This window comes from Heterocephalus glaber, unplaced genomic scaffold, assembly GCF_053883595.1.
Source record: "Heterocephalus glaber isolate CG9 unplaced genomic scaffold, H.glaber_assembly_v1.0 deba00001606, whole genome shotgun sequence".
Classification (NCBI taxonomy): Eukaryota; Metazoa; Chordata; class Mammalia; order Rodentia; family Bathyergidae; genus Heterocephalus; species Heterocephalus glaber.
The window spans coordinates 37,455,721-37,597,219 of NW_028258377.1; the positions used below are offsets into that span (position 1 = coordinate 37,455,721).

At 48.2% G+C, this 141,499-nt stretch overlaps 2 protein-coding genes and 1 long non-coding RNA gene across 8 annotated transcripts; all 3 read left to right on the forward strand.

Annotated features, from left to right (window-relative positions):
• Nucleotides 1–18,067: 18,067 nt before the first annotated feature.
• Vdac1 (voltage dependent anion channel 1) lies at nucleotides 18,068–44,957 on the forward strand. 5 transcript variants are annotated; one of them, XM_021241245.2, is made up of 9 exons: nucleotides 18,068–18,173; nucleotides 28,185–28,257; nucleotides 28,774–28,823; nucleotides 29,705–29,857; nucleotides 29,953–30,005; nucleotides 38,094–38,321; nucleotides 41,805–41,955; nucleotides 43,101–43,158; nucleotides 44,021–44,957. In XM_021241245.2, the coding sequence occupies exons 2-9, from the start codon at nucleotides 28,191–28,193 to the stop codon at nucleotides 44,110–44,112; spliced, it is 852 nt and encodes a 283-aa protein (XP_021096904.1). In that variant the 5' UTR covers nucleotides 18,068–18,173; nucleotides 28,185–28,190; the 3' UTR covers nucleotides 44,113–44,957. The 5 variants fall into 5 exon arrangements, with proteins under 5 accessions (XP_021096904.1, XP_004836637.1, XP_087051093.1 ...); XM_004836580.3 differs by lacking the exon at nucleotides 18,068–18,173 and adding an exon at nucleotides 18,632–18,778; XM_087194967.1 differs by lacking the exon at nucleotides 18,068–18,173 and adding an exon at nucleotides 18,904–19,015.
• Nucleotides 44,958–49,764: 4,807 nt separating this feature from the next.
• Nucleotides 49,765–64,394, forward strand: CUNH5orf15 (chromosome unknown C5orf15 homolog). The gene is made up of 3 exons (XM_004836582.4): nucleotides 49,765–49,960; nucleotides 60,794–61,323; nucleotides 62,779–64,394. Exons 1-3 carry the CDS (start codon nucleotides 49,825–49,827, stop codon nucleotides 62,908–62,910), a joined length of 798 nt encoding a protein of 265 aa, XP_004836639.2. The 5' UTR covers nucleotides 49,765–49,824; the 3' UTR covers nucleotides 62,911–64,394.
• Nucleotides 64,395–74,761: 10,367 nt separating this feature from the next.
• On the forward strand, nucleotides 74,762–105,172 carry LOC147823008 (uncharacterized). 2 transcript variants are annotated; one of them, XR_015444859.1, is made up of 2 exons: nucleotides 74,762–80,158; nucleotides 82,694–105,172. It is a non-coding gene; the product is annotated as an uncharacterized LOC147823008 (long non-coding RNA). The 2 variants fall into 2 exon arrangements; XR_015444860.1 differs by having other exon boundaries at nucleotides 93,978–105,172.
• The last annotated feature ends 36,327 nt before the right edge of the window (nucleotides 105,173–141,499 follow it).

Sequence of the window (141,499 nt, forward strand, 5' to 3'; positions counted from 1 at the left end):
ACCTGTCCCCACATGCCCTTTGGAGCAACCAGTGTCGTTCAGTTGAGTCCTAGTTTCTCTTTCCTGGATTTTTTTTTCTTTTTTGGTTTTTTGACGCAGAGTCTTCCTTTGTAGTTCAGGCTGACTCTGAACTCGCTGGCGTCAAACTCGCAGCGATCCTCCTGCCTCCATCTCCCGAGTGCTAGGATTACAGGCACGTGCCACCATGCCCGGCCCTCCTGGGTTGTTTTTGTGCAGGTGAGCAGACACGTGTATCTCCTCATATCCCCTTCTCTTCTGCCTAGGCTTCTAGGGGATTTCCAGTGTTTTTCAGTTATAACAGTGCGAATGGCCCTCCTGGTGTATTCTGTGTTGTTGGAGGCAAATCTTCAGAGGACATTCCTCAAGTTGAGCTGCTGGGTGAAGGGTGAGTGCCCGCGTGTTTTTGTGAGGTAATGAATTCATTTCCTAATGCTGCCATAAGAAGTTACCATCCATTTTGTGGCTGAAAGCAGGACCCATTTATGGACTTAGTTCTCCTGGACAGAAGTCTGAGCTGGCTTCACTGGCCAAACTCAGGTGTCGCGGGTCATGCTACCGTCCACGCTCCAGGAGAGAGTCTGACCCTTGCCTTTGGTGGTCTCAGGAGCTGCACTCCTTGTGTTTTTGGCTGGTGGCCTCTTCCGTTCTCTTTGTGGCTAGGAGTAGCTTCCTTCATTGCCACTTGTCTTCTGTTTAGAATCTCTTGTTTCTTCTTTAAGGGTATGGCTATGTGCTGCGCAGCAGTGTTTCATCAACAGTGGACCACATATGGTGGACCCTCAAGTTACAACCAGAATTTTAGTTTTAACTTATGACCACAGTCTTGAGTTACAGCCTGAATGCCAACTGCTTGTGCTCCCAGATGGTCTCAGATACAGATTTAACCCGTAGAGAGTTCTAGAAGGAGCATAATACCATCCTTTCCTGTGTGGGGTTCACTGAGAAATCCTGAGCCAGTGTCTCTCTGAGGACACTGAGATCTGCCTGTACACAGGAGAGAGTCTTTGAGGGCTGTGTAGAGGAGCCTGAGCCTTCACTGACCAACGTGAGTTACAGCGGGAACGAATTGAGTTTGTAAGTCAATGGTATGGTACTGGATCCATAAGATCATAATGCAGTTGAAAGGTTCCTGTCGCCTAGCAGGTATAATGTCATGTGCAACGTATCACTCATGCTAGTGTAGACAACCACTGACTACACACACAGGGAGCAGCGCAACTATGTGCAGTACGTAATACTTGATGCTACTGACCGTGTTGCTGGTGTATGGATTTACTCAACCTTTATCAGTCCTGTATTTTTATTTACTTTTATTATTACTATTTGAGGTGCTAGTGATGGAACTGAGGCCTCACAGATGTTAGGTGTGGCTCTGCCCCTGTGTGCTATCAGCCCAGCACCCACCTTTGCTTTAGAATATGCTCTTCTGACTTACATAGAAAAGTTCACTGTAATGCAGTGCACTGGATTGTGCCGGCTGCAGCTCTATCCCTCTCAAACCTCGTAGTTACCAACTCTGAATTTCGTTCAGAGGCCACACCAAGAGACAGACCTAGTCCGTGTAGGTTTGTGTGTGTACACTCTGCTCGCGCAACTGAGAACCCGCTTCATGATGACACGTTTCTCACAGTGTATCCCGATTGCATTTAGAGCCCACTGAGATACTCCAGAATAAACTCTCAATCCCAAAATCCCTAATTTAATAGCATCGCCAAGGCTCTTCCTGCCCTATAAGGTAACACTCACAGGTTCCAGAAATTAGGCCCGGGACATCCTTGAGAGATGTTGTCCTTCTGCCTCAGGTAATGTGGTTTGCGTCATATCTTTACTTTACCATGCATAAAAGAGCAGAGTCTTTGGGTTCGTCACTGACTAAAACTCGCGCCTGGGTTTAGTCTCCCTGGATCAGCCGGAGCGCTCTGTGAGCGGCCAGCCCAGCGGTCACCTCAGGGCAGGAGCATGGGGCCCTTGGAGCCCACTTCTGAGTGCACCTGGAGGGATGGAGGTGGTGTGGGAATGTTGTTCCTGTTGGTCCTTGGGATTCCTTAGAAAGGGGCCTAAGGCCGGGCATTTAGCTCAGTGGTTTCGCTGCCTGCTGCACAAGCGCAAGAATCCAAGTTCGATCCCCGGTACCAAAAAAAAAAGAAAGGGGCCTTGTTCCAGTGAATCTGGGCATGATTCACGCACAAATGGAAAGCAGAGGAGGAGTCTTCCACATCCTGCACAAAAAGCCTGCTGGTTTGAGCTTTCTTATTATTAGAGTTGTCCAGCAACCCTGTGAGAAGGCCAGCTTCCTGTCAGCAAGGGTTCAGACCACCAGGAGGTACTGTAGGGAGATCTGTGCATGGTTGGGGCCTCCCTGTCTAACATGGTAGCCACCAGCCGCTTGTGCTATTTAATGTCTTATGTTCATTTGACATTTAAGTTTTCTTTTTTGACTTTCTCTTTTGAAATAATTATAGATTTCCTTTACTTCTTACTTTTCTCATTGCTGACACAAAATACCCACCACCCACAAATTGAAGGAGGACAGGTTTATTTCAGCCACCAGTTTGTAGAGGTTTCAGTCTGCAGTTGGCTGGATCCAAGACAGGGTGGCACAGCAAAGGGGCCCCGCAGAGGAGAAACAGTCCATGGTGTGGGAGGCAGAGGGCAGGAAGCAGCAAGCAGCAGCCTGCCTTTCTCTTTGTCCCGTCCAGGCTATCAGCCTTTTGTGTGGTGCCCCCCACACCCAGGGTGGGACTTCTGTCTTCAGTAAATCCATTCAGCTATACCCAGAACTATGCTGATTCCAATCAGTGGACTAATTAGCACCACACCTTTAATCCCAGTATCACCCGCTCTGGATCCAGCCAGGCCCGAAAAGCCCCATCTATGAGCACATGAGGCTTTGGGGGGACATCTAGCTACAAGCCTTAGCAGTTGGATGAGTAGTACACAGAAGTCTCAGGTAGTCTTTGTCTAGTTTCCCCTGATGGTTATTTTATATTACTCTAGTACTGTATCAAACAAGCAAATTGGCGATGCATACCTGCAATCCCAGCAGTAGGGAGGCTGAGGCAGGAAGATCATGAGTATCTGGCCAGCCTGGTCTAAGTAGCAAAACTCTGTCTCAAAAAACAAAGAAAAGGGCCAGGGATTTAGCTCAGTGGTTCTGTCACCTGCCTCAAAAGCACAAGGTCCTGAGTTCCATCCCTGGTACAAAAAAAAAGAAAAAAAGAAAAGAAAGAAAAGGTAGAAAATCAATGCTGATATAATGTGTGGGCTGGTATTTTTAACATACATATATTTGTGTAACCACTACCTAATCAAGGCAAGAATCACCAATCACCATTAAGCTCTCTTGTGTGCTGCTTCCCTTTTATAGTCATACTTGCCTCTGTCCACCACTATCCTAATATATTTATGTATATTTTGGACCCAGGACCTCATACATGCTAGGCAAGCATTCTACCACCAAGCTGTATCTTCAGACCTTATCCCTATAATATTGTCATTTTGGAAATGATATATCAATGGAGTCATACACATGTACTACTTAAATTTAAAGTTTAATTCATTAAAATTAAAGCAGATTAAAAATTCAGTTCCTCAGTCACACCATCCATGTTTGTTTGTTTATTTATTTATTTATATATTAACTGGTATATTTTAGGTATACAATGCATTTACATTTATCATTGGGTGCTTGCACCTGAACATGATGTATCTTAGTTCTTATTTTTTCCCCCATTACCTATGAGCCCTTCACCCCACCACCCTTCCTTGTTTACATAGACTTTGTTTCCATTTTTTTTTCTTTCTCATAATTTTTTCTTTCCCTTCTTTCCTGAGTGCAGCCGGCTCAGACGAGCTGGAGGGGCCAGAGTCACAGCCGGAAAGGCCACCTTCCCTTCCTACGACCCTGCCGCTCGCCCGCCCTCCGTCCTTCTGGGAGCTGGGTGGGGCCTGGGAGCCTGAGCATGGCTTCACTCACACCTCTGCTGGCTCAGCTGCCGGGTAGGGTGGGCGCAGGGAGGCAGCTGGGCCTTTTCGGGCAGCAGGACTTGAGCTTCCTAGGTGGAGGCCTCAGGGCTCCAAGAGCATCGGAGCCCCTTTCATGTTCTTCTGTTGGTCAGAGGAGGCCCCAAGGACCGCCGAGATTCAACAGGAAGGCCTCTCTCTCTCTCTCTCTCTCTCTCTCTCTCTCTCTCTCTCTCTCTCTCTCTCCCTCTCTTTTTTTTTTTGGTACCGGGGCTCAAACTCAGGACCTTCTCTCTCTCTCTCTCTCTTTCTGTGGTGCTGGGGTACAATTTAGAAGTTCACCACTGAGGTATACCTCGGGCCCTTTTCGTTTTTCGTTGATTAGTGAAGTGGGATATTTCATTTGTTTCTTACTGTGCTGCAACACTGTTCCTTTACAATATAAAAACGGCACCAGCAAAGGGAGCACACTGTAAAATTCAGACAGTATTGTTCTTCCTCAGACACTGCACAAGGAACACCTCCCGCAGCCCCCAGTATTTCCAAGAGGAAGATCGTTAACTGTTCAGACCCAAATCCAGGGAGAGTCGTGAGCAAGTTACAGCATTAAGTAAGCTCATGAGAACAGTGCTGTCCTTGAATTACATAATTTTAGAGCTAGTTTTCAACATGGATTATTTCATTAATTCGGGTTTTTTTTTTGGTACTGGGGATGGAACTCAGGACCTGGCAGTGAGGCAGGCGTGGCACCACTGAGCTAAATCCCCAGTCTATCAGTACATGTTTGTAGTACAGAATGTTTACATTCCTTGTGGGGAATCGTAGGTATACACAACACATCTTTTTTAAAAACTTTATAAAGTTTTTATTAGTACCTGTAGTTTACAGTCATCTTGGAGAGTGGGTACATGTACGTACTAAAGCTTGTTTCTTTTTTTTTTTTTTTTTGGTACCAGGGCTAGAACTCGGGTCCTTGCGCTTGCGCAGCAGGCGGCAAAACCACTGAGCTAAATCCCCGGCCCTATCTTGTTTCTTTTTAAAAAATTCCGCCCCCCCAACCCGCCCCGCCTCCTCCTCAATTCCCCTGTCCTGATTTTCCTTTTCATTGATATTGTTAATCTTAGCTCATGTTATGGCATGTAATGTTTCCATTCATTGAGGTATTAGGTTTCTGTATATGGCATATCTTTATTCTACTTATTTCCCCTTATAACGTATCTTAATTGTTTTTGTTCATCCCTTTTCCCTTCCCTCCTGCCTTCCTCCATCCATATCTTGATTCCTGTCTTTCTTTTTTGGCACATGTTTAGAACTCTGCCATAAAGGATGATAAACATGAATCATTTGTAGGAAGACAGATGCACCTTGAAACCACGATGTTAAGTGAAATAAGTCAGACACACAAGGTTAAATATCCTGTAATTTCTTGTATGAGAAACACAAAGTATAAAGAACAAAATTTCATGAATTCTTAATATTAGAACCTATGGGAATGGGGAAAAAATAAGAACCAAGATGTATCATGTAGAGGTACTAATTCCCAATCATGAATGTCATCATAGTATATACCTAAAATCTGCCAATAAACTTAATAATAATAAAAAACACCCTACAGTCTGAACATTATAAGTTGTTTTTAAAAATGCATTTGTTTTTATCTGCAATCATTAGGAAGTTAGGGGTATTTTCTTTTTGTAGCAGTACTGCTTAGGGTTGTTGTTTTCATCTTCTGTGTACCACTAACTTAAGACAACTCTGCTGGAGTAAGTTATTTCCTATTAGTTTATTTAGGGCTTCTGGTTTCACTCTTCAGTGGCTTTATGTATTTCCTGGCCACTTCTTCACTCATGAGTTCATCCCCCCCCCCCTTTGTCTTTTGAGACACAATCCCGCTATGGCCCATGCTGGCCTTGAACTTGGGCTGATCCTCCTGCCTCAGCCTCTCTAGTGCTGGGATCACAGGCGTGCGGCACCACACCCAGCTAAGAGTTCTTCTTCAAAATGAGATGTGTTACAAGCCCTGAATGTTTTGCAAGTGCTTCATTAATTTGGTCACTTCTCCTGACAGAGGAGAACAGAGTTTACTGGCAGTGTTCATGCTTTCCAAAGCTTTTGCAGCTGCATCCTGAGTTCAGGCAGCCCTCAGTAGACTTCTGTTGGAGCTTCCTGTGTTGACTCGCACTGTCCGGGCACTGCTTTCTGTGTTTGCCCATTCACGTTTCTCTGTCCCTTTATGCCAGGGCTGCCCCAAGCAGGGCAGAGCATGGAGCCTGAGGCTCCCTGTGCTGCACCCCCAACCCAGCTCTGACTCCATCTTTCCATGAGGGGTGGCTGGGGGGAAGTGGCCATTGACTTTGCAGATGGCCCCGGGGTCCAGCTCCCTGGGGTCTGGCCAGTGCCCTTGGGATGACCGACAAGTGGAGCCAGGAGGGGGAGCTGGGTCCCTCCTCAACACCGGGGTGCCAGAGCTTGGAGAGATGTGCTCAGAGGCTTTGAATATTATTTTTTCTTTTGCAGTGCTGGGGATACAGCCCAGCCCTTTTTATTTTTTATTTTGAGATGGGATCTCGATAAATGGCCCAGGCTGAGCTCAAAGTTGCAATCTGCCTGCCTCAGCCACCTGATTAGCTGGGATTATGGCTGTGCACCTCTGCATCTGGCTACAGTTGATATTTTTCTTCTCCAAAATTCATGTTGAAATTTAGTTACCATGGTAACAATATTAAAAGGTGATCAGCGGGCTGGGCCGGGGATTTAGCTCAGTGGTTTTGCCACCTGTTGTGTAAGCGAGTTTGATCCTGGGTACCAAAAAAACAAAGAGGTGATTAGGTCATGTGTGGGTTCATGCTATTGTAGTGGGAGCTGCTTAGAGTGGCCAAGGCCGGAGTTTCTTTCCGTGAGGCCCTTAAGCTCCCAGCCTTTCTCAGGGCCGCTGCTTCAGGTGTCAATCCCGACCCTCGGGTCTGCCGAATCTTCATCTCTCCAGTCTGTTCCAAGCCTGGATCTTCTTGAGCTCGTTTTTCCTTTAGGACACTTGTGTGTCTTAAGTCCCTGATGGCTTTATCTATCCCCCAGAAACCTTCAAGAACAAGTGACCTTTTCCATAAACCTGGAAAATGAGACTTATCAACTTAACCTTTATTTTACTTCATTTGTGCAGTACTGAGGATTAATTGTGCATGCTAGGCAAGTGCTCTACCTCTCAGCTATGCCCTCAGCCTTGTTATTGTTTGATTTTAGGTAGGATCCTTGCTAAACTGCAGTCCTCCTAACTCAGCCTCTCCAGTAGCTGGGGTTACAGGTGTGTGTCACTGTGCCTGGCTGTCCACTCACCTTTTGGGGCTCCTGGAGAGGGCGTAAGGTCCAGTCTCTGGGGCTGGTCAAGGTCACACTGGAGCCACACCAGGCAGAGGGAAGCAGACTCAGGTCACTCCTTCTGAAGATTTTTTCGGGGCACAGAACTGTGGATTGTGTGTGTGTGTGTGTGTGTGTGTGTGTCAGGGGGTTGTGTGTGGGGAGAAGGGGTGCAGTCTTTGACAAAGCGGGGAGGGCAAGCCTCTCCCCAGGGGAGGAGGAGCTGGGGCCGGGGAGGAATGGACTCTGTCTACTGTGAGCCCCGTGGAAGAACTTGTATCGTAAACTCAGTGATCAGGGCTGAGTTTAGGGTTGAACCTGAAACCTCTGCTGTCTGAGAGGTGTGTGAGGCCCAGGCCCTGGCGGGAGGGCCGTGTCCAGGGCTCCACTCCCTCTGCTGCAAGCACTCTGCAGACTGGCGCAGGGGAGGGCCGGGGCCTGGCAGTTCCTGGGGAATCTGGGTGTCCGAACCTGGGGGAGCAGAGGATGGGGTGAGACAAAGGCAGGGCTGGGGCTAGGTGGCCAGCGTGGCTGCTGCTTTGTCACGACCTGTCGCAGTCTAGGTCAGAGAGAAAGTCCTTGGCCGGGTGCAGTGGGGCCCAGCTGTAGCCCCAGCCACTTGGAAGGCTGAGGCAAGAGGGTTGCTTGAGCTCAGAGTTCTAGACCAGCCTGGACAGCATAGCACTAAGTCTTCTCCTCTAACAAGGACAGAGGAGGACACTCGGGGCGAGGCCGACGTCGCAGCCAGTGTTCCCCAGATCCTGTGGGGAGTCAGGACTCATAGGCAGTGTGGTCTCGGGGTGGGCGCCTGGCCCGACACCTGACCTTAGCCAGAAACCAGAAGCCGGGCACCAGGTAAGAGTGTGCAAGGGACAGCAGGGGACAGTGCAGCGTGGGAAGGTGTGCAGTCCACAGGCCACCCTCCCTGGGATGCTTCCTGCACATCCCCAGGGGCACCTTCGCATTTGATGACGCCGGAGAGGGTGAGGACACCTCACGGGTCCGTTGTCCTCACACTTTATTCCGGGGAAGGATCGGAGCAGATCAGCTGAGGGAGGAGGCGCAGGCTAGAGTCTGGGCGGGCTCCCAGCGTTGCTGCGCTTGTCCACTTGGGGTGGAGTCACGGCCACAACAGGTGACAGGTGACACGACACACGGAAGCCCTTGGCACAGCTCTGCCGGAAGCGCAGGCTCTCAGGTTGGGGGGAGCAGGCTCAACTCACAGCTGCACCCTACGTCACCCTGCAGGCCTCCCTAGTGTGGCCAGCCCCGCCCTGAATATGGCCACTCCTCTGTGGCCCAAAGCTGCAAGGAGGGGGATGGCCATCCAGAGGCCAAGGACAGCGGTCGGGCCTCCCGGGAAGGTTTTGTTCTCTGCCTCACACAGGGGCACTCCCGGCCCCAGCCTGGCAGGGGGCTGCCCGCCCGCTGACCCCAGGGTGTGCCGCCTGCACAGGGGTGAGGAGTCACAGCCTCTCCAGCTGTGGCAGATGTCCATGCCTGGCGGGGGCACAGGAGTCTCTCGGTGGCTCGTTGGTGCCCTCTAGAGATGGTGAAAGAAGAAACGTTGCTCCTGCTTATCAGGACCCTAGGCTTTATTTATGGTCCTAGACCTAAGCCCTACACATTCCTTGGCCTGTGCTTGTGCAGTGTGAACTATGCAACCCTACATGGCAGGCTTGGACAGACAGAGCTCGAAAGCCAGCACGCCTGACTAGTAATACCAGGTTGGCACCAAGATGTTGAGACCATTTTACATACATTTTGGGGAAAAAATCATTTCATAATTAAAGTATGACCATAGCTGTCTAAGGCTCAGTGTTGCCTTGCCCAAGAGCCAGCTAAGGCGTGTGGAAACGTAACTCTGTTCTGCCTCAGGTCACAAGTTAAGGCCTCAGTGGCCAGACGCTGTGAAGCCCAAGGGCAAGTGTACATGGAGAACCAGGAATAATAAAAAAGAGAAAGGCTTCATCCGAGGGAAGGGCAAGTTTTTTTTTTTTAACCGGGGATCGAACTTGGGACCTTGCGCTTGTGAGGCAGGTGGCAGAACCACTGAGCTAAATCCCTGGCAAGGGAGCAAGTTTTTATTAGCCCTCTATCTTGGCCCACCTACTGTTGTAAGAATGCTCTCCTTACTTCCCTCACCAACATAAGATCCTCATGACCTAAGATCCCCATCAACATAGGATCACCCCACCCCCTAAGTCCCCCGATGCTCCCTCCAGTGATTGTGTGCACCCAACGAACTGTGGCGAGCTCCGAGTCTTTGCCTTTGCCCACTCTGAGGCACTGACCTCCCGGCCCCCATGTACTTCGAAACTCTGCAGGTCTCTGTCATCTTTCTTTAGCCCTCATGGCCCCCTTCCTAGGCAGTGGGAGGATTGATTGCTTTCCCATACCAAGGTACCAGGCTTTTTTTTTTTTTGGTACCAGGGATTGAACTTGGGTCCTTGCGTTTGAGCAGCAGAACCGGGCTATTTTAACTCCATCTAACCTTGTCCACATTTTAAATAATAAACAGTTGTGTCTGTAGCGGAAGCCATGGTGCCAGAACCTGGGGAGTTTTTCAAGTCTTTCCAGCTCTGGTGGCCCACAGGAGTCTTGCCACGCTTGCAGCCAGCTCCGAGAACATCTGGGTACTGGGCAGGCCTGGCTGAGGCGGGGCTTTGCGCGTGTCTCAGAAGGCCTGCACTCACTCCACATTGGTCGGTGTTAAGCAGCGAGGGCTTCTGCCTCTTGTCTTGATGTTGGCATTTAACACATTTACCACATAAAGTTGGGAAACAGAGGCAGTCAAAAACAGCCACTTAAAACTTGACTCTTTGTCTTCGTCCATTCAGGCTGTTCTAACAAATGTCAGAGATTGGGTGACTCCTAATCAACAGAAATCTATTGTTCACAGTTCTGGGGGCCCCAGATTGGGCATCTGGGGAGGCCTTGCTTTGGCTCATGGGCAGGGCTTTCTGACTTTCTCATGGTGGTGGAAGGGGCGGGCTGGCTCTCGGGCTCTCTTCACAGGCCTCTTCCCATCCATGAGGGTACTGGCCTCACCCCTGCCGGAGGGTCCGAGAAGCCCAGACTGCAGCGTGTGAGTTTGGGGGACACAGATACTGAGACCATCCAGCGCAGCATTCTAATAACTTTTTTATGGGAGTTTCAAAGGCTTGCATATTCATTTCCTGGTGCTGTTACCACAACCCCCACAGGGTTAGTGCCTTAAAACAGCCCTCACATTTATGTTTCCAATTCCGGAGGTCAGAAGTCCAATCTCACTGGAGTCACCAGGGCAGGTCCTTCTAGGGGCTCTTGGGGAGAACCCATTACCTTGTCTTTTTCAGTTTCTGGATGGTTCCCGGCCGTCTGGCTCATCTTCAGAGCCAGCCATGCAGCATCTTCTGATCCTTCTCTCTCTTTTCCTCTGACTGCGCTGCCTCTGTCATCACATCATCGTTCCTCAACTCTGACCCTCTTACAAGGAGCCTTTCATTTCGATCTCATTACATTGCCTAGGCCAGTGGTGGCGAACCTATGGCATGCGTGCTGCAGTGGGCACGCAGAGCCCTCTCTGATGGCATTTGAGCCACTTCACTCGAGAGTCACCCCAGCACCCGAGCATCCATCGACATTCAGGTTAAATTGCAGTGTTGGCACTTTGCCATAAATAAGTGGGTTTTGGGTTGCATTTTGGGCACTCGGTTGCTAAAAGGTTCGATGTCACTGGTCTAGGCTAACCCCAGTCTCAGTCTGTCATGGCTTGTGTGTAGATATCCTGCCAAAGCCTCACGTGGATGAGGCAGGGGTTTCTTTTTCAGAGGTGGTTGAATCTGGAATGTGTGATGCTGGGATGAAGGACGCGTGGTTACTAAACCAGTGCCTGTGAGTGAATGGTTTGGCACCGCACTAATCTCGGTAGTCTGGATGGGTTAAGGGGGGAGACTGTTCAGGTTGCACGTTGCTTCTGCTGCCTTCCTTGGCCATGAACTGTTGCCCCTCTCCCACCTTGCCTTGGAGCCAACCTATTATGGACTGAAACCTCTATGAACTGAAAGCCAAAAAAAAACCACAAACCTTTCCCCTTTTTAACTTTGGGTGTCGGGTATTTTGTCTCAGCAACGAGAAAAGTAACCATGACAGCCTTCCAAATAGCTGGGATTGCCGGGGATTTAGCTCAGTGGTTCCGGAGCCTGCCTTGCAAACGCAATGTCCCGAGTTCAATCCCCGGTACCAAAAAAAAAAAAAAGAAAATCAAATAGCTGGGACTATAGGTGGGCCACCTCACCTGGCTTTTAAAAGCACCCTTGTGATTACTTGGGTCACCTGAATAATCCAAGGTAATTGCTATTGGAGACTGATCAATCCTTTGACTGCTTAGAAAGGGGGACAGTAAGGGCTAAAGAAAAAAGACACTGGAGACATTTGTAATTTCAAAGTATATGGGAGTCCGGGAGGTCAGTGCCTCAGAGTGGGCAAAGGCAGACAAAGGCACCCGTTTCATAGGGAGTATCCGATGTCTCAGAGGGGGCGATGATCCTGAGCTCACAAGGATCTTATGCCGATGTAATCTTGCCCCAGAGCATTACAACATCATGGGGCCAGAGTGGCTCCCAACACATCACCTCATGTCAAGATCCTCGACATCTGCATGATCACACTGATTCGTGGCATCCAAAATCTCCATACTTTCCAGTTTGAGGCCAGCCTGGACAACTTGGTAAGACCCACCCAATCTCAAAATTAAAACAGCTAGGGATGGTAGCTCAGTGTAGAGGCCCCAGGTTCTTTTTTTTTTTTTTTTGGTACCAGGGATTGAACTCCGGTCCTTGAGCTTGCGCAGCAGGCGGCGAAACCACTGAGCTAAATCCCCGGCTGGAGGCCCCCAGTTCAATCCCCAGCATCACAGAAATTAATTAATTAAAAATAGCCATACTCATAGAAGCAGAGAATAGAATGGTTCCCAGAGGGTGGGGGGAGAGGGAAAATAGGGCAGTGATGGTTAAAAGATACAATGTTTCAGTTATGCAAGATAGATAAGTTCTGGGAGGTCTACTATGTGGCATCATGCCTATAGCTAATAATACTTAAAATAGCGGAGAGGGTAGATCTTCAGTGTTCTTCCAAAAAAAAAAAGTGAAAGAAAGGAAGGAAAGAAGGGAGGAAGAAAAGAGAAAGGTAAGTCTGGAGGAAAATTTTGGGAAGTGACGGGTGTCACTTGGTGGTGATGGTTTTGAAGCAGGATTTAAAGAAAAACAAATCCAGGGCTGGGGATTTAGCTCAGTGGTTCTCCCGCCTGCTGTTAAACTCAAGGAGCCGAGTTCAATCCCTGGTACCAAAAAAACCAAAACAAAAAAGAAAAATCCTTCCCAGCCTTGGGCAGTGCCCCAGCACGCCCTCTCCCTGGTGGCTGAAGCTTCTTGTTCTGGTACAGATAAAATTGACAACTATGACCTGTAAACAAAGTGTATGACCCTGTTCTCATGTGACTCATAAGACTCTGTCTTCTCTCAAGGCTAAGTTACAAAACTGTCGGTCCTTGTCCTGTTTCTATAAGCTCCTCTGACGTCACTAGAAAGACCAGCCCCTTCGACCAAATGTATAAAAACTAGGGCTTCTCCTTTGTTCTTTGCTCTTCCTTTGGGCATAGTCTGTTGAGTCAGCGTTCGACTAAAACCTAAATAAATCCTTCTGTTTCCCATGGCCTCTTTTGTCTCTTGAATTCTGCAATATTTCCATGGGTGTTTATTTATCTGCAAACTTACTGAGACGTATATATTAAATATGTACGGCTTTTTCTTTCTTTTTTTTTTTGGTACTGGACATTGAACTCAGGACCTTGTGCTTGCGAGGCAGGCACCGGAACCACTGAGCTAAATCCCCGGCCCCCATACATATGGCTTTTACTGTGCCAATCATACCTTGCTAAGTTTTTTTTTTAAATAAAAAGATCCTTAACATAATCATAAATGTCAAGTTCCTTTTGACAGGTAAAGCAATATGCTCACATGGTGGACATGGTGGGGAGGGCCTTATTCTGCCTGCCAATCTGTCTCTAGTTTTTATTTTTATTTTTTTTATTTTTTGGTACCAGGGATCGAGCTCGGGACCTTGTGCTTGCGAGGCAAGCGCCGGAACCACTGAGCTAAATTCCCGGGCCTCTAGTTTTTAATATTGTGGTAGCCCTGGCGCTGGACACACAAACACTATGACCGGAAGTGCACCTACAGGAAGTGGCTGAGAACGCTCCTCCCTGGGGATGGGCTTCAGTTTCACAGGCTGTCAGCCTCCGCCTCAGTGCTCTCCGCTTCCTGCCACTGGCCTCTCCCAGGCCCAGGATTATTGCCTTAGCCTGGCTTCCCAGCAGCGGGTCTGAGGCAGGAAGAGGTTTATGATTTTTTTTTTTGGTACCAGGGATCCAACTCTGGGCCTAGCGCTTGTGAGGCAGGCGGGGAACCGCTGAGCTAAATCCCCAGCCCGGTTTATGATTCTTATTACGAGTTGCTTAGGTGCCTTATACAGCCGTTCCTTAAGAACTTCATTGGCTTCCTTTAAGAAATTACAGCAATTCTCTTTTTATAATAAAGGTATTATATCCTCATTAAAGCATATTTTGAAAATATAAAAAGTACCCAAGGGGGGGATCGCTTGTAATATCGTAAAACAAAACATAGTAGTCTCATAAATACTTAATGTATCTTTCCAATATTTCTGTGTGTATGTATATAAATTCTTTAAAAAACAGAACTTGGAACATTCTGAAACTGTTTCAGATCTGAAACATCTCTTTTTAGGTATACAGGAGAATTTTTTCTTTTTTGAGACAAGGCTTATGTAGCCCAGGCTGGACTCAAACTCGTAGTGATCCTCCTGGCTCAGCCTCCCGAGTGCTGGGATCACAGGTGTGCAGCACCACCCCTGATAGAAAATATTTTATTGTGCTTATTGTGGGGTGGTTTCCACCCTGCTGTCCAAATTGTTTGACTTTGTCTATGTCATTTGGAGCCTGGATGGCAGACAAGTCATTTCCTTGAACTAGTCATTTCTTTGGTCCCTTTTTGGGGACCACAAGCCCTGATTCCCCCTCCACAGACTGCAGTCAGACAGGTTCACTGGAAGATGGTGAGAGAAGAGGGTGGAGGGAAGGGGCAAAAAAGAACTGAATGTGTTACATACACGAGCTGATACCCCACAGTGATTGTAATCATTATGTACTGCAAATGTGATAAAAACTATGCAAAAATAAATTTAAAAAAGAAAATGGTTAGAGATTAGGTTTTGTGACAGTTGAACATTTATTTATTTACTTATTTATTGGTGGTACTATTGCAGATAGCTAAGTTAGTTAGAAATTATTATAGGGCAGTTAGACAGGGCCAGCCCTCGAGTCAGCATGGAGGACAATCAAGACACTTTCACTGAAGGCCAGCATTGTAAAAGAAGAGAAACTACTATACCTGCTTGCTTCCCCTAGGGGTGAAAAGCAGTGATTGATATTCTACTAGTCTTTTTAAAAAATTCTTTTTTGGTACCTGGGATCGAACTCGGGTCCTTGCGTTTGCACAGCAGGCAGCGAAACCACTGAGCTAAATCCCCTGCCCAATTGATATTCTAAATAGCTATCAATCCCCTGGGTGGGGGACTGAGATCTCAACCCATCCCTTCCTGGAAAGATGTTAACCAATCCCATACTGAAAATCCTTGTTCCTTCCTTGTATGCTTGCTACAGGACTTGCTTCCCCATTGGATCCCCATTTAATCAAAATTACCTAGGTCAGCTGGGGATTTAGCTCAGTGGTTCTGCCGCCTGCCTCGGAAGCGCAAGGTCCCAAGTTCCATCCCCGGTACCAAAAAAACCCCCCCAAAAACCAAAAAACCAAAAAACCAAAAATTACCTAGGTGACTATACTTGTTGTAATCTTATTGGTTGGTCACAATTTGTCCCACCTCATGTCCACCTTGTGACTTCCCATTTTACCAATACTACCTAAGCGACTGTACCTGCAGTCTTACTAGTTGACTATAGTTTTGTCCCACTTTGTACCCGCCTCACCTCAGGGCTTTGCTCCATAAAGACCTCCTGGGAAACAGGGTCCTTGGGCAACTGGTCCCCTTTCTGTCTCTCTATAAATCTTTCCTACTCTTAGCCTCTGTTGTTCTTAGAATTCATTCTTTGATTTTAGAGAACATGAGTTCACGTTTCGGATATCTAGCAGGTTTGGGAGTTACAGCTATTCCCCCATATCAGTACTGGGGACTGAGCCCAGGGCCTTGTGTGTGCTAGGCAAATGTAGCACCGAGATACACCCCTAGCCTGATGATTCAGTTTTATAAGCCATGTCAAGCAAATGTTTATGTATTTAAAACGTAATTTATGGGGGGTAGAGGGGTAGCTTAGTGGTCGACTGCTTGCCTAGCATTCGAAAGGCCCTGGGTTCAATTCCCAGCACCCCCTAATTTTCATAATGCTGTATCTTCCATTTAGTAAATGATAGGTCTCCCACCACCTCAGCAGCTATTATGTATAGTAGCTGCCTTCTTCCTATCATGCCTTGCCCCCTCCCCTGTGTGACATCATGCCAAGATGGTTGCTCCCACCAAAGAATAAACCCTTCTTCCCAGTATGCCCCTGTTCCCGCCTAGATAGTAACCTACTACTCGCTCACCTCCTACCACCTAGTGACATCACCAGCTCCTCCATTCCCTAGTCACTACCTCACTCAACCCCGCCTCAGCCCCTACAAACCCCACCCCAGTCTCTAGAAAAGACTCTCCCTGCCCCGGCCATATTGCTTTTGTCTCTCTTTTGGTCAGAGACAGCCCGGCAGATCTATTCCCCTAATAAAGGCTTGTTGTGGCCTGGTCTGGTCTTGGTCTTCGGCCCTTTGACCCGACAGTAAGTATCTACAATGGAAGCCTGATGGCTGTCAGTGAAAGAAAAAAACTTACCCTAAAATGAAACATTCTTACACTAGTGAGCCATTCCGGTATTTAAATAAAAATCTCATGTCCCCTGGATGTGTACATTGTTCTGTTTGAAGGGAGGAGGGGAAAACTGATTAGGACCACTCTACACGGGATTTGGTAAAGAAAGAATTTATTGGCTGGGAGGCCTGGAAATCCTGGGGGTCAGGCTTGCTGGACCCGGAAGTGTACTATCCACAGGACCCGAGCTCTGCCAGTATTAAGGCCGGGTCTTCTTTGGGGGAAAGTCTTTATTTCAACAGTACCGGAACCTCACCTATCTCTCTGGCTCCTCCCTGTTGCTAGGGCAGTGCAGCGCTCTGGCCACTGGTGCCAAAGCTGCGGGTTGAGAGATCATTTCCCCCAAAGAAAAACCGCGTTTGGGACTGACAGTTCCCACAAACTCCCTTCTCCCACTCCGGGGACTCAAGGGTCCTCCTCAGGGACTCACTGGCCCTGCGTTAAGCTCAAGCTGGCTTCTTCGAACGGTGCAGGGGAAGCCAAGCTCGGGAATCGGGGCCCAAAGCCACCCTCTCTGGGGGTGGGGCTGTTCCCCTCTCGGCTCTGCTTCCCCTCCCGGCTCTGCTTCCCCTCCAGCTTCCTTCCCACCTACCCTGAGGCGCTTAGTTCAAATTTGCGAGAGGATGTCATTGGCCCTCCTGGGTCAGGTGCTCGCTCCCCTGCCCAATCAGCTTCGGCAGACTGCAGGTGGTGCTGAGGGGCGTGGTGGTGAACCTGTTATGAAAGGCTGCCTCGCCGCCTTTCTCCCTCAGGGCTGTGACTGGGAGGGCCTGATGGGTTGTTCTGTAGATTCCAGTCTTGGGCTAGCAGTCCCTTCCTGATCCCAGCTGATTTCCTTCACTGTCTATAGAGTGTTCGCTCTTTACCCGTCCCATTTTAAACTTTCACAAACATTCTGGAGTGGAATCTCTGAGAGGCCAGACTTCTTGCCCAGGGTGATATAGTCAGCAAGGGGCTCGGAGGGCAATGAATGCGGAAGCAGCATCCCGGGCAGCTGGATTGGGCATCCAGAGTGGAGGCCGGCACCACTCTCCGGGCTGAGGGTCCTGGAGGGGGCTTGGGAGGTGTTGAAAGCATGGGAGGACCTTGGACATTTATTCCCAGCCTCACCACTGGCCCATGCTGGCCTAGGGACAAATGTAAGCTTCCCCGTGTTCTGACTTCTTGTCCGGCCCTGGCTCCGAGGCCGTCCTCCCAAATACCGCCTCACTGTCCTGCTGCAGACTCCGCGTCTCTCCCTTCTGGCCAGTCTCTGGGTGGCCTGGCCCCTCAGGTTGGGAGATCGCGGCCAGAGGTGGAGCAACACCTGAGCCTGGGAGGCACCCCATCTCCCCTCTGCTCCCCAGGCCCCGTGCGGTGTGCGCTGAGGACTGAACCCAGGGCCTCGCACTTGCGATGCAAGAACTCCACCACTAGTCACACGCCCATGCCCTCCTGGCCCCCAGCATCTCCCCCTCTCCCGTAGTGGACGCTGAACTCAGGGGCTGCACTGGTTCTATCCCCACCCCTTTGTATCTCTTGAGACACGGTCTCACTCAGACGACCAGGTTGGACTTGAACTTGGGACCCTCCTGCTTGGGTCCCCCCAGATCGCTGGGGGTAATAGGTGCGCCGCTCCCCCCTGGACGTCAAAGGGCATTTCTCCGTGTTTCAGGTCTGGGCACGATCCCCTGCCCACAGGGCCTAACATCCCCCTTAGCAACGCCCCGCCCCGCCCCGCCCCTGTGCTCAGCACCCGGCCCCACCGCGCATAACCCAGCGACCGCTTTCCACGATAATCGGCCTCTCCAAACTGCAACCTGCTCCTACTGCCTGCGGCCACAGCCTGGACCCCCACAGCTCCAGCCCTGGCGGACCCTGTGAGCTGGCGCCTCCCCTCAGGGCCCGGAACAACTCCAGCCTTGAGCCCGTTCCTCGGCTTCTCCCGCACCCACGAGTCCATTCATTCTGGAAGCTTCGGGAGGAGGTCACGGGTCGGGAGACGGGCCTGAAGCACCTCCGGGAACCCGGCAGGGCCCTCCCTCGGGGCTCGGGTACCGTGCGTGCAGTGCGCGATCTCCGCTCGCCGCTGAGGGTCCCATGCCCTGCGCCAGGCCCGCGCACCCTCCGGGGAGGCCCAGGAAGCCCGCGCTTCCGCTTTCCGTGAGCGCTCGCTCCCGAGGATTCCGCAGCGACCCACGTGCCCCTGCGCACGCCCGCACCGCCCCCCGGCCGCCGTGCCCCGCCGCACGCAGGCCCCACGGGCGCCCGCACACGCGCCGGCTCGCGCTCCCGGAGGGCACGGCGGGGACCGCGGCGGGCAGGGCCCCGGGCGGGGCCTGGGCGGAGCTGCGGCCCGCGCGCAGGGCGAGGGCGGGGCCGCGCCGCCGCTGTCCGTGCGCCCCGCCCGGCCGCCGCTCGCCGTGCTCCGCTTCCGCGCCGCACCGCGCTGTAGCCGCCGGCTTCCGCCAACACCGCCGCCGAGGTAGGCGCCGCGGGGAAGGCTGGGCTCGGGCTGCGCGCCGGGCCCCCGGCCGGGCCTGGGGTCCGGAGGGAGGCCGTGGGGAGGGGCCTCGGCGGGGAGGGAGCGGGGGCGGAAGCGCGCGCCGCCGCGTGCAGGCCCGGCCGTCCGGTCTAGGTGACCTTCCCCGGCGGCGCCCTCTGTCCTGGAGCCGGTCTCGTGGGGACCCTCTCGCCGCCTACGCGCCGGGCCGGTGCAGGGGTGAGCTCCCGGGACTCCCTGGGCCAGTCCACTCCCGGGGACGCAGGCGCCCGGCGCCTCCCGTGGTGCCAGCGCCCTTCCGAGAGGAACGGGCGGCCCAGAGTACACTTAGGCCTCAGGGCCCGGGACTTGGGCTCCGGCTGGAGGTTTGCCTCGGAAAAGGAGACCCCAGGAGAGCGATGTGGCCTACTTTGTCTTAGGAGGGTTCTCGGTTTGGTGGCCCATTCATTCGCCAAATGTGACAGCGTCCAGGAAACTGGCTCGGGGCTTGACATCAGATTCAAGGCCCACAGCCCTGGTGATTTGTCCAAGGTCACATAGGAAGATAGCAAACCTCAGTTTTCTCATCAGCGGGACGGGAGCAGTCACACCACTCCTTCGTTGCGGTTCGGGGAAGAATAAAGCTGATTAACGTGAAAATTTCCGAGCAGTGCGGGGCACGCACGAGGGCACGAGGCCTCCGTAGAAACCGTGACACTCACCCTTGAGGCTTTTGGGAAGGCTCGGCCCATCCCCCACAGCGCTTTGCTCCACGTGGTGCTCGGGAAGGGATTCAGTGAATGTAGCCTCTGCTAGTTTAAACATTATTGCCACATTAAGGAAAAGCATTTGTATACTTTCAGGATAATTGTAACCTTGAGGATAACTCATGAAAAGTCCTGTCAGCTTACAAATTGACGAAGAACGCACTTGCAGACTCTGACTGCGGTAGCATGCGCGGCTTATACCAGGCCTGCTCCACCTGAGCCCCGCACCTCCTGACCAGCTCCCTTCTCCAGAGCAGGAAGGCGAAAGGGCAGCCCCTCTGCCCAGTGTTCTCTGTGCCAGACTACCTGGGACTGCCTTCTTTCTCTGCACCCCAACTTTGGACAGCTTGAGCTTCTAGAGGGTCAGGCTTAGGCCTCAGGCAGCTTTGCCTTCATCGGCTGGGATGGGGCCACCTGGCCCACGCAGGCTCTTGAGAAGGGTCCTGTACTGATAGTGGGTGCATTTTATATTCTAGTCCTTGACACATAGCGGGTGCATTGTAAGTATTCGTGGAATTGCTGATCTGGGTGGGGTGGCGCACACACCCAGTACTAATCCTAGTACTTGGAAGGCAGAGACAGGAGGATCTCAAGTTCAAATCCTGCCTGGGATTTACAGATCCTATGTAAAGAAGGGCTGGGGATACAGCTCAGTGTGAAGGCCCTGGTTCAATCCTCAGTACCGAAGGGAAAGAATTATTTTTGGGATTATGAAATGGGTATATAATATATAGGGGCAGCAGGCCCAGAGCAGTGTCTAGGTCCCAGATATCCTTTTGAGACACATAGACACCTCACTTCTAGAAATATCCTAAAGAACCACGGTGATACGTACAGCTTTAGAGCAGAGACAGGCAAAGACTGTTTGCTGACCTGAGATAACTGCCTTGCACACAGGTCTTCGGTCCATGACTGTCAGGCTTACGGGAAACCTGTTGAACTGGTGTTTCTGGGCTTGAAGGTGGGACATGGGTGCATGGGACTCTGCCCAAAGCCTCTCCTCTTTGATGGAGTGTGCTCGTGGCTCTTTGGGCTTGTCCTGGACAAGGAGTCCTGGCGGGGAGGCACTGCTCGGGCACTGATGGCTGCTCGGCATTGCTAAATTCTCCGGTGCTCTCTCTTTGGTGGGAGTAAGGGCCCCAAGCTGGGGGGTGGCCCCTCGGGTGTGTAGAGTCAGGGGTCTGGGGTCCACCAGACCATGGGGTCCTCAGCTGGCCTCATATGTTCCTCCGTCTTGGGAATCAGGGTGAGGGGGCCCCAAGCTCTTTCCTCACACAGGTTGGAAAGAGACCTCAAAGGCAGCTGAGCCCACAGTGCTGATCCGATCTGAGCCATGGCCTCCAGTACAGGTTCAGTCACCTTCTGTCTCAGTCTCTGCTATAAAGGCAACCCTTGGCAGTCCCTCCACTTGCCCCTGCCCCGGCCGTCCAGGGCTGTGCTGTCACACTGCACTAGGTTTCTGTGCCTTTGCCATGTAGACATTGCTGTTTGGATGGGAGATGTTATTCCTGCCCCTGATCAAGGCAAGCCTGAGTGTGGCTGGATGTGGGCCAGCAGCCCTGGATAGTGGCCAGCAGAGCCACCCCAGTTAGTGGCAGGGCAGGGGTGCCCCGTGTGTTGTACTGGTGAGTGTTTCCTCAGATGAGATGGGAGGCACTTGTGCAGGACAGTACCTCCTGAGGACAGGGTTAGGGTTAGGGTTATGGACAGGGCAGATTCTGGACTGGCGGTTCACGGTGACCTTTTGGCAACACACTAGACAGCCACTGTTGTAATCTAAGACATCCAGGGTACAAAAGGAAAACCTGTCATAGAACGCTGGCTGCGTTTGTTGTGCTTACTGTTTACCAGCCATGGTATTGAGTGCTTTGTGTTAATGAGCTAATAACAGAGCTCAGGGGGTGCCGAGCCTGGTGCTCTTTCCCCATGTTAGAGTGGAAGGAAAATAGGGTACAGAGAAGTCGTGACTTGCCCAAGGTGACACACCTTGAAAGGGGTAGAGTAGATTTGGGGCTCAGGTCTCTGACTGCTGAGGCTACCAGCAGGTGCTGTCCGTGTTAGCCCAGTGGGCCAAGCCAGTCGGCGAGGCTCCAGCAAACCCAAATTGCTGGAGGTCAGGCAGGCACCCAGGGTGTGCCTGGGGCTCAACCCTGCCTCCTGGCTGCCAGCCCAGGCCCTCTCCCCTGACGGAGGGACGGACAGGGACGGACGGACGGGCGGGTAGGTTGGTTGCTGGGCAAGCAGGCTGGTCCTGAGGCAGCTGCATGCTCCTGAGGCCTGTGGAAGGCTGTGCTGGAGTGGTGGCCCAGCTTCCAGGGTGTTTTAAAATAGAAGCAACTCCTGGAAAGGGGGGCTGCCCCGAGAGCCTGTTGTGGAAGGGGGAGGGGAGGGCAGCTGCACTGGAATCACAAACCTGTTACCCAAGCACAAAATCGTTGTCTTTGCCAGGCTCTGCTTCCTGGCTGCCTCTCCTCTTCCTGGGGGAAAGTGCTGGTGTGTGTTGTGTGTGTGAGTGCGTGTGTGCGTGTGTGAAGGCCTCGAGAGTGTGCTTGCCCTCCCGTGGTAGCTTTCAGAACAGGGCTTGCCTCCTGCCCTCCTGCCTTTCTGCCGGGAAGTTGCTTTTCCTGGTCCCCAGGGGGTTTTGTGTTAATTTAACCCCAGCTGATCTGATGCCCCTTCTGTTGCCTGGCTCACTTTTGCCCTGGCAAACCACCCAGGATGGCACTGGAGAAACAGCAGACCCCGGGGCTTTCCCACAATGCCCTCTTCCTGAGGGGAATCCTGGGGTCGGGAGGGTGGTGGTGGGGGTTCTGGCTGCTGTACTGGCCAGGGTCCTTGCAGGCAGCAGGTGCACACTTTCACGTGGTAATCCAGCAGATTAGTGAGGGCTCTCAGAAAAATGTGGGCAGAGTGTAGGGTGCTTGACAAGGGATGGACCTTGGGTCAGTCAGTTAACACCTGAGGCTTGCAGAGGGAAGGGATGCTTAGCGAAACAGAGGAGCCAGAGCTCGGGAGGACGGCCCCTGAGAGGGGATGTGGCCTTGGGTAGAGGGAAGCAGTCGCTGCCACCTGAGGCCCCGCAGGGAGTTGACCTGGAGCTCCCATCTTCTGCAGGTGCCGCACATTGGCTGGACCCCACCTGAAGCCCACTGATAGATGACAGTGCATAATGACCAGTTCACGGGGTGCAGCAGGAGGGTAGAGCACCCAGGGTAATAGATTGCGGTCTCCACAGCCCTCAGTGCACTTCCTCGACAGGCTTTTCTAAGCATGCCACCTGTTTTACTTATTCCTTGTGACAGTTTCCTTAGGAAGGGCATTTTCGTTAGGCCCATTTTATAGGTGAGCAAAGTGGGATCCTATGAATGTGAGTCACACAGCCAGTGAGAGTTTAGTGGAGGGGTCATTCACGAGGATGTGGGCAGAGTGCAGGGTTCCTGTTAATGCTAGGGCGTCCTCTACAGGCTCTCGGGCTCACAGTCCTGTAGCGCCGGCAGGATGGTTCCTGATCTTTGGGTCCTGGCCCTGCTACGGCGTTGCCTTAGGAGGCAGTGTCCCCACCCCCTGGGGTGTTGCCTGTGTTCAAGAAACTTTTCCTTCCAGCTGCTCCTGGCTGAGTCTTGCAGACCCACAGGCACGCAGCAGCTACCCTGTCGCTGACTCCCCGAGGGTCCCCTGCCTGGGTCCTTCTGCTGTAGCCTGTGCAGAGAGGAAGAGGTGTGCAGGTGCTTGGTGTAGGAGTGAGCTTGCTTTCTCAGCACCCGAGGGGGTGGGGGTGCTGCCTGCTCACCTTGGTGATCCTAGCTCTGCCTGCCCTTGGCGGGCACCTGGGGTGAAATGTGTGGCCTGGGCCTGTCTCATAGCATTACCGTCTCCCTACAGTTGGAATCGGGTCTTGGAACCCACGTGGACACCGTCTGGAAAGATTTTCCTTCAGACATCTGAACTTGCAACAACCTATGGAAACATGGTTGGCTTGTACAATTTTCTGTTTTTAGAAAAATCATCAGTGTACACAAACAATTTAAATAATGAAGAATAAAAAAGTGCAAATTGTATTTGAACTTCGCCCTTTGCCCAAACCTTCCTTCCCCGGAAGCAGCTTCAAGGCAGCCACAGTTTACAGATGGCCCGTCCTTTCTGCACACTGTGCCGTCTGCTCCCAGGTTCACGGGCATATGCAGGTGTATGTGAAAAGATTTTCCTCTCTGGATGGAATGCACATTTTTTTGTGACCTGCCATTTTTATTCAGTGGCATCATACAGAGCTTTCAGTTCCCCCACAGATAAATCAGCCTCATTATTTTTTTCTTTTCTTTTCTTCTCTTTTCTTTTTTTTGGTACCAGGGATCGAACTTCAAACCTTGCACTTTTGAGGCGGGTGGCGGAACCACTGAGCCAAATCCCCAGCCCCTCATTATTTTCGATCCTATGTAGTCCTCCTTGGTTTGCAAACACCTTAACTTTTGTGTATGCACCCCCCCCCCCCTTGGGCGTTTAGATTGCTCCTGGGTTTTGTGTTACAAATAATGCTGCGGGGAACATCCTCAAGTCCACATCTCTGAGTGCCTAGGGTGCTCCTGTGGGTTAGGGTTGCCCAGCAGTTGGACTCCAAAAACTGTTCACACTTGGTGAGAATAGGAGTGACCTGACACTGGGCGTCATCATTTATAGTTTTGCTTGTCTGCTGGCTAAGTGAACTTCTTGCCCAAGGGACAGTCTTACTGGGCTCGGCTCCCCTTAGGCCATGGTGAGGGGCATGAGGGGACACTTGCAGGCCCCACTTTGGGGTTTCTCCCTCTCCCCACAGCTACCGGGGATGGAGAGTTCCTATTTTGTGGTTACGCTGTAATTACTTAGTTTCCACTGTCAGATATAAAGTTTTTACTCCTCCTCTACCTTACAGTAATGCTTTTTTTGTTGTTGTTTGAGATAGGAGTCTTCTGTCCAGGTTGGCCTTGATCTCCTGGGCTTAAGTGATCCTCCTGCCTCAGTTTTCCTAGTAGTTGGAACTACAAGCATGCAGTACTGAGCCAGCTTTGATGCTCATTGTTCTTTCACTCTTTGAATGTACATCGAACATCTACCGTGTCCCAGGACATGCCATCTTTATACACACTGCCTTTTCCATATTTTGAATGGGTTTGTGCACAGCAGAATCTGAAGTGCTTTCACGAGGGTGTGGTTCAGGGGTGGAGGGTAGGGGCACAGGGGCAGTGCAGCTGTCACTGCGTGAAGCTGATGAGGGGGGCGTGGTCTCCCCTTCCGCGCCCCTCCCCAAGATGGAGGTTATGGAAGCGCGTGGTGCAAACCACACAGGGTGATACGCTATCCTTCGTCTCTGGGCTTCCAGGAGGGCTGGATTTACATTCCTGTTCGGGAGTGGAGCTTGCATAATTTGTTCAAGGTCAGCCAGGGAAAGCTGGGGTGAGCAGGCTGGCAGGCTGTGGAGGGGAACCAGGAACTCTTGTGTGTGACTTGCTGGTCCTTCTCGGTCCCAGCGACTGCAGGCAGGTCTGCTCAGCTTGACCCTGCCCGTCACCTTCGAGGAGCCCCAGGCTCTTCCTAGAAGTCACCCCCAGGCTGACGGCTGTGGTCCTGTCTTCCTCGGTAGCCTTCTGATTCACTCCCTCCAGTGCTGGCTGCCTGGGCCTTGTCAGACTGCCCGGCTTCCTGCTCGGCCTCTAGAGGCTGGGCTTCTGAGGGCCTGTGGGGTGTGAGCTGCAGAGCCTGCTGGCTGTGCAGAGTGTGAAGTGAAGGTCCAGACAGCCTCCGGGAGCCGGCCTGGGGGGAAGGGCAGGGAGGGGCCAGGCCCAGGTTTCCACCTCCAAGCCAGCTCCCTGCAGGGATAGGTGAGAAAGCAGAGTGCTGCCTTCACTTCCCTTCAATCCTGGCCTGACAAAACATAGCGTGCATCACTGTTGAGAGCCATGTAAAAAGGCAGCGTTTTCTATGTGTTGTTGGAGTGTAAGAAGGCTGAGCTTCTCAGGGAGGCAGAGCGGGTGTCTCAGGCCTGCCTTAATCCTGTCACAACGTTAATGCAGCCACAGTGGGGCGTGGGTGCGCGCAGAGCAGGCTGGGAAGTGACAGCTACATAGCAACTGGGCCTTGGTGAGAGGCGAGGGAGGCGAGCCGTCGCCCTCTCGCTCGCCTCAGTGCTGGGGCCCAGGTCCAGGAATGCTTTGCCTCCCTCCGCCCGGTGGCTCATTGCTGCAAGGTGCTGTGTCAGAGCAGCCTGCCGGGGGCGGTGGTTGTGCTGTTTTCTGTGTCTGAGGGGCTGCTGGAAGGGAAGTGACACACGTGAGAGAGCTGGCCCCAGAATGGCTGACTCAAGAGGAGTCGGCACTAAGACTTCCATTGCCTAGCGAGACCACATCCATTCAGCTGGCACCAAGTGTGCGAGGTGTGGGAGAGCTTTGGGAAAGGGAGCCCGCCGTGGACCCCCGAGGCCCCCATTCTGAGCTCTGCATCCTGCCTCCCTCCCTGGTCCTTGGCTAGTAATCTTCTTAGTGTCCTGTCCTCTTGCTTTAGGCGGATGTTTGCTCTGCATGGGTTTTTTTTCTCTTTTGACAGGTGGCTGGCCTGTTGGGTTTAGGGGATTAGGGGTGAGAGAGGGCATTGTGGGGAACCCTAAGTGATGAGTGTTCAGCTTTCCCCAAGGGGGGACTAGTCCAGATGTGAAGGCTGCTGTTTGGGAGGGTGCTGGAGGGTCTGTGGGCCTGGGACAGGGGCTGGGGAGAGGGTCCAGCAAGGCAGTGGTTCTGTGGTGGGGGTGGGGAAGGGCTCAGCAGACCCCAAGACGCTGCCTCGGGACCTCCCAGGCCTGGATAGGGAGGGGCAGCACCAGAGAAGGAAGGGGAAGGCTCATTAGCCCTGGCAGGGTGGAGAATGTTCTGGGTCCTTTGCCAAGATGCCCTGCAAATCTGCTTGGGACTGTGTTCCTCACCTTTCAGTCCAGGGTGCTTTCGTGTTGGCTTCTCTTACACAGGGGCTGGGTTCGTCGGTGCCTGAGGCCTGCACGCTTTCTGCAGGGCCCGGTCTGTCTGTGATGGACGTGCCTACAGGGTTAGTTTGGGAGGCACAGGGAGTCCCCAGAGCGGGCAGGGGCAGCCCAGGCTGGATCGTCTGTCTTCTCTGTATCCAGACCCTAATGTGGGCCGACCTTCCCCGTGGTTCCAGCCTGCTCATGTGCGAGGAATAACAGCAGCAGCAGCAAAAATAGGACGGAGTAAACCGCTCACTTCTCTTCTCTGCTGTGACACGTCATGAGCTGGAGCAAGCAAAATTAGCAAGCATGTGAAAAAAGGAAAATAGGGTCTGGACCTCCATTTCCTGACTATTGCAGAGGGTCACAGGTGTTTCCTTTGCAGCGCGCCAGTGATTGTCGGGCGCTGTGCATTGTCTTTGCGGTGAAGGGTTTGGTTAGGAAGGGGAGCTCCCTTGTGGCATTGTTCCCTGGAGATCACTCAGACCCCATCTCTGGGCTTCCACTCACCAGGAACTGGCAGTGGCGGGGTGTACGCAGGTCCTGTAGTGAGGGTGCAGGACCCCCGCTCTCCTGGACAGAGTGCATGCCAAGTGCCGTCCTGGGTCAGGATTCCAATTCTGAGTTCACAGCTTGTCAAAGCAGAGTCTTCCAGGAGGCTGTGGTCATCAGGGCAAGAGTGAGTTAGTTACTCACCCTTGAATCCTGGGGTAGATGTTGGCTTAGTGATCTGTAATAATACCAAGCAGTACTTTGCCTTTTGTTTTGTTTTGGTGGTGCTGGGGATTGAAGCCAGGGCCTCACAAATGCTAAGCACGTGCTCTACCATTGAGCTCTATCCCCCCTCCAAGTACTTTGATAGTTTTTTTCTTTTTTTTGGTACCGGATATCAAACTCGGGACTCTACACTTGCAAGGCAGGTGGCAGCACCACTAAGCTAAATCCCCGGCCCACTTAGTTTTTAAAATAAAGTCACGCTGGAGTGGAATAAATGCTTAATTTTTTGTAGCATGTTGTTGGTTTTCTTGCCATGTGAGAAATTGCCTAACTTGTTAGATTTTATTGTATTTTCTGTGAGGAATATTCTGAAAGTGGGTGCCCCTAAAATGCAAAAGTTTTGTCAAGAGTTGGGCTCCTTCTGGCACATAGTAGGTACTCAATAAATATTTGTTGAATGAATGAAATCAGAACCATATGGAAATTGTTGCCTTCAAAAGCCCCAATTTCTACTCAGTGGATTTATTATCCTAGCAGCCGGGATTTTGTAGGAAGATACATGAAACTGTCAAGAGTCCTCCACTTGAGTGAAGTAGCTGCCTCTTGGGAATGTGTCTTTGACACCTAATTCATTCAGCAAATATTTACTGACTCCCAGTCTGTCCTGGGCCTCTGCTGGGGTCTGGGGTGCTCTGGAGAAGAGGTCTCAGAGTCAGGCTGCTCCCTTGTTAATGAAGACTTGCCGAGTGGCTCAAACTCTGGCCCCTGAAAGGACAAGACAGAATCTGTGTCTCTGCCCACACCCAGGAGGATATGGTGCCCACAACTCCTAGTGCCGGATAATTTTTATTGGTTGTTAATTGTGCCTATAATTTTTACTGATGGTAAACTCATTTCCATAATTACCAATACATTTATTCTGGCGGTTCTTTTATTGTAGCAGAAGATGGCTGTGCCTCCTACGTACATTGATCTTGGCAAATCTGCCAGGGATGTCTTCACCAAGGGCTACGGTGAGTGTCCAGGGAGGGCGGGGGTTACAAACCCGCTGACACCCATGGGATTTTACCTGTAACAGCTGGAGAGGCCTGGGTTGGTCAGCTGTGAGAACTTCGATGCCAGCGAGCAAAAGTGGCTGGGTTGGGCACCCAGGAGGGGCAGCTTGGGAATTGCTGCCCACAGGATGAAGTTCTCCTTCTCTCTTGCGAGCAAGGAGCCCTGCTGTTTGTTGCAACAGTGGAGCCTGGCTTCTAAATTTAGCCGATGGGGCCTGCAGGGCCTGGTGGCTGCTCCCTGCAGCTCTCAGACCCTGCTGCAGCGCAGGTGGGCAGGGTGAGGCCCGTGCCTTTCTGTCTGCGGCTGCTCAGCGACATCAGCTCCAGCCAGGCAGCGGCAGCAGCAGTGGCACGGGGGAGCTGGTGCCCCTAACCCTTCAGCATGATTCTTGAAAGCTTTTCCAGACTGCCGAGAGGGAGGCAGGGATGGTGTGCTCAGCTTGGTTGTTTACCCTGCTTGTCTTCTTTCTTTAGGGTTTGGATTAATAAAACTTGATTTGAAAACCAAATCTGAGAATGGATTGGTAAGTTGTGCGGCACATGTGGACTATGGGTATTTGTCACTGATCAGTAGATGCCTGCCGTATCTTGGCAGGGAGGGTCAGAAGCAGAGCCTTCTTTAGCCTGTAGTGGTCTGTGGATGTCACAACTTTGTATCTCCGTGTGACACGTGGTCTGGGGAGCCGGGCCAGCAGGCCCTCAGTTCATGCAAGAGACTGGGGATGTCCTCAGTCGTCGTTTCTCTTGCATCTTTGTTCTCTTTTTTTTATTGTTGTTACTGTTGTTGTGTGTGTGTTGGGTGGAACCCTGGCCCCTGAGCATGCTAAGCAAGCGCTCTGACACTGAGCTACACCCCCAGCTGCTTCCTTGTGTTTCTTATTTAAAAAATTGATCTGTGTTCATTGGCACATAATTATTTTTAAAAAATCTTAGTAGCTCCTTTTAGATTGCGCCTGCAGGAATTGTTGCCAGGGAGAAGTTCTGAGTGTGAATTGCTGCTCTGTCAGCTTCCGCTCAGCTCTGTACTAGGTTGGAGGCAGGAGGAAGGCAGGGTGCTTTTCTGTCCAGACTTAAGGATACAAGGGTGGAAGGAAGCTGTCTCTTGGCAGAGAATTCCCAGTAAGACTCCTTTAGGGGCTGGGGATGTAGCTCAGTCATGCGGTGCCTGCCCGGGAAGCGCAAGGTCCAGAGTTTGATCCTCGGTACCAAAAAAAAAAGACTCCTTTAGGTAGCAGGCTCTTTTACCCCTGTCTGCACTTCAAATACGTAACTGAGCTGTAGAACTAGCTTTTGCCTGCACACGCTCGGGCTCGCCTGTTGCAGAGAGGTGAGCACAGTGTGTTTAGGCATGGAGTGACCCTAGGGTGCTGGGCTGCAGGCTGTGACTCCGATCCTTTCCTTTAAGGAATTCACAAGCTCGGGCTCAGCCAACACAGAGACCACCAAAGTGACAGGCAGTCTGGAAACCAAGTACAGGTGGACCGAGTACGGCCTGACGTTCACGGAGAAGTGGAACACGGACAACACCCTGGGCACCGAGATCACCGTGGAAGATCAGGTAGTGGCTGCCTCGGAAGACGTGGCTTCCTTTCCTCGTTCGCATCTTCTGGCCTGCCTCGGGGCTGACCTGTGTCACTTTGCTTTCCTGTCTAGCTTGCGCATGGACTGAAGCTGACCTTCGATTCATCCTTCTCACCTAACACCGGGTAAGATTCCCTGTTCCTTTCCCCACGAGGATGTCCTGTGATGTGGCAGGAAGCTGTGACACCAGGTTTTGGGGATGGGGCTGACGTCAGCAAAGGGCAGTGGCCTCCTCGACTTGGAGATTCAGGTTCTCTGGTTGGATCTGGGGCCAGGACATATCCTTGGCTATCATTAATGAATGGTGCTGGCATGAACACGCCTTGGTCAGGAATGATATTTAACCAGCATTTTTTTTGTTGTTTTGTGGTGCTAGGGAGTGAGCCCAGGTCCTTGCACGTGCTAGGCAGGTGCTCTACCACCTAGGTACGTTCCCAGCCCAAGGCACGGTTTTGAGAGCCTCCTGTGCTTGGCCTCGTGCTCCTCCGCAGGATCCGAGGATGCCCAGGACAGGCTGCCACCTCCACCCCCAGCTTTTTCTTTCTCCTTCCTGATCGAACTCAGGACTTTGCGCTTGCGGGCAGGCAGCAAAACCACTGAGCTCTAAATCCTCGGCCCATAGGCTTTTTTAATGGACAGTGTTGAGCAGCCTGTCCTGTCCCATCCCGTGCCGTCCCGTCCCGTCCCGTCCCGTCCCGTCCTCCCCCTCCCCTCCCCTCCCCCCTTCCCCTCCCCTCCCCTCTCCTCCCCTCTCCTCCTCTCCCTTCTGCTCCCCCCCTTCTCTCTTTCTCTCTTTTCCCCTCCCTCCTCCCCCTTCCGTTTTGGGCCTCCAACCTAGGGCCTTGTGAATGTTAGGTAAATACTCTACCACTGAGCTGTGTCCCAGCCTATTCTATTTTATTTTATTTTAGTTTTTGTATTATATTTCTTACTAGTCTTGCCAAGTTCCTCAGGCTAATCTTGAACTTTCGATCCTCCTGCTTCCACCTCCCAAGTACTTGGGGTTATAGACGTGGACCCTTGTGCCCGGCCTGGTGGTGTTTTCTAGTCAGGTCTGCGTTGTCCCTGTGCTCTGGCCTGAGGATTTCTGGCCTTGTCACACCCCATTCATGTGAGCTAGGCACCTGGTCATGTGGTGGTCCGGGCTGGTGGCAGCAGGTGATATTTGCATGCAGAAGCTAACAGGTCACCGCCAGCAGCCCGTTCTTCAGGTGTTCAGGGCCCTTCTCCCAACTTCCTGCTTAGGAAAACAGACCTTGTGGGCAAGGTGGCCCCTGGGGCTGTACTTCCCTTGCCAGGCCCTCTGGGCACAAACATGAGGCTGGCTGGGTATGGACACAGTAGGAGGGAGGCAGGACGGAGCAGTGCATGCCTGCTTCAGCTCCAGGCTGCTTTTCTTTCCTTTTGCCTTTCTGTTTGCTTGTTTATGTATTTATTTGAGGTACTGGAGATTGAACCCAGGGCTGTAGTATTCAGCTACAGCCACAGCCCTTTCTTAAAAAATCAGGGCCTCACTAAGTTGCCAAGTTGCCCAGGCTGGGCTCAAACTTGTGATCCTCCTGCCTCAGCCTCCCAGAGTGCTCTGGGCGCTTTTCCAGGTAGCTGGGAGAAAGCGCCTCCTTCTGGAATACACCCTTGGTTTTTTCTGCTTGGACTGGTGGGTCTTCTAAGCCCAGGAAAGGTAATTTTCTACACTGATAATGGGGTGCAGGGCAGTTTTGAATTTTTTAGTTTATCTCTTCATGGTAAAATTTACCATCCACGTCATCGTCAAGTGTATATTCAGCGGCGTTATGAATCTCACTTGCCACTGCATGTTATCTTCCTCTCTCCTTCCTCCTCTCATCTCTTCCGCTTGCTGTTTATTGGCGGGAGTCTGTGGTGAGCCCAGACCCTGGCCAGGCAGGCTTCCTGGCCTCTGGAGTGAAGTCTGCTTGTCGTTCCGGCCCCGACCTGGGTCCTCCTGCCTGGAGAACGGCTTCCTGCACCCTGCTGTCCTGTTGGGGAGGGTTCACCCAGACTCTGCTAGGCCGAAAGACGGGCCACATGCTTGCGTTAGCTGCCTGGGATTTGTTTGCCGCCCCAAGACTGCACTTTGGAATTTGTAAGAGATTTGTTTCTACTTCTGGGACGGTTGCAGAGTAGTATCTAGGCCCTGAAGTTGTATAGAAAGTGGTTTTTTTTCCTTCTTAAATTTAACTTTATTTTGCAATAATTTTATACTTTTCATACAGATTTCATTTTAAAATGTGATAAAAAATAGTAGTAGAGGCCAGGGATGTAGCTCAGTGGTGCTGCTGCCTGCCTCCCAAGCGCAAGATCCTGAGTTTGATCCCTGGTACCAAAAAAAAAAAAATAGTAGTAGAGCTCCCCGTGTACTCCCTGAGTGTCCCTGTGCTAACATCTTATGTAACTGTGACTCAGTTGTTCACATAATGAGTTACTCATAACAAAATTTCTGTCAGTGACAGACCACACAGAAAACTGTTTGGTTGGTCTTTGGACTTTTGGCCCTCCTGGGGATTGAACCCGGCACCTCACACATGCCAGGCAGGTGCTCTGCTGCTGAGCTATACCCCAGCCACATAGAGGATTGTGGTTGCATAAATAATGAAGCTGAAAGATTGCCCTGCCTGGTGCCATCATAGTGCAGTATGTTATTCACATGTTTGTGGTAATGCTGATGTAGACAACCTGCTGTGGTACTGGTTATATGAGAGTACTGTACAACACACCCATGCTAGACGTGCACACCTGTGGTCGGAGCACTGTGAGAGACTGAGGCAGGAGTCCAACTTGGGTGACTGAGTGATTTAGTGAGACTTTGTCTCATAATAAAAAAAATTTAGAAAGGGCTGCGAATGTAGCTCAGTGCAAAGACCCTGGGTTCAATCATCAGTACTGCCTCTCCCCCAAAAGTGTGCATTGTGTAATACTTGATCCTGATAAATGACTATGTTAGTGGCTTATGTGTTCACTGTACTGTAGTTTTTATTGTTATCTAGAGCATATTCCTGCTACTTGAGGAAGTTGACAGAAAACAGTGTGCTGTATTATACCAGCATCAGCCTTCTGTGTCTCATGTTTGCTGTCTCGAGTGCATCAAGAGGCTATGTTGGAGCAGAGAGCTATGATTCAAGCTATGCTGGACGCCGAGGCAGGAGGACCACAAGATTGAGGCCAAACTGGGACAACTTAGTGAGATCATGTCTCAAAATAAAATTTAAAAAATGGCTGTGGATGTAGCTTAGTGGTAAATTGCTTGCTTCGCATGCATAAGCTCCTAGATTCAAGAAATAAGAAAAAGGGCCAGGGATTTAGCTCAGTGGTTCCGGCACCTGCCTCGAAAGCGCAGGGTCCCAAGTTCGATCCCCGGTACCAACCAAGGAACAAACAAAAAAAAACACAAAAAAGGAAATAAGAAAAAAATAGAGAAATAAGGAGGGCCAGGGATTTAGTTCAGTGGCACACTGCTCTTGCCTCGACAGTGCAAGGTTCTGAGTTTAATCCCTCGTACGAAAGAAAGAGAGAGCGAGAGAAAGAGAGAAAGAGAAAGAGCAAGCTTTCTGAGTGATTGACCTAGACCTTCTGGGTTTGTGTAAGTGCACTGCATGATGTTTGCTTAATGAGTAAATTGCCTGTGGTATGTTTCTTAGAATGAGTCCCTGTCATTAAGCAATTATCAGACCAGCAAATTAATGCTGGCACCATCCTGTCAGTTACTGTCCGCTGATGTTTTCTTTCTGCTCCATGATCGAATTCAGAATCCTATATTGCATTTAGTTGTCAGATCTCCTGCTTCTTCTAATTGTCCACCTTTGTCTCCCATGACCTGGACATTTTTATTCTTTTCTTTTGGTACCGGGGATCAAACTCGGGACCTTGTGCTTGCAAAGCAGGCAGCGGAATCCCTGAGCTGCATCCCCGGCCCGACCTGGACATTTCTGAAGAGTGGCCGATTACTCTGTAGAATGTCCTTCACCTTGGGTTGGGCTGAAGTTGCCTTGTGGCTGTCTCAGGTTATGGATTTTGGCAGCTACAGAGATATTGTGTTGTGCTCAGTGCTGCTCTCGGGAGGAATGTGTCAGCGTGGCTGTTACTGACTAGGCAGCCTTTGGTTCCTGGAGAAAGTGGTGCCTGCTGTCTCTGCTCTGTGCAGCTGCTGCTCTGTTTGTGATTAGTAGGCATCTGACAGGAGGAACTTCAGACTGCATTTAGTTTATTTTTCATCATTCATATTTGGCTTACAAATGGGAGCATCCTTTAGTAATTAGTTTTGTTTTTGTTTGTTTTGCTTTTAAGACAGGGTCTTGCTATGTGGCCCAGGCTGGCCTCAGATTCATGACAATCCTCGTGCCTCAGCCACCTGAGTGCAGGGTGCTCTCCACCACACTCGGCATCCTTGGTGATTCTTGTCCGAGCTGTTAGGTTTGGCAAATAATGATTTTCTATTCTCATTATTCATTCACTCATTAATTTCATGGGCATTTATTATATTCTTTTTTTATTTTTTGGTACCGGGCTCGTGTCGCATTTGCTATTCCCTGGCCCTGCTCTCAGCCCTGTCCCCAAGGAGAGTGGTGTTCAGAAGATGAGGTGTACAGGTCGCCCCTGGGTTTCCCAGGGAAATCTTGATGAGTCTTGACGGAGGCTGGAAAGGAATGCTGGCTTTCTGGAGTGGCTGAAGTGCTGCCGGGGAAGCCCCTGGCTCCTGAGGAAGCTGTTAGACCCGGTCTTCGTGGGGCTGCTGACCTCGTTAGGGACTGGCTCCCCCCTGAGCTAGGCACAGATAAAGCCAGCTTGCCACCCCCAGGTTAGGATCAGGGCTCACCGGTGCTTGTCATATCAGCACCACTGCTCAAACGGCTTTTTAAAACTCCCAGTGATATTTGAGAAGGGACAGGCTCCACAGCTGTGGTCACCGGGCTAGAAGAGCGCAAACCTGGGGAGAAGCCTGCGCTGCTGCCCCAGCCCTGCCCTTTCTCTGCTGGCCAGAGCTCCATGAGACCGTGAGCGGGGTCCTGCCGAGGGCGTCTCTCTTAGGGTCCTCAGGAACTTTTAATTTGCTGCTTATGAGGTGCCCTCTTGCTACATCTGTGGCCTTCCTCTCTTCTGAAAGTCAGACAGCCAAATTGCTGTCGATCGCCCCACTCACCTTGGTGTCCAAACCCAATCTCCCTTCACGAAAAAGCAAGCAGGCCGCGATAGATGGGTTTGGAGCTTTTCTTCTTGAGAGATAATTTGTTGCTGCTTCTTCTCTTCACAGCTTGCCAGAGTGACAGAAGCAACTCGAAAGGAATTGAGGTCCCAGATTGTCATGTTCGGAGGGTATTGGTTTTACCTTTAACTGTGACCTCTAAACTTCTTGATTTATTGAGAACTTGTTTAAATTTTAATTTTTTATGGTGGAAAATTTCAAAATTACATAGAAAAGTAGATATCAAATCCTCATCATATTCCAGTACCCAGCTCAATAATTCTTAATCCGTGGCCAGTAATGTTTTATTTAGACAGCCATTAGTATAACTTTCCCCCACTCCTTGTTAGCTCACAACAGGTGCACATAATTAATCTGTAAATTTTTTTTCTTTTTTTGGTACCGGGGATGAAACTCGGGTCCTTGCACCTGCGCAGCAGGAGGGGAAACCTCTGAGCGAAATCCCCAGGCCCTGTAAATATTTTAATATGCATCTTTAAATGGTGATTTTTTAAAAGCATAGTATGATGCGTACATTGAAAAAATAAGTTTATCATAATTGTTTAATATCATCAAATCGATGTGTTGAAATTCACATGATTTTTAAATTTTATTTCCTATTTGATTAGCACGTGTTTGGAGTTCAGGCAGTTCCAGTCATCCTGGGGAGTGGCTATGTGTACATACCGAAGCTTGTTTCTTGCTTTAATCCCCTCCCCGCCCCTCCCTCCCTCTTTCTCCAGTTCCCCTTTCCCATTTTTCATTCTTGTTGATATTATCTGTCTTAACTCATGTTCTGGTGTATAGGGTTTACATATGTTGGGGTTATTAGGTTCCCGTCCTGGCACTTCTTTATTCCTCGCATTTCCCCTTCTCCTCCTCCTCACCTCTCACCCTTGTTCCCTGGTCCACTTCCCTATTGCACAAGATCCATCCTCTTGTACCTTTCTGTCCATGAGAGATTGCACATGGTATTTCAGCTTGTGTGTGTAGTTTATTTCACTCAGTAAATTTCATGATTTTTCCTTGCAGAATCAAGAATAATCCAAGAAAAATTATGGCTCTGCAGTCTTTTTAAGTTTTTTTTTCTTTTGGTACCAGGGATGAAACTTGGGACCTTGCGCTTGTGAGGCAGGCGCCGGAACCACTGAGCTAAATCCCCGGCCCCTGCAGTCTTTTATAAAAATTTGTTTTGTTTTTTGAGACAGGGTATCGTTATATAGCCCAGGCTGGCCTTGAACTTGTGTTGATTCTCTTGCCCTAGATTCCAGTACTGGAACTACAGGTGTGCACCACCATGCTGGCTATTTGCAGCCTTTTATTTTTCACATTCTCCTCTCTTTCTCCCTTGCCATTTATTTATTGAAATGAGATTATACATCCTATGGAGTTCCATACAGACTGGATTTACTGTTTGTACCTTCATGGTATTATGTAGTACGCACGTTGCTGTGCCCGCTTGTATTTTCTGTGAATGAGTAAGTTAGAGGCTGTATCACGTTTGGATCTGTTACACGAGCAAGGGCTAAAGAGGAGGTGGAGCTCTGTCCTGTGAGATGCACGTGCTCAGCCCTTTTTCTCATCATTTACAACCCAGTAACTCATTTGAGAAGATAAAATGGTGATGATCCCACTTTCGTAATTCTTTCTTCATTTATTGCTGGAGTAGTTCAATAAAATTCTCATTAACTATTTGGTGACCTAGAGGCATAGCTCATGTCGGGGAGATAAATCGGTGTTGGATTCCCTTCTTTTACTTTATCATTTTCAGAATAACAGGTTGGTTTTGTAGTCTGTAAGGACAGTTGTGAGTTTTGTGTGTCATTATGAATTCCTAGATTAAGCATATTTCATGCGCTCTAGTCTCCTGCTGACATTCTTACTGATGCTCACATTGTCCCATCTTGGAAGTCTTTGGAAGCCTCTCAAGTCTGCTCTTGTATCCTTACATCCTTGCTGGCTCTGATAGACATTTCAGGCTCATCTTGTATACTTCCTGGGCCAGACCTGTAATTGGCCACGTCTCTAAGAAGCAGTGGTTCCTGTGAGAAGGGAGTGGAGTTTAGAGCCCACAACGTGGGTGTGAGTAAGGAGTAGTGAGGGCCACGTAGCCCTGGGGGCTCTAAGTGGATCTGTTTCTCCTGTGGTCTCCGCTGCGAGTGCAGCTGGTAGTGGGATGACGGGTCCCTTTTGTAGCTGAGTGACAGAAACAGTCCGGTGAACACAGTGCAGATTCTGTTTGACGGGTGACATCTTGTTCTCCAGTACTTCCTTTCGGTAAGTGACGTGGTGACACTGTGTTTGCAGAGGAGCTGGAGGCAGAGGCAGCAGAGGCACTGCACTAGTCAGAGTTTTAAATGTGGGCTCGTCAGGCTGAGCTGGGGGTTACGTCGGTCCGGCCGGAACTCGGCCGGGACTCCTGGGCCCCATGACTTCGGGGCCCCGGGTTCCACACTTCCCCAGTTCTCTGAGTTACGTGCCCAGAGGGGCTCACGAATACGGCGTCCAAGCCATCTTCCCGTTGCCCTCTCTTAGGAGGGTCTGACTGTGCTTTTGCTGACCGGTGAGCCACAAAGAAGATAAGTGTCTCCCTGAAGTTGTGGTTCAGGTAGCTGCCTTTCTGATGGATATGTTTTTTGCCTAGGTTTGGAAGGTCGCCGATGCATCTGTTTCATAATTATTAGGCTCTGCCTAATAAATGCTGTGTTCACTGCTCCATTGAGCACGCGGAGAAAGGAGCAAAGGAGACTTGTCAGCGCTTCCTTTCCCGGCCCCCTGCCGTCCTCTGACTTTGTCGTGGTGGTTTCCTGCAGACTGGGTCCCCTCGCGGGAGCGGGTGTGTCCCACTCATGCAACGCAGCATCGGCTTATGGGAGAGCCGAGGCCTGACTTCTTACCCACACCCGCATGGGCTCCCTCATTTCAACGGGGCTTTAAAGATGTATTTTGCATTTTTTGGCGTGATTGTACCAAGGTGAGTTGGCTTCTGATTTTAATAGAATTGCTTTTACTTCAGGAAGAAAAATGCTAAAATCAAGACGGGGTACAAGCGGGAGCACATCAACCTGGGCTGCGACGTAGACTTCGACATTGCGGGGCCCTCGATCCGCGGAGCCCTGGTGCTGGGCTATGAGGGCTGGCTGGCCGGCTACCAGATGAATTTTGAGACTGCCAAGTCCCGAGTGACCCAGAGCAACTTTGCAGTTGGCTACAAGACGGATGAGTTCCAGCTTCACACCAATGTGTAAGTGGACATTGCGTACGGAGTGGTCGTAGGGAGACTTCACTTCACTTTCTCAGCTCAGATTTTAGTCACCGGAATGTGAGTTTATTGGCTTCTGAGGAGCCAAGTGGTCTGCTAGCATTTGCTTCCTACCTACCCATTTCCTGAATCCTCTTAGATTCTTTCTATTCTGTGAGCCACAGATATTGCCACTGGGACCCACCAAATGACCAATGAATCCCAGTAGGGCTGAAGCAGTTCCCTTCCCTGAAATCTTCTGGGCTCTGGCCGTCCTTTGGGTTTTCCTTATCAACTGAGGGGAGTGGGTAGCAGGTACGAAGCTTTCTTCCTCCGGATAATGCTTGCGGGTCAACGTGCTGTGCTCAGTGAAATGTGACAATGGCAGACAAATGAAGAGGTGCTGAGCTCAGTGAAGTACAAGGTGTTTTCTCTGCATGGTTGGGTGTTTAACAGCTTAGTAACTGGTGGACAGCATGGTGAAGGAAAGAGAAGAACACGGGGGAGGTTTGAGAGGGCCCATTTAGGATCAGACCTGAGAGCTGAGGTAGTGATGACATGGGTTAAGCGAAATGCAAATTCCAACTGTACAAATAATTTTGTTTTAGTTCTGTGAGGAATGAACCTGTGGCACCAGTTGGGTAGAACTTTACTGGCTTTCTTTCTTTCCACTAGAGGTCGCTAAAGAAGTGACTTCTGAGACGTTAAGTGGTGGTAATTTGTAAATTATTTCCAGTAATATGTTTTGTAAGGAATTTTTATCATTTTTAAACACTTGAGTCTTTGTTTAGTGGGGGGGTACTGGGATCAAACTCAGGTCCTTGCGCTTGCGCAGCAGGCGGCGGAACCACTGCGCTAAATCCCCGGCCCCAACACTTGAGTCTTTTAAAACCAGGGGGACAGGAAGGTGTGGTTCAGAGGGGCACCTTGAGGGAGTTTGGGCTGATGGAACTGTTCTGTGTCGTGACTGTTGTGCTGATTACACAAATCTGCACACGTGTTGAAAGTTATAGAAGTGTACATCAATACACGGTCAGTTTCATTGAATGTTAAAGAGGACATACATAGGCAAGATACTAAGGCATGGAAGTTGGCATCAGTTCTAGAAGGGACTGTGGCTGCTCCATTTCCCCACATACCTGAGGCTCAGCATTTCCAGTAAATTACAAGTGGATCTGGCTTCTTTTGGGAACAGCCATGGAGTCAGCTGACTCACCTCCTCCTCGCTGCCCTAGTGTTGGTGGGGCCCAGATGTGGAACAGATGTTCCTTTGTTCCCTGTATGTGAATTGGAGCAGGGAGCTCCCTCTGCTTGTGGTTTTGAAAGCCCAGTATAGGAAAGCAGTATTGCATTTGTGGTTACAATGTTCTGGGCATTCTGACCTTTTTTTCTTTTAAAATACATTTAAACCCAAGAAATTTCCCCATTTGATTATTAAAGCCACAAGAAAATCTGTTCTTTTTGACAGGCTGCTGTTTTGGAGCACACTTGGGCTGTTTGAAGACAAGATTCTAAGTGAAGCAGGGTGCCTGGGCTCTCCCTGTGTTTGCTGGAAGCACCGAGTGTGGCTGAATCTCAGGGGAAACTTAGAAATTAGAATGCATTTAGTGAGCACCTCAAGCCAGGCATGTGGTGGCTCATGTTCATGGTCCCAGCACTCAGCATGTTGAGGCAAGAGGATCCCCATGAGTTTGAGGCTCGTCTGGGTTACGTGGCAAGACCTTGTCTCTAAAACCAAACCCCACTCGCCCCACCCTGAATATATTTAGTAAGCATCTACTTCAGGGAGCTTCAGGAAGTGCATATGGTGAAGAGCACAGTAATTTGTTGTTAGGTCCTTAAGCCCTTTGCTGGGTTCCTAAGCGCGTGTCCCCTGACTCACACTGCCAGTGCTGTTTCCACTGGAAGTATCCAAAGTGACGTGGCAGAACTTTGACCTTGACTTTAAGTAAAAATGTTTGAGAGGGTCTAGGCAAGGAAGAGGATTATTCTTTTTTAAAAAAGTTGCAGCATTAAACATTTTCTTAAGATTTTGTCACAGGAGTGTAAGCTCCTGGGTATAATAACCAAGAAGTATGGGAGGGCCTGTAAGAAGTAGCCCTTGTTTGTTTGCTTTTGATGCAGGGCCCCACTAAGTTGCCCAGCTGGCCTTGGACTTGGCCGTCCTCTCGCCTGCCTGGGATTACAGGCATGGTGGGTGTGCCCAGGCACGTTAACCATTTGGGTTTCCCATGGTTCCTTTGGAGAAGAAGGATGCTTTTGACCAGGCCCTGATGTGCAGCAAAAGCGGTAGTGGTGAGGTGGAGAGGTGAGGCTGGAGGAGGAGGCCAGTGTGAACTCTCAGCTCTCGGGTATTGAGGGGGGGTGGCCACACAAGCTGCTCTTCGGACTCTGCTGAGTGGAGCCGACTTCCCAACCCCAGAGTTTAGGCAGGGCCCCAGAAGATGAGGAGGAGGAGGAGGACCTGGAAGGCTGGGGAGGGGAGGGAAATCAGCACAGTGTGCTGAAGAGAGGAAGGAATTTGGCCTACTGACATTTTATTCTGAATATTTTTGTAAGATTGGGGCCGGGGATTTAGCTCAGTGGTTTCGCCGCCTGCTGCACAAGTGCAAGGACCCGAGTTCGATCTCCGGTACCAAAACAGAAAACAAAAAATATTTTTGTAAGATTGAAACATTTTGTAATGTGGCAAGAAATTTCCTTAAAGTCCTAGCGAGACCCTAAATGTTACATGTGTGAACGGTACCCACAGGTGGACCGGTGCGTTGTGCTGCTTCTCCAGGAGCGGGGACGACGGTGGTGGTGTCAGCAGGGGCTGTGGCTATAACCTGCTATAACCTGGCTTCCAAGGAGCACGAGGGGCCCAGCCCTTCTCCACAGCTCCTCGTTTGCTTTCCCTTCTCTGCCATCTTTCTGATAGGATCATTTATAAAAGTAGTAACATGAGGAGCAGAAAAGAGCAGTCACTCAGACTCTGCTGTCCTGGTTACTTCTATTTTAAAGAGCGTGTGGAAACAGTCTTGGGTTCAGGGCTGCTTGAGTAGTTGGTGGGGCTGGGCTGCCTTTGGATGTTCTCGGGATGACTGAACTAACTTTCACCTTCCAAACTTTCCTGACTCTGGTGTATGTCCTATTTTGTTTATTTGTTTTGGAGGGGAGGTGTGTGTTGTTTTTGAGACAGGTCTCACTCTGTAATCCAGGCTGGCTTCAAATTTGCCATATGCCTAGGGTGGCCTTGAATTTGGGATCTCCTGCTTTAGCTCCCAAGTGGTGGGATTTTTAGGTGTGTCCCACTGTGCCAGCCAGTTCCATTCCTGTCTGGCTTCTTCCTGTTTTGTGAAATTTGGCAAACTTCTGGCCTTCTTAGTACCAGTGGTTGGTTCAGTTCATTTCCAACACATGTGGATTCTTGCCATCGTGGGCAGCTCTGTGGGCACCAGCTCATCTCCCCGGTCAGCTCGGCATCTGTGCTGTGCTTCTTTGCAGGAATGATGGGACAGAATTTGGTGGCTCCATTTACCAGAAGGTAAACAAGAAGCTGGAGACGGCTGTCAATCTTGCCTGGACAGCCGGAAACAGTAACACTCGCTTTGGAATAGCAGCCAAGTATCAGATCGACCCCGACGCCTGCTTCTCGGTGGGTACCTGTCACTCATCTGCCAGGATTGTTTCTTCCTAGAGATTCTCTCACTGTGAAGAGTCCCAAACAGTACAATGAGAGCTGGGTGTGGTGGCAGACAACTGTGGTCCGAGCACTTAGGAGGCTGAGGCAGGAGGATCACTGTGAGTTCAAGGCCAGGCTGGGCTACATAGTGAGTTCAAGACCAGCCTGAAATCTACATAGTGAGGTCCTGTCTCCAAAACAAACAAACAAAACCCCCAAAATAAAAACAACTCCCCCTAACAAAAAACAGTATAATGATAATAGAGTCCTTTCTCTAGATGCTAGGCCTTTTACATATGGGGTTTGCATATAAGTCCATTTGAGGTGGACACTCTTTTTCTTTTTAAAGTATCCCTGTTTTTACGTATGAAGAACTGGAAGCTTAGGAAAGAGGATTGAGTAACTTGTCGCAGGCACACAGCAGGTAAAAGGCGGGGCCTGCATTTGACCAGAGGACCTTGTTATTGAGCCTTTTCCTTGCACCAGGCCCTGTTCTGTAATCCACACTGTTAAGGGGGGGTGCTCTGAAGCCTAGAGTTTTAAATGTTTGTTTTTTCCCTCCTTTTTCATTCTCACTTTTAGCCCCTGCAGTGGACATTAAGAAATCGGTAGGCCGTTGGTGTCTTATTGATTAGACCCTGTGGCGTTGCTCATGGGTGGTTGAATTGCTGCACAGGTTTTGCAGTAAACCCTGTTGGATTTGTTCCTGCACGCCTTTTGGGGTGGAATGAGGAAGTCTCATGTTGCCTAATGGTTTCTGCTGGCTTGTATAATTTATGGACAATCCATTTTAAGTCTCCTGAACTAGGAACTGAATTTGGCTTCCTCAGCATTAGGCACATTAAAAACAAGAGAAAAGGGCCCAATTGTTTAGATGTTACGAACAAAAAGGAACAGTTAGAAGGGGCTCTGCTTGCCAGCAGCCTTCACACTCCCTCTTTGCTCTTATGAAGAATGTCAGTGCTCACAGCACATCGAGCAGGAAAATTGCATGCACTGTACATTTATTTCATTTGATTCTAAAGTCCAAACATGGTGAAATACAAAGCTCTTACTCACTTTGTAGATGGAAGGATGAAACACTTAACATTTTCACTGCTTTACTTTTTCCTGTCTAGGCCAAAGTGAACAACTCCAGCCTGATTGGCTTAGGATATACTCAGACCCTAAAGCCAGGTGTGTGTTGCTCGTGTGTGAAGTCAGTTCTCTGAAACTGTGTTGTGGGCTTGCTCATTTATGCTATTGCTTATAAAATGCCTCTACGGGTCAGTGAAAATGAATGCACGTGAAGCTTTGTAATTAAATATTTATGAAGAAGTCACAGGGCCATTCTAAAACATTTAGACAATATGAGTAGTAAATAGAAAAAAGATCAAAGCTAATATATATATATATTTTATTATTTTCTTCTTTTTTCTACTGTGTACATGTTTGATACTTATTTCCAGCAAATCCTCACAACTGGCCTATAAATCACCATCATGATAAAAAGACAAAGAAATAGGAAAAGTGGTTTGTAGGTCTTTGCTGCATTGTCAGCTAGGCTAGTCCGTCACCTTTGAGCTTCCAAGAGGCTAAGATTACGTGAGGTTGGAATCAAGTTACTCCTGGGAAAATCGGTCTGCTAAATCCAAGCTTAGACTGTTCCTGGGAAAATCACTTTGCTTTGTGCCTGTGTATTCTTCACGTGCGCACACGGTGAAGGCGAATGTCAAGCTCAGTCCAGTTCAGGATTGGGGTTTCCCCTTATGAGATGATTGCTGAGGAAGCTGACTGTGTGGTACCCGTGGAAGGCAGACTGATTGTAGCAGAGAGATGATGAGAGGGAAGGACGGTTTCAGAAGTGGATTTAGGAAGGCTCTCTGGTGTGTGGAGTAGGAATAGTTGTTGTAGTGAGTCAGATGGTGTTAATTAACAAAGACTAAGGGGGCCCAGCCTTTGGCCCTTGCTGATTGCAGCTGGAGCCTGAATTTGGTGTTAACCTTTCTTTATTTTCCTCCAACTCTTCCCCTCTTCTGCCTGCTTTTCCCCCCTGCAGGAATCAAACTGACACTGTCAGCTCTGCTGGATGGCAAGAATGTCAATGCCGGAGGCCACAAACTTGGTCTAGGACTGGAATTTCAAGCATAAATGAATACTGTACAATTGTTAATTTTAAACTATTTTGCAGCATAGCTACCTTCAGAATTTAGTGTCCCTTTTAATGTTGTATGTCTGGGATGCAAGAATTGCTAAAAAATCATGTTAGAGCTCCAGGTTGAAGATGATTCAGCTTTAAGGTGTCACCAATTCAGAGGTACAGAAGAAACCTGATTCCAAAAAAGGTCCTTTCAGCTGTAGACTTGGGGGCAAGTTGGTGGCCCCTCTAGAGATGCCAGGTTCCTTTTTTGAAAATCTAGATGTGGCTGCAAGTGGAAGCTGACCATGTGTAGACACTTTGTAAGTCTGCACTGAGTTAATGAATGAAATGGTGACTTTCTGAGAATCAAACCTTAGTTTCCTAACCCTAATTGGTGAGAAGCCTAAGGCTTGATGGTGTGTACAAACTCATCTGAAAGGGACTCTTAGACGGATCTTCAGGACCTGTTCCTACCCTAGCCCCTCCTCACCTCTTTTACACCAAAAGTAGCCCACAGGGTGTGGTGGCTGTTTCTTTTGTGCCATTTTGGGATGGAGAAGGTGGATGTAATGAAGCCAGTCATTCAGGATTTATTTCCTTTTCATGTGGTTTTTTTGTCCTTGCACCAGTGTATGACCAGCTGCAAGCTGGGAAGTCTGCGTAACTGTAATCACAGGGTGACAACACTAGGAATCTAAATTGGGCTTATGTTGTATTCTTACCATTCAATTTATTTTTCAGCCATTTAATGGGTACATTTTAGAGCCTTCCATTTTGTGTGGAATTAGATCTTCCCCTTCAAATGCTGTAATTAGCATCATTTAAGATAAAACTTGAATAAAATATTGAAACCTCATCCTTCTGTTGTCTTTATTAACAGTGTAACTGAACAGGGAACTTCTTTAGATTTGTCCTTTTCCCCTTGCTTTGTGTGTATATTTTATATTATTTCTCTTTCTTTTTTCTTAAATTCTTTCATTGGTACATTTTAGGTATACAATACATTTACATTTATCATTGGGTGCTTGTACCTGTACATGATGGATCTTGGTTCTTATTTTTTCCCCATTCCCTGTGTGCCCTTCACCCCCTCCACCCTTCTCTATTTACATAGACTTTGTTTCCATGTTTTTCTTTTCTCATAATTTTTCCTTTCCCTTCTTCGGATCTTTTCTTCCTTTTTCAAATTATCGGTTATTCATTTTAATTGTTTTAATCCTTATTTACACTTTCAGTTTCTCACACTAGAGACTCTATTTGGCATTTACACGTGTGTCCTATTTATTTCACTTAAGAGGATGGCCTGTATGTGAGGGCGATCTGGCTGCGACATGTCACCCCATTGATCGCCAGGGTTGATTTGGCTGATCTGTCTGGCTAGGCGAGGGTCCCCTTCCTCCCTCACCGCTCCATGTGCGTCCCTCCCAAAGCTGTGCGCTCGGTTGAAGAGGACGACCACCCCCGATAGAGGAGGACTGTTTCCTCGGTCAAGGGTATACGAGTAGCTGCGCTCCCCTGCTAGAACCTCCAAACAAGCTCTCAAGAGTATGGCCTGGATATGCATCCATTTAGCTATAAATGTCTCTAGTTTCTCATTTTTTATGGCTGAGTAGTACTCCATTTTATAAAAAAACCACATCTTTATCCAGTTTCCAGTTGATGGGCACTTGGGTTGTTTCCAAGCTTTAGCTGTTATGAACATGGGTGCACATATGTCGCTGTGGTATGATATGATTCTTTTAATTCTTTTGGAAAGATACCCAGCAGGGGAATAGCTGGGTCAAATGGGACCTCTAGTCCTAGTTCTTTGAGGTATCTCCATACTGATTTCCACAGTGGTTGCACCAGTCTGCACTCCCACCAACAATGGAGAAGGGTTCCTTTCTCCCCACACCCCTGCCTGCTTTTGTTATTGGTTGATCTCTTGATAGCAGCCATTCTTTCTGCGGTGAGGTGGAATCTCAGCGTTGTTTTCATTTGCATCTCTTGAATGACCAGTGATGTTGAACATTTTTTCATATGTTTATTTGCTGCCTTTATTTCTTTGTCTAAGAAACATCTGTTCATTTTGGATGCCCACTTTTGAATTGGGTCTTTGAATTTGGGGGGTCTGATTTTTTTCAGTTCTTTATATATTCTAGATAGTAGTCCTTTGTCTGGGGTACAGCTGCTAAATTTTTTTTCCCCACATTGAAGGTTGTCTTTTAGCTCTGTTGATGGTTTCTCTTGCAGTGCAGAAGCTTTTTAATAAGATGAGATCCCAGTTGCAGAAATCAATGCAATGGAGACTAAGAGAACAATACAAAAAAATGAATGAATCAAAGAGTTGTTTTTTCGAAAGAATAAATAAAATCGATAAACCTTTAGCCAACCTTATCAAAAAAAAGGAAAGAAAAGGCTCAAATCCATGTGATCAAGAATGAAAAAGGTGAAGTCACAACAGACCCAGCAGAAATCCAGAGCATCGATACCTACTTTGAGAACCTGTAGTCTAATAAAGTGGAAAACAGAGAAGAAATGGACAGATTCCTAGATCTATACGAATGGCCAAAGTTAAATGAAGATACAGAAATTCTAAACACCCCAATTACAATGAGTGAAATTGAAAATGTAATTAAAAATATACCAATAAAGAAAAGCCCAGGTCTTGATGGCTTTGCTGCTGAATTCTACAAGACATTTAAAGAACTATCACCATTACTCTTTAAACTCATCAAGGAAATTGAAAGGGAAGCAATACTTCCAAATTCATTCCTAGAAGCAAGTGTTACTTTGATTCAAAAACCAGGGAAAGACCCAACCCAAAAAGAGAACTACAGGCCATTCTCCCTAATGAACATAGTTGCAAAAATCCTCAAGAAGATACTGGCAAACAGAATACAGAGGTCATCAAGAAGATCATACACCCTGACCAAGTCGGATTTATCCCAGGGATGCAAGGATGGTTCGACATACATAAATCAATAAATATAATACACTATATTCACAGAGCCAAGGACAAAAACCATATGATCATCTCAATAGATGCAGAAAAATTATCTGACAAAATCCAACACCCATTCATGATAACCCACAGAAAATTGGAATAGAACGTCTTTATCTCAACCTGATTAAAGATATCTATGAAAAACCCAACAGCCAACATCATACTAAATAGTCAGAAACTGAAAAGGTTAACGCTAAAATCAGGAACAAGACAAGGATCTCCACTATCACTACTCCTGTTCAATATAGTTCTGGAAACATTAGTCACAGAAATTAGAAAAGAGAAAAGGAATATTATTTCTCTTTTGAAAGTATCTTTTTTTTTTTTTTTTTTGGTACCGGGGATTGAACTTGAGATCTTGTGCTTTCGAGGCAGGCACTGGAACCACTGAGCTAAATCCCCAGCCCTTATTTCTCTTTTGATGCCTAACATTACTTTAAACTTAATGGCTTTAAAGAATCCTCATTTGGGCCAGGGATTTAGCTCAGTGGTTTCACCGCCTGCTGCGCAAGCGCAAGGACCCGATTTCAATCCCCGGTACCAACAAAAAGGAAACCTCATTACAGTTCTGCAGGTCAGAAACTCAGATAGGTTCTCATAGTGCTTGAAATTAGGCTGTCAACCAGGCTGTGTTCTCATCCCAGCCAGAGGCTGGAAGTCTTGTTCCTGGCCTCATGGGTGCTGCTGACTTGGTTCTTTTTGATTGTAGGCTAGAGGTCACCATTTCCTTGCTCAAAGCTGCAGTCCACCCTCAGTGCTTAGAGGTCACCAGCCTTCTTTGCCACGTGCTGCCTCCCACCTGCCCTGCCCGGAACAGAAAAACTCCATTCCCTCATGTTTTATTCCCCCTGTGCTTCACATCTGCAGGAAGAGCCTCCTTCCTTTTAAGGGCTCACTTGGTTAGGTCAGGCCCACGGGGAGTAATCGAACATAAACTTTAACTACTGGGCAAAGGAACCTCATCACAGTATAAGATCCATCACATTCACAGCATTCTCCCTGTGAATGGCTGAGGGAAGGTCATTGAAGAGGGGATTATTTTGGAATTCTATATATACTTTCAATCCGTGGAAATTTCATGCACAAAGAAACACATTCCAGCTTCAAATCTGACATTTTTTCCATTCATGATGTTAGGCAGAGTTCCTCTTTTTGGATGTTTGAAAGTGATATTCAAAACAGGTATCAGATTTAGTCTTAGCATTTGTGTAACTGGTCACCTAAAAAGATGGCTTCAGTATTTTTGTCATGGTATCTTCAGGTTTATAAGGACTTGCAGCTGTTTCTAAGTGAATGTTTAGAATTTGTCCAGAGCTGCTGGCACATAAGGTTGCTGGGTGGATCAGGTCAGGTGCCAGGTACAGTCTTAACTATTTTGAAATGAATAAAGGGTCCTCTGAGTAAAAGGGAGCATCTGCTCACCAGTTGTTACTACTAAGTGTCTGCCTTTTAGAGGCAGTGTGTTGGAATGTCACAGTGGAAGATGGTTTCAGTTCATAATTTCTCACCAGTTGAATTGAGATAATCTTATGAGGACAAATGGACTAAGTTGACAGAGGATGGGGAGAAGACTGAAGTGTTTATTACAGAAAAAGTCCTATTTAAGTCTGAAGCAGTCTCCAAACAAGCAGAAACTAGGATAGAAGAGTATTTGTTAAACCAAGTGGTTGTTTTCTGTAGTCAAAGAAGTGAAAGCTTCTCGGGAACTTGGGGAGACTTCGTGCCTTGGCTAACCCGGAAGGTTAGCAATAAAGGCACCGTTGCATCTATATAGGCTGTGGCAGACTTTGGAAAATGTGCACATGAATGACTTCTTGGTTTTCTTGACAGAGTTGCTGTGTTTCTGAGCTGTCTCTGGGGCCAGATAAATGCTACAGGGAAACTAGAACACAGGCCCTTCTCATTCTGTAAAGAGGCAGTTGGGCTGTCTGGGGACAGCAGCCATCTTCTGAGGGAATCACAGAGACAGTACTAAAGCTGTGGGTACAATAAATGCCTTTATACCATGCTACTGTTCGTAAAAACGAATCAACTGGGATTTCATGAATGAAGCCTATAGCTGTTTATTAAGGAAACATTCACAGAACGTAGACACAGACCATAGCATTGTGCCAGGACCCTAGTGAACTTGCTGGAGACTTCGAAATTTGCATTTTTGTATACTGGGAGTTTTAAGTCACAAAATTTAAAAAGTAATAAAACTGGTGTCTTAGGAAATCTGGAAGCCATTCACAATGGCAACACTTCACCCTACTTCCTACCCTGCCTTCATAATACCTTTACCATCCTACATATTTTATGTTTTACCTATAGTCTCCACAGCAAAGCATAAGGCTTAAGGGTTCGTTCTGTTACAGTATCGCCGCCTAAATGTGACCACTATTAACCTTTGTGTTTCCTTCATCTTCGGGGTGAGGAGGGAAGGTCACTTTCGTGATAAGTGCACACGGCCGAATCTTCCTATAAAAATGTTTTAAACTTCTGCTGGCTGTCAAGTACTTCATCATGTTGTGTCCTTCAGCATCTCACACACCGGGACCTTACCGACAGCTGAATGCAAAACGCTGCCCGACGCTGTAACTCCCGTAACCCGTCCTCCTGATTTGCGTTCCTAGCTCCGCGCCAGGCTGCAACGTCATCACGCTGGGACGTTAATGCCTCGGCCTGCGGCGCCTTGCGCATATCTGACGTCATGACGTAAGCCTAGCAACAGCGCAGGCTCCCGGCCGAGTCCATTATGGCCGCTACCGCCCTGGGAAGGATGAGAGGGGCTGTGCAAGCGAAGCTGCTGCCGGGGTCGGGAATGCAGGCCCCCGGAGGGCTGGCGCGGCTGCTGGTCCTGGTGCTCCTGCTGGTGCCTCTCGTGACCACTGGTAAAGGGTGGGGGCTCGGGTCAGGGCGGGCGCGAGAAGGCGCCGAGGGCCGGCCGCGGGTCGGAACGCAGGCCCAGCCAGGGGAAGGGCGCTTCCGCGGGGCCGGAGCTCTCGACGGTGTCTAGTTGGGGCAGGGTCTCTGCGGCGCCGAGGGCGGAGTGAGTGGCATTTGAAAGGGGTTCAGGACTGTGGGGTCTCCGAGGGCTTGAGAAGTGGGGCTGAGAAACTGATGGACCCAAGGGGCAGGGAACAGAATGTAGGTGAGCGGGGAGGAGGTGTGGTGGCGGGGGGCTGGCGAGACTTGAAGAATGGCTGCCACGAGGAATGGTGGACGTGGGGTCTCCAGAATTCCTGGGAATGGAGAGCTAGGAAGATCTCAGAAGAAGGGCGGAGGAGATTGGGCTGAGCGGTGCGGTTTCTTAAGGAACCCCCAGAGTCGGGGAACCAGCCAAGGAAAGGAAGGAAAGAGGAAGGAGGGAGGGAGGGGTTTTCCCATAGCGCGTGAGGCCAGTGGTCAAAGTCGAGGTGGCAGGGTCAGTGACCCGGCGACCGAACTAAGCCGATTGGACATTTCAGAGAATGAAAGGCAAGAGGAAAGTGTTGCTTTAGGGTACGGGTGCATCTCTGAGGACGTGGGAGCTTCTGATGAAGGGCCAGAGTCCTTGGGTGTTGGACTGCTGAGGGGCTTGGGAGGAGGGGAGGTTGGGAACAAAGGAGATTCTTTTCAAGCGAGGTTGTTATAGTATGCAAATACAACGTGTAATAAATACGAGGCACAACCCTGACTTGTTTTAATGGATCCATAGGACTTGATTGAGAAAGGATTTTTTTTATTACAAGCGTTGCATTGTAAATCAAGGTATTGTAGGCTTTATTGACAAATGAAGAAATCTTTAAATGAGGGCCTGAAACTTAGTGGGAAAAATGTAGTAAGAACTTACTAGTTCATAGAGAGTGGCCTGTTTATTACCCCCTCACCCCTTTTAAAGTCTGAGACATAATCCCTTCCTCCCAGAATATTTTTCAGGTTGTTTATGGGGAAAATAGCTCCAACCTGTTAGATGTCAGGTGAGCCGAGGTTGTGGTCTCACAACATCGGGCAATGAAGTCTGAGCCAAAGAAGGAAGTTAGGAGTTTTGTTGGAAATAGGAATAGCTTCTGGATTTCCAGCCTAGTCCTGAGTGGGTGGCTGCTGAGGCTTTTTGTCAAGAGTGTTTACATAGCAAAATCACAACGTGGGCACAACGTGGGCCAAACTACAATCAATTTGTAGGATTACAAGTATAGTCACTTAGCTAATATCAATCCAGTTGGGAAAGAGTCACGTAGCAAGCATACATGGAAAGAACAAAGGATTTCTTGGAAAGGGAGGGGTCCAGATATTCTGGTCAGCCATTTAGGCATCTGATGTGTTTTGGGCTCACTGGACCAGGCAGTTCTAATGACAGTATCCTCTCAGGTTGCAGTTTATCCTACAGGCCTGGCCTCTCCAGCGCAAGGCCTGGCTCTCCTCAGATTCACCTCCAGCCACAATCTTTGTTTCTTCCTCTGTGCTGACTTCCTTGAGGGCCCAGTCCCTCTCTGATTGCTTATTAATTTCTATCTAACTTAGCTGTTTAGAGTAAGATGAAAAACACTGTGAACCAGGATAATTTTCTTAGTTCAACAGAGGATGTCCAGCTATACATTTCTTTACTACCGTGCTGTGGGTACATACTCAGTGTTTCCTCAGCAACACCAAAGGTCAGCAGGGGACTGCCCTCTCAGAAGTGTTTACAGGTCTGAAAAGGACTGTGGTCCATTTTCTTTCTTTCTTTTTTTTTTTTTTGGTACTGGGGATCGAACTCAGGTCCTTGCCCTTGCGGGGCAGGTACCGGAACCATTGAGCTAAATCCCCAGCTTATGGTCCATTTTCACAGGGTCCTTCCATTCTTAGTAAAAGGTACTCCAGTAATCTCAGCACTAAAGGAGGCTGAGACAGGAGGAGCTCACCTTTGAGTTCTGCCTGGCAATTTAGTGAGACCCTGTCTCAAAGATTAAAGAGATTTCGGGATATAGCTCTGTGGCAGAGTGCTCCTGGGTTTGATACCCTAGCACAGTACTGAGGGGAAAAAAAAGAAGTAAGGAGCATTTTCCCCTGGTTGATGCCGATACTGATGTTCCTGAAGTTCTTGAGTAGCATAATTGTGTGTGTGTGTGTGTGTGTGTGGGTGTGGGTGTGGGTGTGGGTGTGGGTGTGTGTGTGTGTGCGCGCGTTCGTGTTTTCTGATACTGGGGATTGAACCCAGGGCCTTCCCATTGAGCTATATTCCCAGCTCTTTTTAGTTTTTATTTTGAGATAGGGTCTTACTGGTTGCTGAGTTGTCCAGGCTGGGCTCAAATTTACAGTCCTTCTGCCTCAGTCTCCTAGAGTCCTGGGATTACAGGCATGTACTACCATGCCTCGCTGCATAATTTTATTTTCAGTACCAAGGATCGAGCTCAGGACCTTGCACTTGCCAGGCAGGGATGGCACCACTGAGCCACATCCCTGGCTGCATAATTGTTTTGATCATTTAACTAAGAAAAAATGGCATTGAAATATTTGTATTTTCTGCTGGAATGCCTAAGAAGTATGGTTTGGGGATATATGTCTGGGAACTAGTTTGAGAAGTGACTTTTCTCTGTATGATGATTGAAAATCTTGTGTTGGGGTGGGGGGGAGGCAAATGAGGAGGTATGTGAAGTGTTATAGTGTCCTTATTCTCTTTTTGTTAGGGCCACTACGTATTGCTTCAGCTGCTTGTACCTTTTAGGGCCCCTTTATCGTCTAAATTAAGTCTTTATATACAATGATCTTATATATTCAGATTATCCCCTACTGAAAATAAAAGAAAACTGACATAAGTGCTTTTTTTTGATTTTTTTTTGAGACAAGGTCTCAAAGGTGGCCATGAACTTGCAGCACTTCTCCTGCTTCAGTCTTCCAAGGGCTGGAATTACAGGCATGAACCACCAGACCTGGCTAACATACATGTTTTTCACAGGAGAGCAGCTTCATCACAATAGAGTAGTACACAGTATAAGGGTTTTTTTTGTAAGCATGCCTGTGTTGGAGTAATTTCAAAGTAATCACTCTTGATAAGAAAATTAAAAACGGGAATGTGTTCAGTTGCAAATTTCAGATAAGCCAGGCATGGTGGCATATGCTTGTAATCCCAGCGCTTGGGAGACCAAGGCAGGAGGACTGTCGCATGATCAAGGCCAGCCTGGGCTACATAGTGAGTTCAAGGCCAGCCTGAACTGCGAGACTGTCTCCAAAAAAGTGCCAAAATTCAAGTAAGTTTAGAAGGTGGAAAGTTACCACATTAGATTTATTTAAACTTGTTCTGTGTTAGGTTTCTTAAAATGTCAGTGCTGGGGCCCTGGATGTAGCTCAGTGGTGCTGCGCCTGTCTGGAAAGCACAAGGTCCTGAATTCAATCCTGGTAACAGGGAAAAAAAATGTCAGTGCTTAGGTGTATTGTCGGCAGTCTGTGAGAAGTTTTCAATTTTATGTTTTTGTTGTGGCAAAGTAAAAACATTAACAGCGTTTTGATCACAGGATGACCAGCTTGGGGCTCTTTTTGCCATACTATTTCAAAAGTTTGTACTCTCCGTGTTTTCCATTGTTAGGTATAGTGTAAATGTGTGAGGCATTTAAGTTTTAAGCAGATTTTCTCAAGCCAGTGTATGAATGAATTCTCAGAGTTACCTGCATTCTTAAAAAAATGGTTTTTGCAGTTCTGGGAATTGAACCTAAGGTCTCGTACACACTCGGCAAATTGCATTCTCAAATTGAGAAATGCCAGTACAGTGGACCCTTTGAGTTAAGACTGGCTTGACAAGGCCACAACTTGGATTATGGCTGGAATTTTAGTTCTAACTTATGATCAAAGTCTTGAGTTATGACTCGAATGCTGGCTGCTTGTGCTTCCAGCTGGTCTCAGATACAGATTTAACCCTTAAAGAGGTCTGGAAGGAGCATTGTAGCGTCCTTTCCTGTGTGGGGTTCACTGAGAAATCCTGGGCCAGTGTCTCTCTGAGGACACTGAGATCTGCCTGTACGCAGGAGGCAGACTTTGAAGGCTGTGTAGAGGAGCCTGAGCCTTCACTGACCAACTTGAGTTACAACCAGCCCTTGAGAACAAATTGAGTTTGTAAGCCAAGGGTCCACTGTATAGCTTTATTTCAAGACAGTTTTTAAAAAAAGGGTCCCATAGACGAAGAGAATTAAATTTAAAAAGTTTCTTGTTTTTTGAGAGGAAGTCTCAGTATGTCATTCAGGCTTGGCCTTGAACTCACTATGTTGCCTAGGCTGGCCTCAAACTTGAGGTGATCCTCCTGTCTCAGCCTCTTGAGTGCTGAGATTACAGATGTATGCCACCTTAAAATGTCTTATTTTTAAAATGTCATTTTAACTAGAGAGGCAAAATGAGTTAGGAAAGGAAGAAGTAGAAGATTTAGAAGTCTAAGGTAACATATATGTGTAGAAGCTTTGCGGTTAAATCCGTAACATCAGAGTTATCAGTTTCTCTCTCTCTCTCTCTTTCATATGTAGTAAGTAGCTACATTTGCCGAAGATCATGGGGTGATAGCAGGAACAGGGAGTAGGGTGAAGGGAAGAGGGGAGTGCAGGGAAAAAGGGACTTGAGGGCAAAAGGAGAAAGGGGCTGCAGTGGGAAGGGAAGAAAAGCAGAGCTGTCGCTTTGGTTGTTCTGGATACTCTTCCGTGGCTGGGTCAGCTCTTCTGAGTCGAAGGAGAGGAGGTCAGACCCCCAGGCTGATCTCCTTTGTATCAGTGTTTCAGATGAATTCTCAGTTTATTTTCCTATGCTGTATTTTCGTTTTACTTCTAAGTCATTTCTGAAACAATGTACATTCTCCAACCCTGTGCTAGGTCTTGGAATTAAACAGTGAATCGGGTGATTTCGGAGGTGTCCTTAGAACAAGTGGGCTTCCCCCCCCCCCCCCCCGCCCGAGCAGGCAGAGATCATGGGAAGGGCTTCTCGGGAGATCCAGTGGGTACAGAAGTATAGAGATGCTACTCTGGAGGCCGCGTGGGGCTCGTGATGGGAGCTGGGTCAAGAGCATGTTGTTTGTTGAATGCCTGATGTTAAGTAGGCAGTGCAGATTAGTAAGTGTTGATGAGGGTGAAGATTGGGAGCTAGATCTGTTGGAGCCTGTGGATTATTAAAAAGACGAGAGAGACAGAGACAGAGAGACACACACACACCCTGGAGGGTTTTAAGTAGACAAGTGACCACGTCTCCCTAAGTTTGTATAGGAGGACTCTGGCCTCTGTGTGAGTGTGCGCAGTGGTTAGGGTGCAGGTCGTGTCAGTCGGAGGCAAGCAGATCAGTTAGGAGGCTGTAACAGTCAGCAGAGTGTCTCCTTGGACTGGAGGGTAGCACTGGAGAACTGAACAGAGTAACAGATCAGATGTGAAATGTTAAGAAAGTGACAACTCTTAAGGTTTTTGTTCTGAGTAACCAGAAAGATGGAGTTGCAGTTAATTGAGAGGGAGACTGTTGGTAGAGCAAGTGGGGTATAGAAATTCAGTCCTTGAAATCACACTTTTTCGTTTGAGATTGTTATAAATTCACTTGCAGTTATAAGAAATAATACCGAGACCGTCTAACACTTTACTCAATCTTCCCCCACAGTAGCATTGATATGGAAAAGTTTTAGATAACTTAATAGATTGAATATTAAGGTAGTTGTAGAAGCAAAATAAGTCATGTGTTCTTTTAAGATTTGCTTTTCCTGGAACTCCTTGTTTAAGGTGAGGATTATCTGACTCTAACCTGTAACTTCATTAACCTAAGAAAGTTACCGTGCCAGGGTGAATTTACAATGTATGCGGCCTATCTTGTGTCTGTGACTTGTAAATAGGAACTGGAATTGTATTTACACATCAAAGACCACTAGGGATGAGATAATGGCTAAAAAGGATATAAAAAGGGAAACGCTGAACAAAGAGGGGTGGATACTGACCAGACTGGTTTCTGGCATTCCCGTCCGCTTGCGAGAAGAAATTTTATTATTTTATCCAAATTCTGTGTCTCTGTGTATTTCTTTCTGAGATTTCCATAACAGCATCTTGCACAACTGTAGTACAATAGCACAACTAGGGTGTTGACATCAGTAGTCAAGATACAGGGCATTTCGTGGTCACACTTGTTGACTCTAAACCTACCCCTTCCCTCCTGAATTTCTGCTAGCTACAGATTTGTTTTCCATTTCTATAATTTTGTTATTTTGAGAGTCTGATATGAATGGAGTCTTGGAGCACGTAACCTTTGGGATTGGCCTTTTGTTACTCAGCATCGTTCTCTGAGATTCAACCAGGGTGTTAAATCCGTCATCAGTTTGTTTCTTTTTATTGCTGAGTAATATTCCATGGCATGGATGTACTCTACCTTCATTACTCACCTGCTGAAGCACGTCAGGGTTATTTGCAGCTTTAGGCTACTAAGAATAAAGGTTCTGGGGCTGGAGTGGTTCCGGTGCCTGACTCACAAGTGCATGGACCCGAGTTTGATCCCCAGTACCAAAAAAAAAATAAAGAATAAAGCTTCTATAAACATTCATATTCGGATTTATGTATGTATGTGAGTTTTCATTTCTCCGGGATAAATGCCCAGGAATGCAGTTTCTGGGTGATGTGGTAGTTGTGTGTTTAGTTTTAAAGAAACTGCCAAATTGTTTTCTGGAGTGGCTGTCTTGTTTTACATTCTCACCAGCAACATGAGTGATCCTTTTTCTGTGCATCCTTGCCAACATTTGGTGCTGTCGTGGTGTTTTATTTAGCCGTTCTGGTGTGTGCAGTGATGTCTCATTGTGGTTTTCATTTGCATCTCCCTAGTGGCTAATGATCTTTTCATGTGCTTATTTGCCATCTGTGTGTCTTCTTTGGTGAAACATCTTTTTGTGTCTTTTGCCAAAGTTCTAACTGGGTTGTTCGCTTTTATGAAAATTTTTGAGTTTTAAGAATTCTTTTTTTTTGGTACTGGGGATTGAACTTGGGACCTTACTCTTGGGAGGCAGGCAGTGGGACCACTGAGCTAAATCCCTGGCCCCCTCAAGAATTCTTTATATTTTCTAGAAACAAGTCCTTTGTTGGATATAGTACTTAAAATGTATTTTTTTGCCACTTTGTATCTTGTTTTATTTTCATTGGAGGGTCTTTCACAGAACAAAATTTTTTAATTTTGAAGAAATCCAGTTATCATTCTTTTCCTTTTATGTATTGTGTTTTTGGAATCAAAGACTAAGAAGTCTTTTTCTAGTGCTAAATTTCAAAGATTTTATCCTGTGTCTTCTTTCTAAGGTTTTATATTTACAATTAGATATGCGATTTTACTTTTAGTTATTTTTTGTGTAAGGTATGAGACTTAGGTTGCGGTTCATCTGGTCTGCTAATATGATGGATTACACTGATTAATTTAAAAATATTGAACCAGTCTCGTATATATGGCATATGTGTGTGTGTGTGTGGTCCTGGGTATCAAACCTGGGGCCTTGTGCTTGCTAAGTCTATGGTCAACCACTGAGCTATAACCTTTGCTCCTATGATTTTTTTTTTCTGGTATCCAGGGTTGAACTCAGGACCTTGCATTTGCCAGGTGGGGATGGTACCACTCAGCTACATCCCCAGCCCTTCCTATATTTTTTTTCTTTCTTTCTTTCTTTATTTGATATTAGTTTTGTGTTACTGTAATGCAGTATCTGAGGCAGTTGTAAAGAGAAAGAGTTTACTCTCCTCCAGGAGGTTCAAGGCTGAGATCTTTGAACCCATGGCTTCGGGCTTTTGGTGAGGGTAACATGTCGTAGTGGGAATGTGTGGTGGAGCAAACCACTGATATTAGCCAGGGAGCAGAGAGAGAGAGAGTGGAGGGCAATCAGGAGCCCACGTTCCCCAGTGACCTCTGGAACTCCCACAGGCCCCCACCTCCCAGAGGTTCTGTGGCTCCAGTAGCTCCACTCTGGGAAACAAGCCTTAACATGCGGGCCTTTGGGAGCCAGTCAGCATCTGAACTGTAACACTCACACTGTTAATTTCCATTTGCTAATATTTTGTTAAGGATGTATATTCATAAGAGTTGGTCTATAGCAGTGGTGGCAAACCTAAGGCACGCTTGATATTGTGTTTTTCTTTGAAGACAAAAGATTAATGTATGAGTTGTTTTTTCTAAACTGAAACCTCAGCATTCAGGTTTAATTGCGGTGTTGGCACTTTGCGACAAATAAGTGGGTTTGGGGTTGCAGTTTGAGCCCTCGTTTCTAAAAGGTTTGCCATTGCTGGTCTATAGTTTCTCTTTTCTGTAAGGTCTTTGGTTTTGGTATTAGGATAATAGTCTTGGCTTCATAAAAAGAATTGCGAAATGTTCTCTCTCTCCTTTTGTCCCTGGAAGAGCTAGTGTAGAATTGGTATTAAGTCTTGTTTAAATGTTTGGTAGAATTCTCCAGTGAAACCACTTGGGCCTGGTGATTTATTTTGGGAGGATTTTAAAATGACAATCACTTCTTTAATAGTTGGAGAGTGACTCAAATGATTCATTTCATATTAGGTGAGCTGGGGTACTTTGTGATTTCAAGAAACTATCCATTTCCTATGGGTATAGTTGTTTATGGTATTCTCTTATTTTCCTTGATGTCTGCAGGGTTTGTAGTGGTATCCTGTTTGATCTCTGGTGTTGATAGTTTGTATCTTCTCTTTGTCACACCTGCTAGGGAATTTGTCATTTTTAAAAAATCTTTTCAGAGAACCAATTTTTGTATTCAATTTTCAGTATTTTCCTGGTTTTCCGATTGTATTGTTTGCTGCTTTTTATCATTTCCTTTCTGGCTTTGAATTAATTGTATTCTTTTTCTAGGTTCTGGAGCCAGGAATTTACATGATTGGTTTGAGACATTCTTTTCTAGTATGTGCATCTAGTATTATAAATTTCCCTCACCTTAAACTACATTCCATACAGTTTAACATGTTCTATTTTTATTTGCATTTAGCTCATTGTATTTTAAAAATTACCCTTGAAGCTTCCTCTGTGACTCACAGTTTATTTAGCAGTATGTTGTTTTAAGTGTTTTGAGATTTTCCTTTTTTATTACGTGTTTTTGTTGTTTTGTTTTGTGGTGCCTGTTGAACAACAAGCCCTCTATCGCTAAGCTCCAATATCTGATTAGATTCCAGTATTATCGGAGAGCAGACACTGTAATTTCAATTCTTTTGAGTTTGTTGAGGTTTGCTGTATGCTCCATGACGTGGTATATTTTGGTGTATGTTTTTTGGGCTCTTGAAAAGAAAATGTATTTTGCCATTATTAGGTAGAGGTTCTGTAATGTCATGTAGATTGTGTTGCTTAATGGTGTTGCCAATTTTTTGTAGGAAAGGTCTAGTTCTGTCATTTGTTGGGAAAGATATTGAGGTCTAAAACTAATTGAGCATTTGTCTTTTCAGTTCCCTCGGGTTTTTTGAGACAGGATCTTGCTGTGCAGTTCAGGCTGGCCTTGTACTCATGCTGGCCCACGCGTGAGTACACGTAGCCCACAGTGGCCTCTAAAACACAGTGATCCTGCTGCCTCAGCCTCTAGAGTGCTGGGATTACAGGTGTGCACCAGCATGGCCAGCTAGCCCTAGTTTCTTTTAGAATGAATTTACTAAATTATTTTTCTGGGACTATTCAGCCCAGTTGAAACCAGCTATTTCTTTTTTCTATGCAAATAGATGTCAACTCTGATATATGTGTATTCGCATAAGCAAACAATTGTTTTGTGGTTTTTTTTGGTACCAGGGATTGAACTCGGGTCCTTGCGCTTCTGCAGCAGGCGATGAAACCACTGAGTTAAATCCCCGGCCCTAGCAAACGATTGTTTATGTATGCACACATACAATTGTGAAAGCCCTGATTAGTTGGTTTAATCTTATCCCTATAAAATATTTCATTTTGATAGACTTTAAAATGTTATCTGAGTGTATTTAGATCCCACATGACAGTATTTTGCTGTTAAACATAATATCCTTGAAGTTCTTCACCTGATGCTATATTTGATTATAAATTAGGAACATGGTTCAATTTCACCAGGATCTCCCCTGTTGAATCTTCCTCTGTTGGCTCCTCTTGATATCTAGAGTTACTAACGTAAATAATTTTCTGTCATTCTCCATTCCTGGGTGGCTCCCCAGTCTTCACCACGGTCCAGCTGTCCCTCAGCTTTCATGGGCCAGTTCTAATTTTGTCTTCTGGGACTTTCCCTTTTTTCTTCCTGAGAATATTTGTTTTCTTTTTTAACTTGGAAGGAGTCTTTTCAGTTCACGTATCCTTAGAAATGCTACCTAAGGGTTGTCTCCACCTTCTCTTCCATTTGTCGTGTTGTGCTGAGAGTGTTTAGGTTCAAGTCAGTCTCTGTGAGCTCCTCAGCCTGTGCCCGCCGCCTCTTTCTGTTCCGGACTGAGGTGGAGCCTGGACTGGGACACTGAGCCCCTCTCTTTGTGAAAGGAACCCAGCAGGGGTGGGGAAGCTGTGTGCTCTGCCTGCTACTTGCTCTTTCCTTTCAGTGGCAGGCAACTGGGAGTGGATCCTTTGTGCCGGTCAAGTGCTGCTGTCTCGAAAAGCAGTTGTCATCTGCTGAATGTTTGGCTGAGAAGAAATGGACCTGGGTGCTGTCTGTGCAGGTTTAACAGCTAGTTCTCAAGAGAAAGTTACAGGAATTTAGCAGAGAGAATGCTTACCAAGAATTTTAAGTATGCTTTTTAGCTTGGTGGAGATAAAACTGGAGATCTCAGGGTTGTGTCTTTACTCTTTTATTTCAGAGGTATCAGTGATAGAGCCCGAAAGCCCAACTGTACACAGCCCAGATGTTTCTACTTCAAATACAGATGCTTTAAACCAGGAAAACCAAACTACACCTGTTTCCCAAGCCAGCACCACTCGCCCTCCCCCGACTAGTACTGAGAAAAGCCAAGGTGTGTCGGCGGCCCCCGGCACCTCCCCGGCCACCTCTCTGCTCCCAGAAGCAGCTGTTAACAATGGAGACCCAAGCCTGGAGGAGGAGGAGGAGGATCTCCTGGAGCCCAACAGCTCTCCCTCCCCAGCCAGAGACCCTCTGGACAACGGTGATTACGGAGAGCCAGACTACGACTGGACCACGAGCCCCAGGGATGAGGAGTCCGAGGAGGCTCTGGAAGAAAACAGGGGCTATATGGAAATCGAACAGTCAGTGAAATCTTTTAAGTCTCCATCCTCAAATATAGAAGAGGAAGACAGCCATTTCTTTTTTCATCTTATTATTTTTGCTTTTTGTATTGCTGTTGTTTACGTTACGTATCACAATAAGAGGAAGGTAAGTTTGGGATTTATTTAGCTCCTCTAGTTGCACTTCATTATTGTAGTCATATATTTTCTCAATTCTTTTTGAATCCAGGGGCTCATGCATGAGTAGGAAAGTAGTACCATGCACTATATCCTTAGGCCTTTTAATTTTTTAAATTTTGAGACAGTATTTCTCTAAATTGCCCAGGCTGACCTTGAAGTTACTATCCTTTTGCCTCAGGATTCTGAGTAGCTGGGATTACAGGCATGTGCTTCATGACTGGCCCTTACTAATTCTTTTTGAGTCTTTTTTTTTTTTTTTTTTTTTGTACCAGGGATCAAACTCGGGACCTTACGCTTTCGAGGCAGGTGGTGGAACCACTGAGCTAAGTCCCCGGCCCCCCAGTGTGTAATTTTTAAATGGTTGTTATGTCATATAGATAACATTATATATTTTTATATAACACATCATGAGCATTACTATAACATTAATATTCTTTAAAAACATGGCTTAAAACCTGCATGATTGGTTTCTTATTGGACGTTTAGATGATTTCCACTTTTTGACTCAGAAAATGTTATGAACATTTATTTCTGAATGGGAATTATTTTGCTGGGCTGTATGAGGCAAAGGAGGCATAAATAGTGTGGCTGGGTCATTTAATGTGAGGGTTCATCTTTGCACCCTGTAGCCTCACAGCCAGAGTTAAGTCTTTCAGAATATCTACAGGGAGATCAAGCACACCATTTCCTTTTTAATACTTAAGGAAATCTTGCTGGGCGTGGTGACGCACGCCTATGATCCCAGCACTCAGAAGGCTGAGGCAGGAGGATCACCAGGCGTTCAAGGCCAGTCTGAACTACATAGTGAGACCCTGTTTCAAAAAAAACCCAAAAGAAAAGGAAATCTTAGTTCTTGGCTTTATTGGAACTTGCTCTGTGATTCCGTATAACATGTTCTTCGAGGTCTTGATTTTTTTTTCTACTTGAGGAATGGCAAAATGGACCTTATTTTTTTAAATTTAATTTTATTTAATTTATTTTTTTTTAAATGGACCTTATTTTCAAAATGCCTTCCAACTTTGAGAATCAGTGAACCCATTAGTAGAAAATGGCAGACAAATAAGCCCTTTGAGTCTTTGGTCATTACTGATCCATCCCTAGCTCTGTAGGTGTTTGAGGTAGATGGAATTTAAATGCTAATGATCCTGTATGTATCCTGGTGTCTGCTAAGGGACTCATGAAGCACGCAGGCTCAGTCTCCTCACTCGGCTGAGACCGAGCCCTGAGGACCCCGTGCGTGTTGAAATTTGAGGCACACTGTCTGCGCTTATTTACTGGATAGAAACCAGAATAGCCTTCCGTTGCTGGTGATGTGGAATATTTGTGTTTGGGGGCCTAGGAGAAAGCTGTTTCCTTGTTATAAACATGTTGACCGTGCCCTGTTTTCTCTTTTGCATGTCTAATTCCTTTTGTTTTATTCCAGATTTTCCTCCTAGTTCAAAGCAGAAAGTGGCGTGATGGCCTTTGTTCTAAAACGGTGGAATATCATCGTCTAGACCAGAATGTTCATGAGGCGATGCCTTCTCTGAAGATCACCAATGATTATATTTTTTAAAGCACTGTGGTTTGAGTTTGCTTATTATGTAATTTCATTTGTTTGACTTTTTGTCTGATGCTGTGCAGGTGTTTGCCATAGCAATTGGCACTCAAATGAGAGGCGGGTCTCTCTTTTGCCTTGGTGCTTTGGAAATTCAGTGTCACAAACAGAGGTATATAATTTTTTATCTACATTTTTAGAGCTGATTCACCCAGGTGTCCCAAATGTAAGTTAAGTGTAACCTTATATTTATACCGTTAGTTTTTATTATTTTCCATTTCTTGTACTACTTCTGGAAGCTGTAGTACCTTTAAAAGATCCCAAACTTGTAGCTAAATTCTAACAAATCTAGTACCACTTTTTTAGATTCACACTCTGCCATCCAAATGTGAATTTTTTAATATCCATTTCTTGGTGGTCACCAACTGTAATGTACAAGGGTAGCCAAGGGTAGATGTGATAATGCATCACATTTAGGTAACATTTTGTTCTCTCAAGAAAACTCTTTGAATGTTTTTAGGCAGCTAAAACACAGTTTAAGATAATGGTATCGGTCAATTTGACCACAATTTTAGGTAACACATTAAATGTGTCTAGAAATTACGGCAAAAAAAGGATACCGTTTGCAGTGAACATAGATAAAATGTTATATAGACGCCATTGTTTGGTTTGAATTGCTGAATTAAGTTTAGAGATCGAAAGTAGAAGCTATGGTAAAATATTAAACACAAACAGTTTCTTTTAATTAGTAGTTGAGTGTAGCACAGCTTCCTCCAAGTTTTCAAGCAGTGGGCAGAGTTTAAAATGATATCAGATTTGCTGGATGTGGTGGCGCACGCCTGTAATCCCAGCACTTGGGAGGCCGAGGCAGGGGGATTGCTGTGAGTCCAAGCCCAGCCTGCACTACATAGCGAGACCCTGTCTGGAAGAAAAAAGATTATATCGGATTTGTCCATTTTGTTTTTTGTTGTGAAATAGATTTGAATAGGTCCGAGGGGACATTATGACTTGAATGATACTGTATTTAGGTCTTTGGAATTAAAGTTATATCCGAATGAAGTTGTTTGTATACATAAAGGGTACATGTGTACAGTGACTTTCCCCTCCTGGACTTACTATAGTTTCTTCTTCGTTTTTTACAGCAACTGGAAATTACTTACCATATTTTATGTTAACCTGTCTTTCTGTCATAAAGAACCGATCAATATGTAAATATGTGATTTGAACCGTGGTTGACTTTCAGGCGTGGATGCAACTTTTTAGGAAACGTGGCCTCTAGCACTGTGTGTAAGCAAAGCCCAGCGGCCAGCAGGCCAGAGCGGGTGGAGGGGAGAGGCGGTGCCGGGCCTGCTTCATCCCAGCTGCAGCTGGCTCCGGAGGAGGAAGGGGCCACAGCAGAAAAAAACCCCTGAACTGTTCGATTGCAGTAATTTTTTCATATCTGAAATTGTATTATTTAATATTTTGAATAAGATTTTAAAGAATAAATGGCGAAAATGTAAGCCCCTGCTTTCACGGGGGTGATTCTTTTCGGCGGTAATGTTTGGTGGTAACAGGAGAAGCCGTGTCTGGGCGGAAGTGAACCTGACTGCTTCGACGTGCCCACTTAGCTGCAGAACTCTGCCTCTGGGAGTGCCACTCACTTGGAAATCCTCCTTCAGGCCATTGTGCCGCTGGCTGCAATGTGGACAGACACTGTGCCTAGTAGGATGGCAAAGCAAAGCAGCAGAGGAGTGTGCTCTTTCGAGCATCCTGGGCTCCCTGTGGTCCAATGGAGCATTATTCCTCTCAGTGGACCTAGGGCTCTTGGTATTTCCTGATGGCCCAGGCTTTGCCACCCAAGTTCCTGTGTTGTCACCAAGTAGCCTGTGATGTTTGGAGCAGCGCATTGTACAGTGACTAAGAATGCTGCTGGGGGCCAGGGATGTAGCTCAGTGGCGCTGTGCCTGCCTGGCAAGCGCAAGGTCCCGAGTTTGATCCCTGGCATCACACACGCACAAAAGAGCAGAGGTCTATTTAGGAAGGACCTGGAAGAGAGACGGGGTAGGAACCACCGCTTACCCAAAGTCAGACCTGTCCCCCACACCTGCTTTCTGGATAGACCAAGAGCTGCTGCCCCAAGGCTGGTACTAAAGGATCATGAGTTACCCTTTAGGTCCTGTCTCTGTCAACCTGAAGAGGGATGTGCTAAAGCTTGTAAGGCACACAGAGATAGAGGAGGCAGGCACTTCTTGCCTCGGGCTTTTTGATTGTTTTTCTCCCAGTGCTGGGATCGAATCCATGCCTTGCCTGTGCTAGGCAAGGGGTCTACTACTGGCCACATCTGCACCTGGGAGTTCCTTGGTTTTAGATGTGAATTCATGAAGGTGAGAGCAAGATCTTCTGTGAAACATGTGGTCTGCCCTATAGAGTGAGCTTCTGGAGAATAGGAACAGCTATTGCGTTCCAACTTGTGCTGTGCCTGGCACCTACTGAATTGCTGTTTAATGAAGTATTTGGGAAATTGGATGAGAAAGTCATCTCCACCTCTGCACAGGATCACCACCGATGTCCTGGAGGCACCTGCATATAGGGCACAAGAGCCAGGATGGACGGGACTTGTCCTTAGCTGTGGATCTACCTTTCTTGGTGGAGCTGAAGCCCGTTCTGGGGAGATGTCACCCTCTTCCCCAAAGGTTCTGGTCAGCAGCAGCTGCCTGTGAGGTGAAAACGGTCACTAGGGCATGCTAGCTGCCTGTGTTCCAGGTCTCTTGCCGGGAGTGTGGGAGCCGGAAAGAGCTGACCACACTTCTGCCTTCTCAACCTGGTGCGGTGCCGCAGGTTTGCCCTTTCTGGGCTTGGATGAAGCTGTTCTGTCCGTACAGAGGCCAGATGTGTTTGAAGGAGACTGGAAAGGCTGTCCTGAAGTCTGAGGTTGGTCAGCCTAGCCCAGCACAGCCTCAGCCAGAATCTATGGGGCTACTCTTCACCCGTTCCGTTCTCTTATATTCTTACTCGGACAGTAAGGAAGTTTCGAGAAAAGATGCTGGAAGTTAGGTGGGCACCATTTCTGACTCACTTTCAGTAGCCCTCTGTGGCCATGACCTGTTCTCCAGGCTGCTTAAATTCCTCAGTGGGTCTGATTTTGGGCAAGCAGTAGTTCCTACCCTGTCTCTCTTCCAGGTCCTTCCTAAATAGTCCTCTGCTCTTTTCTATCATTAATGAATCTCTAACTTTAAAATCCCTGCTCCTTCTTAGGAAATCTTTATCCATCTCTGCTCTGAAACCCTGTGCTTCTCTCCAAACCCCCAAAGCGCCTCATTTCCTGAGTGTCCTTTCTGTAGGTCCTCTGGTGCCCTTCTGCTGGGCGTGTGGGTGGACAGCACTCATGGGAGACCCTGCAATGGCCGGAGTTAGGAGGGCCTAGTTCTGGGCCTGAGGCTCAGGCTCAGCTCCTCCCCAGGCTATTTTGCAACCTCTAGTGAGAGCCCAAAAACCTTTCCTTCCTGTTGAGAGTGAGGAAGGGACTTGAGATCTAATTTAAATGTCCTGGCTCTTGCTGGGGCTAAGGTCTGATTATTTCATTTAAGATTGTGGTCTTGAGGTGCATCCATTACTTACAAATGACTCGTTTATTCTTTATGGTAGAGTAGTACTTGATCGTATATAAATACCACATTTTCTTTATCCATCTCTTGATGGACTTATGGGCTGTTTCCAAGATTTAGCTATTATGAATTGTGCTGCTGTAAACATGAGTATGCACATATCACTGTGGTCTGATGCTTTTTAACTCTTTTGGGAAGATGCCTAGATGGGGAATAGCTGGGTCAAATGGAACCTCTAGTTTTAGTTTTTTGAGGAATCTTCACACTGATTTGCACAGTGGTTGCACCAGTCTACACTCCCACCAACAATGGAGAAGGATTCCTTTTTCCCCGCAGCCTCACCAGCATTTGTTATTGGTTGATATCTTGATGACAGCCATTCTTTCTGGAGTGAGATGGAATCTCAGTGTTGTTTTAATTTGCATTTCTTTTTTAAAATTTTATTTTATTGGTACATTTTAGGTATACAATGTAGTGACATTCATCATTGGAAATTTGCACCTTTACATAATCTCTCTCGGTTCTTATTTTTCCCCCTTCCCCTGTCCTCCAACCCCGCCATCCCTCCCTATTTACAAAGACTTTGTTCCCATGTTTTCATTTGCTCATATTAATTCCATTCCCTTCTCTCCTTTTCCCTACCCCTCCCACTTCCCTTTCCCCCTTGTCCCTTTTCTTCCTATTTCACATTATCTATTATACTTTTAAGTCCTTGTTTACACTTTCAGTGTCTTACACTAGAGAAACTTGGTATTTACACATGTGTGTCCTATTTATTTCACTTAAGAGTATCGCCTCAATGTGCATCCATTTAGCTATAAATGTCTCTAATTTCTCATTTTTTATGGTGAGAAGTACTCCATTTTATTGAAAAAAACCCCACATTTTCCTTATCCAGTCTCCAGTTGATGGGCAATTGGACTGCTTCCAAGTTTTAGCTGTCACAAACTGTGCTGCTACGAAGATGGGTGCACATATATCACTGTGGTATGATTCTTTTCATTCTTTAGGGAAGATACCCAGCAGGGGAATACCTGGGTCAAATGGGACTTCCAGTCCTAGTTCTTTGAGGTATCTCCATACTGATTTCCACAGTGGTTGCACCAGTCTACACTCCCACCAGCAGTGGAGTAGTGTTCCTCTTTGCCCACAGCCCTGCCACCATTTGTTATTGGTTGATTTCATGAGAGCAGCCATTCTTTCTGGTGTGAGGTGGAATCTCAGAATTGTTTACCTTTGCATCTCTCGAATGACCAGTGATGTTGAACGTTTTTTCATGTGTTTATTTGCTATTTCTAAAAACCCTTAGCCAACCTTATCAGAAAAAGGAAAGAAAAGGCCCAAATCCATGCAATTAGGAATGAAAAGGGTGAAATTACAACGGACCCAGCAGAAATCCAGAGGATCATCAATACCTACTTCAAGAACCTATACGCCAGTAAGATGGAAAACAAGAAATGAACAGATTCCTAGATAGGTATGAATTACCAAAGTTGAATGAAGAAGACCTAAAATTTCTAAACTACCCAATATCAATCAATGAAATTGAAAACGTAATTAAATACCAACTGAGAAAAGCCCAGGTCCTGATGGTTTCACTGCTGAATTCTGCAAGACATTTAGAGAGGAACTGCTGCCACTACTGTTTAAACTCTTCAGTGAAATTGAAAGGGAAGCAATACTCCCAAATTCATTCCTGGAAGCAAGCATCACCTTCATCCCCAAAGCAGAGAAAGACCCAACCGAAAAAGGGAGCTATAGGCCAATCTCATTAATGAACATAGATGCAAAAATCCTTAATAAGATACTGGCAAACAGAATGCAGAAGATCATCAAGAAGATCATACACCCTGACCAAGTGGGATTCATCCCAGGGATACAGGGATGGTTCAACATATGCAAATCAATCACTGTAATACACTATATCAACAGAGCCAAGGACAAAAACCATGTGATCATCTCCATAGATGCAGAAAAAGCATTTGACAAAATCCAACATGCATTTATGATAAAAACCATAAATTGGAATAGACGGTCTCTACCTCAATCTGATAAAAGCCATCTATGAAAAACCAATAGCCAATATCATACTAAATGGTCAAAAACTGAAATCCTTCACACTAAAATCAGGAACAAGACAAGGATGTCCACTATCACCACTCTTATTCAATATAGTTCTGGAAACATTAGCCATGGCAATTAGACAAGAGAAATAAAAGGAATAAAGATAGGAAATGAAGAAGTCAAATTGTCATTATTTGCAGATGACATGATACTCTATATAGAAGACCCCAGGAACTCCACCAAAAGTCTCCTAGACCTAATAACCAAATTCAATAAAGTGGCTGGATACAAGGTCAACACACAAAAATCAATAGCTTTCCTCTACATGAACAACAGACTCACTGAGACAGAAATCAGGCAAACAATTCCTTTCACAATAGCATCCAAAAAACTGAAATACCTAGGAATCAACCTAACAAAAGAAATCAAAGGCCTCTTCTCTGAAAACTATAGCACTCTGAAAAGAGAGATTGAAGATGATATCAGAAAATGGAAAGACCCCCTGCTCCTAGGTAGGAAGGGTTAATATAGTGAAAATGGCCATACTTTCAAAACTGCTATATATATATTCAATGCAATCCCAATTGAAATCCCAGCAGCATACTTCACAGACCTTGAGAAAACAATCCAAAAATTCATCTGGAACAAGAAGAGACCCAGAATAGCAAAAGCAATTCTAGGCCACAGAGACATGGCAGGGGGCATCACATCCTCCAACTTGAAACTATACTACAAAGCTACTTTGATAAAAACAGCATGGTACTGGCAAAGAAACAGACCTGAGGACCAGTGGAACAGAGTAGAAGATGCAGAAACAACGCCAGACACACTCAACCACCTCATCTTTGACAAAGGAGCCAAACACCCTCACTGGAGGAAAGATAGCCTCTTTAATAAATGGTGCTGGAAAAATTGGGTTTCAACTTGACAAAGATTAAAACTAGACCTATATCTCTCACCATGAACTAAACTAAAATCACAATGGATGAATGATCTAAATATTAAAACAGAAACACTGAACTGGCTGGAACAGAGGGTAGGTAGAACTCTTTTTTGGGGGGGGGGGTACTGGGGATTGAACTCGGCACTTTGCTCTTGCAAGGCAGGCGCCGGAACCACTGAGCTAAATCCCCGGCCCTGAGGTAGAACTCTTGAAGACATTACTACAGGAAAAGATTTTATGAACAAAACCTCAGTTGCCCATGAACTAGCACAATCAACAAATGGGAATCTCTTCTTATTAAAAAGCTTCTGCACAGCAAGAGAAACCACCAGCAGTGTGAAGAGACAACCCACAATGTGGGAAAAAATGTTCACCTGCTGTTCCTCAGACAAAGGTCTACTATCTAGAATCTGTAAAGAACTTAAAAAAATCAGACCTTCCAAATTTAAAGTCCCTATCCGAAAATGGGCATCTGAAATGAACAGACATTTCTCAGGTAAAGAGGTAGAAATAGCAAATAAACACATGAAAAAATGTTCAACATCACTGGTCATTCGAGAAATGCAAATGAAAACAATGCTGAGCTTCCACCTCACCCCAGAAAGAGTGGCTGTGATCATGAAATTAACAAATGCTGGTGGGGCTGTGGGGAAAGAGGAACCCTGCTCTACTGCTGGTGGCAGTGTAGACTGGTTAATTTGCATTTCTTGAGTGACTAGTGATGTTGAACATTTTTTTCATATATTTGGTATTTGTATTTTTTCATCTGAGAAGTGTCCATTCATTTCACATGCCCATTTTTGGGTTGGGTCTTTGAATTTTCGGTGGGGTCTGATTTTTTTTAGTTCTTTACAGATATTAGTCTTTAGTCTGAGGAGTAGCTGGTAAAAACTTTTTCCCATTCATAGGTTGTCTCTTTACTGTTCTGGTGGTTTCTTTTGCTGTGCAAAAGCTTTTAAATGATGTGATCCCAGTTGTTGATTCTTTGAAGTATTTTCTGTATGATCAAGGTTTTTTGTTCATAAAGTCTTTGCCTACACCTCTTTTCAAGACTTTTACCTATTCTCTCTTCTAGCAGATTAAGTGTTTATGTTTTTGTATTTAGATCTTTGTTCCATTTTGATTTTTGTGTATTGTGCGGTAAGAGATATAGGTCTAGGTTTAAGGCATGTGGAACTCCAGTTTTTCCAGCATCATTTGGTAAAGAGGCTATCTTTCTGTTCCACTGATTTTTTTTGTCAGTACTATGCTTTTTTTTTTTTTTTTTTTGTACCAGGGATCGAACTTGGGTTCTTGCGCTTGCGTAGCAGGTGGCAAATCACCCCCCCTCCTTTAAAAAAAAATCACAATAGCTTTGTAGTATAACTTCAAAAGAGGGATTGTGAGGCCCCCTACCTTGCCTTTGGTGCCCAGAATTGGTTTTGCTATTCTAGGTCTCTTCTGGTTTCATAGGAATTTTAGGATTGTTTTCTTTAGTTCTGTGAGGTATGCTATTGGTATTTAGCTTGAAATTGCATTACATTTGTGTAACAGTTTTGGAAGTACGGCAATTTTCATTGTATTGGTTTTGCCTGCCCAAGAACAGGATATCTTTCCATTTTCTGATGTCCTCTTCCATCTCATTTTCCAGAGTACTGTACTTTTCAATTAAAGATCTTTCACTTCCTTCAATAGATTGATCCCTAAGTATTTCATTTTTCTTGATGCTATTGTGAGAAGTGTTGTTTCCCTAATTTCTCTCAGTGAGCTTGTTATTTGTGTAGAGGAATGCTTTCAGATTCTTTGTCTTTTGACAGCTTCATTATAATGTATCTTAGTGTGGTTGTCTTTTGACCTTATCCTACTTAGAGTGTGTTGAGCTGATAGATTTTTTGGCTTTGTAGATTCATGCTTTTAATCGTATTTGGGGAGTTTTTGGCTATTATTTCTTCAGTTATTCCTTATTCCCCCTTTTCTCCTTTTCCTTCTAGGATCGTAATATATGCATTGGTCTGCTTGATGGTATTCCATAAGTCATACAGGCTCTGTTTATTTTGGTTTGTTTTTTTTAAACTTGGTAATTACAGTTGTTCTACTTTTGTATGTACTTATTCTTTCTTTGCCCTACCCAAATCTACTGTTGAACCCTGGTAGTAAATTTCTCATTTCAGTTATTGTCCTTTCTAGCTTCAGAATTTCTGGATGTCTCAGCTGAGTCCCAGGAGTAACACTGTGGCATTAACACGTGTTAATAAGATTTGCTCACTGGCTGGGCCATAACTCCTATTTCCCTCTGGACTTTTGCCCTCATCCCAGCAGCTACACCTGCCAAGCCTAAGTGGTCTCTTCCTCAATGTGGACAGCCCAACCTTCACCACAGATTTACAAAGAACTCCTGGTTTGCCCTGGGCTTCCTGTCTGCATGGCTTTGTTCTTACTGATAGGATACCCTACCTCCCAGTTTCTAGCTGCTTTGCCTGTTTCAAACCCTGATCTCTGCAACCTTGGCTCTGTGGTGATGTCATGCTCTGTTTGGACTGCAGCTCTTTGAAACATAATTGGGAACTTATTCCTGCTCACGGAGGTAGGTAATTGTGGAACTGCTTCGTGGGTTTTCTTTCTTTCAGAGATTACAGTTCTACCCTGTCTGCTGGCCTTGCCTGAATTGTTGCCACATATGCACAGCATTACACACACACACACACAGCTACACACAGCAATGTGCGCACTTACAGCATTACATATATGAACATGAATACTTCCTTGTGTACAGACATCTTCTATTTTCATAATTGTTTATAATGGGAGGGCTAGACTCATACCAGCTGTTCATCACAGAGGCAAAAGTTCCCCTCTTTGTTTCTTGGTGAAATAAAGCATGTGTTGGCAAAGGTGTTGAGACAGGTGCCAGGCAGACTAGCCACTGTCTGATTCCCTGGCTCTGTCACTTCTTTGTGAGCAATACGTCAGTCTCAGGCTCTCAAGTGCACAGATAGGATTTCTTGCAGCCGGTATGCTTTGCACGCTTCAAATGAAAGGGCTTCTACTACACGACAGCGCCAGTGGCAAGATTAGCTTGGATCCTGGAAGTCATTCACCTTACTGTTGCCAATACATAAAACTGTGTTTCTGTTTTTCACTGAAAATCCAGTGCTGCCTGTTTCACCCTGACTTTTTCAGCAAGGAAGTAAATGTTGCCTTGCTGCCTCACCAAGCGTACACAGGATCATAACCTTTGCAAGCCCTTTTGAAGGTCTACTGGGATTCTTTGCTGGTAAAAGACATTAACACATGGGCAGACCCTTGGCTTTGGGCCTACAGGCAGAAACCCAGGTAGTCAGCAGTGTTCCGGGGAGGGGCCTGTGAGGTGGAAGGGGGCTCAGCCAAGCCGAACCCCAGGGCAGAGAAATCTCTGAGGCACGCTGCGCCCCCACAGGCAGGCAGAGCTGGCTTTACCCTACTCCAGGTACCCACGGGCAACTCATCCACTCAGCAGACAGTTAGTGATTATGGAAACTGAGCCAGGCTCCATGCTGAATTGGGGATAAAGGATGAGGAAAAGATTCCTCAAGAACATGCTTAAGTTGGCTGTTGGGGTCAAATCTTGGTTCGAAAGAAAATTGTAAAAAGAAAAAAATGGCGATGAACTCATTTTTCCATTTTTGAAGAAAAGAACATATAAACCAATTTTTTTTTTCTTTTTTGCAAAGAGACCCAGGTGTTTTATTTTGGAGCTTGAGAGTATTGCTTTGACTTTGCCTGACCTTGCCTAATCCACACTGCTCTGGAGCAAGGAGATTGTTGGCCAGGTAGAACATTTCAGGGACCTGTGTGTTCTTGGCATGGTTAATTTACATCCCTCAAAGAAAGTCTCGGTTTTCTCTGAAAATTCAGCTCTGTTTAAAGGAGGTCTCTGAAAGGCCTAAGGGTCTAAGATTCCAGAGATGGGCTAGGCTTCCAGAGAGCCTCTCTGGACTTCTCTTGGTTAGGCAGAGGAAGACTAAACCACACCTCCAGGGGCCATCGGCAACCGGGGCTGTGACCTTGCTCGGGAATGGTTATAAGGCCACCTCCTCCTCTCAGTAGAGCTGGTATGAATGCAGCCCAGTACAGGACACAGTATTATTCATCTGCTGGGTTGCACAAAACAAGGGAATCATTGGATGATGCTACATTCACCAGGGAGGGAGGGGAGGCTCCAGAGTGGTTCTTTAGCTTCCTTTGGAATACACCAGGAGCGGGGGAGGAGCAGAGGCAGGGGAGAAGGGGAGAGTACTCCGAATCCAAGGGAAAGAGGTAGGTCCCTACCTCATGGCCCTGCATCCTTGCCACTGAGAGGGGAGGGGGCGTGGTAGGTGCTGAGATCCCCACACCACCCCTCCAGGCCAGGGCTTTCCCCCTCACCGTGGTGCCTTGACACCCCAGGAACACGAGAGTACCCCATCTGGTGGGATCTTGGGTGTGGTTTAGGGCTTGCCCGGATGTTTCCTGGTTGCTCGGGGTTCCGGGCCTTGGTGCACTCCCACACAGGTGCCGGGCTCTTGGTGGCATTTCAGGGGGTTGTTTTGAACAGTGGCTTCAGTCACCAATGTCGTTCCATGCATACCTCAAATTCTGTTACTGGGGATGGAACTCAGGACTTCCTGGGTGTAGGAGTGCTTGTAAAAGAGACGCTTGGGGGCCAGGGATTTAGCCCAGTGGTTTCGCCGCCTGGTGCGCAAGTGCAAGGACCTGAGTTCAATTCTCAGTACCAAAAAAAAAAAAAGAGAGACACTTGGTGGATTAAAAATGTGACCACTCACATTCTGCGGAAAGTTTCAGGTTGAATACTGAATTTTCACCCCAGTCCAGCAACTCTGCTGCTCACATAATGGATTTTGCCTTTTTTGGTACCGGGGATCAAACTCAGGACCTTGCCCTTGCGAGACAGGCACAGTGTCACTGAGCTAAGTCCCAGGCCCTGCTGCCCACATAATGAATGAACACCCCATCTGGAAAGTCACTGGGCCAGCGGGGCGGAGCTGACGGGGCAGGGCTCGCCTGGACCCTCGGTGTCCTTGTTCATGCTCACGTGCTCACCCACGGCTTGAGGTGTCTGGTGTGTGCCATGCCATCGTTCTCCCACGGGTCTCAGGGTCCGACAGGAACCTGCTCAGAAAGACACAGGTGGGAGCCACTAGGGCAGTGGCCCAGAGGTCCACACCGCCATGGCGGTGCCCAGAATCTGCTGTGTTCGATTTTGCTTGTGTGCAAAGAGCCAGTAATGGGGTGGCGTGGCGGGGGGGCAGGAGGGAGGGTTTGACTTAACAACACCCTGGCATGTCAGAAGATGATGGGCCAGGGCCTGAGTCCCCCTTGCCTAGTGCTGAGAAAAGGTGACACAGTGTCTTCGGCAGGAAAGTGACCTCAGTTTCACGCAACACTCGTCAGTGATTGGCAAGGTGGTCAAGGGGACACCTGGGTCAGTCGAGCTCAACACTGCTGGTTCAGATCCGAGCCCCGTGTCACCTGTGTGACCTTTGTGACCTTGGGCAAATGTCTCCACGTCTCTGAGCCTCAGCTTACTTCTTACAGTCTGTTGCTTTCAATCTCAGGGATGGGAGGAGACCTGTTCAACCTCAAATCCTGAGCACCTGTCACAGTGCGTGCACAAAGGAGGTGACCAGGAATGAAGAACAGGTACAGGAGGGTGTGTTTGGCACTTTCCTGCAGTTTGAGTGTAGAACCTGTTGCTGGATAAAATGTGGCCTCCCAAATCCACAGCCATTGAGGGTGTGGCAGAAGTGAGCATGGTTCCTCACCTGCACCTGTGCATGTGTGTCTTGTGTGTCTTGTGATGAGACAAGGTGTGTCAGGGCACTGTGGATCGGATCTGAGTTTATTCAGACCATAGGGTTTGTGGGCACACTTATGGTGTCTAGGTAAGGATTTAAGAGATATGTTTTGTTCCTCATGAGATGTTTAGGAGGAGTGGGTATTATGGTTTAGATCTAAAATGTCCCCTGAACATTCCCGTGTGTGTGGAAGGCAGTGCTGTAGTGGTCAGTGGGCTCATCACTGACGAGCTGAGTAGCCGAAGGTGCTGTTAGGAGGTGGGCCTGGCTGGAGGTGCATCACAGGGTGACCTGGAAGGCTGTGTCCTCGTTCCTGGCGCCTCTCTCCTCTGGTTCCTGGCCACCACGGGTTCAGCGCCTTTCCTCTGCCCTGCCCCTTTGTCCTTCTGTTTCTGCCTTGGAGCCAGCTGACCATGGACTGAAGCTGAGCCCAAATCAACCTCTCCTCCCTTACATTGTAGGTGTTGGGCCTTTGATCCCAGAGCTGAGAAAGTAACTGAGATAGTGGGGTCGTCGGTCACCAAGAGTTATGTATATTCTGTTTAGAAGGCAGATTCTGTTTATAATTTCTCAAGATGGACACTCCTGTATGTCCATGCTTAGGGCTCAAGGGGATTGCATTTGTTTTGGGGAATGGAGAGTATCACATCTGTATTTAGGAGGATGTCTGTGTGTCTGTTTGAGAGGTGTTGCTCTATTTATCTTCAGCTTCTGAAGCATTCCATGTACGTGCATGTTCATGACACATGGGTGATTGCATGTGTTCTTTTTGGGAAAGGAGAATTGTGTTACTTATCAGAAAGTACCGTATATGAATTTGGTTTGAATGTAGTCAGTTATTGTTGGAGGGTTTGTGTCCTTACATTTGGAGAGATAAAGAGTGATGTGCATTTTTGTAGGGTATGAGCATATGTGAATTTATTTTAAGTGTTCATTTAAGGGTGATTGGGAGTATATGTTTTATATTAAAGATCACGGGTTGTAATATTACTTGGGGTTTGGAGGCATGTCTTTTTATACTTGGGCATAAAGGATTTGGGTGTGTAATCAGGCATCTGGTCGGTAGGGAGTTTATGTGATAAAATTTTTCAGAGTTCCATAGGGCTGTGTAACTATGATTCTGCATCAGGAAGTAGAAAGAGCCTTGTGTGCACTGGCAGTTGTAGTGGAGTGACTGGGTATGTTTTTGAATCTATGGGTGTACTGTGGGTGGGTGTACTCTAACATCTGAGTGCTTAAGCTTGTGCCATCTGAAAGTGGACGTATCAGGAAGTGTGGTGGTGAGTGTGTGTGTGTGTGTCTACTGAGGGAGTATAGGACAGGTGTGCGTATGTGGGAGTAGAAATTAGTGTGTTTTGATGGTGATGTGCATACACACACTTATGGTGTGACAGGAGTTGTGGGTATTTATTAGGAGGAGTGTTTCGGGTTTCTGTGAATGTGTACATTTCTGGACTTGGGAGGGGTCTGAGGCCTGAGGGTGTGCTGGGGAAATGTGCGGATTGGGCCATTTGTGGTTACGTGTGTATTTGGGAAAGGATGAAGGGTGGATTTTCCTTGTGGTTGTTGGTGCGTACCTAGGAGACTGTTGTGAGACTTCATGTGTGTCTCACACTTAGTGCTGGAGCAGCAAGATACTGTGATTAGGGACACGGAGCCATTGTTCATGTGTGTGTGTTTGGGGCTGTGAGTGTGTCCTTCAAGAGTTACAAATGATGTTTGTTGATAATCAGGATGTATCTGGTTATGTTATTGGGAAGATTCTAGGAGTAATTTTTTTACTGTTGGGATGCAGTGATATGGCTTATGTTTATGGAGTATGTGTATTTCTATTAAGAGGAGCAAGTCTGTATTTTTCAGGGAATTTAGGATTCTCTTTATGTAGATTTGGCTAGTAGGATGTTTGTGAGTGTATTTGTGTTTTCTGTATTTGGTCATGTCAAATAGATAGCTATCTAATAGAGTGTATATGAGGGTGTGTGGGTGTATACATGGGGATGTACTGTGTGTGTATATGGGGAAGCACGGACTGTATCTGCATGCATGTGAATACATGGGGATCGCAGGCATGTGGACTTGGGGATGTGGGGTAGGTATACTTAGGAGAGAAAGGTGTTGAGTGTGGATTCAGGGGTGTAGGGACGGGGTGACTTGTGTGTTTGGTGGTGTGGGAACGAGCTGTAGGTTCGGTGCGAGTTGTTTCTCTTGTGTGTCTGCAGGGGGAGGGACTGGCACATGTATCCATCTTCAGGTGCGCATACGGATGAGCAAGGGGTGCGGCAGGTCTCAGCGGGCGGTGCCGTGTGATGCTGAACACAGGTCATGGGCACCGTGGGGACAGAGCTGTCCTCTGTGGACTGAGCCTTCCGTCTCTGGGTCCCGCTGATGCTCCTCGCCCCAGTCTCCGAAGAGCAGCAGCTCTGTTGGAAGTGCTGTCTGCTCGCTCAGCCTTACCCTGCGGGTCAGGTGGCTGCATCAGTTCTGCTGCCAGGTGTGGATGCCTCTCGCCCTGAGTGGTCCTGGGCAGACATGGAGCAGGGGTGAGCACTCAGGAGCGGGGTGGGGGGTGTCCCTAAAGGATGCGAGGCACAGCCAGCTCTCTCCTGCATGGGCCAGAGGTCCCAAGAAGAATCCCTCAGAGAGATGCACGTTTGTCCACCTGGTGCTTCCCACCCTGGGTTATCCCCACGGCAAGGTAAAGGCCAAGCCCTAGGTGGGGCCCTTCCCTCCCCAGCACTGCTGGCAGCTCACCTCCCTCTCTGTTCCCTCGGCCAGTCGCGGATGTCAGTGTGATCACGCTCCTCACAGTGTCCCTTAGCTGCACACAGCCCCGTCCACCTCCCTCTTCCTCCCACCGGGCACTCGAGTGGTGGTCGTCAGCCCCAGCTGCAGCACCTTCTCTCTGTTCCTGGAACATCCCAGGGCCTCATGCTGTCCCTCCGTGGGCACCTGGGCTGCTCCCATCTTTTGTGATGATCATGAATAATGCTCTGATGTACATGAGTGTGTAGATATCTCTTCAAGATAAAGCTTTCCATTTTTTTGAGTATATCCCCAAGAGTAGGTGGATTATATGGTAATTATATTTATTATTATTGTTATTATTTTGTAGTACTGGGGATTGAACCCAGGGCCTTTGCACTGAGCTACATCCCCAGCCATCTTTTAAATTTTTTTTTCCAGCACCGGGGATCCATCTCAGGACCTTATGGTCAGTAGACAGGTGGAGTGCCACTGAGCTATATCCCTGGTCCCTTATTTATTTATTTGTTTAGGTACCGGAGATGGAACTTGCGACGTTGCGCTTTCGAGGCAGGCAGTGGAACCACTGAGCTAAATCCCCGGCCTTGTTTTGAGACAAAGGCTTCCTCAGTTGCCTAGGCTGTGCTCCAACTTGCAGTCCTCCTGCCATGGTCTCACAGTGCTGGGGTCACAGATGTGTGCTGCCATGCCCCGATTTCTATATTTAATTTTTTGAGGAGACATTATTCTGTTCCCCATAGTAGTGGAGCTATTTTGTGTAGTTAACAATAGTGTGCAGGGGCTCCGATTTCTCTGCATTTTGCCAACACTTGCTATTTTCTGACAGTGGCCTCCTAGTAGTTTGAGGTGCTGCCTCTTTGTGGCTTGGTTCCCTAATGATACTGGGCATCATTTTATGACACTTTTTGCATTTGTGTATCATCATCCGAGACGTCCATTCAAGTCCTTCACCCATTTTTGAAGTGGGTTGCTTTTTTGTTGCAGTCATAGGAGTTCTTTACAAGTTCTAGATATTAATCTTTGATCAGATATATAATTTGCAAATAATCTCTCCCTTTCCATGGATTGCCTTTCCACTTAACTGCCTGTGTTCTTTTTTTTTTTGGTACTAGGGATCGAACTCAGGACCTTGCGCATGCAAGGCAGGCGGCGGAACCACTGAGCTAAATCCCCGGCCTCTGCTTGTGTTCTTTGACACAATTTAATTTTAATGAAATCCATTTTTAAAAACTTTTATTTCCTGTATTTTTTGTGTCACATTAAAGAAGTTATTGCCAAGCCCAATGTCATGAAGCTTTTCTCACAAGTTTTCTTCTAAGAGGCTTTTTTTGTACCGGGAATTGAACTCAGAACCCTGTGCTTGCCAGGCAGGCATGGTGACATTGAGCTACATCCTGGGCCTGTTTTTTCTAAGAGTTTTATCACTGTGGATCTCATGTTTAAATCTCTGGTCCGTTTCGAGTTACTTTATTGTTTCATTTTGCAGTACTGGAGATTGAACCCAGGGAATGCTAAGTTATGTCCTAACCCTTTTTAAAATTTTGTTTGAGATAGGCTTTCACTGGGTTTCCCGTGCTGGCCTCAAGCCCGTGATCCTCCCGTCTCAGTCTCTGAGTAGCTGAGATTACAGACATGAGCCATCACCTCTTGTAGGTGAACCTGGTCCTGAGCCCCATGCTGGGGCTGCACCTGTTGCCGACTCTCCAGGGCGGCCTTGCTCTGGGACTCAGAGCCGCTGCTTTGTTCCCCCTGACCCGGGTGATGGAGGAAGAATGACAGAGACACGGGGTCAGCTGAAGGTGGGCAGCCAGGGGTCTGTGCCTCTCGCAGGCAGAGAGGCCCGAGCCTTTGGCTCCCCTCGCTTTTATTCCCCAGACACCGGCACAAGCAGTCAGAGTAACACAGGATGCACCTGGTCTCCAGCAGCAACCCTACATCCCTGGTAAACAACTGGACCTCAGCTGTCTTCGCTTTTCCCTGAGAGGCGACCAGCGCCGAGTGCGGCCGTTCTGTGTGCTCACAGGGACGCCAGGCGGGCCTCAGCTCTCCTCTGCCCCGGACAATGCCTGGCTGTTACCTTTTATGCAAGGTATAAGGTAAGGGTTCAGCTTTACTCATTTTTGCTCTGTGCTGGGGTTTGAACCCAGCTCCTGGTACTTGCTGGGTTACTGCTTTGCCACTGCGCCATATTCCCTGCCTGACTTCATTCTTTTGCATGCAGAATCCAGTTTTTCTTAGCATAATTTTGTCAGGATACTGTCCTTTACCTCACCAAGTAGTCTTGGCAGCTTGTCAAGTACCTCTGTGAAGGTTTGTTTTGGGTTCTGTGTTCCGTTCCGTTGGTCCATCTGTTGCCTTGATGCTAGTTCCATGCTGTTCTGATCACAGTAGCTGTGTTGAAGGCTTGGAATCTAGAAGAGTGAGATCTCCAACCTTCCTTTGCAAGATAACTTTTGTCTAGTCAGGACCCCCAGAGATTACATAGGAACCTTAGGAGGGTCTTTTCTAATTCTGCAAAGAACGCTAATGTTGGTTTGGAAGGGATTGCATTGAATCTGTAGATCATTTGGTATCGTTGACTCTTAACAATGTTAAATCTTTCCATTTATTTGTGCCTTTCATTTCTTTCCATAATATTTTGTAGTTTCCCCACATGAGTCTTTGGTTCGTTGTTTATTTCTTGGTATTTTATAGTGTTAATTTCCTCTTCAGATTGGTCATGGTGTATAGAGACATCCTGGTGTTCTGAGTTGATGTTATGACCTGCAACTTTGCTAGATTTGTTTATTAGTTTTAAGATTTTTTTGTAGAATTTTTAGGGTTTTTTTTTACTTACGTAAGCTCATGTTTTCCCTCAATGGGGGTAATTTTATTTCTTCTTTATTATTTTATAATTATATATTATTATAATATATTATTTAATTCACTTATCTTCACATGTTTTGACCAGAACTTTCAGTACTGTTAAACACAAGTGGCAAAAGCAGGCATCTGTATCTTGTTCCTGATCATCGAGGGAAAGCTTTGAGGCCTTCTCCCCTTTCATCACCGAGTCTGAGGTTGGCTATGGGCTTTTCACACGTGGTTATGGTTATGTCAAGTTAGTTTTCTTCTATTCCTATTTTGTTGAGCACGTTCTTCATTAAAGAGTGTTGAATTTTGAAGGTAAATAAATAGGGAGAATCCATAAAGATTTGAGTGAGTATTGGCCAAATGTACCAGAAACTTTCTCGTGCGCCAGAGTCTGAGGGAAGGGTCTCATGGTGCGTAACATGCTCTGAGCCCCAACGAGTCTCCTCCCTCCCTCCTCACTCCCCTGGTACAAAAGAGGTTTCGGCGTAATTGGCTCTTGAAACATTATTATAATCACTTTGTGACCTCTTCAGCTTATTTTTAATTACAAGGTCTATTGCATTGTTCAATTATTAACTCCCACAATTACTTATCTCGGCACTTTCTTATCTTGATGAAAATGAAAACAGCAAGGTCACACTGGCTCACTGGAATCCACTGCAGCCGGACTGAAGCTGCCTTGGATCAGCAGTGTCTGTGGTGCGGGGTGCTGCAGCTGCAGGAGCTCTCTTCCTCGGGTGGGGACAGGGGAGCTCAGGAACCGGGGTAGTAGCCCCTCTCTGGCGGTAGAGAGCCTCCTTGCCATGGCGCCTTCTGTCCAGCAGGGGACAGCACGGCCACACAGTAGAGGAAATGTCATTTTCCACTTTGGTTCTCCGGAAAAGGGCAGCTTTGGAATTTCCGCCAGATCCTGGAAGGATGCTGCTGGCCTTGACAGTGAATCCAAGGCTTCCACAGACAGGGAGGTGCAGAAGGAAGCACAGATGTCACCTCACCTTGCCAAGGACCTTGGGGAGCCTGGGAGTCCATCGGTCCCAGCCTCAAGTCGTTCTGTGTTCAGTCCCTGGCTTCCTGACCCCGCTGGCGGTGAGGGACACAGGCGTGGACTTGGAGAGGCGGCTGTGGCCTCAGTCCGTGCTGCTGACTCTGAGGCAGGGACCTGGACCTCACAGGCACACACACACACAGGCACTGGTAGGAAGCGGAGATTGGAGGGCACCGGTTCCCATGTGTTCATGCATTAGGTGACGGGCACTGCTGTTGGGTTAGTAGGCAAATCGCCCAGATGGCAGGAGATGTCAGCCGGAAGCTGGGGCAGAGGTCCGGTGGCCAGGAGGCCCGCTGTGCCAGTGTGTCCTTCCAGGGGGAGAGGGAGCTAGAGGCTGGCGGGAGGTGGTCGTGCCCAGCCGTGCCCACTATGGCATGCAGGGAACATGGTGAGAGGCGAGGTGCAGGCCAGCTCCCGTTGAGCTTCCCAGAAATGACCACAGCAATGTACCTCGGTCTGTTGCCCGATCAGCACTCTGAAGGCTGATTTCCACTTTTGTCCTGAGGAGTTTTTGGTGTCTGGTCCCCAGCGAAGGCAGGCTGGGAGGTCACTGCCAACTCCAGGGGACCTAGGGTCCTGGGCCCCAACACAGCTCGAGGCCGAAGCTCTGACTCCTGTGAACTTAGAGACCAATGGTGCCTCCAGCTCCTGGCTCAGAGGTGCCATGATTCAGATCTCAGAGCAGCCTGACTTATCCTGTGGCTTTTCCATTCCCTCCTCTGTTCTCCAGGACCCTGAGAGGAGAAAATGCTCATCCATCTCAGCCTGCTGCCTCTGGGAGAGGCGTCCGCCTACTGCCAGACCTGGGAGGAGGTCAGGCGGAGGCCGGCAAACCGATCAGACTGCCCGTCCCAGGCCGCCTGCTCCGAAACCCCAGGCTTCCTCTGAATCTGGCGTCTATGTACAGTTCCGCAGCTCAGGGAAGCTGCGGTGTGTGTGTGTGTGTGGTGTGTGTCCCCGTTCCTTCCCAGGTCTGTTGGGGAGATTTACTCTCCCTGATCCTAGCTGGTAGATCAGTTTGGGGGACGATTTATGTCCTCCAGTTTATAGTCATGCTAATATTAATGCTAATATTAATAATACTTGGCATTTTTTTGAACACTGAAACGCTAGCTAGATTCTTCATATGGAGTGGCCAATTGACCTCGCACAAGAACTCAGTGAAGTAAGTGCTCTGTGTGTACATATGCACGTGTGAAATAACATACAGCTCTCTGTCTGTGAGCCTCATCCTGTGAGGTGGACCCTGAGGCCTGGGCAGGTCAAACTGAAGGTCTGGAGAGAGTCCTAGAGCCAGCAACCTGGGGAGGGGCTGGAGAAGGCTGGTGGACAAGCAGGGGATACATTTCAGGTCCCTCCCCATACCAGCTGTGAGCACCCCTCTGATCTGCTGGTGTCTGGGGTTTTGTGGCCATAGCACTGTCTGCCCCGCATGGTCCCCTCAGTAACCCCAGCTGATCTCGAACCGGGAGGGTTACTTTGTCCCTCACTCTTGAGGCAGCTGTTCTGCCGCATGTTGGTCTGATGGATGACATCGATTCCTTGGATTCTGGGAGAATGGCAAGGCAGATGTTTAGGGAATGGGGAAACTGAGGCCAGGGTCTTGCTCAGGTTCTCACAACTAGTCAAGAGTGGGATCTACTGGCTTGCTGGCCCCTTTCCCAGGACAGTGTAGCTCCCAAGCTGGGACTCAGGATATCTCTGGCTGGGAAAAGAGCTCTTACGGTCAGAAGCAAGGAAGTCTCTTTAAAAGATCTAATTCAAAATGTGATACATTAGTTTTTATTTTTTGAATTGCTAAAACATGTGCAGAATAAATTAATTGAAGCAGTACAAAATGGCCAATGGTGACAAGTAACTCTCCATCGCTTTCTTGTCCCCTGTTCTTCTGCCCTGATGTAATTGCTGCCACTTGTTTCCTGTGTGTTCATGCAGACACAATCAAATATGCCTCTGTGACAGGTTGTCAAAGAGGGGCTTTTTATCCCAGTTTCATCTGAGCCCCCAAAGGTGCCAGTGTAGCAAGAAGGGCTTCAGGAAGACCACTTAGGTAGCTCGGATGCAGCCTGTGGTGCTGAGGGAGGGCTGCTGTCACCTGAAAAGTCTGAAAGTGAGACACAGTGGGCGGATGGGGGAGGAGGAGGAGCAGCAAGGGAGAGGATTCATCTGCCCATGGATGCATGAGTGTTTCTTTCAGAACAGATAGTGCTAGCATGAGAAGCCCACTCAGAAGGGAAGGTGACCCCAAAGGCAGATAGAGCCCGGATTCCCAGAGATTGAGGGGAGCTGTTATGGCCCTGCCGGCTCATGTGCTCATGGCCTGGGCCCCAAGGCAGCAGTGTTCAGTGATGAGGTTCTGGGGAAGGGGTTGGATGGTAAGGGCTCCATCTCATCAATGGGGTCATCAGCCAATGAGTTCATAACTGAATGGACTGTTGGGGTGTGGGGGAAACCACAGCATGCGGGGGTGTAGGAGGAGAGAGGTAGGTCACTGGTGTGTGCCAGGAGGGTGTGTCTTGTGGCTGCCCCTTCCTCTCTCTCTTTGCTTCCCGGCTGCTGTGAGGCAGTCTTCCCTGCCAAATGCTCCCACTCCCAGGACAGGGGAAGTGAGACCGGGGTGGGGCACAGCCAGGTTTCTCAGGGACTCACGGGCCCTCGTTCAGTTTCTCAGACTTAAACTGATCACAGGTGGGGACCATGTGACCGGAGGTGGCCCTGGGCTCCCTGAGGAAGTCTGCCAGCCCATGGGCACATTCAGGTGTGTGCAGGAAAGTGTGCTGAAACTGTCCCGGGGAGATCCACAGCCATTGGGTGTGAGGACTTTCAGGACTGGATTTATTTTTTCCTCATTCCTGGGCAACCTAAATGCCGCTGTAGCCTGCCATCGAACAAAAGGTTGATGATGCTTTGGTGATCAGTGGAGTTTTGGCCAAATTGCATTTCCAGCTGGGTCCGTGGACCCTTCTGTGATATTTCCCTGTTCACCAAAGGTGTGGCTGGAGCAGACTCATTCTGAAATTAGCAGGACATCACTTCAGCTCTCTGACCTGAGTGCCAGGAGCTATGTGGAATTTTCCCTTTGACAGGAGGCAAAGGGAAGATTTCAAAGATGAGCTTCAGAAAGTCTGGAAATGTGCAGAGGTGGGGATTTATTTATTTTTTGCATAGCCATTGAGCTTGTCTGTTTGGGCCATGCAGGAGGTGGGCAGCTCTTGGAAAAGGATGATAGATTGCTACAAACCTAAATCAGTCAGTGACTGTAATTGTGGCCACTCTTCCAGTCCAGGTATCTTTACTGGAACAATTCAGCAGTCTGGCTCCTGAGTTTTCAGTGGGACCAGAGTCTTTGCCTTTAGCAGTCAGGTGCACTGTTGGCTTGTCTCAGGGCCGTGCCATCTTTCTGGCTGTGGACCATGGTAACGTGTAGATGGTAGAGGTCTTGATCATCTTGGCATTGCACAGAACATCGACAGATCAGCTGCGTCAATGACAGCATTCTGATTGGACCTGATAGTATCTTATACTTCCCACTAAGCCAATAATCTCAGCTACTTGGGAGGCTGAGGCAAGAGGATTGCAGATGCAAGGCCAACCTGAGCAATTTAGCAAGATCCTGTCTAAAATAAAAAGCTGGGCATGGTAGGGCCTATCTGTAATCTCAGCACTATGGAGGCTGAGCCAGGAGGATCACCATGAGTTCAAGGCCAGCCTGAACAATGTAGTGAGATCTTGTCTCAAAAAACAAAAACAAAACGAAAAATGGTTGGGCATGTAGCTTTGTGGTATAGTGCCCTGAGCTCACTTTCCAGTAGTATACAGGAAAAAAAAAAAAGAAAAAAAGATGAGAAAAAAGAAGCTTAGTCACATCTGAGCCAGAGGGTGGGAGATGAACCTCATACAAAGTCTTTTTTTAAATTTAAATTTGATTTTATCCCATTCCCCCCCTTCCCTCGCTGTGTACAAAAGCTCTGTTTCTATTTTTTCCTTCTATTTTCACTTTTTTTTCTTGTCTCTTCCTTTCTCCCTCCCTCCTCCATTTTTCCCCTTCCCATTTCCCCAAATCTATTATGTGTTTCCACTTTCAGTTTCTCACACCAGAGAAACAATGCAGTATTTAAACATGTGTCCAATTTATTTCACTTAGGAGCATAGTCTCAAGGTCCATCCATTTAGCTGTAAATGTCTGAAGTTCATCCTTCGTTATGGCAGAGTAGTACTCCACTGTATAAAAAACCACCTCTTTCTTATCCATTCATCAGTCGATGGGCATTTGGGCTGTTTCTAAGATTTAGCTATTACAAACTGTGCTGCTGTAAACATGGGCGTGCATATATCACTGTGGTAGGATGCTTTTAATTCTTTCAGGAAGATACCAAGAAGAGATATTGCTGGGTCAAATGGGAACCCCTAGGTTTAGTTTTTTGAGGAATCTCCATATTAATTTCCACGAACCCTTATACAAAGTGTCTGAGCTTTGGGGGAGTACAGTAATTGCAGTAGTTTTGTAGACTGTGAGGCTCTTTTCTCTGAAGTACTGTAGAAGGGAAGTCATTACACCTCCAGCTACTTACCTGTAAAGAGATACAGTGCTGGGGCCTTGGATGCTCCTAAGCATACTGCCTGGGTACACATATTGACTTAAAAGTTTCACAGTTTTGCAAAGGTCCAGAGCAAGAGAGGACTCTGCAGAGGTCCAGGCAGCAGTACAAAATGCTTTGACCCTGGGCTCTATGATCCGCAGATAAAATGATACTGGAGCTGTCTGGTAATAAGGATGTTGTATGGAGACTGATAAGCCCCAGTAGGATGATCACCACATAGACCCTCAGGTTTTTGAAAAAAAAAACACAAACAAAAAACCATGCTTTCTCATGCAAATAGTTATTCCCCTTTTAAGAGACATCTCCAGGCTCTCTGAACTCTGTCAGATTTGAATGCCCAGCATTGAGGGACCAGGCATCTGGTCTACCCACCTGACACCCAGCAGTGAGTTTGGGCGTGCACAGCAGCAGTTGGTCCAGTAAGCTGTGTGAGTGGCTTGGAGCTCTCGATTGATTCTTAGTACATTGCCTTCCTCCCCCAACCGACTCTGTTGTCCAAATAATGAGTTTCTTATAACTTGTTGGCGGAGTGAAAAGCACTGACCCAGTTTATACCTGGTTCTGCAGGGGATGTGGTGCAATCTGGAAGAGGATACTATGGCCCTAACCTTAGCTAAGAGGTGACTTTGAAAGAGAGTGGTGGTAGATCCTCCAGAGGGACAGAACTTCAAGAGCTACCCAGGGTTGTCTACTTCCTCTGGACCTGGAAGTGGCCGGAAATGTGAATTCACTCTGATTCATGAGCAGTGGCAAATGATTGGGCAGTATGGTCATAGCTTTGGAGACACCCAGATCAGAAGACTGGTGGAAGTCTGGGGAGAAGTATGTGTAGACTTCTCTGGCACACATAGAGCCTGGAGAATATTGTGTCCTGTGTGATACCAAGTTGTATCCTCTGCAAAGTAAGCTTTCAGTAATCCGATGGACTTGATACCGTGGTCTTTGAGTTAGCCAGCCTAACCTTCCAGTGACTCCAGTGCCTGCTCAGTGGGCCCATAAGCAAAGACCCAAGTCTCATGACTGAAGTCAAAAAACACCTGGTGAATGATGGGTAGCTCCAGGTGCCTGGTCTTTTGATGCCAGCCACTGAAGTCCAACAGGGCCCAGAAAGCCAGGAGCTGTTTTTCAAAAGGGTGAGAGTTATTTGCATAAGAAAGCATGGAATAGAGACTACATTTGGACTCCAATCCTGGGATCTTCTCCAAGCTGGTCTTGTTATCACCATCTCTGCTGAACAACAGAGAACCATGCTACATCCCTGATAGTTCACCATTTCCTGGCAGATTTGATTCCTTCCATCATGGAGGGGACAGTAATTTGTCTTCCTTCAAATAGGTGTTCTGAACATAAATTTTCCTCCCTTACCCTTAATACTTCCACCAGTACTACTATTCACAGACTTATGAAATGCCTTATTCGCCATTATGTGACTCACACATCATTGCTTCTGGCTAAGAAAGTCATTTATTGTAGAATAAGTCATGTATTGTGGTGGATTAGCTAAGAGTCAACTTAGAGTGCCCCCTCAACTGAGTCAGGATGGTTTTGTGCGTGGAAGACCCACCTGAGAATTGTTGCCAATGGCATAAAAGGAGAACTGGAGGGGAAGATTACATGCTGTTGATTTTCTTGGAGAAGCTTGCCAAAGTTGGTTTTCTTGGTATGAACTCGACTGTTCTCATTGTCAGAGGAACTCAGGTTCTTGCTGTCTCTGGGAATGGCTGCTGTCCTCAGGGGAGCTCTGATCTTCACTGTGAGCATCACTTGTAGATCTCTCAGCTGGGTGGCACAAATCTTTCATCGCACCAGCACAGACTTTTTAGCTTCCATCACTGGCCTTTGGGCCTTCCCAGTGCAGATCCTTGATCTGGACTTGCATGAGACATTGCCCTGGGCTCTAGGCCTTGGGCTGGACTTGTGGGGGATAGTGCCTTGGGTCCAGGCCATCAGCTGGATTCTTTGGATCTGTAGTGTATGGACAGATTTCTTGCATTCTTCTGCATTTGACTTTTTGGGTGAATATTAGAAAATAATCCTGTAAATTATGTGTCCTGTATTAAATTTATTCCTTTGCAAACTGTGACTACAACAAGAGCAAAGCATGGGGCTCATGCTGATGGGATTCACTGGTCTTACCATGTACTTCATAACCTAGAAGCAGCTGACCTGATAGAAGGTTGAACCATGTGAAATTGCTTATGTTTAATATCTTGACCTATAAAATTAACATTTTCACTGATTCAACCCAATGTAACAGCAAAACGACCTATGGAGGATCCATGTATGGCATCAGTTGGGAGACAACATCCTGACAGACTGGGGTTCTCTCTTCCTGGGTGCAGTATATGCTCAACAAGGACTGGTTAGGGTGCTGTTTCTCTTACAGCTAGAACAGGAATATGGGGGCCAAGATGGTGAAAGTGGGAGTAGCTCTCTTTCCTACTATACCTAATAAGCCACTCATATCAATTTAGCTTTCTGCCCTTGCAACTTATGGCTCCCGTGGTTTGGGAGTCTTGGTTTCCATTGTGGTTTGGATCTAAGATGTCCCCCAAAGAACAGCTTATGGGAAATGATTGGATCATGAGGGTGCTAACCTCATCGATGGATTAAGCCATTGTTGAGTTCATAACAGGATGGGCTGTTAGGAGGTAGGGTCAATCTTGTCTCTGGCCCCTTCTTCTCTGGGTCTTTCATTCTGTCTCTCCGTTTTCTGGCCACCATGAAGTAAGCAGCTTTTCTCTACCACACCCTTCTGCCCTGGTGATTTTGGCTTGCCACAGGCCTAAGGCAATAGAGTCACCTGACCATGGACTGAACCTCTGAAACCATGAGCCAAAATAAATCCTTCATCTTTTATTATTCTCATGTATTTTGTCAAAATGACAGAAAGCTGACTGACACAGTTTCCAAGGGGGAAGTCAGGAAGCCCGACAATGACACTGTGGAATTAGAAATTGAGAGTGCCACCTGATCACTGTTGCACCTCATGACAGTGATACCACTGGGCTTTCCCAGGGTTTGCCATACTGAGAGGCTGATTGATCCTGATTATCTATTAACTCATCTTCTGCCTTTCACATCAAATTTACACAGTAGGATCTCAGTAATTACAGAGCTGTAAGTTAGTTTCTCTTCCATCTCTTAAGGTTGCTCCATATTAGAAGAGCCATAGAAGGGCCAGGGATTTAGCTCAGTGGTTCTGGCGCCTGCCTCACAAGTGCAAGGTCCCGAGTTCAATCCCTAGTACCCCCCCCCCCCCAAAAAAACAACAAAAAAACCAAAAAGAAAAACTCCCAAAAGAATAGCCATATAATAGTATGACTAATTCACATTTTCTTGTATAAGTAGGAGCTGCCTTGATGACTTGATTCTTTTTGTTTTTTTTGGTACTGGGGATCAAACGCGGGACCTTGCGATTGTGAGGCAGGCAGCAGAACCACTGAGCTAAATCCCCAGCCAATGACTTAGTCCTTTTTATTTATTTTATTTTCTTCTGCAGGGAATTGAATCCAGGGCTATTACACTGAGGTATATCCTCACCCACTTTGTATTTTTTAATTTTTGGGACAGGTCCTTGCCCTGTGGTATGGCTTGTATCTAGCTGTTCCTCTAAAGCCTTATGCGCTCCTAGGTGGGGCTTTCTGGAGGTGGCTGCATCTAGGATGTGAATGTGGGTTAAGGGTATGATAATTGGATTAGTCCACTGATTGGTTTAGCATTGTTCTGGGTGTGGGTAATGGGATGCCCCACACTGGGTGTGGGTGGCACTAATCAATAGGCTTGTAGCCTGGGTGGAATATAAAAGGAAAGATGGAAGGCAGGGCACTGCTGCTGCTTCCTGCTTCACTGCCTCCTGCCTGCTTTGCCATGGACTGTTTCTCCTCTGTGATGCCCGTCTGCCATGCCACCCTGCCTTGGAGCTAGAAGACTATGGACTGAAACCTCTACAAACTGAGCCAAAATAAACCTTTCCTCTTTTAACTTGTGGATGTTGGGTATTTTGTGTCAGCAACAAAAAAGTAACTAAGATGCCAAGTCACTAAGTTGCCCAGGCTGGACTCAAACTTGTGACCCCCTGCCTCAGCCTCCCAGAGTACTGCATTACAGGCATGCATTCCCATGCATGGTTCTTGATTACACCTGAAAATGGAGCTGGGGGCTAGGCGTGTACCCAGGAGACAGCAGCAGAGAACAGAGCCAAAGTTTTGCTTGTCTTTTAAACCCAAACTTTTGGTTGTCTTTTAAAATATGAAAAATGAAAAAAATATTTAGCAATCTCACTTTATGGTTAATATCACTTTACGTTTAATTCCTCTCCCAAAATACTCCCCAGGGCCTCTGGCAGTGTCTGCAGTGCAACACTTGAAATTGCTTCTTTGTTTCACAGCTCAAGGGAGAACATGAGGTATGAGTCAGGACTCTGAAACAAGTCACCTTTTCTCCGCCCTTTTTCTTGCTCCAGTGTCCAGCGATGTCTGTTTAATGGGCTGGAAATGAGGTCCCAGGTGTCCCGTCAGGGTTTTGAGAATCTTGTCTGGTAGCACAACTTTCACTCACAATTAATGCACTGCATGGTGAGGGGGAGGAATGAACTCATTAGGGGAGCTAGCCGATTTCCTCATTGTCACCTAACAGCATTCACTCTGTGTGTGCGTGTGCGCATGTGTGTGTGTGTGCGCGCGCGCGTGCTTAGAATAATGTCTTTTCTACAAGCCAAATGGGAAAACGCTCTAATGTATTTCCCTGAATTTGGCCTGCCACTATTGTAAATTACCTTGCTTAATGGACTTTGGGATTCTGTTATCTATTTGGAAACTTCTGAGCTCTTGGAGAACCAAAGCAAGTGTCTTCATCTCAGGAAGGGAAGGCAGGCTTAGGAGATTTACAACTCCATGAGCATCATTATTGATGTCTGTTGTGTTTGGCAAACAACTTTCCTGTGCTTATGAGGAGGCTACTGGCACTTGTTTTTGATAAGTCACTCTGAAATAATGACTACACAGGCCCATAAATCCCCTCTGGAAATCAGCATTGTAGGGAGGTATTTAGCTCTGATTCCACCACCCGCTTCCCTACCCCCATGACAGTTGCATGCGGGAAGTTTGCCAAGGCCCTTGGCAGCCTCGAGGGCATTTACTAAGAGGAGCTAACATAACCACAACAACAGCGGCAATGTCAGCTCCTGTCTTTTGGTTTTGTTTTGTTTTTGAGAGGGTTTTACTATATGGCCCAGGCTGGCTTTGAACTCACCATCCTCCTGCTTCGGCCTCCTGAGTCCTGGGATTTCAGGCGTGTGCCACAGCTGGCCCGTTGGCCTCATCAGATCTGATGAGCCACAGAAACCGAGACCTAGAGTCGGCCTCTGGTGAGGGTTGAGAATAGAGTCGAGGCCAGGCCTCCTGATTTGCATCTCCTCCCTATGATAGTTCATTTTCATTTTATGTGTCCACTGGTCTTGGGCCTGGAGTGCCCAGATATTCAGTCAAACATTACTCTGAAAGTTTCCATGATGATATTTTTGGATGAGATTAACATTCTGGGAGGCTGAAGCAGGAGGACTTTGAGTTGAAGTCCAGCCTGGGCAATGTAGTGAGATCCTGTCTCAAAATTAAAAATAAGAAAGGGCTAGGGGGTGGGGTGGGATAAGGCTGTAGCTCAGTGGCACTGTGTCTGCCTGGCAAGTGCAAGGTCCTGAGTTCAATTCCTGGTACCAGAAAAAAAAAAACCCAACCAGGAAAGGGCTGGGGATGTAGCTCTTTGTGGAGGCCCTGTGTTCTAATCCCCAGTATCACCACCACCAAGAAAAGAGAGAAATCCTGCCGGGTAGCATATGACCTAGGACTTCAGCAATTTCTGGTTTTACGAGAATCTGGTCTTTGGATTCAAACTGGGGCATGGATTCTATTGATTTGAATTTGACGGCCTCTGTTATCACGTGAGCCAATTCCTTGTAATACGCGTCTCCCTTACTTGAGCTGAGGTACAGGCCTGAGCTGGGAGAGATGAAAAGGCTGAAACTGGTTGTGAGATTAAAATCTTGATCCGTGGCTGATTGATGGTTGATGATTGCCCATTGATGTGCTGGAACAAACGCAGGGCCTTGGATGTGGTAGACAAGGGCTCTCCCACTGAGTTCCATGGCCAGCCCAAGTATTTTTATTTAAAAACAGTTTAAATTGATTTTTAATTGTGGTAAGATACACCCGGCAAACCTTACTGTCTTGGCTGTTTTTAAGTGTACCGCTCGGCAGCATATTCTCTTTGCCATGTAAGGTTTGGATTTGACCTGGACTTTGAATCTGGAGATGAGGTCAGATCATCCTTATGGTGAAAAGGGACCCTGGAGGTGATGGGATTTGCTGGAGACATCTCCGAGCCACGAGCAGGGAGCTCGCAGAGATGTCTGGACAGGGACGAGAGAACAGCAGAGCGAGCACTTGATGTTTGCCCACGGGTCTGAGGCAGTGCTCAGCCAGGCCCAGAGCCTGAGGCCGGCAGTGCTGGGACAGCATCCGAGTGAGGAGGGCTGAGTGGGCAAGGGTGGTGGGTCAGGCTGGGGCTGGGGGTGGAGGGCCGTGCAGCAGCCAGTGCAGAGGGCAGCATGGGTGAAGCCCCTGGCCACTGCTGCAGGGTGGCCACATGAGTCCCTGGTGTGGGACACGCCCTCCTCCCGCCTCTGCAGCCTGAGCCTGGCCCTCCAGGGCCTCCGCAGCTCTGGAGAGGGTCTGTGCTCCCCTCACCTCCCCTTGAACTTCCAGTTCGTGCCTCAGAAGCGGCAGGTCCTCGCCAGGCATAGGAACAAAGCCTGCAGGGGTGGAGGTGCATGTCTGCAATCCCAGTGCTCTGGGAGGCTGAGGCGGGAAGGAGGAGGAAGAGAAGAGCAACGGTAGGTGAGAGGAGTCCTGGCCGCAGGGTCTTGGGGACAGGCCTGGTCCAGAGACTCCCCGGAAACAAGCAGCTCAGCCTGGTGGCCAGGGGCAGGAGACCTCTCGGCCCCAGCTCCTCATTCGCGAGGACCTCTTTACGTGGAGACTTTGGAGTTAGTCCAAGTGAGGCTTTAATGTTAAAAGCAGTCATTTGTTAAATGTGAACATTTAAACCATCCCGCAGGACTTACAGCCTCATCTTGGCCTGCCTTTGCTTTTTGATCCATCAGGGGCCTAATCAAGTGGCAGTGGGTCGGACCCCTTGTCCTTGGGCAGCCCCATGGGAAGGCCTTTCTCAGGGCCAGACTCTGTCTCGATTATATATACAGGGACCAAGCAAATGGCACGGATGCATTGTGAGGTAAAGTTTGGCCCTGACTCCGTTATAACTTGGCCACATGAACCTTTTGTTTGACTGAGTGATGTGGTCTGGGGCCACACGTTGCATTCCAGATCTCCATGGTCATTTTCTCCATCTTTCCAGGTCAACTGGTCAGATTCTCCCAGGGTGCAGGCTCTGAGTCCTCCCGCTCCAAGCTCTGCTGCCCTCATGCCCTGCACCAGACCCAGGCCTCACCAAGACCTCACCTTGGCCTTCCTGGAGCTCGTGCCTTGGTCTCTCCTGCCCTTCCCTGTTTCCCAGCCCTGCAGACGCTGGAACATCTGCCCTGCTAAGGCCCATTGTTCTGTTCCGGTTTCCCGATCCCTGTGTACAAGCACTCGATGCAGCGACAGTGTTTGGATGTTGCTCTGGTATGTGTTGGCAGCTTGGTCTTTACTGTGGCAATGCTGTGAGATGGAGGCTTTAAGACATGGGGCTTCTAAAGAGGCTTTGGGAGGACTCTATTGGAAAGCATTGTGAGACCCTAGCCTCTGACTTCCTGTTTTCCAAAGTGATGTCTTTCTCCAGCATGGGTCTCCCATTATTGCCGTTGGCCATGAGGGATTGCAGCCAAAGGGGCCCTCCTTGGAGTTTGAAACACAGCTGTTTGGATTTTCAGTCTACAAAACCCTGAGCTAAATAAACATCTTTTTTAAAGTCACCTGCCTTGGGCATCTTGTTACGGTAACAAAAAAGAGACAGATACAAATATAATGTTTTGTTCTCACTGGAAGGTTTGGGACACTTTCTAAACCCAGGAAGAGGCTGGCTGTTTGTTTCGTAGGCTTCACAAGCAATAGAGATGAAGGTTCCTGGTCTAGGCACTCGCTGAGAATTGGCAGGACTTCCGGAGGAATACCTGGTAAAGGCCCACCCTTGATGCCACATCATGAGTGATGTGAGGCTACTTCCTGAATATTCTGTGGTGTACAGGTCTCCCACGAATACTGCAAGACTAGGGAGGGAAAGGGGCCTCTCTAAGACCTGAGAGGCATTGGATTTCCCATCAGCCTTGTTGAGTGGCATGCTTATGAAACATTGCATGCTCACTATGTTTTTTTTTTTAAATTTTAAAAGTCATTTGTCTTAGAAAAGTTGGAAAATAGGGAAGACAAGTAAACTCACCCAGAGCCCTACCACCCAAAGATAATCCTGATTGCCGTTTTTGTCTCCTTTATTCCAGTGCTATTTTACTAGAATACCGAGCTGTGCGGATGCTCGAGTCTCTCATACAGTGCAGTATTTGCACATCACCTACACAATCCTCCTATAGACTTTAAAATCATGTAAGTGACTTCCAATGCTAATTCAAGGTAAACACTATGTAAATAGTTGTTATACTGGATTGTGTAGGGAATAAAGAAAGAAAAAGTCCGCACATGTTCAGCACAGACACAATTTTCCCCCAAATATTTTTGACTTGAGGTTGGTTGAATCCCCGGATGCAGCACCAGCCAACACAGAGGGTGGACTGTATATAATTTACCAGATTGGTTTCCCATTGTACATAGAATTCCGCCTGTAGCCTTTTATTTATCAGCTCTGCAATGTCCCACTGTTTGGATCTGAAGACATGTAACCATTGCCTTTATTTTGGTTATTTGGGTTGTTCCCAGTTTTGTGCTGTTGTTAATAATGTTGCTGAAAAGAGCTTTGCACATCGACCCTTGTACCTATCTCTGATGAAATGATTGGCAAGTGTCACTGGGAAAGACCCGCCTCCAGAGTAAGAAAGATCTCTTCACCCAGAGGTGCGAAGCCAGATGTGGACACCCGTCTCCAGAGCTTTCTTCCCCTCGGCGGGGTATAGTAGGCCAGGTTAGAGCCGAATGCTTCACTGCATGGTTCCATTTAGATCTTCTCACAACTCTAGAAGGAGACGCCTCTCTTGCCTCGGGTGGATGGTGAAGGCCCTGAGGCACAGAGAGGCTGTGTAATTGCCCAGGACCCTGGAGTCTGTAAGCAGCGATGGCGGAACTTGCAATCAAAACAAAAGCAAACAGCCCAGCCCAGTGTGAAGAGTTGGTGGCTCTACCTCCAGTGTCAGCGGTCACCTGTCACTCAGTGGGCTGAGTCCCTCGTGCTGTCCCAGTGGTGCTCATGCATCCACTCCCTCTCTGCTTGGGTTTCACATGCTGCATCTTTCGGGTGGGTTTTCTGAACACGTCCAATTCAGGACTGTTGAGCCTCATACTTTCTCTGCATTCGCTTAGCTCAGAGCTCCTGCCCCCCTCCACCCACCACATCTGAAGGGCCGAGAAGGGAACTTGAGCTGTCCCTGGAGCTGGAAGGGTGGGTTCTCCAGTGTGGGGACCCACTGTGACTCACTGTTGGCTTCTCAGCTGCTGGAAACATTCCTCTTGGCAAGGGGGCCACTGTGGCCAGCAGCACTTTCTGAGCCCAAGACCCTGCCCCAGCGGCCCCCAGAAAAGAGGCTGCACTGTGTGGCACACTCAGAAGGTTCTCGGTGTCTCCCAGGGGATCAGGGGCCCACAGATGCCTCAGAGGTGGAGAGTTAATCTGAGAGGCACGACGAAAGGTGAGAATTACCCGATTCTCTCATTCTCTTTCCCACAGTGAACTCAGTGAACTTGAGACAAAGAGCAGGTGGCCAGGGGAGAGAAGCTGCAGTTCATTGAGTCAATGAAGAAGAAAACTGGCTGGGCCTCAGGGTCGCCATCAAAGCCTGAGCCAGTGTCGGCCAGAGACAGTGATAAGGCCTGGTGGTGGCTGACTCTCCCCTTCCCCAAGCCAGGCAACAGCCTGAGGGACCTGACGCAGAGTAAAAGCTTTGTCCACCCTCTCTTTCTTTTGTTCCTTGTCACCATGTATAAGTCCTCTGCTCCCCTTTAGAGGTCAGACCCTATTGGTGTAGATGCCCACTCATATGGGTGTTTATTATGTCTCTCCACTGTGAACCACAGGCTCCAGGAGGACAGGATCCTGTCCTTCTTAGCTTCCTGTGATGACAAAACATCTGAGAGAGACTGACTTAGTGTAGGAAAAGTCTATTTTGGTTCATAGTTTCAGGGATTTCGGTTCATGGTCACTGGGCTCTGTGGTTTCTGGGCCGGTGGTGAAGCAGGAACATTACAGCAGAAGAACTCAGCAGAGGCAAGCTGCTCACCTCCTGGTGGCCGGAAGCAAGCAAAGCTTGAGAGGAAGGGCGGAGACAAGATTAAACCCTCAAGGACACACTCTTCAACTGTGTCCCGCCTTGTTTCCATCATCTCCCAATAGCTTATCAAACTCTGAACCCAATGGTTTAGTTCATTGATGAGGTCCAAGCCCTCAGGATCTAATCACTGCCCCCCAACCCCACCTCTGAAAGCTGCTGCGTTGAGGACCAAGACTTCCACCCGTGAGCCCTCAGGGTACATTCCAGACCTAAAATACAGAAGTCCCTTTTGTTCACTGCTATACCCCCAAGCCCTAGGACAGGGCTGGCACAGAGTGGGTGCTTGGAAAATATTAATAAATACTTAATATCTAATCAGTAAATTGGATGAAGATTGATTCTTTTTTCTTTTTTTGGCACTGGGGATTGAACTCGGGACCTTGGGCTTTTGAAACAGGTGCTGGAACCACTGAGCTAAATCTCTGGCTCTGAAGGTTGTTTCTTGACAGAGGCACATACCGACTGATGTGAAATTCATGTAGAATGAGACAGGAAGGCCACAAACTCTTTGCCTTCAAAGAAAATAATGGAGAATGGAGAGAAAAAGAATTTACTAACTCCTCACGATGAATATAATTGTTAGGCACTGACAATGTGTACTCTTGAAAATTTTAGGGGCTGGGGATTTAGCTCAGTGGTTTCGCTGCTTGCTGTGCAAGCACAAGGACCCGAGTTCCATCCCTGGTACCAAAAAAAAATTTTTTTTAAATGTTTCAAAGGCACATAGAAAATAAAGAAAAAAAAAAAAGAAATGAAAGTGTGGAGTGAAAGCTCATGGTAGACAGGGTTAGGGGCAGGACTGGGCCCGGGACCTGGCTCTCTGGCCTGGCATGGGTGCCTCGGGACCTGGGTCCTGTTAAAATAGAACTTGCTAACTTTGACTTAAGTCTTGGCATTGAAAGAGAAACCAGTTGGTTCATTCAGCATTTTCCTAAGTGTGTTCTAAAAACTCTAGGCCCTCAAGGTGCTTTGTGAAAAATCTGCAACCCCCCACCTTTCCACAGAGGATGTAGAGCAACAATCACACACAGGTAGTAGAATCTCCGAGAAGCCCTGCAGCTAAATGACCATTAACTTCCTTGAGTCCTGTGTTTTGCTCTGATTTTGGACCTTACAGTCTGTCCTCCTTCCTTCCCTCCCTCTCTCCTCTATGCAAGAAACAGCCTGCAGTACACAAATTAGAGGCCATTTGTATTATATAAGGGGATTTAGATTGGCTTCAAGGATAGAGGCTGGTGGTCTGTCGCAGAGTGGCTGTCTTCAACCAGGATCCAGGAGCTGCTTAGCCCAAGAAGTTGGAAGCCGCAGAACAAGGGAGTCCAAGGACGCAGACCCCATCCAAGGCTGAGGACCTGGATGCTCCCATGCCCTGGACAGTCCCTGGTGTAAGTCTACATCGAAAGGCTGTAGAAGCTGGACTCTGCTGTCCACAGGCAGCAGCAGCAGAGAACGACTTGCTTGCTTAAGCAGAATCAAGTTTGATGGGGCCGGGGAACTTCCTCCTTCCTCCGTGTCTGTGCTTTTTTCCCCCCATCTGGACTTCGAAGATATTGGGTGATGCTGCCTATAATTTGGATGGGGCTTCCCCTACATGCCAGTCATCTCTGGAGCCACCCTTTCATGCACACTAGAAGTGTGTTCTTCTAGTCCATTAGGCTTTTCTCTGTTGAATCAGGCTGATAATCAAGATTACCCACCTTGTCATCCAGTTCCTTGGTTTCTTCCTTACAGGGGAAGCCCCCCACTCACCGTTTCTAGGTGATCACACGGACAGAGGACACGGAGTGGCAACCTCGTGGCTAAAGCTTTGGATCCGGCCACCAAGTCTGCCTGGGCTCTGGTCCTTGTGGATCTTGGGAAGGATCACTGGGCTTCTGAAGTGGTGGGCACTGGGGCAACCAGCAAGAGGGCAGCGGGGCAGGAGCTGGGCCCTGCAGCTGGCACTGCTTCTCAGCCGAGTGGAGCAGTCTGTGGTTCATTATCTGCTTCTCTTGAATGCCGCTGCCTCCCCCAGCCTGCAGCTCCCTGGGCCTGACTGCGTTAGCCCTCTCCCCGCAGGTTCATCTCAAACTTGTTTGATGCTTCTCCAAAGTGCTCCATCTGGTTCCCCCCATTCCTGACAGGTGGCTAACAGGGCTCTCAGAAGCCCACCAAACACCGAGAAGCATCTTCTGCAGAATTGACTTGGCTTTTATGTCACATTTCTGTCTCCCCATCGTGTCTTTGCTACAACCACAGACATTTGTATGAAAATGGAATCCATGTTTGTGAGGGCTCATCTGCTCAGGCTGCCTTGTGAGCAGGCACTGGGGGACAATACGCCAGGCCCCAGCACCCACCCATGTGGCTCTGTGGCCCCAATGCAGGCCTTCTCTAGCCCCTGAGAGAGGGGGGATGCCATGCAGCCAGGATTTACGGCCTGAGTGGGCAAGCCCAGGCCACGAGAGCATCTGCTTCAGCACTGGAACACGGTCGCTCTGTTAGCAAGCATATGTCCAGATCTGGGACTGGCCCTCCCTGGGCTGCAGGCTGCGGCTGGTTCTGGGTGGGTGGCAGGGAGTCCTGGGGCTGGATGACTTTAAACAGGCCCACAGAGGCACGGATGAGCTGGGTAAAAATGTTAAGAGAGTGTCGGCCCAACAATCAGTCAATCTCCTTGGACACCCGGGTCTCAAGTGGGAAAGGACCTGTAGGGGCTTACCAAGCACTTCCACCGGGTTTGGGATGCATTTTGTCTCCTCCACACTTACATGTTAAAATCCTGCTGTAGTGGGGTGATTAAAGTTACACAAGTCATGAGGGGTGCCCCCCCCGGGATGGGATCAGTGCCCTTCTAAGGGGACACAGAGCTTCCCCTGCTCTCTGTGTGAAAGGACAGAGAAGGAGGCTCTCTGCAACCTGCACAGGGCCTCCCCAGAACTTGACCTTGCAAATGCCCTGATCTTGGACTTCAGCTGCCAGCACTGGGAGAAATCAGCGCACTTTGTTATGGCAGCCTGAGCTGAGAGCCTGAGAAACGTTAGCTGGTAAGAGGAGAAATTCATTTGCTGTAGGTCACACAGTCCTGGTCTTAGAGCTCCAGATTCCAAGCACCTGCTCTGCACCATGGGCCAGAGTCTGACGGAAGGGCAGGTGGGGGAGCGGTGGCCTGGAGATGGAGGCCCATTCTGCCGTGTGCCTTGGGGGCCCCCCACTTTATCACTCAGTCTGTGTGGTTCAGGGGCCCCAGCCTCTATGGCCCCCATTAGACCTAGGCCTGGCCAAGTCGGCCAGTCCTACTGAGCATCTCCTGCCTGGTAGGTGCTGGACAGATAGCAGTTAACATACGGGCCCAACCCCACCTTGTGGAGCTCACATGCTAGTGGACGAAGAAAGATAATACACAGAATAAAAGCAAAGTGTCTACTGCACTACAAGGTTATGGATGGTTGGGTGAGACATAAAGCTGGGGAAAAAGGTGTGTGTGGGGTGGGAATGGAAACCAGGATGATGGGGAAGGTGACCTTTAAGTGAAGCCGGGAAGGAGGTGGGAGAAACACCAGCAGAGGGATCTGAGAGTGCAGATCCTCCGAGGCAGGAGCATTGGCTTGGTGGGTTGGGAGAGCAGAAAGGAGCCTGCTGGGGCGGAGGGGAGGGGTTTTTGGAAGGGGTGGCAGAGATGAGGACGGAAGTCGTTGGGTTTTGAGAAGAGGAGTGAGGACATCTTGTGTGTGCGCGCACGCACGCGTGTGTGTGTCTGGGTGTCTGGCTAAATTGGGTGCACAGTGGTGGAGCTGCCAAGTCATAAAAGGAGTGGACAGGGACCTGCCTAGGAGGGGACAAATCCAGGCGTGAGCTCCCGAGGCCCCCTGTCCCCATAGTATTAATCTCTGGCTCTCTCTACATGTTTGTTTTTGAAGGACATTTTTCTCTCCATGCCTTGAAGCCACTTAATTCATTAGTTCTTCATCATTTATGTCCTATTTCATTATGTTATAATCTTTACAGTTGATAATTTGCATTTCATTTCCTGCAGTGACAGAAAAACCCTCTACTCATGAAAAAGTTATTGTTGTAAATATTAATACGAGTCACAAGTGATCGCCATTCAGACCTGTTTCTCACAGCCACAGGCTCCTTTCTCTGAGGTTGGGAGGACTCCTGGTAATTACCAAAAGCAAGAGTACCACCTGTCCTGAGGGCAGAGCAAGGCTGAACTGGTCACAAGCCCTAAGACAATGTTCAAAGAGGCAGGCAAAACAGCATTTGATGACAGCTGACAACTGGCTTTTGTGCCTCTTGTTGCTACTGACACAACCCCACGGCGCCTGTACCTGGGCATCTCAGGCTGAGGAAGACAGATGGCCACTTCCATGCCCTGTAGGGGGCAGTGTGACCAGGAGGACAGAGCAGTGGAGGAGCCAGGGCAGGGTTTTGCCTGAGGACAGCGAGGGAGCATGGTGGGCGTGTGTATTCCAGCCCCCAGCCCTCAGTTGCTTCCCTCTTGGCCAGAAGAGGATGCATGTGCAGTGCCTTTTCAAGGGAAACCACTGCAGAGGCATCGCTGTGATCCGGAGACCAGTGATGGTGAACACCGGTTTCCAGACGTGTCGGGAGGGGTTTGAGCATGTATCCCTGCTTTTGTTTTGCTTTGCTTTTTGGTGAACTGAACTCAGGGCCTTTGCCCCGAGCTATGTCCCCAGGTCCCCTTTGTCTGTGCTTACTCTTCATCGATTATGCAGACTAAAGGGTTCCATTTTGGCAGATCTATATACGTACATAGCATACTTTGATCATTTCAACCTCCTGTAACCTCCCCTCCCCTCCCCTCCCCTCTGCCTAGTTTCATACATTTTTGGGGGGTTCAATGTAGATAATATATTTTGCTCATATCCATTGCCTCTGTTCCTACCTTAAATCCCTCCTTCTCCCTCTTACTCTGTCCTTCTTGTGTAAGAGTACTAGTGTCCCTTTTTTATTTTCTATTTTAAGAAAGAAAGTTGCCCGGGCTGGGCTTGAACTTGTGACCCCCCTGCCTTCCAGAGTGCTGCTCCCGTGAGTGGTCCCCGCCGTGGCCTGTGACTCTGGCTCCACAGTCCTGGGGTTACAGGTATCCACCACCAACCTGCCTCCTGACTCTTAATGGACTCAATTTTCACATTCTACCGCTTCTATATTTCTTTGCTGGCATTCTCTGATGAAGAGAGTTTTCTTCCTTTTCCTTTCTGTTTCCTTCTTTCTTTCCCAATCTTCTTTTTTTCCAAGTATCCAAGTATCACTAGGAACTTGTAAATCTTACTTTTCACTAAATATGTTAAAATCTCTATGATGATCATTTAAAAAAATTTTTTGACTACCTTTACTACAAATTTGGCCAGTAGGCCATGCTTTAGGTTGGTCCTTGTGTTCTTCACGCGTGGCCCTTAGTCTTGGATCATTCTTTTGCCACATGGCCCAGGATACTCTGAGCATAGCTGTGCCTTTCTTTCTCTAGAACCAGAAGCAGCAGTTTTCCCGAGAGTCCCTAATTCCTGTTTGCCTCGTCAGCAGAGTAAAGCATATTCCCAGGCTAAACCTTGAGAATATACTTCCGTGGGTCCCTTGGCGAGATGTCTGTAATGCACTGGCCACTCTCTGAAGGTGATACGTCTGCTGCTGATGGCCATCAGAAATACAGGTGACCTTGGGGCAGTAACAAGTGATTAACCAGCATGCCAAGAACTAGCCAGCCTCCCAGCCAAGCGAGGCCACTGCTCTCCTCACAGAATCCTCCCTGGGTCAGAAAAAAGGCTCTCTGCAGACGTGCCGTGTTATAGATCTTGTGCTGAGAGCATCCTAGGCTGCCTCAGTGGGCCTTCAGCTGATGACAGATCTCTTCATGAGAAGCGGAAGAGATGACACAATCAAGAAGCCACACGAAGATGGACACAGGGACCAGCGTTAGGTGACACAAGCTGAGGGTCGCCTGGAGCCACCAGAGGCTGGAAGAGGCAAGGTAGGATTCTCCCCTAGAGTGTTTGGACAGGGCCTGCCCCTGTCCTCACCCTGACTTTGGACTTCTGGGCTGCAGAATTGTGAGAACTAAAATTTCTGTTGTTTTAATCACTCAGTCTGTGGTATGTTGTTGTAGTCGTTCTAGAAAACTCATACAGGCGCCATTTTTTTTTTTTTTTGTCTGAAAAATTTTTTTTACCACAGGGAAATCAGACTGGTGCTAGACCACTTTTACACGTACAATCCAGTCAGCCCTTCCTATCCACAGGTTTGCATTTGTGGCTTCAAATGCATATTGATAACATTGTGTCTGCACCGAATACATACAGACTTTTCTTGTCATTGTTCCATAAACAATACTGCACAAGTATTTACAGAGCATTTATATTGTATTACGTATTAGAAGTCTTCTAGAAATGATTTAAAGTATCCAAGAGGATGTGTGCAGTTTATATGTAAATTTGACACCACTTTATGAGAATTTGAGCATCTGTGGTTTCTGGTGTCCACAGGGGTCCTGGTATCAATCTTCTGTGAATGCTGAGGGGCAAATGTGAAGTTTGTTGTCATTTTTAAGTGAAATCATCATGTGGGTCCTCAGAGGGCCGTTCTGGCCCTGCCCTGGTGTCCCTGGTAGCTGGTGCTGTGGTGTTCCGTGCCCCCAGCATGGAAGGTTACCTTGTGTTTGGGTGTGTCCTGTTTCCTGCTCTGGTTCCTGGGTCATCACTGCGGCACATTCCCCTGCTAGTTCTGAAGCTGTGTGGTTGGGGAATGGGCAGGTCATTAGGCCAAGCTGCAAGGCCAGGGAGACGTTCGCTGGGGCAGAAGCCCAGAAAGAGTGTACAGAGTGCTCAGCGCGTTGCCCCTGGCCCAGGGAGTGAGATCTGACTTGGGAGGGCGTCAGCGGGCAGGCAGCACGCTGAGTGTGAAGGGACTAGAACTTGAAGCAAATTCACCCTAGGCCAGCCAGGTCCCACCTGGGGGAGAGATGGCTCCTGTGGGCTTGGAAGTCCCCTCAGAGGAGCCCAAGTCTGTGCCTTTTGAGAACTATCTGACCTCAGGCTTTGCTGAGAGTTCTTGTCCCTGCAGTGATTTGGAGTTTTTGAGAAGGCGAATCTTCAGATGAAGCGGGTTAGCGGCCCAGGTTGGGCCTGATGGCCTAGGCCAGGAGGGAGGAGACTCCAGAGGAGCCCTGCCTTCTGTCCATTTCTGGGCCTAGTGGTGCCTCAACCTTCAGATGACAGAAGGACGGGGAATGTTACCTTGGGCCCTGAGCCCAGCTCCCCAACTCCAGAAGAGCAAAACTGCTGTGACCCTCCCTGTCTCTACTAATGGCCAACACACCATAAATTCCGATTAGGAAAAGATGCCAGTTGGCAATGACATACAAAAAGTTTGTGATTAGTGAACTGTAAAAGCTAGCGTGACACGCTTGTAATTGGGATGTATTTACTGTGTGAAAAACACCACACGGCCATTCGGGCAAAGTGACTTTGAAGGAACTTTCTGGAGGAGACTGACACAACTTCCCTCTTTTGCTTACCAAACAGCAATAACCATTATTGATGGGCTTTTCAAATGGCAGCTATGGAGACAGGGGCTGTGATTTCTTGTCAGAACTGCTTTATGGTGTCGTATTTTCCGGGTGTTTAAGAGGCCTGTTCATTTGCGGCATTATCCTGGGTGATTTATGGACCCTTGAAGGGCTTACTTCATTTTGATGTTTTATGTATCTCGCTATTTTTTTTTTTTTTTTTTACAACAAACCTTATTCCAATATAATCAATAGAGGTTTCTCCTTCTGGCCTAGGAGGGGAGTGGCTTTTGGATTTATAGAAAAATCAATATGAGGATAAATGGACAGCAAAGAAAGCGTGCTGTCAGGGTGGTAAAAGGCTGGTAAGTTCCAGGCCCAGCAGCATGAGGGGCTTCTCCAGAGGCCACCCCGCTGGACATGGTCACAAGGCTCTCTCCCCACTGGGAGATTTGGGCTGGACACAGCCAGGTGGTGGGGAAAGGACCGAGTCCCACTTCCATTAAATACAACAGTAAGTTTATTTACACATGACCCCCGCCAGCTCATTCATGTTTGAAGGTGTTTGAATGCATGTCTTTGAATTAAAATAAAAAACGATTCCCAAACACATCAATGCTCTGACATGTGCTTTCTTGGGGATGAGAAAGCAAATGAATCGCTCACACCTGGGCTGGGTATGCCCTGAGGGGGCAGCATCGGAGCCCTGTATCTTCTGGGGCACCTCCCCCCACCCCTTGTGAGTGCCAGGTGTCTCTGTGTTTCCTCTGGAGACATGGACAGCGCCAGAGCAGGCTGCCACTTCCAGAGGAGTACGGAGATGGGGTGAACAAGAAGTAAACAGGGTCATTTAGGACCTGTGAGGGCCCCTTTTACAGGAGAAGGAAGTGCACTGGCCTCTTGAGGTCGCTTGGTGGAGCACAGTAAATATTGAATTAATGAACAAAAAAAAGTTTAGGCTGGAAATAGAACCCAGCTCCAGGCAGGGTGGACACCATGAGGGATGCTGCACATGGTGGCTCACCATCCCCGCAGCCTGCCCTATGCTCACTCCCATGAGCATTTGTGCCTTGAGCACCCAGGACCGGCCTGGGCCTGGGCCTGCTCAGGACCTGGGGACACAGTGACGCCCAACACAGGCATGCTCAGCCCTCAGGGACCTCAGGGTCTCGAACTGGGAAATGAGGAGGGGTAGATAAAGAGGAAGTGGTGGAAATGGATATGTCATTATTGATGGTGAGTGTCATTCGGGAAAAGAGCCAGTCCAGCTCCCTGGTCCTCTAACTCCCCTGCTACTTTTTGACGGAGACACCGTGCTGTTTCTAGTGTCCCACAGATTTGCTTCCACCCCGGCTCTTCTTGAAGCTCATTCCTCTAGTCAGGTCGCCCCCATCCTTTTCTTCCAGAAGGGACACGGAACCCTCAGGGCCGCCCGCCCTCTCGGCCCCACCTCCGCAGACAGCTGAATTGGTGGGCAGGGCTCTGGCAAGGTGTGGCTCAGCTGGTTCCTGCGGCGAGCACCAAGGACTCAGTGGTTGTCACAAAGTTCTTTTCTTTACATCATCTCTGTACCTGGCAGCGTTCAGGATGCAGTTATCCCCTGCCTCGGGCTGGTCCCTACTGATGTCACACTATTAGAGTACGGAAAGGCTGGGGGGCCATAGGAGCTCTTTGGTGTCCACTGTTGCCCATCTGAACACAGGTCTGGACAGAGTTGGGTTCCACCGAGCTCACTTCTGTCTCCCCTAGGGACTCGGTACCTTCTAAACTGCAGTGACTGTCACCAGCCTGCAAGCTTCTAGAGGGCCTAGGCCGTGTGGGGCAGAGGTGTCTGACCCTCAGACTGTTGGCCCAGTCTGTTCCCCCTGGACACAGTGCAGAGCTGTGGGAAAGGCCTGGGCAGGACTCCGTTTTCCAGCAGCCTCTCCTGGATCTCATCTCCGTGAGTCTAAGCACGGCACGGCACACATTAATATGAATGGAAGTGAGGTCCGGGCTCCCTCTCCTGTCATCGGCTAAAGATGACCACAAGGTCCTACAGGATGGTGGAGCTGCAAGATGCAAAGGTCCTGGGTCTCTGAAGACTGGAGGGAAGCTTCCCACCCACCTGTGCCCCCTGGTTTGAGCCGCTACACAACCAAGAAATAAATGACTACTTGTGCTTGAGTCTTTACATACATTTGGATCTAGACCTTAACCAAAATGCCTGTCTTGTTCATTACCCAGCTGTGACCATTCATCCTAATATGTCAACCACACTGGATTAAGAAATGCTTGGTAACTCGGAGAGCACACTGCTGGGTGGGCCATGGGGGCGTGGCTTTGGGACTACATCTGTCTCTCGCGCCTTCCTCTGGTGCTGCTCACGTGCCTGCTCCCAACCGCCCTGCGCTAAGCAGCCTTGCTCCTCTATACTCTTTGCCGTGCTGTCCTGCCTTGGAGCTGGCCGACTATGGACTGAATCCCCCAAACTGTGAGCTAAACTCACCTCTCCTCTAAACTGTGAGCGTCAGGTATTGTGTCCAGCAATGGGAAAGCTGACTAATACTCCAACCCAGTAAATAAGAAACACTAAACAAATGAAGCAAGTCCTGGCAAATGCATGGAGAAACGAAGTGCATGGGTAGAAGCTGCTTCTTAGCCCCAGGAAGGAAAGATTACTCCCTGTGTTGTCAAGAATGGGAAAGTGAACAGAAGGAATGCAACAAGTCTTGGGTAGATTTCCAGTTGGGAGGGGCATGGTGGCTGGCTATCCTCAGAGAGACAAGCCAGGGCCTGTTCTCCCCACTGACCCCTCAGGAAGGAGCCTCCTGTGTCTGGCTTCTCCTGAGATACAGTTTCTCAGTTACCTGCTTACCTCCCTCAGCCTTTTTTCTTGGGAGGAAGTTGTGCCTTTGGCTAGAATAGGTTTCAGAAATCACCAGCATTGCTTATTTGCTTTTTAAATTATATATAAAAATATATGGAAATGTAGAGCTATAATAGCATAACGGACACCCATATACCTGTCACCTAAATGAACTATCATATACAACCTGACATATTGGGTTTATCTTTTTTTTCTCCTGGAGTGTTTAGAAGTAAATTACAAACATCATGCTATTTTACCCCTGCTACTTCAAGGTGTACCTCTAAAATGTAAGCTAATACTCATCTATGACCATAATACCATTATTGCACTTAATAAAGTCAACTGTTTCCTGACACCATCTAATTACCCTGTCTATGCCAAATTTCCCCACTCATGCTTTATAGTTCCCTTAGAGCAGTGTCTAGTAGGGACCTAGCCGTGGCTAATGACCTTTTGAGGATCCTGGAAGCCTGGGTCAATGACTCCTCCAGGCCTGGGGGAGCGGGGTGAGGACGTTGGGTCTGGGGTTTGATTGCAGGTCTGAGAAGATAATTATTTATTGCTGAGAACAGGAACAAGTGAATCATCATAACACTCAGGGCTCCATCCCTGTAATTTATGGGCTGCAGTCATTGAGCACTTAGGTCTCTAAGTGGTTTACATGGCTAATTAGAGACGTCCTGGACCCCTGCAAGGGTGAGGCAGCATGACCAGGGTCGCTTCCCGCAAAGCTGAGAAAACCACTCAAGGTCACCAGGAAGACCTGGGCCCGAGAGCGTTCTGGGACCTTGTGCCTAGATCCTGAACACAGGGACCTCAATTCCTGTCCAAGGGCAGAAGGGCAAGCCCAGCCAGAAAGGCCACCACCAGGCCCTGGCCAGGCATTCCAGGACCAGGCTGGCCTTGGCCTCTCGAGAACATCAGCTGAGGAAGCCTGAGGCAAATGCAGGGCCCCACTGGCTCACGGGCAGGACACCAAAAAACACGAACCAGCTCGCATGTTAGACACACCAGGGGACCTGTGCTCAAAGCCCAGGCAAGTCTGTTTCCAAAGTCAAAGATTCTTCCGTTGTGTGAATAATTTGTGCCTCAAACATCAGGTTTCTGTGAATTGGGTTTTCTGGAAATGAGCATAAAAGGAGATGGAGGCATGAGCCCCTGGGTCCTAGACTCTGACTTACACAGGTGGCTCGCCTATGGCAGCCTTCGGATCCCTATCTACAAAAGGGGGGTCATAGTGCTCTCCACCGCCAACAGTGATTATGAAGATTATGTGAGACAATGCTTACCTGAGTAGCTGGCACATAACAAACAGTAAATGTTGGCTTACGGTTTCTATCATTTTTAATATTACTTCATTAACCAGGCAACCAGACAAGGCTGCACAGGATGTAGCTCTGGTCCAAGAACTCCTGCAGGTCACCTAGACTGTCCTAACCCTGGAAGGAGGCCCATGGTGCAATGAGCCAGGCTCGAGTTCCTGGAGGGAGGGGGATGTCAGAGCAGGACTGGGGTGTTTCCTTGGAGGGAGTCTAGGGCTTTTCTTGGCGTTACCCAGCAGAAAGCTCCAGAAAAATCCCAAGCTCAGGTCTTGTCCAGGGTTTGACCATGTAGGACTAAGGGCAGCAGGGACCAAGCTTGGTCATGTCCAGTCTCCTTTAGCCAGAGTTTCTTTTTCTGCCAAATGAGGATGGTAATGTCTGCCTTCAGAGTGGTGAGGATGGCGTGGCATTCAGTGTAGAGAGGACCACTGTGGGGCATCCCAGGCCTCGTGTTGCCAACCTGAGGCCTAAACTCCTCCCCTTGAGTGGTAGCTCCAGAGTTGGTGGCCACCACCAGGAGCAAGGATGCCACAGGGGTCTCATATCCTCTGCCAGGTGCAGGGCCTGACAGCATGTCCCCACACACCACACACCTCCAGGTTATGAGGGAAGCTCCTCTTGGATTCTCTTGCCTGTTGGGGCAAGTGGATGCCTGGCCTTAGCTACCTCAGCTGCAGAGTTGCCTCAGGCAGCTTGGAATTCACAGCAAATGGCCTCTGCTCCCCACCACATTGTTTTTCAAAGCAATGACCCAATGCAGCAATTACTGTTCCTTTCAGGGTGGGGACCTCATGGATGGGCCTCTGTGGCATTCCATCCCCTCCTCCTCTCCTCCTGTGCCTCACCAAGGACCTTCTCCATTTTTATGGCCATTGATTCACGATGGCACTGACAGTGAGTCCATGCTCCTTCTGAGTGGACACTTGTTAAAGAAAAGGACTCTGTACTGTCCCAAGAACCTTTGTGAAGAAGCCTTTGGTTCCACCAATGTTCTTTGGATTCTGGATGGGTTTTTTTTGGCTTTGGAGAGCAAACTGAGTTCCAGTTCTATTTTATTTATAGGCAATTGTGGCTGCAGTCTGGAATGTTTAATGGAAGAGCAGGCCACTGTGCTTGGCTCGGAGTTGCTTGTCTAGGAAATGACTCTGCTCCAAGGTACCCTCAAGCACAGATAATACCAAGGCAATAGGAAATGATACAGGGGTAGTTCTGGAAGTTGCTCCTGAGCTGATTGATTCTGAGCTATGTGGATCCAGGAGATGAAGAGACAGACTGAACTACATAGTGGGGGCTGCATCTGCAGGCTGGAGCTGCTGAGAAAAGGACAGCAGGCATCCCACCTGCAGGGTGCATGTTAAATACAGCCACGGGGCGTGACACTTTGAAATCAGCACTGAGACAGAGTGATACTCCTCCATTCTCAGGAAGTCTTCTGCACCACCCTCCTTCCCCCAAATGTGGCCTCCAAGATGTTTAGCTAGCTCTGACTGCAGTCTGTACTCAATACCTGGCTTCTCCAGAGAAACCTTCTCCGGTTAAAGCAGACAGGGTGATGGTGCCTGGTCCATTACTCTGTCCAGCTGCTCGCAGGGAGTTCCACTTTCCCGGTTTTATGTGCCTCGGCATCTCAAGCTGCGGCTGCCGTGAATAGGGACCTGCTTAGGACTCGATGTGGCAGAGATCTTACTCCCTCTGCTCAGGTGTGTGCACGGTTATCCTCAAGCACAGAAACGGCTGCAAATCCCTGAGGCTGCAGAGTGTTCTGCTGGGGAAGGGGTCTTCGAGGGATCATTGCCTGGCACATTGCAGAGCTTCTCCCAGCCGTCCTGCCTGAGGCCGTGCCAAATTGTCTGCCAGGCGGGCTGCTCGGGCTTACAGGCAAATCCCCCGCCCTGCGGTGAAGACACCAGCTTCTCCCAAAGGGCCAGCTTCAGAGCTGTCAAGACAGTAATGTGTTTTTGAGCACCAGTGCCTCCCTCTCTGCGGGAGGACTGGGAACTGTGCTCCCCCAAGTTAAGAGCACCAACACTGCAACTGTCACCACGTCTTGTTATTCTCCACTCGAATTTGCATAATGCTTCTGCTAAGTGCTTTATAATAATTTCATTAGTCATTCATTTGCTTAATTGCATAGCCTTCAATTCAGTTAGAAAATCTGATTTTTAAATTTGAGTTTCCATGACCACAAATTTTAATTCAGAAAAACTTTTATTTTTTTGAGGTTGGAAATGCTTCCAAATTTTGTGTCATATCTCTCCAGCGATGGCCGGTTCTGGAGCACAGAGTGAAAGGCACATTCAAAAGTGGCTGCATTGGTGGCTCGGTTATAAGGTCTAACCTAGAGTCGAAGAGAAACCCTGGCCACCTTGAAGCATGAAGAAAACCAGAGAGAGCACTTAGTACGGGTGGGGTTCACCTGCTGAAGGCAGCCGGTACCCACGATGGCAGTACTTACCAATGTCCCTGCAGTGCGAGATGAGGATGTGCTATAGCAGCAGCGCTGCACAGCCAAAGTATGCACAGTCTGGGAGGCCAGGCCTGAGCTCCAGCTGTCCTCACTGGGAAAGCACTCCAGCTGCTCTTTGTCGCTTGGATCAGGAACCAGTGACATGCACGGAATGCCCCAGATCTAGGTAGCCTGAAATAGTCTTGGCTGGGGCTTCTTAGAGCCTGCTGCTGGGGGAAGCATCTTTCTTGCTACGCTACCAGCCCAGTAGTAGTGCCCTGTGGAGGGCTCGCTGAGAATAGGAACAAATCATCAGTCTGGATGTTATCAATAAACGATGCTGTCAGGCTGGTACAAACTGCCCCGAGACCTCCTTAGGCCTGTGGTTGCAAAGCAACACCATTAATCAGGAAGTTTCCTGCCAAGCCAGGGCTCAGCGCAGTGGAGGAACAGCTCAGGCTAGTGACACAGCCCGGACCAATTCTGAGTCTGCTGGACTTAACCCCTACTGCTCAGCTGAGCTGTATGTGTGTGTAAGAGCCTCGAGGGCACGGACCCGCCCAGGCTGCCTGTGTGATCGTGGGAGCCAGGGACTCAGCCCGCAGGGGACAGGGCTCCCCACCCACCACAGCCTCAGCCCAGCTCGGCCCCAGGCCCGCAGCCTCCCTCACCCCACCCCTGGATGTCACCTTCTCAGCCTGCCTCCGTGTCCCCCACTTTCTTTCCTTTTTTATTTATAGCTGGCATGCTATGTTTTGCTCTTTCAGCTTGCTTGTTGTCATCTTTCCCACTAGAATGGAGGAACCACAAGGCAGGTTTTTTCTTTTTAAAAACCCATTTTGTCCACCATGCACCTGCTCTTAGGACAGTGGGTGCTCGGCTCTGCTACTTCCCGGGCTCCTGCTGGCTTTCAGGAACCCAATGCGGGCCCCTGTCAAGCTGGGTTTACGCATCCCACCCAACATGGACCTGCCATTTGCCGCTGGCCGCTTCCTGGTCCCCTAAGGAGCCTGCTATTGTACCCCTGCCCCTTCACAGTGCTGCTCCCTGCCTGGAATTCCCTCTTCCTCTTCTCCTTGCTGCCGCCTTCAGCTTCTCCCCCACCCCTCACTGGCCAGGCTCTTACCATCTCTCAAGGCCCAGGGGAAGTGTCAGATTCTCCTGGATACCCACTGCCATGTGGCTTGTCCCGGACCAAATCCTTGGTCACCCGCCTCCTGCATGTCCTCCAGCCCAGCCCGTCCTGTGTCAGGTTGCTGTGTCTGATCCCCTGCCTGTGGGTTGCAGTGCTTCAAAGGAAAGCCTGAGATCGTGACCATGGCCAAGTGTCAGGTGCTGGGCACTGGGTTAAGGGCTCAGTGTGGATATTCCAATTTGATTTCTCAGTCTCCCCATGCACCAGGGCCGTGGCTTTTCTCATTGTACAGAGGACAAAGTGGAGGCTCAGAGAGGCTGCCAAACTTAGGTGGTGTCGCTGGCAGCGAATGGTACAGCCGAGTCTGACTCTGCAAGCCTGTGCTCTTAACCAGGCCTGCTCTGTGCCGCCTTCCCCCAGCTTGTTTATGTGGTGTTAGGGAACAGTGCTCCCCACGCTTCTGGTTTCTCTCTGTCATTCCTGGTGTTTTCTCTCAACCCCTACTGTTCTTGGTCGGCAGGTTTGGGAGAGGAAGTGAGCATGTATGCAGTCCACCCTTTTATCTGTGGGTTCTGCATCCATGGATTCAACCACAGATTGGAAATATTTGAAAAAAACATTGCATCTGTACATTGCATTGGACAGATGCTTTCTTGCCCTGATTCCCTAAACAGTGCTCTCTAACAACTGCTTACGCATTGGGTTTGGTGGTAGAAGTTATATGGAGATGAGCGAAAGCATGCAGGAAGGTGCGTGTAGGCTGTATACAAACAGTGCACCATCTTATATAAGGAACTGGAGCATCCATGGAGTTTGGGACCCGTGTGGGCCCTGGAGCCTCCCCTTGTGGGCACCGAGGGGTGACAGGACCTGCCTCTGCCCCTTCTCTTGGTCCCAGGAGCAAGCTTTCCTGGATGGCATGCTTGTTTTTTTTTTTTTTTTTTTTGCTTAAATTCTTTTATGGGTACATTTTAAGTATACAATATGTTTACATTTATCATTAGATGCTTGTACCTGCACATGATGTATCTTGGTTCTTACTTTTTCCCCATTACCTGTGCTCCCTTCAGCCCCTCCACCCGTCCCTATTTACATAGACTTCATTTCCATTTTTTTTTTCTTTCCTCATAATTTTTCCTTTCCCTCCTTTCATTTCTCCTTCCCCTCCCACCACCCCTACACCTTTGGACCTTTTCTTCCTATTTCCAATTATAAGTTACTCATTTTAATCCTTATTTACACTTTCAGTTTCTCACACCAGAGAAACTATTCGGTATTTACACGTGTGTCCTATTTATTTCACTTAAGAGTATGGCCTCAATATGCATCCATTTAGCTATAAATGTCTCTAGGTTCTTGTTCATTGTGGTTGAGTAGTACTCCATTTTATAAAAAAAACCCCACACTTTCTTCATCCAGTCTCCAGTTGATGGGCATTTGGGCTGTTTCCAAGTTTTAGCCATTACAAACTGCTCTGCTATGAACATGGGTGCACATATATCACTGTGGTATGATGCTTTTAATTCTTTAGGGAAGATCCCCAGCAGGGGAATACCTGGGTCAAATGGGACTTCCAGTCCTAGTTCTTTGAGGTATCTCCATACTGATTTGCACAGTGCTTGCACCAGTCTGCACTCCCACCAGCAGTGGAACCAAGGTTCCTCTTTCCCCACAGCCCCGCCAGCATTTGTTATTGGTTGATTTCATGATAGCAGCCATTCTTTCTGGAGTGAGGTGGAATCTCAATGTTGTTTTCATTCGCATCTCTCGAATGACCAGTGATGTTGAACATTTTTTCATGTATTTATTTGCTATTTCTACTTCTTTGACTGAGAAATGTCTGTTCATTTCAGATGCCCATTTTCGGATTGGGTCTTTAAATTTGGGAGGTCTGATCTTTTTAAGTTCTTTATAGATTCGAGATAGTAGACCTTTGTTTGAGGAAGAGCAGGTGAAGATTTTTTCCCACATTGTGGGTTGTCTCTGCCCACTGCTGGTGGTTTCTCTTGCTGTGCAGAAGCCTTTTAATAAGAAGAGATCCCACTTGTTGATTGTTTGTGCTAGTTCACAGGCAACTGAGGTTCTGTTCATAAAATCTTTTCCTACACCGATGTCTTCAAGGGTTCTACCTAACCTCTGTTCCAACTGGCTCACAGTTTCTATTTTAATATTTAGCTCTTTAATCCATTTTGATTTTGGTTTAGTGCATGGTGAGAGATATAGGTCTAGTTTTAATCTTTGGCAAGTTGAAGCTCAATTTTTCCAGCACCATTTATTAAAGAGGCTATCTTTCCTCCAGTGAGGGTGTTTGGCTCCTTTGTCAAAGATGAGATGGCTGAGTGTGTCTGGCATTGTTTCTGCATCTTCTAATCTGTTCCACTGGTCCTCAAGTCTGTTTCTTTGCCAGTACCATGCTGTTTTTATCACAGTAGTTTTGTAGTATAGTTGCAGGTTGGGGCTTGTGATACCCCCTGCCATGTCTCTGTTACCTAGAATTGCTTTTGCTATTCTGGGTCTCTTCTTGTTCCAAATGAATTTTTGGATTGTTTTCTCAAGGTCCGTGAAGTATGCTGCTGGGATTTCAATTGGGATTGCATTGAATGTGTATAGCAGTTTTGGAAGTATGGCCATTTTCACTCTATTAATCCTTCCTACCCAGGAGCAGGGGATGTCTGTCCATTTTCTGATATCATCTTCCATCTCTCTTTTCAGAGTGCCATAGTTTTCAGAGAAGAGGTCTTTGATTTCTTTTGTTAGGATGATTCCTAGGTATTTCAGTTCTTTGGATGCTATTGTGAAAGGAATTATTTGCCCTATTTCTGTCTCAGTGAGTCTGTCATTGGTGTAGAGGAAAGCTATTGATTTTTGTGTGTTGACCTTGTAACCAGCTACTTGACTGAATTTGGTTATTAAGTCTAGAAGACTTTTGGTGGAGTTCTTGGGGTCTTCTATATAGAGTATCATGTCATCTGCCAATAAGGACAATTTGACTTCTTCATTACCTATCTTTATTCCTTTTATTTCTTTCTCTTGTCTAATTGCCGTGGCTAATGTTTCCAGAACTATGTTGAAGAAGAGTGGTGATAGTGGACATCCTTGTCTTGTTCCTGATTTTAGTGTGAAGGATTTCAGTTTTTGACCATTTAGTATGATATTGGCTATTGGTTTTTCATAGATGGCTTCTATCAGTTTGAGGTAGAGACCATCTATTCCAATTTTTTGTAGGATTTTTATCATAAATGTATGTTGGATTTTGTCAAGTGCTTTTTCTGCATCTATGAAGATAATCATATGGTTTTTGTCCTTGGCTCTATTGATATAGTGTATTACATTGATTGATTCGCATATATTGAACCATCCCTGCATCCCTGGGATGAATCCCACTTGATCAGGGTGTATGATCTTCTTGATGATCTTCTGCATTCTGTTTGCCAGTATCTTATTAAGGATTTTTGCATCTATGTTCATTAGTGAGATTGGCCTATAGTTCTCCTTTTCAGTTGGGTCTTTCTCTGCTTTGGAGATCAAGGTGATGCTTGCTTCCAGGAATGAATTTGGGAGTATTGCTTCCCTTTCAATTTCATTGAAGAGTTTAAATAGTAGTGGCAGCAGTTCCTCTCTAAATGTCTTGTAGAATTCAGCAGTGAAGCCATCAGGACCTGGGCTTTTCTTCATTGATAAATTTTTAATTACATTTTCAATTTCATTGGTTGATATTGGGTTGTTCAGAATTTTTAGGTCTTCTTTGTTCAACTTGGGTAATTCATATGTATCTAGGAATCTGTCCATTTCTTCTGTGTTGTCCATCTTATTGGTGTATGGGTTCTGGAAGTAGGTATTGATGATCCTCTGGATTTCTGCTGAGTCTGTTGTAATTTCACCCTTTTCCTTCCTAATTGCATGGATTTGGGCCTTTTCTTTCCTTTTTCTGACAAGGTTCACTAAGGGTTTGTCAATTTTGTTGATTCTTTCAAAGAACCAACTCTTGGCTTCATTGATTTTTTGTATTGTTCTCTTAGTCTCCATTGCATTGATTTCTCCTCTGATCTTTACAATTTCCTCCCTTGTATGAGCTTTGGGGTTGTCCTGCTCTTCTTTTTCTAGAAGCTTGAGGTTCAGCATCAGGTTGTTTAATTGGGCTCGTTCTGTTTTCCTAATATGCATATTCACTGCTATGAATTTCCCTCGTAAGACTGCTTTCATTGTGTCCCATAGATTCCAATATGTTGTATTGTCATTGTCATTTAATTGAAGGAACTGTCTGATTTCTTCTTTAATTTCCTCTGTGACCCATTGGTTATTCAGAAGTGTGTTGTTCAATTTCCACGTGTTTATGAAATTTTTTGAGTTTCTTTTGCTATGGATCTCCAATTTCATCGCACTCTGGTCTGATAATATCCAGGGGATAACTTCAATTCCTTTGCACTTACTTAAACATGTTCTGTGTGTGAGTATGTGGTCTATTTTGGAGAATGACCCATGTGCAGCTGAGAAGAATGTGTATTCTGATTTTGTGGGGTGGGAGACTCTGTAAACATCTGTTAAGTTCATTTGTTCAAGAGTTTGATTGAGTTCTAGTATTTCATTACTTATTTTTAGTCTAGTTGATCTATCTATTTGTGACAGTGGGGTGTCGAGGTCCCCCACTACAATTGTATTAGTGCATATATGGCTTTTCATGTCCATTAGTATTTGTTTTATATAGTTGGGTGCACTAGTGTTTGGTGCATAGATATTTATGATTGTCATCTCTTCCTCTTGGATTCTTCCCTTTACAAGGATATAGTATCCTTCTTCATCTCTCTTAATCAGTGTTGGTTTGAAAGCTACTTGATCTGCCAAGAGGATAGCTACTACTGCTTTTTTTGGGTTCCTATTGCATGGAGTATTGTTTTCCACCCTTTAACTTTCAGTCTATGAGTTTCCTTTTGAATTAAGTGTGTTTCTTGTATGCAGCATATTGTTGGATTTTGCTTCTTGACCCATTCTGCTAGTCTATTTCTTTTGATTGGTGAATTGAGACCATTAACGTTGATGGTTATAACTGAAACGTATTGACTTGTCATTGCCATGACTTTTTCTTTTTGTTGGGTTCTCCCCCTTTCCATTTAATTTCTTGTCATGGCAGGTGGGTTCATTCTGCTTTGCTTCCTGGGGTTGTGATCCTCAATGTCTGTTCCTAGGCTATTGTGTAAAATTCTTTGGAGTGCTGGTTTGGTATTCACGAAGTTGCTAAGGTGCTCTTTGTCATGAAAGTATCTTATTTCTCCATCCATTTTGAAAGATAGTTTTGCAGGGTACATCAATCTGGGTGGGAGGCTGTTTTCTTTTAGGGCTTGGAATATGTCACTCCAAGCTCTTCTTGCCTTGATGGTTTGTGTTGAGAAGTGTGCTGTGATTCTGATGGGCTTTCCTTTGTATGTGATTTGTTTCTTTTCTCTGACTGCTTGGAGAACTTTGTTCTTCTGTTGAGTTTCTGGAATCTTAACAATGATATGCCTATGTGTAGATTTTTTTTTGATCAAGGCTATTTGGAGTCCTATATGCCTCACTTATCTGTATGTCAAGCTCTTTTCCCCTGCTTGGGAAGTTTTCTGGCATTATTTCTGTGAAGAGATTTTTTTATGTCATCTGCACTCTCTCCTGTTTCTTCATTGACTCCAATCAGTCTTATGTTATTCTTCTTTGCATCATCTAGCAGCTGCTGGATTGATTTCTCATGTTCCCTTATAATTGTGAAGCAATTTTTCTTTTCCTGGTCACTAATTGCAATCTTATCTTCTATATCTGAAATTCTGTCCTCACATTGGCTCATTCTGCTGTGTAGACTTTCACTGGAGTTTTTCATGTCCTGGAAATCTATTTGCATCTGTTTTATGGATTCCATTTGTTTCTTATATTGGGATTCCATCATGTTCCTGAGCTCCTCTCTAGATTTATTAATCATGTCTTGCACTAGGGGCCCAATTTCTCCTGTTATCTGAGAAATTATTTCTGATTTCATTTTTTCCAGATCCCCTTTTGTTGCCAGTTCAGTGGGTCCAGGTGGTTGAGTATCAGAGTGTTCCATCTCATTTCCCTTTGGGGTTGCTGTAGGTGATCTGGAAGTCTGGTTTTGAGACTTATTTATATGTTTTCTCATTTTGACTGGGGCGGGGGCCTGTTAGCACCTGCACGGATTACCTCCTCTGAGCTGGATGAAGTGGGACAGGGGCTGGGAGCAGTGGTAGGGATGGTGACCCAAAAGCCCTTTCCTGTGGGCTGGGAGCAGCCAGATGGATGGTGGCCAGGAAACCCCTTCCTGTGGACCAGGAGTAGTGGGATGGTGGCTCAGAAGCCCCTCCCTCTGGGCCGGGAGCAGTGGGAGGGATGGTGACCGGGAAGCCCCTTCCTCTGGACCAGGAGCAGTGGGACGATGGCTCAGAAGCCCCTACCTCTGGGCCGGGAACAGTGGGACTCAGTACCTTGGTTTGGTGGTCTGGTGTCCTCTGGGTCTTTGTAGTGTGGAATCAGGTGGCTGCCTGTCTGCAGCGGGGTGATTTGGTGTCCTCCCCGTGAGCCAGGACCTCGGTAGGGCGTGCACAGACCTGCCTGTCTGCAGCGGGCTGACTCTGCGCGACCAATGGCATGCTTGTTAAAGCTCTCAGGGCTGCGGTTGTCTACTCCACCCCTATGGGGTCGGAAAATCTACCTGATTCTGAGATGGACTATTAGGAGCTGCCAGCCCTAAGCTTTAAATCACGGTCCCCAGTTCAGCCTGTTTACGAATTAGGGTGACCTTTCTGTCTCCCACCTGCCTTAGTGTCTCAGTGGTTGATTGGTTTGCAGTTCGGGCAGAGAGGGGTGAGCTACTGACCAGGCCCTGACCTCAGGCCCTGACCTCAGGCCCTGACCTCAGGCCCATGCAGCATCCCCTGGGCTGACCTGAGGAAGGAGGAAAGGCTGAGAGGCAGGGAGCATGGCGGGTGGCTCGGGCTCTTTGCCCAGAATCAAGCCCTTTTCAGACACGATGGGAGCCCTGGAACAGGGAGCAGCTGTGACGAGCTCAGGGCGCTCTCTCGGGCCCTATGGAGCTGTGTTCGGGAGACGTTGCCCCTGTGGGGCTGGCATCCTGCAGTTGCTGTTGGCGCCTCTGCCTTTGGCCTGGCCTCCATCTGTCTGGCATATTGCTAGTGGCCCCGTGTCCAGTACGCAGAGAGTATGTGGCCTCCGTGTCATTCCTGGTGTCCCTGGCTTTCCTCTGGGCCTGGAGTGTGTACCCTGTACCTGCTTACTCTGTGAAGGTGATGTCAGAGGGCTGTGCCTGGCCCTGCAGCCTGCTGAGCAGGAAGAGGAGGCCAGGCACTGTTGGCCACAGCCCCTTTGGGATCGATCCTGGGGCCTGTCAGGAGGAACACTCACCTCAGAGACAGGAAACCCTGATGTTTCAGTGGCTTTGCCTGCTCATAGTCTCGCAGGGGTGAGCCTGGTCGGGTGGTGCTCCTCCCATCAGTCGTTCAGGACCCCAGGCTCCTGTATGACATGGGTCCTCACAGTCACTGAGGGGCTGTTGCCATTCCTTCCAGAAGGGAAAACAGGCACATCTGGGCATGCAAGGGCACATCTGGCTTCTGCCCCAGTTCCAGTGGGCAGAGCTCAGGTGTGAGGCCACATCTGGCCACAAAGCCTGCTGGGAAAGCTGCGGGCCTGGAAGAGAGCAGAACAGGCAGTGGTGAGCACCATCCCTTGGGGCAGGGAGCAAGGCCTTCCCCATGTTGGTGGCTCCTTCCTTCCAGGGGCCCGGTCATGAGCCCAGCCAGATGGGGCCCTGATCTCCTTGTTGTTCTTGCTCTGCCATTATGCAGCACTCTGCCTTAAGTCCTGGGCCAGCCACCCGGAAGGGGCCAACTGCAGCCTCAGAGTGCCAGTGTGTCACCCGTCACTACTCGGGGCAGCTCAGGCTGGAAGAGGCCTTGGTGCCACCGTTGGGTCAGGGACCCTGAGTAGTGAAGCCAGGGTAAGGGCTTGGGTCCACCCTGACTGATGGACCGGGTGACCATGCCTGGGGCCTCCACCTCTTGGCCCCCAGTACCTGCTGAGGCCCCCCTGACACTGGGAGTCACTGGAGGAGAAAGTGAAGGCACCCAGAAATGCTAAGTTGCTGCAGGGTGGAGAAGCAAAGGAAGACAGAGTCACAGCTGGGCTTGTCTCACAGCAAGGCAGTGGCGTCTGGTCCTAAAGATGCCACTGTGTCCATCAGGCACGATTCATTAGGCACCGCCGGCCATTACAGCAGGCTGTCCACCTTGACCGGCTGTCTGACCACAGCGCACAATACGTATGCCGAGGCCCTGGGGATCTTTACAAATTAGTAGCATTTGATCCAGCCCTGTTCCTCTCCAGTTAAAAATAAGCCTCATAAATTGAGGCCATGCCCTAGGGGACAGCAATGTTATAAGCTCATCACCTGATGATGTTCAAACCTAGTTATAAAAATAGGCAGCACCTTGGCACCAGGGAGGGAACGACCTACTTTATACCGTGTGAACTGACGCTGAATTTCTAGAGGTACAGGCCAGGCCCTCATTCTGTTTTTACATTTTTGACAACTTATGGTCCCTAGTTGGTTGCTCTTCGTAAAGTCTGAACTCCCCTCTGGAGCACTTTTCCTGGATTAATGCTGCAGCCTGCTCGGCTCCTGGTCCACATAGCAGGCCCCCTACGGCACAGCTGAGTGGAGACTTCCTGGGTCCCTTCCTGCCTCCACCATCGGGGTGAGGGTTTCCTGGAGTGAGCATCGAGGCCTTTCCAGGGTTGGTGTCTCCTCCTCCACTGTGGCTGGCCTGGTGGGCCCAGCAGGATGTGAGCCTTTCATTCTTGTCTTTATTATCTGCATCTGTAGTCAGCTCTGAAATCGCCCACCAGCAGCCTCTCCTGAGTCTGGAGCCAAGGGACACGGAGGAAGCACTCACTCCTTACGAGCTCATCCACTGAGTGTTCACCTCGGGTGTCCTGAGGGTCTGATGTGAAATTTTCCCTCAGGGAGCTCCGCCTTCACGAGTTGCCTGAGCTCACACAAAGGCCGAGAGAGGCACCCACGAGGCCCTTGGAGGGTCTGCAGTGTGGAGGTCTGACCCAGTCACTGAAGTCAGGGAAGGCTCCCGGGAGGAAGGGACCAGGAAGCCCAGATCTGCATATGAGGAGAAGCAGACCCAGGAAATGGGCTGTGTCGGCTGAGGAAGCCTCCTCAGGGCCACCTGCCCATAGCAGCAGCCAGCTTCTATCAGAGCCTGCAAGGGGCATGCACCAGGGCTCTGTGCACGGGCCGTACCTCCCGATCCTCCTGCTTTCTTACTCCTGCCTCCTGTTGCTGGGATGGAGGGTGTTTCGGGCCTTGCAGGGATGAATTCTAGAACAGGCTTTCATTTTCTACTATGTGTTTCTGTAACTTCTCTGAGGTCCCTGAGAGGCACCTGCCTGATTCTCGGTGGCCAGTACCACACCTGCCACTGCCCTCCCTGTGGATTTCAATATACTTTTGATTTTTTTTTTTTTTTAAATTGAAAGAGTGAGATTGTTCGCCAGCTTTGGGAGTGGGGCGCCTTCGTGTTGGATGTGCTCAGAAGTAGAGAGCGAGCAGTGACACTGCTGGTCCCTCCCTGCAGCCTCCGAGGGACCCTGAGCATTCTCCAGGGTGGTCAGGGGATCCTGCTGCCAAGTCTGTGCCTGATGCGGCTCCAGGAGGGTGGCAATGGTTCAACCATCTGGGGCAGCTCAGGGGGGTCCTGTGCATTGTGGACAGGTGGCAGTGGCAGGGTGAAGCCACTCAAGGAAGTGCAAGGTGTCTCTGCCCCATGGGGCCCTGTCCTCAGCCAGCGTGCTGTGCCTCCTGTGCTTCCCCATCCTAACCCTGGTCTCTCGGCACAGACTGGGTGCTGACACTGTCATTAACCCGGGAGGCACTGCAAGGGCTCTGGCTTCACACCTAAGTGCAGATTCTAATGGGGCCCTGGCAAATTCGCCCAGGCCAGAGCTGAACCTGTCGTCCCTCTAATCATTTCCAAGGCTGCATCTGGCCCTGTTTGTAGAAACACAAAACCTTCTAACCTGGGCAGCATGTTTTGGGAGAGATGCTTTCTCCATGACCCTTCCGGGACTGCCCAGAAGACCCCAGCCCTGAGCCCGAGGGCTCTCCCAGGCTCCACGGGCCAGAGTACGGCATTAGAGGGTCTGCCTAAAGACTCTTTGTTTTCCTTTTTTTTCCCAGTACCGGGGGATCAAACTCAGGACCTTGCGCTTGCAAGGCAGGCCCGTTGCCACTGAGCTAAAGAGTCTTACTGATACTACTGTAACAATTGTGTAGTTGTTGCAGGGGAATTACAGTGTAATTAGGTAAAGAATTAGGCAGCACTAAGTCACCAGGTACACTGATATTTGCCAAAGCACTTCCCCAGTTGGGTTCTCATTATTTCCCTCTAAAATGATCCTGTGACATCAGATGCCACTAATCTCACTTGCCAAAGGAGGAAACAGGCTCAGAGAGGCTGTTTCTTATCTGTCTGCAACAGAGTTAACCCTCCTGCGCTTTTCCTGAGAAATCCGACCTACCACAGACAGGATAGTGCTTTCTCTCCACTGCCCTAAAAGTCCCAGAGAGAGATGGGTTGCAGGGGCTGAGTCTGGTTCATCAGAACCATTTCCAGAAGATCTGGACCGAGGGATGCAGATGACCTTAGGGTCACATGAAGATTTCTCAGGACAAGGGAAGGATGGAATTGCCCGCGGGACAGTGAGGCCCTGGGTCTCCCAGCCAGCCCCTTCCAGCTCTGGAGGACCAGACAGGTGATCTTCCTGGCCTCTGTGTGGTCAGCCATTCCCCGGCAGCCAGGGGACAGAAGGAGGGTTCCGGGCCAGATGTGGAAGGCACGTCCTGGGGACACCTGAAGAGAGAAGCAGGGACCTTGTGAGATCCGAGTGGACCCATCCCCAGAGAGGAATTCCATGCAATGACCGTCCCGGAAGTGATCTCTGGGAATGGGGCTTTCAGATCAGCACACTGGAGCAGCATTCTCTGCACCCTGCCTGCCTGCCCTGCCCAGTGCAGCATTATTATTATTATTATTATTATTATTATTATTATTGTTATTTTGGTACTGGGGATCGAACTTGGGACCTTGTGCTTGCGAGGCAGGCGGCAGAACCACTGAGCTAAGTCCCTGGCCCCCAGTTCATTATTAATGAAGCAGCCTTCACTTCTAGTTTTTGGGTAGCTAATTTGTTTCTACAGTCATGATTTCAAATATCACATGAATAATTCAGAAAATTATTTTACTGTGCTTAGATAAGCCTGTTAGCGGTCACACATCGGAATAAATTAGTTTCTCTATTCCATGGGTCACGGATGGAGGCACTGGACAGGCAGCAGGGGGCACAGGGCAGCGCTGCATTCAGAACTTGACTTTTAGAGATTGTGTCTGCCTTGGGGTCGAGGGGTAATAGGCACCGTGATTTGTCCCCGAAGAGCTTGCTTGCTGCTGAGAGTGAGGTGGTCACAAATGGCAATTAGTTTCCCCCTCTGATCTGGATTGGAGATGTGGCTGCTCAACAAGCCCTGGATGGTACAGCACTGACCCCTCCTGCTCAGAAATGCGGATAAACGTCTGTCCCGTGCAGGGGACACAGCTGGCTCTGCCATGGGTCAGTCAGACAAGGGAAGCTCCCACCTCAACCAACCAAGCGCTCCCTTCAGGAAAGCAGCACAGGCAGAGAAATTCATCTGATTTTTTTTTCCTATTAAGTATATTGGTACATTTTCGGTATAAAATACAGTTACATTCATCGTTGGGATCTTGTACCTTTACATGAGTCTCTTGGTTCTTATTTTTTTCCCCTTCCCCTGCCCTTCCTTCCCTATTTGCAAAGACTTTGTTTCCATTTTTTTTCCTTTTCTCATATTTTTCTTTTCCCTTCTTTCCTTTCCCCTACCCCTCCCACTTCCCCTGCTCCTTTAGATCTTTTCTTGGGAGAAAATATGCTTTGACTATTGATGAATATTTTCTATATTTAAGTATTTATATATTTAAGAGGATTTTTTTTGTTTGCTTTCTTGGTATTTTAATCAGTGATTAGTATTAAATACATTTCTATTGTTTTTTTAATACAGTTTAAAATTTTTTAAAGATCCAAGTAATTGTTACTTACCTATAAAATTATAAATGCATTTTAAAGAGTATAGATTGTTAACGAAACAAGATTTTGGAAAAAGGTAAGAGAGATAGAAGGGAGCTATTATGAGGCGAGCACATTTGCAGTTACCTGTTTGTAATCATGTTATTCAGCCAAGGCATTATGGTTTGATTTTGAAACTTAGAGAACCCCTTGAGTACTTGTCTTTGGTGTAGAACACGACTGAAATAAGAACTGCACACATAGAATTATATCAGTGTAAATCTGAATAGAGCAAGACATGTTAACTTTTTATAAATTTGCCACTGGAGTCAATAAAGCAGCTTTGAAAAAAAAACAAAGATGGGATGTGGAGACCACACCTGCACAGGGAGTAGAGTCAGAATACTGCCCGAAGGTGCCACAGAGGGAGGCGCCTGAGACCCCTCAGAGAAGGGGGTTACTGGCCTCAGATTTCCCATGCAAGCAGCACTGCTGAGCAAGCCATTTATCAGGATCTTGGCGACAGGTGTTTAAAAGGAAAACTATTTGCATGTGTGTGTTTTTGCAAAATGATTAATATTCAGATTAGTGTTGGAGATCCAAATTGCTAAAGTGTAACTAGGCAGAAAACTTCTCTGACAGCTTGTAATTTTCAGTCTATTCCACCGTTCCCACTCTGACCCCTCCAATCTAGTACCCAGAAATATCTCTGGGCTTCTATAAACATGTCTTAGAAAGGCAGCTGTTCCCAGGACATCCAATTCCTGATTCTTGTGTTGCAGGCACCAGACCTTCCGGGCCAAGAATAGCCTTCCTGTGACCAACAAGAGCCCTAGAGTGGCCCACCACCTACCACGCACCGCTTCCCCACTTCATGCTCTCCCAAGGGACACACCTGTGAACACACCCATGGTGGGTCTAGCAATATTTGCAGAATGATCTGAATTCCTTTTTTTTACAGTACCAGGGATCGGACTCAGGACCTTGTGCTTGCAAGGCAGGCACGGTGCCACTGAGCTAAATTCCCAGCCTCTGAATTCCTTTTTTGGGAAATTATCATTAAGCCTCTGCTACAATTTGGATAAGTGTCTCACAAAAGCCCATGGGTTAGAGGGATGGTCAAGAAAATTTGGTGCTCCTGGGAAGTATGGAACCTTCAGATTAGGAGGTGGAACCTATAGAAAGGAAGTCAGGTCTTTCAGGATGGATCCTTTCCCTCTTTTGGCTACAAGCTGAGTAGTTTCCTCTACTACATGCTCTCACTGTAATGTTTCTGCCTTGTCACAGGCCCAAAAGCAATGGAGCCAACTAGCCATGGACTGAAACCTCTGAAACCATGAGCCAAAACAAACCTTTTCTTCTTACAAGTTATTTTACTGAGGGCATTTTGTCACAGTGACACAAAGCTGACTAATACAACCTCAAACTAGCTTTCCAACTCTACAACCTCTGCTCTCTTTTGCCCTACCCAAATCAGGCTGCCAAACTTCCGGGCATGAATACATTCAACCCTCTGCCTGTCATGGGTGCCATGACCTCACCTCGTGCTTTCTACTTACAGTAACTTGCAAAGCTTGTCAGGGCCCACTTTTCCTTAAGCAAAAATAATACCTTGTTTTATAGTTTAGAAAACCAACCAGACAGAATTATCAATACAGCAGATTGTAAATGTGGCATTCCAGCTTGGACACTGTTCTGATCCTGAACCCCTTCGTAGGAGAAAGTTTCACTGAGATGTGCCCCACGGTCCAGCCTCTGGCAGACTGGTTCCACCAGGCCGCTCTATGCTCCACCTGCTTACAGATGCTCACATTCTTATCCTAGGCTTCGTTTTCCTCTTCTAGACTGAGTGTGTAAGAACAGGCACAGTGTCTTAGCAATCTCTGTGTCCCTAGCATTTAGCATCCATCATTGTATCTATTCATCAACTCCTCTGCTCATCTAGCTACCACCCAAACACCCACCTAGCTGCCTGTGCACCCATTCCACCTGGGACTGTGCCGGCTCCAGGCCCATAATCCTCCTACCAGACTGGTAATTAACTGCTTGCCTGTCTTCCTGCCTTGGCCATTTCGAGGGCAGATATGAATTTTAGTTGTCCACTGCTGTATTCACAGCATTTTGCAAAAAAAAAAAAAAGCTTACAACTCGTTAGGTCCTCAGTAAACATTGGTTGAATTAGTGGACAAATGGATGGATGGGTGCCTGGTACTCAAAGGGTTCCAGAGGCTCCCAGGTCCCTCGTGGTGGCTCCCACTGGCTTCTGACAGGGACAGCAGGAGTCCCTTTCTCAGATGTGACCTGCATGGAAGCACCCAAACCCTCATCCCCTCTCTGTGTCCTCACGGGCAGCCATCACTGACTGAGAGGACTCAGCCTTTGTGTGGGAGTCCAACCTGTGGCCACAGAGCTTAGAAGGGACAGGAGGGGATGGAGGGCCCCTCGGGCTGGGCAGGAGCGTTTGTTCAGGGGGTGCAGCTGTGAGGGGAAGGGTGCTAACAGAGGTGAAGGGAAGGAAAGACTAAATTTTGCTACGATTTATGAATGGAATCTCCCTTTAGAAATAGAGGTTTAGCTTTCTTGGCAATTATATTTAATTTTATTTATTATTTATTTATTTATTAATTTTTTTTGTACCGGGGATTGAACTTGGGACCTTGTGCTTGCAAGGCAGGCGCCGGAACCACGGAGCTAAATCCCTGGCCCTATATTTAATTTTAAAGCTGGTACTTTTTAAAAAGCAAAGTTAAGCCCAGATTGGCCCATAAGGCAGGCTAACCTCATATGGCTTACACGGCTAAGGCACCCAGCTGGAGGGAGGAAGTGGGAGTGTTCAGGGTCACACACTCTTTTTTTTTGGCTTAAATTCTTTTATTGGTACATTTTAGATATACAATACATTTACATGTATCACTGGGTGCTTGTATCTGTTCATGATGTATCTTGGTTCTTATTTTTCCCCATTACCTGTGCACCCTTCCCTATTTACATAGATTTCATTTCCATTTTTTTCCTTTTCTCATAATTTTTCCTTTCCCTTCTTTCCTTCCCCTTCCCACACACTCTTATAACTGGGAGTTGAACTAGGCCACACCTGGACTCCCAAGCCAGTGCCATTTCTCCCAGAGCACGCTCGGGTGTGGGCGGAATTCCGTTTACCACATTGCAAACCATAGCACAAGAAAGGGAGAAATAAATGCAAAGCGATGCAATTTTGGGGTGCCCTACCGTGTAGATATTTTTTAAGTCGCCTTAGAGCTGGTGGTACAGATCAGTGATAGAGTGCTTGCCTAGTACGATGCAGTGGTGACTGTCAACTCCATTGGACTGAGGGACACCTAGCACATTAGGGAGCACAGTTCTGTGTGTGTCTGTGGGATGTCTAGAGATTGTTGTCGGCGGGTGGGCCAACAAATGGTGGGGAAGACCCTCCCGATGTGCATGGCACCATCCAAAGTGCTTGCAGCTTGGGAAGGAATGAAAGGGAAGGAGGAGGAAGTCAGCCTGTGTTTGAAAAGCTCCATTCTGCTCCAGTGGGTGAGTCTTTTGCTACTGCCGTCGCCTGTGGATGGATATCAGACTGCAGCTTCTTCAGCCTTTCAAGGTGAACACACACCAGCGACTCTCCAGGGAGCTTCCAGGCCTAAGGCTCAGATTGGAACTTCACTCCTGATCCCTCTTGCTCTTGGCTCTCAGCCTCTTGGACTGAGTGCCCACTGGACCCTCTGGCTCTCCAGTGTGTAGGTGCCTGTTGTAGCCAGGGCTTTGGCAAGGGAATACGTTAATTACAGGACACATAACTTGTAGGATAATTTTATGATATTTACCCAAAAAGTCAAATGCAAAGGAGTGCAGGAGATTAACTGCACACTAAAGGCCCAGAGAATCCATCCAAGGGCCTGGATCCCACACCAATGTCCCACACAAGTCCAGCTGAAGGCCTAGAGCCCAAGGCAATGTCCTCCACGAGTCCAGCCAGTGACCTAGAACAGTGTCTCATGCTTGTCCATATTGAGAATCTGCACCTGGGAGGCCCAAAGGCCAGTGGTGGAAGCTAGAAAACCTGTGCCAGTGGGGTGAAGGATTTGCGCCACCAGGCTGAGGGATTGGAGGCAGGAAGTGATGCTCAGGGTGAAGATCAGAGGTCCCCTGATGAGAACAGCAGCCATTCCCAGAGACAGTGAGGCCCAGAGCTCCTCCTCCTCCTCCTTGAACAGCCACGTTTGCATCGCGAAAACCATCCGCAGCAAGCTTCTCCTAGAAAATCAACAGCCCCTGATCTTCCCCTCCAGTTTTTTTTTTTATGGTTATTGGCAACAATCCTCAGGTGGGCTTCCACATTCAGACCACCTAATTCAGTTCAGCTGGGCTTTATAAGCTGACCATTAGTTAACCCACCACAGTGGCCATTGTGGATTTTCCTGCCTCACCTGTAAGTCTGTCTGTCCATCCATCCATCCATCAATCAATCATCTATCACCTATCTTCTGTCCTTATTGATTCTGTTTCTCTAGAGAACCCTAACCAATGCACCAAGCATGCACAAGGTCCTGAGGTTAATGGACAACAATGAAAAAGAAAAAAGAAAAATTGCCTTAAAACACACCTAAGACAAATATCAGAATAATTTAAAAACTACAATATGTCAAAACATATGGAATGTTCTCAATACAGTACATTTAGAACGGTATTATTCCAAATCCTTATGTTCCTAGGAAAGATTAAATACACACACATATGCACCAAATTGAGTCTATATATCAAAGATTTTAGAGATGTAAGAGGCCAAGAGGCCAAGGAAAGCAAGCAATAATAAAGCTGAGTAAATAAGACAGAAAAAATGAGTATTGATGGATAAAACCAATAATTAGGCCTTTGAAAAAATTCACAAAGCCATTAGTCCAACTGATCAAAGAAAGGACCAATATATATACAAGCCAAACCAGAAATGAAACATGAGCTGCAATAAATAATATAAAAGAGATTTGTAAGGTTTGTGGAGAATATTGATTTCATTTATTTGTGGATGTGGACATGAATTTGCAAAAAGGCCATGATTGTGAACTGGATGCTGCTAGCACATTTCCAAAGAAAATGCATCTTACTTTGTTATGGGTTGAATTAATCCCTCCAAAAATATGGTGAAGGTGCCTTGTGGCCCTCTTTGAAAGTGGAGACTTTGCAAAAACAGTCAAGTTAGGATGAGATCATTATGGTGGACCCCAGTCCAGTGCCACTGGTGTCTTTGTAAGGAGGGGCATTTGGGCACATACGGGGAGAATATCATGTGATGATGGAGGCTGAGATGGAGGTGGTGCAGCCACAAGCCAAGGACTGAACTCCAGAAGCTAGAAGAAGCCAAGGACAGGTCCTACCCAGGCTCCCAGTGGGGCGTAGCCCCGCTAACACCTTGCTTCCAGACTTCTGACCTGCAGAAGTGGGAGGAAGTACGTTTCTGCTTTAAGCCTTCACCCCGTGACTCTTGGTTACGGCAGCCACAGGAAGCTAACAGCTTCCCTCTGTGTGTCAGCAACTGGACCACATTTGTCGCATTCCCCAGGTCTATAATCTCTCTATCAGTTCTTGGTCTACCTGACCTGCCACTCAGAGAGTAGAAGGAACAGGCAGGGACATTTCTATTCGTCTTTCTTGCCTCTGTTTCACGGCCATGGTGGTCGAGCCCACTATTTGTGTTGGCTGTTGCTCCTGTTCCATTTTTGAAAAGCTATCCCATTGTAACATTCATTGTGTGTCTCACAATACTCTCTGCTACCACATCCACATTATCTGTTGTAATGCAACTCTTGCTTAGTGTTTTTCACGTAGATCATAAACATGAGGGTAACAGTTTAGGTTTTACTAATTACGTTAGGATTTGTTAAGATTTTCAGCTCATAGGCAGATATGCATGCTTATTTTATTTTAGAATTAATCCATGAGGTCCTTCAAGGATGATTTATTGTGTAGGTGTGATGTGCAGGCATGGGGTTAGATGGACATGTCACCCTGCATTTGCCGTTCAGTCCTTGGAGTCCCAGAGAATTCCAACATGGCGGCTGTTTGTTTAGCGGGGAGGTCATCCTTCTGCATTTCATGCCAGGAGTGATGTGGAGCTGGAACCCTTTGCCCCTGTCTGTAAAAAGAACAGTGGAGAAAATCACAAGGGAGGCCGAGAGGCAGAGAAGTCCAGGGGGCAAAGAGAGCCACTGTTTTGAGGTCTTTAAGGAGATTACTGCAGAATATTTAGAGAAATGTTTTCTTTTCTTTTCTTTTAATTTTTATTAGTAATGTTATGGTTTGGGTCTAGATGTTCTCCCAAAGCCTCATGCGGTCATAGGTGGCTTTTTCAGAGGTGGCTGAATCTAGAGTGTGTGATGCTGGTATTAAGGACGTGTGATTACTTAACCAGCACACCGATTGGCTTGGCACTACCAAGGTTGGATAAGGTAAAAGGGGCAGAAAAACCCCAAGATTCCCTTGCTGCTTTTCTATTATGTGGGCTCCATGAACGGTTTCTCCTCTGCGATGCTCCTCTGCCCTGTGCCACCCTGTCTTGGAGCCAGCCGACTATGAATTGAAACTCCTACAAACTGTGAGCTGAAGAAACCTTTCCCCTAAACGTTGGGTGTTGGGTATTTCATCTCAGCAGTGAGAGAAGTGACTAAGGCAGCACAGGTTTGCCGTATGTCGTGATTACGTAGATTCCACGTGAGGGGCTGGGACAAGGAGATAACGTGTCTCGATTCTTTTTTTCATCCCCTTCCCCTCCTCTTCCTCCAACTCTTGGTCTTCTTCCTTTTTGCAAAAGATCTATCTCCCTGTTTCCTATTATTTTTTAGTTTGCTCTTTAATTTATTTATATTTTGAGTTTCTTATGGAAGATAAATCATGTGATATTTAAGCTTGTGTGTTTGATTTAGACAAGAGTTTTCATGCAGCCAGAGGTGGTGTCCCTGGGCTGTCCCACGGATAAGAAGGAGTTTGGACCAAGTGGGGGTTAGTGTCATGGATGGCCTTATATTTCTCCTCCTCTGTGTCTCAAGCCTCCTGTCTCTTTCTGATCAAATGTTGTCTCTGCCACCAGGAAGTCTGAAGACACCTCTGATTGTTTTCAGTTCTCAAACTCCTGAGTGAGCAGCCTCATTATGACTAAGAATTCTCCGGAACATTGGGCTCTTCTAGAACAGGGCACCCAATTTCCAACTTTGCCAAGGCGAGGTCTTGTGACATGGTGCCTCTCACACCCCTGACGTTAAAAGGCTGCCGCCTCCAGCGTAAGAAAGGCCCCGAGTCCCATCACCCCAGCGCCACTGGCAGAAGAACAGATGAGGCAACTGAGGCATAGTGTAGTGAAGACCCCTGCCTGGGGGCCCACAGGGGAGCCAACTAGCAGGCCAGGGTTTCGTTGGCCCTCTGGGTGGGTGCTGGTACTGCCCTCCTTGGTCACTCCACTCTCGAGGCCCAACCCTGGGAGCAGCCAGGCTCCCGGCCAGCGGCTCTGCCCCGATGGTCCAGAGCCCTGCAGGACCTGGACAAAGCCCTCCTCCAGCCAGTGCATGTTCACTGCTCGTTTTGATTTACAGCTCCTGTCTAGCCCTCAGTGAGTGCATCCATCAGGCCACAGTTTCCACCCCGGAGCTTTTACAATTGAAGAGGCCTGTGTTGAAATATGCTCTATTAATGGATGCTGCAGGTCCAAGATCTCTCTGAATTTCTCTGGCCTGGGAGTGCTAACTTAGCCAGATTTATTTATCCAGTCATCAACGGCCATGAGGGGGCCACCTGGAGAGCTCATGAACCGAGTCCTCAGGGAGGTCCCCGTTGCCCGGCTCTAACATCCCCTGGTGAGTCCATCGAAGAAGGTGGCAGGGAGACCAACCTGGGCTGTGTCCTAGAGGAGCACTGGGTGGCTGGACCGTGAAGCCCCCGGGGGCGAAGCTGCAGCCTCGCTGTGTGAGAGAAGTCTTGCTCTGGCCTCACATGATCAGCCCTGCAGCCCCTGCAGCAAGCTCACCCAGTGTCTCCGTGCCTGACAGTACCACCACGACACAGAGCTCTCCACACAGCACCTCAGAAGGGACTGAAGTCAGGAAGCATTGTTATTCCCATTCTTCAAGTCAGGTTGCCTGTCCACAAAGTGGCAGAACTAGCCTCTGAACTCTGGTTTCTCCGAGCCCCGAGTTTGGGCTATTAAGCATCCATCGGCCTCCTGCATGACTGGGGAGGTGTGGACTGGAGAAGCCACATCTCAGGACCTTCTTGTGTGTTTTGAGTTCCGTCTCTCCCACAGCTGATTCGCTCAGAGGAAAGGAGCGTCCCTCAACTCCATGTGGACCTGGAGGCCGGTAGCCTGGTGTCCTGAGCAGACATGGAGGCCGCTGTCGAGGACAAAGGGGCTCTGAGTTAGGCCACCCTGGGGCTCAGAGGAGCCAAAAGGAGTCGGCTGCCAAATGGCCCGAGAGTCGAGCAGTCTCCTAATGCGGCGGTTTATCGAGCATTTATCACATTCACAGCAAGACGGAGGGGACCACCCATGGCATAAGCTGGAAGCTGGAGACAATGTAGGAGCTTCTTCCTCCGGCCAACACGCCGTGAGAACTCGGAGCCCCACGGGTAGCTGGGAGCCAGACGGGGCGTTCAGGACGGGCAGAGTGATGGCCACAGACAGCTGCAGAGCTTGAGTCGCAGCCCCTGGGGCAGAGGCCACCAGCACTGAGCAGAAGCCGGAGCCGAAGAGCAGCCGGGGCGTTTGATACAAACAACACGTGCTAATCTGTATGGTGCACAAATAACATGTGCTAATCCTATGGTGGAAAAATATATTTTTCTTTATGGTAAAAATGTATTTTTTAGAAAATATATTTTTATTAGTTTCTTGGCAGGGCTTACAAGACAGGGTTTTTTGGCATGAGGCCACAGGGTTACCACATGGGTCACACAACACAGGCACACCGGCTGCATGGTTATCACCAGCTAGTTCGGACTCAGGAAGTAAGTTTAGAATGAGACAGAAGTGTGAGGTGGCTTCCGTCCTGCTAATGTCACCTGGTAAGGGTCCTACCAGGAGGCCGGAGGAGGGGCTGGCAGCTTCCCCGCAGGCCTGCACACTTTCAAGCTCCCATTCCTAGCTGCCCCTGAGCCCCAGATGCAGCATCCTGTGCAACCAAAGAGCTGTCTTCAAGGCCAGGGGCAGGACCCCACTCACCCCCAGGCTGGGCCTCAGTGTCCCTCAGAAGTCAGTCCCAGAGGGCAGGTGCTTCCAGAGCCACAGGGGCGCAGCCTGCCGGACAAGTGCCTTTCAGATACACAGAAGGTCTGCTTTCTCTCCCTCCCCTCCCTTCCTGCTCTCCGTTTCTCTCCCTCTCTCCTTTGCTCTTTCTTTCTGCAGTACGAGGCATTGAACCCAGGGGCGCTCTACCACCCAAACCGGCCTCTCTCTTCCCCAGGCACATGCAGGTCAGAGGTCACCGGGAGTCACACTGCACCAAGGACATAGCACACCCCATGGTGCCCCATCTCCTGGTTCCCAACCTGGAAAGAATTTGATGAGGGAAGCCTGAAATCTCAAGATTCCTACTTATTTCACTTTTGTTCTTTGGGAGATCCAGATACATCAAACTGGAATAATGAAGATGTAGAACAGTGATTCAAACATTCCCAGTCTTTTAAAATTTTTTATTTTGAGATCTGTTTTGCTAAGTTGCCCTGGCTGGCCTTGAACTTGATTCTCCTGCCTCAGCCTCCCAAGTAACTGGGATTATAGACATGTGACACCACAGTGACTCCATTGCTGTTTTTTATAGCTGGCGAAACTCCATGTAAATTTCCTTTCTCTGAATGACAGGGCACTGATCAGGGCCCAAGAGACCCAGGAACCAGAATAAAGGTAAAATGTTCTCTTGAATGAGTCACACTTGGGGAGAAGCTGCCTGGGAAGATCCTGGAAAGTTTACAGCCTCAGAGAGGATGAAAGGCATCTCTGTGACTGAACCCTGCGACACAGTGTTAGTTTCTAAATCTTCCTGATTCCAGTTGGGTGCCTCTGAATCTCCCCAAAACAAGAGTGGAGTAAGTGTGGACCTTGCATGTGGTTTTCCTCATCTGGCACTGTGTCCTGGGTGGATGGGAGATGTGGCTCTGTGGGGAGTGCTGTCTCCTCAGTGGTCTCCATCTGACCTCTGACCTGCATGTGCTGTGGGGAAGGACAGGGTCCTGCCAGTCAGGGAGGTGGCCAAGGCACCTCCGGGGCCAGGACCCTGTGGCTCGGCTTCCTCCCTGCGCCTTGCAGGGCCCGGACTGCCTTGGCTGCTGTCTCCCCTCCCTCACAGGCTCGCACATCTGCAGTCGGCACCCCAGCGGGGCCTCCAAATGTTTGCCGCCTTGGAAACAGTCAGAATGCGCTAAAAATGCAGTGGTAATCGCGGCCTTGGCAGGATATTTTTAAGGGTGATAGATCTCAGAGTATTAGTGCCAGAAACACCGGCTCATCTTATTTTTAAACACAAAGTGCCACATTTCCAGGTGCTGTGTACCACACCTCAGGCTATGTCCTCAAACAACCATGGCCCTCCGTCCAGGGCCGGAGACCCTGCCAGCGAGGGCTGGGCACAGCTAGAAGTCACCTCGTGGGAGGCTCATGTGGGGCCTTCACGGAGACCCAGTGCTCCCCCGAGCCCCTCCTCCGGCCCACACTGCACAGGACACAGCGCCGAGGGGAGAGCAGTGTGTGGGCCTCTGGAGCAGACAGGGCTGGCTCTTTAGCCAGGGGCTGAGGCCCTGCTGCCAGCGACACGAGCTCAACCAGCGCGGCTCCAGCGGAAGACATAGCCTCGTGTTTGGTGTGGTGCTCAGGAGCAGGGAATCGCGGGCGCGTGTGTGTTTGGTGGCTTGGGAACTGCCTCCACTGCTTCAGAACTGCTTCCTTGGTGACATTTCTCTCAGATCAGTGCTGTCCTCTGCAAATGTGATGCAAACCGTTGTGTAATTTTAAATTTTCTAGAAGCTACATTAAAAAAAGTAGATAGGGGGCTGGGGAATTAGCTCAATGGTGCCGCCACCTGCCTCAAAAGTGCAAGGTCCCGAGTTCGAGCCCCAGTACCAAAAAAAAGTAAATAGGAACAGATAACATTCATTTGAATAAATAGGGTTTTTTTTGTTGTTTTGTTTTGTCTTGGTACCAGGAATCGAACTCAGGACCTTGCACTTGTCAGGCAGGTGGTGGCACCACTGAGCTAAATCCCCGGCCCTGAATAAATAGTTTTTATTTACCAAAAATGCTTATCATTTTAATACACAAAACTGTAAATGAGACAGTTCATATTCTTTTCTGTCCAGGTCTTTGAAATCTGGACTGTCTTTCATGTTGAAATCTAGACTCTCTTTCACGTATCAGTTTGCCCTGTCTTAGTTACTTTTCTCCTTGCTGAGATAAAATACCCGACACCCAAAGTTAAAGGAGAAAAGGTTTATTTGGCTCACAGTTTTAGAGGTTTCAGTCCATAGTTAGCTGGCTCCAAGGCAGGGTGGCACATGGCAGAGGGGCATCACAGAGTTCATGGTGGGCAGAAGGCAGCAAAACAACAAAAGACAGCAGCAGCTCTTTCTGTCCTTTATAGCTTATCCAGGCTACTTAGGGCTGGCAGTGCTCACACCCTTAATCCTGGTGCCCTTGATCCTAGCACTGCACCATGAATCGATTCCAGCATCACATACTAGATCCAGCCACCTCTGAAAAAGCCCCACCTATGACTGCATGAGGATTTGGGGGGACATCTAGACACGAGGGATAACAGTGCCAGTCACATTCCCAGGCCCCAGAGCTGCATGTGCCTAGTGGCTGTGGGTTGGATAGCGCAGGTCTATCTAGATGCTGTTGTCAGTGGCTGTTGTAGGAGGGAGGGGACAGTCCGAGGACGTGGAAGGGCAGGTAGCGTATCACTCATGGTAACTAACCTGTCTCCAGGGATCCAGGCAGCAGGTCATGTCAGGCGTCCTCAGGCTTTTTGGACGCTGTTGCTTTCTCACATGGCCACCAGGCAGTTCGCATTGGGCAAGCACTAGGCCCCGAGCCCCTGGCAGGTCTCACACAGGCTGGAAGAGCTCAGAAGCAAACTTGTTGTGGATGCCCTGTGAGCAGACAGCTGCCCTGCACGCAACCCCTTCCCACTCCCACAGAACTATTTCTCTGGCAACAAACATTCCAGAGCACTGGTTATGTCCAAGGTCTTGCTCTGGAGGCAGGAAAAAATAGACTCCAATCCCTGCTCTTTTGGAGCTCACTTGTAGTTGAGGGTTGGGTGGAGCAGAGAAATAGACAATAAACAAACATGTATCAGGTGATGACGAATGCTAAGTGGTAAAGCAGCAAGGGGCATGGGATATCCTGGGAGGGGGTTTTGCACTTTGACTTCTCTGAGCAGGTGACATTGAGCAGAGACTTTGGGAGTGAGCCAGGGGGCCCACAGACATCTGAGGGTAGATTGTCCCAGGCAGAAGAAGTAGCTGATGCCAACGTCCTGGGGCAGAGATGCACCAAAGCAAAGGTGTGAGCAGCAAAGGGTGTGAGCAGAACAGCAGCGAGTGGAACAGGGAGGACAGATGGGGTGCAGGTGCATGCCACCGGGGACCTTGCAGGCTTGTGTAAGGACTTTGATTTTCTCTGTGGGTTAGACTAAGAGCCACTGGAGGGTTCTGGGGAGGGAATCGACATGATCTGACTTACTTTTTGCTAGGCGAGTGTGTGGGGAATTAAATTCGTTTCCCATTGCCACTGTGACACATCATCGAAAACTTAGTGGCTTAAAACATCACAGCATATTGTGTCACAGTTTTGTAAACCAGAAGTCTGACAGGTCTTGGCCTTGGGTAACATCAAGGTACCACCAAGCAGCAGTCTTCTCTTCGCTGGAGGCTCTTGAGGAGGGTGGATTTCCCTGCTTGCTCAGGGGTTGGCAAAATTCCATTCCTTGTGGTCGAGGGCCTGGGGTCTGGTCAGACAGGGCTGTCCGTACCTTCTGCAGACCACTCCTGAGTCCTCACTGGGACCTCTTGCCTCTCAGAGCCAGCGGCACTGTTGAACCCCTCACTCTGCCTTCCCTCTAACCTCCCACCTCCTCCTCTGCCACCTCTGGCTCGCCTCTTTCGCACTCCTTTACCCACCTCTGATTTCTTCTGCTGGGAGCCTGCGGGGAGGAGCTGCTCTGAGGGCATCCTGCAGGCTCGGGAGCCATCTCGGAGGAGTGTGGGACTGTGACCTTCACGGGGCTCCTTGTTGGCTCTGTGGTACGTAACGTCATTAAGATGAATGTGTGTTTTGGTAAAGGGTGTCAATATATGAATAGTGTCCTCTCCAGCCGCATATATCACCTGGGGTTGGTTCAGTGCCTGGTGCTCAAACTAGAAGGCACGCACTGTTATTTGGGGGCTTGTGTGTTTTAAAGTACAGTAAAGGAGTTTACTGAAAACTCTTGGCAAACAGATAAAATACAATTACTCTAATTCCCAAGGCATTGCAGACAGAATGTCCTGAGAACCTGCAGTGTAATACTTCACAGGGAGCCGTGGCAGGGAGCCTTTGAGGCATCAGAAGTGCTGCTTTTGTAAACTTCAGAGGCAGCCAAGAACCGTCCCTCAGGATCCCCTCATCCTGTGTTTTATTAAGCTCTTGTTTCTGGCTGAGGAGCTGCAGGGGGTATCTTGCCAACAGGGCCAGCTTCTAGCCTGGTGAGGTTTTCTAGGGTCACCATGTTGGGGGAAGTGGGGACGAGACCTCTTGTGTCCTCTGGCTGGCCCCTCCCTGTCCGTGTGACCTTCAGCAGCAGGCTCTGCTGTTAGTCACCTTTGTGACGTGGAATTCTGACTCCCTGTAGAGCTTCCAGGCTCTTGGTCTGTTCCTGGGAAATGGAGGCTGTCAGCGGCACAGGAGGAAGGAAGATGGTAGTGGCTGGGGTTGTCAAATGCCCTGGGGATTTGAGGTTGATTCCTAGGCCATATGTAGAGAACACGGGACAAGGCCTGGTGCAGAGGTGGAGTTGCCATCCCCTGGAGTGTGGACAAAATTCCACAGGTGCGCTGATCTGCTTTGCTTCTCCCCGACCTGCCAGGGAGATGGAAAAAGACCCCAGCATGCAGACCCCAGGTATGGTGGAGCAATCAGAACCCTGTGCCCACAGAGGGCACTAGTGCAGTTCTCCAGAGCCCAGAGCATCTTGGGAGGACAGTTGGGAACATTGAGAAATTTAGCTTCTAGTTATCTGTCTGCATGGCTGGAGGTGGGTAATAGCCAGAGGCTGGAATCTTGAGGGCCCCAGATCCTGTTTTGGGAGCAAGGATGGATTTTCTTTGAGCAGGGCTCCTCCCTGGCTGCCAGTCCCGAGGCCAAGGGCTGACCCACTCCCTCAAAGCTGGGCCTGGGATGGCTGTGCTGAAGGCTGTGGCAGGTCCAGCACAGGTGTGGAGGGGAGGAAAGGGTCTCTAGCAGGTGTGCACGGAGTGGGTAGGTGCAGCTGTGGGCAGCTTGCCTTCTGGCTTGAGGGCCCCTGTAACCAAATTCTCACGGCAGAGCAGGTCCTTGTGGGAGAAGGTCTCCCTCAGAGCAGCAACACTGCACCAGCCAAACCCCATCTAACTGCAGAGCTAAAATGCCAAGGGCCCAGGCAGGTGTTGGTGGGACGTAAGTTTAAAGGAGGAGATTTCTAGACACTCACACTCTACCTGTCCGGACAATGGATTGTGACATTGCATTCTTGCCGGTGTTACAATCACAATCAACACCTCCCCAGTCAGCAATGCCAAGGATTTACAATGCGTGAGCTTCCAGGGGGCCGGGAGAGCCAGCTAATGGCCAAAGAGAGTCTGAGATGGGGGGCCACCTCCCTGGCGTGCCTCATGTACTGTCCTTCGGGAGGTGGCCCCAGGACCTTCAGCCAGTCTGGCTTTGATGTCTCTAGACTTGACTGGTTGTTTGCTTTTCCTTTGAGTTTTGCATGAGGCTTCTAGCTGCCAAAGAGCACTATCCTGCCGGGCACCCACACACACAGCATTGCAGCCAGTGTCCTACTTGGGACTCAGGCGGTCAGGGCCCTGCTGGGGTTGGAGACATTCCAGGTGGCCCACAGGGACTTGACCTGCACTCCTTTTCCGACAGCGCAGTGCCAGGTTTACTGGGGCCTGGGAAATTGATAGCTTTGGCTGAGACTTAATTGCTTGCATAGAACAATACAGAGTCTCTCCAGGGAGACACAGAAGTCAGACCAGTGTAACTTGACTGGCCCCTTCTCAGAAGGGGCACCCTTGCCACCAGCCCAAAGCGGGACCATGCAAATGGTGTTGCTTAAAGTAGTTGTTCACTGGGACAACTTATTAATTTAGCATTAGTTACGGTAGTTAAGCTTTTAGAGATAATGTAATGTAAATGTGCCTCCAGAACAGGCCGCGGTTCCTGCAACCAAACACATTCGGGAAGAAAAATGGTCGCGGTAAGATTATGGGGAGTGTTAATCGTGTGGATTTACATACTGTGCAGATGGCAATGCAGATGCAGGGTGCAGTCGGGAGTCGGTGTGCACGGGGAGAGGGGCCCAGCCTTGCTTGGCTTCCCCATTGGGATGTTGCCTTTGCTAGTTCCTGAAGGTTTCCTGTTGGAGTTTTAGGGATGAGGAGTCCAAGGCTTGGAAAATGAAAGGATCTGTCCAAGGCTGCATGGGGGCGAGAGGCACGCTGGGCCTCCTGAGCTGCCCTGCCCACCTGTGTCTCCGGCGGGGCCTCTGCCAGTCACCACACATCCATCCTGACCACGTCCCCCTGTGCAGCTCCTCTGTGGCCAAGAGAGTGACCCTCAAAGCCATAAAGAGCCGGGGATTATTATTTTTTAATCAACAAGCGTTAATTATTGAGTGCCTGTGTGTGGCAGGCACCATGCCAGGTGCCGGGCAGTGCTTGCTTGACATTGCAGCAGTCAGCAAATAACCCTCAAGTAGATGGGCAGCTGCCACCTGTGTGAAGGGCTGTGACAGCCAAGTGAGGATAGCTGTGGGAGATCAGAAAATGACGGTCGTAAGAGTGACAGCTGACGCTATTTTGCTACATGCCCTGCACGATTCGAAACATTCAAAGTGGATCCGTAGTGCGCTTATGTCCATAATGACTCTGAATTAGCTCCCTTTCATGGATGAGGAAACGGAGGTGCAGAGGGGTTAAGTTTGTAAGCTGGCAAGTTAGCACATGGTCAGAAAGCTAGTGAGCAACAGACCTGGGGTCTGAACAGGAAACTGGCCCCCAAATGCCCTGCTGAGAGCCACTGTGCGTAACCGCCTCTTAAGAAAAGAAAGAGTAAGTTTGGATTGCTTAGGAGGAAGCGTAGGCTTCCCAGAGGAGGCGCGCTGAGCTTGGGAGATTTCCGGAGTGAGTGGGCTAGGCCGGCAGGTGCCAGGGGAAGCTGGAGCAGATATGCAAAGAGTTCCATTCCCTAGGGAGCTCACAGCATATTCGGGGTGCAGCTCGGTCTCCCAGGAGCCTCTGGGGATGGAGGCACTGTGAGTCCTGAAAGCCACAGAAGCCTTTGCCAAGGTCGTGAGAAGATGAATCATTCTTTGTATTGATGAGTCCTTGGTGAGGTGATGAGGGTATGTGCCCATTTAGGTGAACTGGCACTTGGCGTATGGGCAGAGCATCCAAGTTAAGGCCCATCTGGATGCAGCACGGGGATCTGTGGGCTTGGGTAGAGTCATTTTCAGACTTTGAAGAGGCACAGGAAAGCCAGGCCACATCACCTTCCAGGATGGCCCTGCCCTGGCGTGGGGGATGGCAGGAGAAGCCAGCCTTGGGGGTTGTGTGTGTGAGGCGCCTTTGGAGTTAGGGCCATGGGTGAATGCATTAGCATCGGCAGCAGCTTATCTTGGAGGGAACAGTAGTCCAGCCAGGGCTTATTGGAAAGATTGCAGCCCGAGGAGAGAAGCGCATTGGTTAGTAATGAGCTGGGCTTTCTGAGTCTCAGAACCCCTGCCCCTTAGAGGAGAGAACTCTGGTAGCATGGAAGGAA

What these genes read in the sequence shown, in the direction of transcription:
- Vdac1 (XM_021241245.2), top strand. Translation starts at nt 28,191, where the DNA reads ATGGCTGTGCCTCCTACGTACATTGATCTTGGCAAATCTGCCAGGGAT. An exon ending in TTCCAGCTTCACACCAATGT is followed by an intron (nt 38,322 to 41,804) that starts GTAAGTGGACAT and finishes GCTTCTTTGCAG; the next exon opens with GAATGATGGGACAGAATTTG. An exon ending in ACCCCGACGCCTGCTTCTCG is followed by an intron (nt 41,956 to 43,100) that starts GTGGGTACCTGT and finishes TTTCCTGTCTAG; the next exon opens with GCCAAAGTGAACAACTCCAG.
- CUNH5orf15 (XM_004836582.4), top strand. Translation starts at nt 49,825, where the DNA reads ATGGCCGCTACCGCCCTGGGAAGGATGAGAGGGGCTGTGCAAGCGAAG. An exon ending in GGTGCCTCTCGTGACCACTG is followed by an intron (nt 49,961 to 60,793) that starts GTAAAGGGTGGG and finishes CTTTTATTTCAG; the next exon opens with AGGTATCAGTGATAGAGCCC. An exon ending in CGTATCACAATAAGAGGAAG is followed by an intron (nt 61,324 to 62,778) that starts GTAAGTTTGGGA and finishes GTTTTATTCCAG; the next exon opens with ATTTTCCTCCTAGTTCAAAG.